At 42.0% G+C, this 144,179-nt stretch overlaps 1 protein-coding gene across 1 annotated transcript; it reads right to left on the reverse strand.

The window, feature by feature from the left end:
• Nucleotides 1-9,038: 9,038 nt before the first annotated feature.
• Nucleotides 9,039-63,701, reverse strand: WDR36 (WD repeat domain 36). The gene is made up of 23 exons (XM_054032293.1): nt 63,425-63,701; nt 60,504-60,531; nt 58,108-58,208; nt 57,506-57,623; nt 56,002-56,134; nt 52,797-52,854; nt 51,204-51,336; nt 50,235-50,410; nt 49,874-49,994; nt 44,305-44,370; nt 40,689-40,772; nt 36,751-36,905; nt 33,346-33,460; nt 32,557-32,722; nt 32,178-32,286; nt 31,129-31,208; nt 24,628-24,735; nt 22,135-22,232; nt 21,043-21,185; nt 16,121-16,240; nt 15,778-15,859; nt 13,138-13,325; nt 9,039-10,646 (listed from the first exon to the last, which is right to left on the reverse strand). The coding sequence occupies exons 1-23, from the start codon at nt 63,620-63,622 to the stop codon at nt 10,497-10,499; spliced, it is 2,730 nt and encodes a 909-aa protein (XP_053888268.1). The 5' UTR covers nt 63,623-63,701; the 3' UTR covers nt 9,039-10,496.
• Between the last annotated feature and the right edge of the window lie 80,478 nt (nt 63,702-144,179).

Genomic DNA, 144,179 nt, shown 5'->3' on the forward strand with positions numbered 1-144,179 from the left:
AAAAATAAGGTCCCTTAAAAAAAAAATCTGTCAATAATAAAAGCCTTATTCTGTTTCAATGTACTTTGGTCTTACGATTACTGGTGCTTACGTTTTTTATTTGTTTGGCATTTACCTGTGTCTGTCCATCTTGTTTTGATTATGATAGCTTTCAGCTTTTTCCCAAATAGATTCCCGCCCCCATCTTCTACACTCAAGCAATTTATGTTCAAAATGAACCATAAAATGAATGAATAAATGCTGCCAGACAGTAATTACCTTTGTTTTCTAGCATAGGACCATTTTAAACACTCACAAAAGCCACATCATATTGTAACGGGGGCTGCTCACCACTCTGGCACCTCCTGTTGGTTGTCTTGGGAATTAGCTCTGCAGGGTAGTGTGCCCTCTTCAGGTGGTGCCTCACCGCCATCACTCCTGCTCTAGGACCCACATCTCTCCGACTACGGCATCCACTTCAGCAACACAGCCCTGGGGCCATGCCACACACTGTGTCCCCCACCCTTCTGGGGGACCTGCAGTCCACTGTTCAGCCATTCCCTTGGTGGCTACTGCAGTGAATTGTCTGGCCACTTCCTCTGGCCCCAGCATCCTTTTTGCCCTTGCCTCCGGGCCTCAGCCTGCAAACCCCAGCAGCCACCTAGGACTCTCTCTCAACCCCCCACCAGTTCCTGCTAACAGCACTGCTCTGTCCAGGGTGCTGGCAGTTCTCTCAGCCCTCCAGAGACAGTCTTTCCTCTCTGGGCTCCCAGCAGAGAACCGCCTTCCTCTGCCCTACAGCTCCCTTTTTATATGGGCCTGCTTGACCCTGATGGGCTGCTCCCTGCAGCCCTTCTTTGATAGGCTGCCTCTAGCACAGCCTCCCTAGGGCTGCTTTTTACCCCTTTTCTGCCACTGAGGGGCAGTCGCCCCATCACACATGCCATTTCCAATTGTTAGCACTCTTATTGCCATTTATTGCCAAAAACACATCTTTCAGCGTGTGGGAATTTGGATGACTTGTGTTCTGTAATTATATGGAGTTGACAGGGAGCACCATTATCTTTTGAATAATGCATCACGTTAGTACACATCTAAAGAAGATTAATCAAATAATTAGCACAGCAACACCGCTGATATATTTTTGTAGTACATGATTAAAGCAACAGCTCATTCTGATAATATACCAAGATAAAAGCAAATGTCACTTGATGACATGTATTGTAAGTGAGTCAAAGACTACATAATGGTAAATTGGACAACTGACCTCTCTCACTCATATGGATTCACTGATTTTCATACCCTTTGCCTCTGGACTGTAGGAACATAAACTAGCATGATTTGTCTTATGAAGACATTTTCTCTTATAGGTAGGAAGTTAGAAGTTGTTCAACCAACTACATTACAAACATTTGGACAGAATGTTGCAAAAATAACTAGAAATTCTCATTTAGAATCCACCAGTTTGCAATACAACGTGGGAAGTTAGAATTCTGGTGGACTCATTTTCCTTTTGTTTGGGGGAGGGGTACATGGAACAGGATTTAACATGTTACTTTGGTCTCTAAAGAACTACCACTGTTGTGGTCCCAGTCCAACAAATGTCAATATATTTTTCAGTACAGATTTGGAAACTTTTTTCCCCAAATTGAGCAAGTTTAGAGCTGCAAAAGGTGCTTGGATAGAAAGCACAACAGAGTGAAGTCATTTATCCACAAAGCAGGCACTGCATGGGGATTGGCCATGCAAGCGTATTCCTGTGGCCTCATCACTTACCTAAAGGTGAGAGGGCAATTCAGTCTCCATGCATGTTCTATTTTTTCCATTTTGTGTAACTACCAACAAGTGTGCCAATTAACAACAGCCATACTGGATCAGACCAATGGTCCAGCTATCCCACTATCCTGTCTTCTAACAGAGGCCAATGCCAGGTGCTTCAGAGGGAATCAACAGAACAGGCAATCATCAAATGACCCATACCATGTCATCCACTCCCAGCTTCTGGCAATCAGAGGCTAGGGACAGCCTGAGCATGGGATTGCATCCCTGACCATCTTGGCTAATAGCCATTGATGGTCCTATCCTCCAAGAACGTATCTAATTCATTTTAGAACCCTGCTATAGTTTTGACTTTTCCAACATCCCGTGGCAATGAGTTCCACAGGTTGACAGTGTGTTATGTGAAGTACTTCCTTATGTTTGTTTTAAACCTGCTGCCTATTAATTTAATTGGATGACCCCTAGTTCTTGGGTTAGTGAATAATGAAGTTTTATTTATGCTTTCATATATCTCCACATCATTCATGATTTTATAGACCTCTATCAGATCCCCTCTTAGTGATCATTTTTCCAAGATGAAAAGCCCCAGGCCTATTAATCTCTCATTTGGAAGCTGTTACATACCCTTAATCATTTTTGTTACATTAGAATTGGAAAAGGCACAGAGAAGGGGTTTTTTTTAGATGAGGCAAGCAGAACTGCATGCAGTATTTAGAGTTTGGGCATGCCAGGAATTTGTATAGTGGTATTATATTTTCTGTCTTATCTCTCCCTTTCCTAATATTTTCCTAACATTTTACTAACACTGTTAGCTTTTTTTGACTCCTTCTGCACACTAAGCAGGTGGTTTCAGAGAATTCTTCCCAATGACTTCAAGATCTTTCTTGCGTGGTAACAGCTAATTTAGATGCCATCATTTTGTATGTATAGTTGGGATTTTTCCCAATGTGGAGTGTTTTGCATTTATCACCATAGAATTTCATGTGCCATTTGGTGCCCAGTTACCCAGTTTTGAGAGATCCTTGGTAACTCTGCTTTGCACTTAATTACTCAAGATAGTTTTGTATCATCTGCAAATTTTGCCACCTCACTGTTTACCCCCCTTTTCCAAATCTGCGTTATAGGTGAAACCGTGTTATATCAAACTTGTTTTGGCCTCAAGCATTTCCGTTATTAATAGTCAGCAAATCATTTTTGTTAGAACTAACACAGTGTATGCAGTAAATAAATCTGTTCTACAATGGTCAAACTGTATCTCCTTTCTTTAATTACAACAATTTTATAAGCTTACTTAAAAGATACAGTGTATTAACAACACAGGTACTAAACACTGCTAAATACAACCATGTGGGCTAGGTTTCATCATACATCAATAGTTTGGTCTGCATGTAATGCTCAGGAAAATGCAACATTCACATAAAATATCAGAAAACACTTTAATCCTTACAAATTGTTGTAAAAAAGGGTTTTGGTATTTTAGCAAATAGGAGCATGGGGCACTTTGTTAAGTAATAGGAGCTGTTAACTATTAAATAGTTTGAAAACATTTTGGAGATGGGAGTTTTTACTTATAGAAAAGGTTAAAATGAAGCTAAAAAAGATAAAGTAATCAAGTTTTAGAGACATTGATAAAAATAGTGAATACTTTTTTTGGCGTACAAGATGCTTTCTTATTTAAGATGCACCCCTTAAATTTTTTTTTTATTAAAAAAACTTGTTATACTTTGTTGCTTCATGCTACTGTGAGCTGCCTTCTTCGCCAGGTCAATTATGGATTTTATCTGCAATATTTGCAGTCTATCCACATCCTAGCTTTCTAGCCACTTAAGACCAATATCTAACCTTACAACCGCATCAGCAGCTTTGTGGGGTGGCTCAGAGGGTTCTTTGTCACTATCCTCAGGGTTAGACACATTTTCTGAGGCACCAGGTGGTTGAGGGGCAACATTATGAATTATACCTACATCTGTAAGTCGTTCATAGGTTGGACACATAGCATCCACCTCCATCCACTCTTGAACATCAGCTATCCCACTTTGAGCCATAAGTTCCCTGTAGACTTGTTCTGCCTCCATGGCCTCCTCTTCCGTAAAACCTTCAGAAGTTGTTCTCATCTTCGTTTTCTTCCTCATCTTGGTTGTCGTCGCTTTCAGTGACAAAAGCGCTTTTGAGACCACAATGCCAACATTTCTCTATCATTGACGGAGTGATTTCTAGCCAGGCTGTCTCGCCTAAGTTAAATACATCCAGCAAATTCAATTTCTTGATTACATCCGTTATGCTACTGTTGTCCTCAACAATTTTCTTTACTAAGGCTTTACGATAGATCATTTTACATATGACTATAATGCCTTGATCGAGGGGCGGTATTTTGGATGTTGTGTTCTTAGGAAGGTAGCTCACCTTTATCTTCCTGTCTTTGCTGGTTAAGGTCTCAACTGGGGGGTGGGCAGGACAGTTGTCAAATAGGAGCAATGCTTTTGGCTCCAGGTTTTGTCTGCATAGGTGGCTCCAGACAGCTGGTGCAAAATATTTATTAAACCATTCCTCGAAAATATCCGATGTCATCCAGGCATTTTTTGAATGGGGATAAATGAATGAAAGCGAATCCATGTTCTTATGGTGGAAAGCCCTAGGTGACCTGGATTTGCCTATGCACAGAGGTTTAAGTTTATGTGAAACTGTTTTATTCACACAGAAAAGTATTGTCACTCTCTCTTTTATCACCTTAAAACCTTTGGCCTTTTGTTATTCGGTCCTAGAAGCAAGTGTTCTATCCGGCAGCATACGGTAACGTAAGCCGGTTTCATCAGCGTCATAGATTTGCTCCGGAGCATAGCCACCCTCAATGATGATCTCTTGTAACTTTAGCGGGTATTCGTAACAAGCTTTTATATCTGTGGAGTGCGTCTCTCCTGAAATTGTGACTTGCTGAATGCCATGACGTTTTTTAAAACGATTAAGCCATCAACTGCTAGCTTTAAATTGGTTACCTTGATGTGCAGAAGCGTCCTCACTTGAGCATCTAAAAATCAAGATCCTTCTTCAATTTCTCCGCTTGGTTCCTTATAATGTCACTGGAAATTGGTGTGCTGTCGGAGCATTCTTGGGTAAACCAAGTAAATACTGTTCTATCTAGTTGGTTATCCTGGGCAGTGTTTAGGTGCTTCCTTTCCAGGCCTTCACTTTCATCCAGTTCAACTAGCATTGATCGTAATTTCTCCTCATCTTTGATCCACCTTCTTAATGATGATTCCCCCAGTCGTACTTCTTTTGAGACCTTTGCTTGGCTCATTCCTGATTTCAGTCTGTCCAAAGCTTCCAATTTTTCTTTGGCTGTCCATGCCTTTTGTTTCCATGGCTGTGAACTACTTGTCATCATGTCAATGGGATTTTAATATTAATGCTAAGAATTTTTTTTAATTGTTTAGAAAATGTCAGCGCAGAGTTACAATGTTTCCAAAATACAACTAGTAAGAGAATTTAAGCTTAGTCTATACTGCACACAATTTAGAAACGAGATTAAAATAGGCGGGAAAGATGAGAACGCCTAATGGGACCACGGGCAGGCAACATACGTTTACCCCTGCCTTCTCATTGTTGCACATTTGTTCCACCACTTTGATACATGCACATTTGTACAGACAATGTACTGTATGTATGTAATTTGATACAAGCCACATTTTAAGAGCCGAGGTGCCGACCATGGATGGTTTTGTAACAACTTTAAACTGACAAGGCGACAGCAGGTTAGTCAACGATGAAGTTAGACTGAATTTCCTTTTTGATAAATTAGTCATGGTTATAAATACAAAGGCTGTTTTTATTATAATGGCTGTTGAAAATTAGCTACCACCTCGCACATGTTCTCCGCAAAACGGATTTGAACTGTCAACATTATAACTTTAATTAAAACTTGCAAACTGGATCTAAATTCTGGAGCAAAGTCTCTGGGTTCTCTAGTACTGTGGCACAGGAGACTAAGATTTTTAATGCAGCTGCTGCACAACTTAAAACGTTTTTTTCCTAATGAATATTAAAATATGCACTATAATCAGGCCAGTAGCCTGATGTTTTAATATTAATGTCTTATGCTGTCTCCTTATGCATGTTGAAAAAAGTAAACATGAACTGACGACTCAAATCTACAGCACAGAAATTGTCAGGATGGAAGCTGTTACACTGTGAAAGATGTCACAACTGACAATGATATGGGGAAGCTTAGGACAAATATATTAGCTGGATGTTTGTGCTAAATGATCAACAATGAAAGACAGTATTGACTTTTAGACTGACTTCCTTAGATTTCAGGGTTAAAATTCCATACAGTGAATGGGGCAGTTCACAACTCTGAACTCATTAGAGGCTGTAAGTAGAATTAGGAAGACAACACTATCACATCTAGTTCACATTTTTAGGTTGCCTTCATACTCAGGAGGCTAGAGACTTTGTTTTCAAATGAGCGCTTAGATTCTGAAGTATAATTTTCCATCCAGGTGTATTTTGAAGTAAACTCCACAGTTATGGAACTGTAGAGTACACCAGATCCTGACCAATCACATCAATTCTTTTCCAGAAGGACCAGACCCTAAACTACAGTATTCACTCTTTCCATCCAGCCTGAAAAATTGTGTTAATAACTACATGAATCAAAGTAGGCACCATATGTAGAAACAAGCAAGCACTGCCTCAAACAAATGCTTTAGTAAGCAGCACTTAAAAACAAAAACAAACCACACACCCAAAAGGCAGATTTGAAAAAGGCTGACTTTCATGGCTTTTTGGTAAAATATACTTTCAGTTTAAGTGAATTTAGCATCCAAATGCTAAAGCCCAAGGTCAAAGCAAAGCACAGTCAGAACCAGGGATTGGAGCCAAAAGTCAGAGTCCCAAATACCAGAGCCAAGTGTCGAGAGTTAGAGCCAGAGAACAGCCAAGGCTCAGCAGTTGGATTACCTGAAGTCAGAGAAGGCAAAAGCTGGGCTAGTTCCAAGACAGGAGCAAGACTAGAACAAGGCTGGACACAAGGCAGGGTCTAGGCTGGAGTAGCACAGGAACAGGGAGGCAGAGAATCCATGGGCATGTGCATTGAGCAGTCACTAATCCTCTGCAGCTGCTGGGTTTAAGAGTAAGCCACCTGACTACCTTAGCCAATCAAGTCGTTCTGCTGTGGCTGAGATGCACTCATTGGCTGCCTGACAACTGGGCAGGTGCAACTGCAGGCCCAGGTCATTTAGATTACCAACACAGACGTGAAAATCTCCCAATCCTTTTGCTGCTGCTGCTTTGAGTCATCATCCACTCCCTCACTTTTTTTTTTTTTTTTTTTTTTTTTTAAAGTATGTCTAAGTAAAATACAGGTTCACTATTGTACTTCTAGTTCAGCAGCTGTATTTCCATTGTTCTAATGATGTTCCACTGACACGTTCAGTTGCACATTGTAATATTATAGTTAGATGTACTGGTACTTTTGGTAGCAAGAAAATATTTTAAACCTTTTCTGCCATTGGTCTGGTCTTTCAGTTTTAAAACAGTTTTTATTTCTTTTCATTAACTTTTAGAGACAAAGCTCTAACAAGTGGATTTCCCCTGGCAACTGTCATTTTAATGGCTTCCAAGGCAGACCAGGACTTGTTTCTCCAGGGAGATGGAATAGCAACTAGTCTGAAGCCCTACCCACATAAAGGAATCATGGAAGCGATTGTGTAGGAGGAATAAAGGCACTTCCAGGGTTGCTGTAGGATGGAAGGTCTCTTTCCAAAAAGGACAGAAACGGAAGATCAGCAGTTCATAGAGTTGAAATACTAATCAGGAAGGGGAAGGAGACAATGAGGAGCAATTGGGCCAAGCATACTTTTCTTCATTGCTATTTAAGGATTGTTTCAAATCAGATTCAGTTAGAAATGGATTGCACATACTACTGTTTCTATACCAAGCCCACAAATGTGTCCACAATTAAGTCTCCCCACGACGAGTAACAAGAAAGGCCTTTGGTTTCTAGTTTACATTTCTAGCTAACTTTGAAGTACTGAAATTTTTGCTAGATCATCATAGATTAAGTTCCCTTTACTGTTATTTGACATATAACGGTACACTGCTGCAACATTACTAGGCTTAGATATGAGTTGAGTGACTTAACTGAATTGTGTTAAGTATGCAAAAGCCTAACTATGGAGTTTAATTGTAATTCTACTTAAAAATCTTTTCTGAAGTACAGCTTAAGTTCCTGCTGTATAATACTATATATCTCTAGACATAACACACCAACTATTTCTAGACATTTTTAAGTAACCAAACACATATTTTAAGATGAAAAACAGAACTAGCATAACTAAGGTGCCACAAGTACTCCTGTTTTTTTTTTTTTTTTTTTAAAAACTGGGGCTAATCTTGCCACTTGCTGAACTCCTATTTGCCAATAACATTAAAGTGAGCTGAGGACGTTCATTGTATTTCAGGAGGTACTCCACACCTTGCAGGATTACTTCCACCAAGACCCCATGTCTATATCAGAATATATGGCCAGATTTCAATTATAAATAGGAAATTTAAAAGAATACTTGAAAAAAAATCAGTTCCTCTTTCAGGCAAGATTTTATGTTTCTCTAACAGTTGGGCCGAACAAAATGCAGTGCACGGAATTCAGCTCCTGTGCTGCTTTTCACATTCCGAGTTCATTACCTGTCACACAGGAAATTCCAAAATCTGGTTGTGGCCCATAAAAAGCTTTTCTGTTCACCATGGGTTTTTAGTAAAAGTTGGCAATTAATGTTACACATGTACATTTTAAGTGAAATTCACCCAGATACCAGTGCAGAGGTAAATTCTTTTTTTAAAATCCCAAATAAGAGCAGCCATATTCCTTTAAATATCCCCTGACAGCCAATTTATTTTGTAGAGGTCATACCTTTTGAAGTATGAACACTACACCCTCTCCTGGCTGAAGGAAGGGATGCTTTGACATTTGGAAGCATTTCAGGTCATTGCCTCCAGTATAAGAACACAGAGGAGAAAAATAGCAGTTGAATTTCGTAAAATATTTACATTTTTTTTCTTGTTTTTTTAAACTCGTTTTTGCAAACTTGCTATAGCAATATATATTTACACACACACGCTTCTCTCCCCATCTCCCCCACCCTGAAAATTTAATGCAGAGCTTGTATCAGGTAGTATAGCGCACTTTGATAAATAAGCATGAGTTGCTCTAGAACAGATTACTTAAAAAAGAAAACAATGAAACTGAGGTCCGTGATATAGTGGAATGAAAAGTTATGCATATATGGGAATTAACCAGTTTACTTCTGTTTCATTTGTATGATGTCATATGGTATATACACAAGATTAGAATTTTGGCACAGAAATTTTGCATAAATTTCACAGCAGAGATGTGAGGAAAAAATTCATGGTAAGGCCAGGGGGTACAGAAAGGTGAGGCCTGGCACTGGGGACTGGAGGGGTGTTGGAGAGTGAACTCACACTAACCCAGAGCAGTGGCTCCTGTCCTGCAGGGCTGGTCCCAGCTCCGGGCATTGCGACCTGGTGCATGGGATCGCAACGCCTTTCTGGTTTGGCTCATCTGTCCCTCCACAGATGGAGATAGAGGGATGGATGGGCCAAATCTGAGTGGTGCTGCACCCTCATGCACAGGTCACACCACCACTCTGTTTCATGGACTGTATTCAAATTCACAATTTCTGTGACCTCCATGACCAAATCATAGCCCTAAGTGGGCACCATTCCCTTCTAATCAGAATTTTTTCTAAACTACATATACATACCAGCTACTCAGTGAGACAATGTTTCTATCTGTAGTGCATGAAACAGAATGAACTAACTTGTCCAACAGCAAAGCATTCTTGGGCTTCTAGAAGTATTCTGAACCAGCAGCACTTGAAAGAGACCCTTTTAAAATTCAAGATTCTCTTTGAAAGAAAAAACAAGATATCTTTTTTTACTGAGAGTAATATTCGTTTGCATAGTTAACATTCAGTGCTGCTAACAATGAACATCAATCTGAATGCTTTTATCCCCCATTATCACTAATGGAGCCTCACAAAATTTCAAGATAATAAACTTGATACATGTAAAAAAATTTATCATTTGCATTCTATGTTTGATATTACAGCTGGCAATCTTTGCTTGAGTAAAAAGGATTTGAATAAAAAGAACACAATTTACAAAAGTGTGAAAACAAACTAGTTTCTTCAAATTGGATTTAGCAAGCACTTAGTCATGACAATGACAATTTGGCTTCAAGGAGATGTGCAGCTTCTGTATCACTGTTTTACCTCACAGTTAACATTTGTTAAAGCAATGGCTTTTCTTAAGCTACAGCATAAGTCTAACAAACACAAAGTATTTTCTATACACAGAGACTGGCAGGTTTATTGCTTTCTCTCTCATAATTTGTTGCCCCATTACATGTTTTTGGTCACGATAATATAGATTTGCTACGCTATATTTGTCCTTAATGTTTATTCATCTTTAAAAATAATTTACATTGCCTCCAGTAGTCATTTAGTGGGGCACTTTACATTTTAAAATTTTGTAAGTTCAAATTTTGACAATGAATTTAAATGAGCTAAATAAAAGTTAAATATTTAATTCTGTATTATTTAACAAAGACATACAAAAGCTGTATTGTTGGAATCAGAAACTTATCTGCAATGTTAAAAGTACCATCAATCTGAGAAGATTTTTATCCAACATTAGTATTCTTAAATAGGAACAAAGGCACATTATAACAAAGCACTTTTCATATAATTTAACACACACAGACTTTGATTGAAGAGAGTCTGTAAATGGATCCAGGTTTCCTCTAGTTGGGTTGACACTTTGGCTATTTCTTCCAGCAAGACTGGCTCTGAGGAAAGGATTTTAAGGTGCAACTGAAATGAAGACAAGTAGTCAATTATTTAAATTCAAATGATCACTTGGGGGGGGGGGGGGGGGGAAATCAACTTTTCTATTCAACCCACATCTTCCTTTGAGTGATGCCCCAAGTAAAGCAAGTAATGTTATTTTCTTTTAATAAAGACAGCATTACATTGAATTTATTTTGTCAGGCCCCTTTTACCATCAGTTATTCTACTACTACTATATATGTATTAGCTAGGAGAAGGCAGCAAATTTTCTCAGACACAATGCCAAACCCGATATATGAATGAAAAGATATGCTCATTGCACACTCCCATCTTTTTCCCAGGGAATAATTCTGCTCTTCCTCAACATCCTGCATCACAGCCAGTCTCCCTCTGGCACAGACAGGCTGGATGCAGCATTCTGAAGGTAATCAGCATTGCTTATTCAAATGACCCTTTACTGACTAATGCAAGAAGAATGATGCCAGGCACGCTCCTGTTATCTAGGGGCGGAGCATAAAGACTTCACACAGTTAGCACATGCTGACCTGGAGCAAGGGACAGAGCTCAGAAACAAGCTTTAATCCCATGCAGAGTAGCATACTGCACCTCTACTATACTGTAGCCCATGCAGTTATCATAGTTATATAGTAAGTAAACAATAAAGGAGTAAGGAATGGATAACAGAAACACAAGAGACTGATTGGCCTAGCCTTATAAGGGTAGCTTAAGCAGTTAACATAAATATAAGGCCTTACAGCCTGAGGAGTAGTAGTTGCTCAATAAGTTAGCATACATAAGTAAACTAAAAGTGACCTTACATCACAAGATGGCACAAGGCTTTGATTATTGTTTTGTAATAATCACAAAATGTTGCAAACTACTGAAGATGCTAGTTTACACCAGCTGGGGATATTTTTATTTAGGGACATCAACAGATATCTGACCACAAGAAGAGCATATATGTCAATTCGTTTACCATGGTAATAAACTTTAGGTAAAAGAATTAATAACCTATGGGAGAATGGCACCACAGTATTAGTAGGACAAGGAATTACAAATGAGGAAGAGGGGCTGAAATCCCTATTGAATATGCATTAGGGATAGTGGTGTCAGTATAACATTAGAAAAGCTGTATTCCAGCCTATATGCCTGGGGTGATATGCCAGGATGACCACCGCTGATGATAGTTGTCATCTTCCTGCTCACCATGATCACCAACACTTCAGATTGTTTTGCAAGAGATGGTATAAGTATAGGGATGCTTAGCTCATTCTGTGTTGTCTTTGCCATGCTGGGTTACAGTGTTTGTGACATTGCTAACTATTATAAATACAGTGTGATTTCCTAAGTCTGAGTGTTGCAACTATACACATTGGGGCTCCCAACTGAACAGTAATTCTGCTAATATGGGGCCTGATCTTGCCTACCAAACCTACCAAATTTCAAAGTGCTAACTGGAGAAACTAAATCAGTAATGTAATCAATATACAATCAACACACCAAGCAACAGTACCACTGGGCCAGCTGTTCACTTTTCTTTATACAGTTAAATTTATCAGTCACACTGAACTTAGAATTTCTGTTCTGCCTAAATTCTACAATATATTAGTGTTCAAGTATCACAGAAATACAAATGCCCCCCGACTCTAAATAAAGTATGTTTATATTTCTCTAGCTTAACTAATTTTAAATAGCTCCCTCTCCCTTAAATTTTAATCTCTGCAAGATTATTAAACTGCCTCGATTAAATGGACACTCTCACAGGTGTGTGAATCTAAAAAGAGAACATTTTAAAAAGTTGTAACTGTAATTCCTTTCCTACACTATAGTACAATAAAAAGTCTCTCAACCAGCAGAATCTACACATTCTATCATTAGATAACTTTAAGAACCATTTTACTAAAAAGTCACTTCTGTTTAAAAGAGTGCCTGTTGCCATGATAAGAAGTATGACAACTTGGTAATCTTCACACCTCCTGGAGTATATTCAATGTTAGCCCACTGGTGCTTAAATCATAGTTTCTCAAAATCAGCAGGCTAAGACGCAAGCTGAAAACTACAACTCCCAGGATGAAAAGAACAAATGCAATCAAATGTTTATCCTCACAAAAATATAGGTAACAGTTATTTAACTACATTTTAAGTAACTGTTGGTTAAGAAAAGCACCAAGTTATATTCGAACGGCAAATTGGAAAAAAAACAAAATAATCATAAGCAATGAATCGTGTTCAAATGATTTTTTTAAAAACTGCTAGTATTGTCTTTGCCACCATCTCTACTTTTTCATGTAAGTTGTTAAGACTACGGTCATGTTAGGGTTATCATATTAGTCAATAGATACAGTAAATCATTTTGGTAAACCAGAATCCATCACCATAAAAGATGATAAATTCTTCAAAGCAGGTCTGTTTTTTGTTGGGCAGATTTTATCTATTTTACAGAGCCATGTACCATTATGGTATAATAAGAAGCAGCAGCAGTAACAAAAATTGTATAAAAACCATATACAGTTACCTTTAAAAACAATGCAAGATATGCCTGGGCCAGCTCAAAGTCACACTTTGTGTTCAACATTGTCCCAATCAGTCTCAAAAAGCTTTTCATCACCTCTACAGAGCCACCAGCATCTGGAGCCAAGCCTCTTAGCTCTGTCTCAATACTAGATGGTCCCATTTCCTTTAGAATATTAAGTGGAGATTTATCTGTGTTAAAGCATTAAAAAAGAAACAGTTAAACATTTGCAATGAAGTGATATAGAAATGCTCAATACGAAAAAAAAATATTTCAAAATCTTTGAACAGCTATTTGGTGGCATTCTGGATGAGTCTCTTAGTTTGTTGGGGTTTTTTCTTTTTGGTTTCTTCAGAATGCCATCTCTGTCTGCAATTACTATTCTATCACATATTGAGAGGAAGTAGTATCTGAATCTTATCACCAGTAGTATGGATTTGGCTCGCCCTAAGGACTACCTATAGTATCTTTATTAACATTTTTTATGCCTTCTGACTTTGGTGCCTTCGAAGTGTTGTACAGCTTATCATTAACAACTTAGTCTTACCATTAACCACCAGCTTATCATTAACCATTAATTAACCACTAATTCCTGGCATAAGAAAAAGTGCAAACTGCCACTTTCAAGCTGTTAATTCAATATATACCAAAACATATGAGTTGAATAGCACTTTGGTTGAGATGAGCCTTTATTTAAGTAAGTAAAATATGCAATTATTTATTTAATCAAAGTTATATAATGCTTTTTCAACAGTTATTACTTTTGCTAGTGATTAATTGCCCCCAGTGTGGTGACAGAAAGATGGCCACTTTGTAATTTTAAGTGTTCTTTTCTCTTCATTACTCTTCTCACCCACTATTTCCAAATACTATAATCCTACCTGATTTTTGCTACCTCTAGTTATGCTTCTTTTGAAACTCAGAAGTAAAAGCTCATGACAAGATCAACTTCTAATGCAACTGTTCATAAACTAGTGATCTTAAACACTCTTTGTATTCTATTAGAGTCTGAGTTTCTGAAGTTACTGAGAAGAGACTACAACTTGGGGGGAGGGATAGCTCAGTGGTTTGAGCATTGGCCTGCTAAACCCAGGGTTGTGAGTTCAATCCTTGAGGGGGCCACTTAGGGATCTGGGGCAAAATCAGTACTTGGTCCTGCTAATGAAGGCAGGGGGCTGGACTCGATGACCTTTCAAGGTCCCTTCTAGTTCTAGGAGATAGGAGAATTATAATTAAACAATAAAATAAATAAATATAAATTTGTCAAAACACTTTACAATCTAGAGTGTTATAGTAGCTACACACGAGGCAAGAACCACAAAGCTAATTTTTATTTGTAAAAAAGTCACATTAATATAGTGCTGGTAAAATGCGGCATCTAATTGCCAGAGATATTCTTAAACAAAAAAAGCATACAAATATGCAACACATTTACAGAGTTAATATTCAGAGAATACTTGTAATTGTTCAAAAAGTCTTTACACTTATCTATACAGCAGCTTTGAAAAGATCCAATATAGTGCTGTGTATTGAGATACTAAATGCACTGCATGAAAATGTATATCAGTTTGTAACAGCTGATTATAGCAGTTCTTGTATACAAAATAGGATATAAAAAGTACCTAATTTTATCTTATGTTTTATCAATCAATCTCAGGTTCTATCACCAACTAGCACTATGGCAGGGAACGTTAAACCAAAAAGTGTCAGTCACCAAATGATAGAATATGCTATATAAAATGTACCTACCGACACCAGAGGAAGGAAAAAAGAATTGTTACAACGGAAACCACTCTGCAACCCTATCAGGGACTGCTTTACTTTAAATTGCCAGTCTATGTTGTCGGCAAATTTCATTTATACCCAGTGTTAAATCTGAGATTCACACTCAAATGAAGGAGAACGTCAGAATAAGCTGGCTCACTTCAGAAACCTTATTTGAAGGGTCTAAGCAGCAGCAGAAAAAATCTTAGCAAAGCTGGCTTGCAAACAAGTCTCCAATGACAATCTACTGACGTTCCAGCTCTGCTCTTTTTAATTAACAGTTGCTCCTAAAATCATATTTTAAAAGGGGCTCTGCAGAGGCACCATTTAAACAAACAAATGAATCCACCAATTATATAAATCTCTACAGGTGTTTCAAAGCATTTCAATTTCAAAATGCACCAAGTGTTAAGTTATCCAAAGGATTAATTTTTTATAACCAATTATTTCTGTTTAAGCCTTATGTTTACATTATCAAGAAGAGATCACAAGCCTTAAATTGTCTGAAATATGGTGAGCAGGCCATTCACAATAAAAGTTAATAAAAAGGTATTGCTTAGATAGTTCTAAAGAATCACCAGCATTAGATGTGCAGACATTACATTAAGCATTTACTGTCTGCCTTGCAGACCAGTGCTAGATCATCGTACGTTTCAAGGTATCGCAGCATATTATCTTTAAGTCAATCTCATTCTCTCATGTAGTAGTTATATTTTATTTATTTTTTAACTGTTAACACGTTTTGCCTAGTGCTGCTGTCTTTGCAAATATATGCTAGACCTCTTTTCCATGACGTACTAATTCTTCATCAGAACTCAAACATTCATCCCAATATTAATAGTTCGGTACACTTGAATTAAATTTCACACATTGACTTACACTCATTACTGCTCAAGGCTTCTTCAAGTTGAACGTAGAAATCAGATTTTTGTGCCAATACTCCAAGGTTTACTACCTTTGACTAAACAAAACGAAAAAGGTCATACACATCACTTGGAGCATATACCAATATACAATGTATACTTTCACATCCTACGAAGATATTTTTCCATGGATAGGACAAAGCAGTTGAGGAATCTGGATATAAATTCATTCTATATAAACAGTTGGCGCTGAAAAACTGTTTTGACAAAATTTTATTCACAGGGCTTTTAAAGTATGCCTGGGATATGCAGGGAAAAACATATAAAATATTCAAAACTCTATTCAGTTTTCTCTTTACCTGCTGTCCATCATTTTCTTGCTTAGCAGCAGCATATCGCGGTATGAGGCCAGGAACTGTTGGGATGAAGAATGGAGCTGATTTGGGAACTTTCGGTGGCTCTCTTGGTTTATTCTTTTTCTGTTTAAACATTTGAATTAAAATCATCAGGTTTATCATAAAAGTTTTTAATTGTATAGATTTTAAAAAAGAAATCCTTATTGGGAAGATAATCAGGACTGTTTAGAAAAACAAACACTTCAATATTTGGGAAATACTTTATTGATTAACGTTAGGAAGACTCTTAAGAGAGTACATCTACATCTGCCTGTCCCAGGCATTATGAAATGCATTACAGATTTTCTGAATGAAAAATCCTAAAGTAATATTGAAGACAGAGGGAGGGTCTTTTGGACAAGTTCTTCTATGCCTGATGCAGCTAATGGAGGGCATGTAAAGCTGTCTTTATGCCACTTTCCATTCCCCTCCCTTCCAGACACAGGTCTGGTGACTCAACATAAAGCAGATTCATAGGGGTGTTTAAGCTGGTCTGACTGGAAAGTGCCCTCAGACAGGCCAGTGTAGTGGCCATAGTGGCTGAGGTGGTGATGCAAGAGTCATTATGCAATTCCTATATCACCCAAGGAGTCCCTCCACTCCAGAGGAGTCCTAAGGCAACTGGTTAAGTCAGCTGTCTGTCTTGTGCTACCAGAACTATCCAAAGTAGGTGGGATAGGACCACAAGATCTGGCCCAGAAGCCACAATAATCAAAGCTTTCTCAGTATGAGGTGTGCATGTAACACTGCTCTACAGCCAAAATGCTTCTGAAATAAATGTAGTCAAACTTTACTAATTCTGGGTCACTGAGAACGAAAATGATTAAAATTGTTGATTGGCTCTAGTTTTCAAGATATGCTATTGGGTCAGTATATACGACCCTTGACTTGGGAATGGCGGAGGATACGTGAGTTATAAAGGGAAGGGATCTCAATTTAAACCAGAAATGACTAAAATACATCTTTGACTGGATCTATGAATAAATCTATGACTGGGTTTGGACAGTACTTGCTTTTTAGGCAAAACAATGAATGATGCAATCTGAAGCTGGTATTGCATCATACATGATATAAATGCATTGGTGACCTCCCAGAAAACACCATCCTAGCCATCATGGATGTAGAGGCTCTCTACACAAACATCCCACACACATAGATGGAATACAAGCTGTCAGGAACAGTATCCCTGATGATGACACAGCACAACTTATTGCTGAGCTCTGTGACTTTATCCTCACGCACAATTATTTCAAATTTGGTGACAATATATACCTCCAGACCAGTGGCACCGCTATGGGCACCTGCATGGCCCCACAATATGCCAACATTTTTATGGCTGACCTGGAACAATGCTTCCTCAGCTCTCGTCCACTCATGCCCCTTCTCTACCTACGCTATATTGATGACATCTTCATCATCTGGACCCAAGGGAAGGAGACCCTGGAAGAATTCCACCATGATTTCAACAACTTCCACCCCACCATCAACCTCAGCCTGGACCAATCTACACGGGAGGTCCACTTCCTAGACACGACCGTACAAATAAGCGATGGCCACATTACCACCACCCTATACCGAAAACCCACCGACCGCTACGCCTACCTTCATGCCTCCAGCTTCCACCCCGGTCACACCACACGATCCATCGTCTACAGCCAAGCACTGAGGTACAATCGCATCTGCTCCAACCCCTCAGACAGAGACCAACACCTACAAGATCTTCACCAAGCATTCTCAAAACTACGTTACCCACACAAGGAAATAAAGAAACAAATCAACAGAGCCAGACGTGTACCCAGAAGCCTCCTGCCACAAGACAGGCCCAGAAGAGAAACCAACAGAACTCCACTGGCCATCACCTACAGTCCTCAGCTCAAACCTCTCCAATGCATCATCAGTGATCTACAACCCATCCTGGACAATGATCCCTCACTTTCACAGACCTTGGGAGGCAGGCCAGTCCTCGCCCACAGACAACCTGCCAATCTTAAGCACATTCTCACCAGCAACCATGCACCGCACCATAACAACTCTAACTCAGAAACCAACCTCGATGCCAACTCTGCCCACATATCTACACCAGCAACACCATCACAGGACCTAACCAGATCAGCTACAACATCACCGGCTCATTCACCTGCACATCCACCAATGTTATATATGCCATCATATGCCAGCAATGCCCCTCTGCTATGTACATTGGCCAAAGTGGACAGTCACTACGCAAGAGGATAAATGGACACAAGTCAGACATCAGGAATGGCAATATACAAAAACCTGTAGGAGAACACTTCAACCTCCCTGGCCACACAATAGCAGATGTAAAGGTAGCCATCTTACAGCAAAAAAACTTCAGGACCAGACTCCAAAGAGAAACTGCTGAGCTCCAGTTCATTTGCAAATTTGACACCATCAGATCAGGATTAAACAAAGACTGTGAATGGCTATCCAACTACAGAAGCAGTTTCTCCTCCTTTGGTGTTCACACCTCAACTGCTAGTAGAGCACCTCACCCTCCCTGATTGAACTAACCTTGTGGTCTCCATACTGATTTATACCTGCCTCTGGAGATTTCCATTACTTGCATCTGAAGAAGTGAGGATCTTACCCACGAAAGCTTATGCTCCCAATACTTCTGTTAGTCTCAAAGGTGCCACAGGACCCTCTGTTGCTTTATACATGATATAAATTGCATCATGTTATTCCTAGAAGTCATGGATGATGCAATCACAACGAAGCTTACATCACTCTGCTGAACAAATTGCCCTATATCAGCTCTAGAAATCATATAGTGTTTGATTTCGCAAAGGGATGCATTTCTGTTTAGCCAAAGTGAGCAGAGATGCCTCATACTTGTGTGAACAGTGCAGATAACTTCTGCTATGTTTGTGGTGAAGTGACTTTTGCATCACAAAAGAGCAGTATAACCACTATGGTTAAGAAAGCCTATCACCTTTATTTTGGCTGCAAAATTGGAGATCAGGACAAGAGGTGGGCCCCACACATATGCTGCAACACTTGTGCAACAAATCTTCGCCAGTGGTTGAACACAAAAAGGAAATCTATGCCTTTTGCAGTGCCAATGATTTGGAGAGAGCCAGCAGATCATACCAGCAATTGTTACTTCTGCATGGTGCCTCCAGTTGGGAAAGGTGTGTCAAAGAAGAAAAAGTGGACTGTGCATTATCCAAACATTTCATCAGCTATACACCCAGTACCCCATGGAGAAGGACTGCCAGTTTCTGATGCACCAGAATCATTCTCACTTGAGTCAGATGAGGAAGAGGAAGAGGATGAAACTTCTGATCCTGAACCATCAATGTCACAGGACCCACATTCTCTCCCATCCTCCTCCTCTGAACTATACCTCATAACACAAGGTGAACTGAATGACCTTGTCAGGGATTTGGAACTACCCAAGAGTAAGGCAGAGCTGTTGGGCTCCAGACTACAGCAGTGGAATCTCCTGGCAGGTGATGATAGGGTTTCCATGTTCCGTGACTGTCAAAAGGATCTTGTCCCATTCTTCTTCATGGAAGGTGATCTTGTAGCCTGCAACAACATTGATGGTGTGATGGCAGCCCTCAACATCGTTCACGATCCAGATGAGTGGAGACTGTTCATTGATTCATCGAAGACGAGTCTTAAAGCTGTTTTACTGCATAATGGCAATGTTTTGCCATCAATTCCAGTTGGTCATGCAGTCCATATGAAGGAAACCTATGACAACATGAAACAACTTTTGAGGTGCATAAACTATGACCAACATCAGTGGCAGCTTTGTGGCGATTTGAAGGTTGTTGCTCTCTTGCTTGGTCTGCCAACTGGATACACAAAGTACTGATGTTTTCTCTGCAAAGGGGATAGTCGTGCAAGAGATTCCCACTACATCAAGAAAGATTGGCCACTCCGACAATCATTGGAGCCTGGGAGGAAAGGTGTTCAGCATCCACCACTTGTTGAATCAAGGAAGATTTTGTTACCACCCTTACACATCAAGCTGGGTCTGATGAAGAACTTTGTCAAGGCCATTGACAAACACAAGCAGCTTTCAAGTACCTCCGTGGAAAATTTCCAAGGTTAAGTGAAGCTAAGATAAAGGAAGATGTCTTTGTTGGTCCTCAGATTCGTGAACTTCTTCGAGATGATGCATTTGACCATGCGCTGCGTGGCAAGGAAAAGACGGCATGGAAAGTCGTCCAGTTAGTGGCAATAAATTTTCTTGGAAACAACAAGGCAGACAACTACAGGTTGTTAGTGGAAAACCTCCTCAAGGCATACAAAAGCCTTGGTTGCAATATGTCACTAAAGATAAATTTTTTGCACTCTCATCTAGATTTTTTGCCACCGAACTGCAGAGCAGTGAGCGATGAGCACGGTGAGCGATTTCACCAGGACATTGCAACAATGGAGAAACGCTATCAGGGCAAATGGAGCCCATCAATGCTTGCAGACTATTGCTGGACGGTGACAAGAGATGCTCCATTTAATGAATACAAGAGACAAGCCAAGAAGCGCCGAGTAGACGCTGAATAGGACTAAACTATGTACAGAATAGTTTTTTGCCTTTCGTTTCATAATAAATTTTATTTATATAACCCTTTTGCTGATTTTTAAAGTGTTACATAAACAGGACAGGTGAAATATTATCAAGTTAAGCAACCATAAACACATGAAAAGACCTAGGTTTACAATTTATGATGAAAACTCTACTATCTACACAATATACATCGACATAAAATGTAAAAACTTAAATATCTTAGAAACAGTAGCCAGTTGTTTTAATTGTCATATTTGAATTCAACACATCAAAATACATAATAAATAGCACATTTTATCTCTGAAGCAGACGACTTCTCAAAAATTGTAGACCAGTGTAATATTACCTTGATAACATCAAGATTGAGGAGGTTTTTCCATCTTGATTCAGACAGTGACGACAAGGTCACTAGCTGCTCTTCCAATTGCTCTGGTGAATTATAGTCTATCATTTCATCGCTTGTTTCTTCATCTCCTGTGATGTCCACATCTTTCAGAGACAAATTTAATTTATAAACACATGTAAACCAAAACAAGTTGTATCAGCACTGATGTAGGACATTTACATGAAAATATATTTGAGTTATGGAGATCATTTTAAATACTTTGTATTAAATAAAATTTAATATTTCAACAATGACAAACCATTGTAGGTAACCTAGAATCAGGGAAACTTGAAAAGATTAAAAAAATTGTTCAGGTACCAGTTTGAGATCAGCTGCATTAGATCAAAATAAAGTTAATTTGACAGTGTTTTCTAGTTTCTTGACTACTCTTAAAATTTTGACAGGATGAACAAAAATATTACTCAAATATTTGATGTTACTGCCTGTGTAATATATTAAAATAACAAAAGTGATTGGCTAGCACAGTTACATGTGCCTTTCAGAGTAGCTGTTGATAATCCAAATATATATTATGGCAGCAAACTGATTTATGGTCTGTGTGTGTGGAGAAGCAGACGGGGCAACCGAGAGAAGGGGAAGGGAAATGTTTACTAATTATGGGACTCTGCTGATAATCTTTAGACTCTATCCATCTACTGAAGTGTGTACAATATTTATAGAATTGCTCATAGACAAATATGCATACAATTACATACATGAAAGGAAAAATATAGTCTTATCATTAATGCACTCTAAGGAGATCTGGGTTCTGTCCCTATGTCTGCCTCAGTCTCCCCGTGTGACTGAGCAAGTCATGTGATCCAGAAGCAGGAACTAATTTTAGTGACTAAGGTTAGTGTGCTACATTTTAAAACAGTAATTTCCCCCGAGATGGTAGAAAAGAGTCGTTATTTTAAATTATAAGCAAATTTTTCCTGTTACATGAATTTCTTCGTGGTCAAAAATACTGAATTGTACACTGAGAAAATTAAATGTCTGCTATTTGAGGTTCGTTACACAACTAGGAATAAGCCTCTTTCATCCCATGATTACCTTGTGCAGGGCAAGTTCCTGGAAGCATTATTACAGAAGGCTCATAATCTGCTGGAAGTGGCCGTAAAGAGACAAGCGAATACAAGGAACGGTTAGACCTGAATAATGAGACAGATGACATATTAAAAACATTATTCCAATTTTTTTCAGACAAACGTGGACAATTATTTTAAACAGTGTTTTTTAAATTTCTGATACTACTATGATATGACAAATCACTGACTTTCTTTCTCAAAGTTAGATTCACTCATCTCTACAAAAACTAACACAAAGTTCAAAACTTGGAAAAAGTCTTCTGTAAAATATTGGTACAAGTGAAAAAACTTCCATGCTTTTAACAATCATGCTACAAAAGCACATTTCAAGAATAACAAGCCATTATTACAAATGACGTTATTTCTACTACCATGTAAATTGCAGCACATTTTAAATTTCTTGTTCTCTAGAATGTGTGTTTATTATGTTGAGCGGAGGACAAGAGCTGGGATTTCTGGCGCTGATATACTGTGTCATTTCAATTAATCTTTGCAGTTTCTCTCTAAAAGTTAGACTTACCCACCTGAAGAGACTGTTTTTAGGCTTAATGTTTGTAAAGTTCTTTACATTTACACTCCTTGTACAAGGATTTCCCATATTATGATTAATTAATTATTATCATCATCATCAAATAGCAATTATTCCTCCAATTTCTATGACCAGCAGAAATATGCATGAAGGAAGCTTGTGACAAATAAGGCCTAATCTATACTTAAAATGTTTTACTGGCATAGTCCTGATGATTAAAATATAATTTTTTGCTAACCTAGCTATACTGGCAAAAGCCCTAGTGGAGACACACCTACACCTGCAAAATTAAGTCCATTTGAATGGTTTAGCTTAGTTCACTCTGGAAAACGGTATAAACTATAATAATCCAAAGGACCTTTTTGCCGGTATATACTGAATCTGCACTAGAAGAGTTTGCCAGTACTGTTATATTGGCAGTTTTTAAAGTCACCTAAAACAGGGAGGAAGCCTATCACCACCCCTATATCTGCCCAGCAGTTCCTATTGCTCCAAACCACCCAATCATGTCTCCCCTGTCCCTCCATCAAATCTTGTCCCCAGGCAATCCTGTCACCCCCAGATCTCCCATCAATTCTGCTCTCACATCTGTTCTGCCCTCTTCAGCCCCTCTCGTCTGGTCCTCCTATAGCTCCTGCATTTCCACACCCTCCTCCTCCCAGGCTTGGTGGGGGACGGGTTGCAGCAGGGCCCCCTGTGACGAAGTGGGACTGTTCTTAATGTTTCTTCTGAATACTGTGTGGGTGCCTCAGTTTCCCCTATGCATTTCTTAAGTCTCTAGGAGGTGGAATAAAGGCCAGTGTGCATAAATCACTGACACTATCTCCTAGCAACAAATGGACAGGGCTCTTCCCCCCCTGCAAGGAAATAGCTAAAGGTGAACAAAGAGACCAGGTGACCTCCTGGCTCGGGAAAGAGACAAAGCCCAGAGGAGGAGGGGCTGGAGGGGGTTTTCAGTTTGGAGCTGGCTGGGGACTAGGAGTGAGGGCAGACGGGGGTGTCTCGCTCGCGTGGGGTGACCGGATAGCCAGTGTAAAAAACCAGGACGGGGGTGGGGGTAATAGGAGCCTATAGAAGAAAAAGACCCCAAAAAATCGGGACTGTCCCTATAAAAATCAGGACATCTGGTCACCCCAGAATGGACCTGGCGGAGGGGTTCCGTTCACTGGACCGACAAGCTCTGTTTTAGACCGTGTTCCTGTCATCTAATAAACTTCTGTTTTACTGGCTGGCTGAGAGTCACGTCTGACTGCAAAGTGGGGGTGCGTGCAGGACCTCTGGCTTCCCCAGGACCCCGCCTAGGCGGACTTGCTGTGGGAAGCGCACGGAGGGGCATATGCTGAATGCTCCCAGGAGAGACCCAGGAGGTGAAGCCGTGTGAACTTCTTGCCCTGAAGACAGTCTGCTCCATGGGAGAGGAGGCTCCCCAAAGTCCTGACTAGCTTTGTGGGGAGCAGCTCCAAAGCATCGCCCAGGGACTCCGTGACACCCCCCCTCTCCCTTTCCGGGGTGTTGCAAGGAAGGAAGGAGGAACGAAGGAAGAAGCAAAGGCGCCTTCCATTGGAGAGGACAGGGAAGGAGGGAGTGGAACCATCCTGAGCTACTGGGCTTTCTGCTCCTCTTTCTCCTCCTGAGACTAAGCTGTAGTGAGGAGAAATTTTTAAAAAGGAAAATATCAGCTGATTGTTAGGAAAGTGTCTAAATCATGAGATATTCAATGGTAGAACTGTCCCCCTAAGAACAGAAGCCTTTTGAGAGTTTTGAACTGGAAAAGACAAAACAATGGAGAATATACTGAAAGGAACAATTCTTAATTTGCAGTAGAAGGGTAGGGTGATTTAATAGGCCTTTTTCCATCTCCAATTTCCGTAATTCTATGCCCAAATAGGCAGATTTCTGAATACTTGTTAAAACGTATTATGTACTCACCATAGATAAATTCCAAGATCATCTACATGTGATGAAGCTAGAAAGTCTCCAGTAGGAGACATAGAAATGCTGATAGCTGCTGAGTCTAACAAAAAACAATCTATGAGGCTATGAAAAAAAACACAAAAAGGATTATATACAGGGCAATGAATTCATTTTCTTAACTTTCACATTTGCACTTAGATTATGGAAGCATACATACAAACTAGATTTTTTCAAATAATCCAATAAACTATGGGTATTTAGCAGGTGGATGACACTAAAACCACTTACTAATCTTTATTACTTTAAGTCATCTCTGAGGCAGTATAATAAAGTTTTAAGTGCCCCATACACACAGTTTTACATATATTTTGTGAAAGTCAAGAAACCATTTCTCCATAACCAATTCCACAGATTTACTACTAAATTGTAAAGAAAGTACATTTTATATTTTCAGTTAGAACTATATAGACACACTGTGTTTTTAGGCTCCCATCTTGTTTTCACCTCCCCATGCTCCCACCAATGGACTGCCACTCATTGCTAGCTTGTGTCACCTTACACGGCATAAAAGCACTGTTTGTGAGTGTCTCCCAACTAAACATTAAAATCAGCATAGCATCCTCAATTGTACTTGTATTCTCTCATTTTTTTCCCATCATAACTTGGAGAGGAAAATTCAATGTTTTGGGTTTTTTGTAATAGATTAAAAAAACATTAAATTTTGTATTTTTTAAAAACCCCAACTACAACTGTTATTTTGACAATAATGAAGAAGAAAATAGAAATAAACTAAATAGGCAATATCAGTTTAATTTAACAGCCTATCACCCTATAATAAACTCATTATACAGTTTTAATTGGTTACACTAGCACGTGTTTCCCCAAGACTAATATTTTTGATCCTAGATAAGTTACACATGATCAGGCCCTAACCGTATATACACCACTTCCCACAACCTCTCCTGAAATTCAAAATCTGCACAGTACGGCAAGAAACTCCCTGCTAACCAAGGAATTTGAAGTTATTATTTTAATGAGCATTTCTTCATATGCAAAGATACTTTGAAATAAAAGACTCTTTACTCTTATATAGTGTAGGAGAGACAGTGCTTAGTAAATGAATCAGTGTTGTAGTGAACAAATCCATTTACTGTAGGATTCCTGGTTCATTTACTGCAGTAATTGGAAGATGTGAAGTGAATGAAATGGGTCTGCAGGAAGAGAAAGGATGATTTTGGTTAAGGCAGCTTAATGACACTTGGAGAACAAGGTTCCTTCCCTGGCTCTGCAACACATGTCCTCTGTGATGCTATGCAGGTCACTTAAACCAAAGTTTTTACAGGTGGCCACTGTGTTTCTCTATTTTCTGAAAGCCCAACTTGAGTCACCTAAGGTCAGATTTTCAGAAGTGTAGAAGGTCACAACTGGAGCAAGATATCAGTGGGAGCTACAGATGTTCAGGATCGGGGGAGGAGGGAAAAGAGAGAGATGAAGGTGGGAGAGATTCCAGAGGACTGGCAGAATGCAAATATAGTGCAAATGTATAAAAAGGGCAATAAGGACAATCCGAGGAATTGCAAAACCAGTCATCTTAACCTCAGTACCGAGAAAGATAATGCAGCAAATAATCAAGCAGTCAATTTGTAGACACCTAGAAGATGCTATGGTGACAAGTAACAGTCAATATGGATTTGTCAAGAACAAAACCATTCCTTTGGTAATAGGAAATGATTACCTAGGTAGGGTAACGAGGCTTGTGGATCCGGGGGAAGCAGTAGATGTGGTGTATCTTGACTTTATTAAGGATTTTGGTATGGTCTCACATGACCATCTCATAAACTAGGGAAATGCCTACCTATCTCATAGAACTGAAAGGGACCTTGAAAGGTCATCAAGTCCAGCCCCCTGCCTTCACTAGCAGGACCAAGTACTGATTTTGCCCCCAATCCCTAAGTGACCCGTTCAAGGAGGGAACTCACAACCCTGGGTTTAGCAGGCCAATGCTCAAACCACTGAGCTATCCCTCCCCATAGATAGAGTTATTATAAAGGTGGATACGTAACTGGTTGGAAAGCTGTTCCCACAGAGTGGTTATCAGGGCTCACAGTCAAGCTGGAAGAGCATATCGAGTGGAATCTGGCAGGGACTGGTCCTGGGACTGGTTCTGTTCAATATCTTCAAAAATGATTTAGATAATGGCATAGAGTATACACTTAAAATTTGTGGATGATACCACACTGGGAGGTGTTTCAAGTGCTTTGTAGGATAAGATTAAAATTCAAAATGATCTGGACAAACGGTCTGAAGTAAATAGGATGAAATTCAATATGGACAAATGCAAAGTACTCCACTTAGGAAAGAACAATCAATTGCACACATACAAAATAGGAAATTATTACCTAGGTAGGAGTACTGTGGAAGGGGGTCAGGGGGTTATAGTGAATCATATACTAAATATGAGTCAACAGTATAACACTGTTGGAAAAAAAACGAACATCATTCTGGGATGTATTAGCAGGAATGTTGTAAGCAAGACATGAGAAGTCATTCTTCCACTCTACTCTGCACTGATAAGGCCTCAATTAGAGTATTGTGCCCGGTTCTGGGTGCCACATTTCAGGAAAGATGTGGACAAATTAGAGAAAGTCCAGAAGAGAGCAAAAAGAGTGATCAAATGTCTAGACTGAAAAAAATGGGTTTGTTTAGTCTGGAAAAGGGAAGACTGTGAGGGGACAGTATAATAGTTTTCTAGTGCATAAAAGGTTGTTACAAAGAAGGAGGGTGAAAAATTGTTCTCCTTAATGTCCGAGGACAGGAAAAAAGCAATAGGCTTAAATTGCAAGGGAGGTTTAAGTCGGACATGCAGAATTTGTGTCATTGGAGGTTTTTAAGAATACGTCAGACCAGTGGTTCTCAACTAGAGGTATACATATCCCTGGGGATACGCAGAAGTCTTCCAGGGTATACATCAACTCATTTAGATATTTGCCTAGTTTTACAACAGGCTACCTAAAAAGCACTAGCGAAGTCAGTACAAACTAAAATTTCATACAGACAGACAATGACTTTATATTAATCTATATACTATACACTGAAATGTACATACAATATTTATATTCCAATGGATTTATTTTATAGTTATATGGTAAAAATGAGAAAGTCAGCAATTTTTCAGTAATAGTGTGCTGTGACACTTTTGTATTTTTATGTCTGATTCTGTAAGCAAGTAGTTAAGTAAGGTGAAACTTGGGGTCCGCAAGACAAAAAAAAAAAAAAAAAAAATCACACTCCTGAAAGGGGTACAGTAGTCTGGAAAGGTTGAGAGCCACTGAGTTAGACAAACACCTGTCAGGAACGGTCTGATTATTACTTAGTCCTGCCTTGAGTGCAGAAGACTGAGCTAGGTGACTTATTAAAGTCCCTTACAGTCCTACATTTCTAAGAGTCTAGAACATGTTTGTATTGTGAAGGGAAGAGCCAAAAGGGAAGGGACAAGAGTGGGTACGAGGGAGATCAGGAGATGTGATGGGGCCACTGGAGCGAGTGAAGGGAAACTTCTCCATCTGTGACAGCGGAGAAAGATGAGAGGAGCTGTAGGAAGGGGAAGTCACCTCTTGTTGTATTTTGTCAAAATTTCCCTTGGAAGAAATCAGAGATCCTGGGTGGAGAGAGAAGTGGGCATACGGGGAGCAGAGGGTTTGAGCAGTGAGCCAAAGGTAACAAAAAGGCATCTGGGATTGTGGGTGTGAGATTTAATTAAGTTGTAGTAGTAGAGTTGTTTAGCAAGGAAGATGGCAGAACTGAAGGAGGAGAGAAAAAAATCTGTAATGGAGGAAGTCAGCCAGGTCATGGGATTTCCAACAGAGCTGCTCAGCAGCACAAGACCAGAAGCATAGCAGTGGATGTGGGAGGTGAACAAAAAAAGCCCCACAGATGCCTGTATAAAACCACTGTCTCGTGCAAGGAGAGAATCCATAAGCACTCAAAAAGGAAATATAAGTATGATGAGTTAGGCTGGGAGGGGCAGAAGAATGTGTTAGTGCATACTGAGATCACCAGGAAAAAGTTCAAGGCTAGAGAGAGAGTTAAAAAGATAACCCAGATTATGAGTACAGGGCATGTAAATTAACGTTAATTTGTCTGGTTTCAGAGGAGCAGCCGTGTTAGTCTGTATCTGTAAAAACAGGAGTACTTGTGGCACCTTAGAGACTAACAAGATTTATTTGCACATAAGCAATTTTGCAATAGAGAGACTTCAAAAACAGACTCTAATGAGAAAATGCTGATCTTGAATTGATTTGCAAATTAGATACCATTAACTCTGGCTTGAATAGAGACTGGGAATGGCTGAGTCATTACACTACTTGAATCTATTTCCTTATGATAACTATCCTTACATCTCTTGTCAACTGTCTGTAATTGACCATCTTGATAATCACTACAAAAGTTTTTTTCCTGCTGATAATAGGTCACCTTAATTAGCCTCTTAGTGCTGGTATGGCATCTTCTCTGTATGTATAGATATACACTCTTGTTATATGTTCCATTCTATGCATCCGATGAAGTGGGCTATAGACCACGAAAGCCTATGCTCAAAATCAATGTTAGTCTCTAAGGTGCCACAAGTACTCCTATTAATTTGTCTGTCCAAGCTACACTGAGTAAGAGAAATTTGCATACAGTTACATCAATTAAATTACATACAATCAAGCACAGATGGATCATCTATTTCTGTGAAATTTAAGGAGACCATTTAAACATCATTCAGATTTCAACAGAATTTATACACCATGTGCTCAATGAGTGGATAGCAGAGTGCACACTAAAAACAGACGTATCGTAACTTGTAAAAGACTGATGTTTTTGAATCAAATAAAATCTATGATTTTTCTTAAGTAGAGCTTCGAAGTTACAAAAACAATTGCTATGTCTAAAATAGCTCATATTCCTAATCATACTAAGGGAAAGTAAGACCTGCAGCTGAATTTTTAGTGAGCATCATTGCTCTATTTCAGTATTTTCCTCTGCCTATTCAAGAGCAAAACCATCTCTCTAAATTCCAAGCAAGACAAATTACCCTAATTTTTTTCAGACAGAACAGGTCATGTTGATTCCATATCAACAAGAATTTTGCTAGAGTTATTTTGTTGTCTTCCTATCGTCAATATATATTATAAAATACAATAGCATCTATGTACTACAGTGACAGATGCAAATGTTAAACAAGCTAAACACTCAAGGCAAGTGCAGTGACAGTCTTAGATTGCCTTTAAACTTTATCATATGCCTTTCCAAGTAATTTCTTTAATAAGAAATGAAATCAACATTAAAAACCTATAACAGTTTTGAGGAGAGAAGTTCTAAATTTAATTCATCCATTAATCTTTGGGTCTCTAACTTGAGGCACGACTTTCAACAATCTATTGACCAATCTTTCTGTGATACAACTCACATCATGTACTTTAAATAAAAGCCTTCATAAGGTAAATAATTTTCAGTTAATACTGTCATAGCAACAGAACAATGCAAACCTTCGAGCAATTGGGACCCAGCTGCAGTCAGAGAAGCCTAAATGTTAGGCTTCTCTAACTTACACTAAAGGTATATCTACACAGCAAAAAAAACCTGTGACTGGCCCGACTTCAGCTCGGGGGGCTTCGGACATGGGGCTGTTTCATTACTGCGTATACTTTGGACTCAGGCTGTAAGCCGGATGAGAGGGTTCCAGAGCTTGGGCTGCAGCCCAAGCCCAGGAGTCTACACAGGAATGAAACAGCCCCATAGTCTGTGCCCTGTGAGCCCGAGTCAGGCCAGCCATGGGTTTTTCTTTGCTGTGGAGACATGCCCTGAGGTATCAGCCCAGAGCAGGAAAGCACAAAGGGGGTCTGAAGTCACCTTTGTGCACACCTTTCCCACCTCTTGAAATACTGTGTACTTCTCAACCAAAACTGAACATCCAGGACAGAATATTCATTTTTGAGCAGAGGAGAAATTTTCAGGAAGTTTATAAGTAGAAATGGAAAATTAAAGTTGATTTGCAATCTTAACCTAGTGTTTGATACTACAGACATGATAATAGACAGTCATTTTATGCTTTTGAATTTACAAAGTGTTTTGCATTGACATGAAGTACCATTCAGGAAAGCAGAACATAAGGTTCTGTGGTTTTATCATCAAAGTAAAACTGACCTTTTAACCTTTTCAGTTGTACATGTGCTTGAAAGTAAAATAACCAGAAAGTCGTATTGTTCACAATTTCAATGTCAGGCTTCAAACACTGCCTATACTGTAATTTTCTACATTTCCATTTACAAGAGCTTCATAAAATGGCTATAAAAATTACTAATGCCAGACAAAACAAGTCAGTTTCAAATACTAATGTTCAACGAATATTAACTTTTTTAATTAGTGTAGGTTTATGGGAAATCGTCAATGCATCAAGTCTTTTTTGTGGTTTAATGCATGGAATTCATATGCAAGTAAGAGCTCTCTTATACAGTACTTAAATTGACTTACCATCCAGATGGGAGGTCCCAAGTCTTAATGGTGCAATCCATTGATGCAGTTATTAGCCAACGACCATCGGGACTGAAAGTCTATAATAATAATAAAATAATATATCTAAATAAGCATTTTAGAGCATACACATCCTGCTTTAGTTCATAAGAGAAGATTGGATTGATACTTTCATCCCAGTCCTAGGCAGACATTTGTCCACACAACAAAACTGATAGTCTCTGGTCACAGGAGACCTAAGGCTAGAAAAGCAAGGGTGTAGCAGGATACCGTACAAGTGCAGTGACCATATTATGTTTGTGGGCCCTCACTTTTGTGCACACAGATAGATATTCACCACAAAATGTAAAAGAAAAAAATATATAAAAACATAAGACGTCAACATCAGAGATGTACTCATCTCTTGGTATTTGGAATAAATTAGTAACTGAATACAAATCCAGACAGCATTTTGAAAGCAAATACCTAATGCACATTAGCATGTCACTCTTATGTGCTGTATAATAAACAAATACAGCTATGTTACGATAGATGCTTAAAACTACTGTTTATACTTCTGGTTTGTAGGGAATCTCTTGTGCCAATATAGACTTTGAAGAGATGGATAGCATCCCAATTGCTGCCCTCAATAACACCAGTGTGGCCTCAAATATCTGTTATATTACTTCTAAATTTTCGTTTGATTATTGACAAAAAAATAAAGGTTTTAGACATTCATTTTTTAAACTATCTGTCCTTTGGTAATAAAATTACAAGACTGTACGGGTGAGCTAAAATTTCTATATTAACTATTTGAACATTGAGCATTTTAATCAGCAAACTACATTAATTCTTAAGAGGACATATACACATGTATGGTTGCAGTTTCCAAAGGGGTACCCTGAATTTTTTGGCTTCTGCAGCTGAACACAACAAGAAGGGATCCAACTTAAACATACATTTATATTTTATTATCTGTTATATACAGACAATAAATCTATCACCCTCAAATTAAATTAACTTTTGTTGCAGATCGTGAGCAAACAAATATGTACAGTATATACATTCACCATGTCATTAATCTGGCTGTGGTGTCCGGAGAACTTCCTGACGATCCTTCTTGTTTCTATATCCAAAACGCTAATGCCAAAGTCATCTGAGGCAATTCCCAGAATACCACTGGAAAGAATTAGTAGTATATTTTGGCAGTTAATATTCAGAGATAAAACAGACAAGCATATCCTGATATTACCTAACAAAATTTTATGTTCTACTGAAATTTCCTAAGCAAGACAAGTTTCCATTTTTTCTGTAATATAAAAAGCTCCTTGCAGGACTAACAGTCATTTCTAGCTTAAAATGTTAGGAAATGAAAGACATTTTTGTCATGGTCTTTAAGACTACAACAAAACAATCAAAGCTACAACTGAAATAGTTTTAGATTCTCACCTGTCTCTGTGAAGCAGCATTGCACTTGGAGAAGAAGAGAGATTTGCAGAGTAAACTAGGTCCATGGTCTTGAACTTCCAGAATTTAATTAATCCCTCACTTCCAGCTGTGATTGTCAACTGGTTTAATCCATCCACTGCTACCCCTCTAATGGCACCTTCATGTGCTTTAATCCAAAAGAAAAAAAATAAATTACATTTCAGGGCTTTACACCTATCTTAGGTACCTACATAGTGCTAGTTACTGGGAAATCTAGGTCTCTTCAGAGCTAAAGACAGATTTAAACAAGAGGAAGGTATCGGACAAACAATTGTAAAGTCCCCTGACAACTATTACTTGAATATTATAAGTTTATATACTTAATCAGTGCTTTCCATGTGTGCACAGGCCAATTCTGTTTAATTGATTAAGGTACAGATAACTAAGCATTAGTGTGACATAATGAGATATACAAAAAATATATGCTAAGAACAAGATTAAGATGGAAATTCAAAAGATTTTAACTGAACAATTTTTCACGTTGACACAAAGCAGAATATTAGCCTATGTTAATAGTAGCCCATTAGTTTATGTTACTTAAAATTAACTAGATGCCAACTCCACAACTATCCACATTAGCGGGAGTGTTGTTGTCCTTCACTCAGAGAGAATAAAAGACAAGTTAACTGTAGAGTAATCACAGCCACCTGTTGCTTCAATAGCAAGATTCCTGCATTCCACCCAGAAACTACAATAAAAGTCTTTCGATTTGCAGCTATTCTCTTAGGGTGTAATTAAAAAAAAGTTCACCTTTTTCTTTTCCATAATGTCCTCGGTGAATGCCAGACTGCATGTTGTATACATCTACATGTCCTGTTGAAAGCCCAATTACAGCAAAGTTTCCACATGTAGTAATGTCAACTACCTTTAAAGGGAGGGAAAAAAAATGACAAAGGAACATAAAACACATAGCTCATTAGCAAAGAAAAAATATATTTAATTGTAAATGTGCTTGTCTATCTACAGCAGTTACAAAGCACCTCATATTGAGAAAGGAAAATCTTCAAAATCTCTATATTACAATTCTCTTGTGGTTTTAAGATTAACAACATAAATGAAGGTTTATCTTCTCCCACACAGAAAGGAAAGCTATATTTGCTTTCTTGAGAGAAGTTATGATAAAAATGAGCACATGGCAGAAAGACTAAGCAATGAAGATGAGAGTACACAAATAAAATAAGTTAATGACATTCTCATAGCCACCTAATTGTAAACAACATTTATCATTAGTCACATGCATCTTAATGCCTGATATGATATGATCAGTGTAACCTAAAAAACAAAATCTATATGATTAGCCCTCCATTGCACAAAAGGACATGTTAGGGAAGTTAACTTCAAAGTCTGCTGCCACCATACTTTGGTGCTAGAAATGGAGTAACAGTATCTGAAAACAATCAACTATGATGCATGCAGAAAAGAGGAGAGTTTACATTTTAGATCTTTCAACCCAGAACTTAAGAAGGAGGAGACATCACAAAGAGGGGTCTGGATACATGTGTGTGAACAGACACAATCCAAGACCCACAATCCAGTCTAATAGTTATACCCACTGTACCACCACCAAATTCCATAGTTAGCTAGTTATTTTCCTATAATGGGATAACTTGTAAATTTCCTGATGTACCACCCCTTCAATATATACAAAGAATTCTCTTGTCTAAATTATCCATGTCTAAAGAAGCCTGATCTAGCTGCTTAGCAATATATTTACTTATTCAGCTGGAAAAGATTTCACACTCATTTGTACTAAGCACTCTGTATTTTGGTTGCTATTCTTGCTGATAGAACTATTATATGCATTTACCTCAAACTACCATCAATTCCTGTTACCAAATGGGAAAGAATTAACTAGGGGCAGAGGTCAGTGATATTGCATAAGAGAAAACAAAACAGAAAATAAAAAATTTATTTTGAACTAAGTTCAGGGACATCATTATAGAAGGAGTACTAGCAATCCCTGTTTAGGTTGCCTAATTTTTTCCATTATAAAGGATTAAGACCTTTTCTTTGAGAAGCCCTTACACTTCCATAGTTGCAGCAGAGCCTTTGAAATTCGGCAGGGAGAATGCCCTTAACTAGAGAAGTGCCTTTTCTTTGTCCCATGAAATTCCATTCAGATGTAGCCATGATATAAAATTGTTTTAAGAAAGAATCACCATTTTCCTTCTCTCACTTGGGTTCCCTCAGGAAATTATTATTTTGGCAGGATGCCAACATTTAATGTGAAGCTTCTAAGATGGGTTTATGCTTCTACCCAAGCAGCAGGCACACTCCCCGACACCCACCCATACTGGAATATCTGGGAGCTGACAAAGTAGTGGAGGCAAGAGGAGTAAGGAGGGGGGCCCCACTTCTACTCTCCAAACACACTTTTCTCTGGACCAGGCACACAACACCAGCCTCACTTTCCTCCTCTGGGGGCACCACATGGGGCAGGAGCTTCCCCAACTCCTATAGGCTCAGACTAGAGAGTATTGAGAAGGGCTCCCTCCAACCAGACTTAGTACAGGTACTTATTCAGTGCACAGGTTGGATATCAAGGAGGCAGAATTAAGATTACATGTGCAATCCTAAATCTGGCATTTCCCAACTTTTGAGTGCTTGACTCTGTGCCCTTAACATTCTTTCAATGTACTTTTTTTGCACGCAACTTAGAAACATACATTAACTCCTCACTTAAAGTCATCCCAGTTAATGTTGTTACGTTGCTGATCAATTAGAGAACATGCTCATTTAAAGTTGTGCAATGCTCCCTTCTAAGGTCATTTAGCAGCCGCCTGCTTTGTCCACTGCTTGCAGGAAGAGCAGCCTGTTGCAGCTAGCTGGTGGGGGCTTGGAACCAGGGTGGACCGGCAGCCCCCCATCTGCTCCCCGCTCCCCTAAATTCCCTGTGCTGCAGCCGCCCAGCAGGCTATCAATCGGCAGTTCAGCTGTCCCTTCCCCCACTGCCATGTGCTGCTCCTGCCCTCTGCCTTGGAGCTGCTCCCAGAGACTCCTGCTTGCTGTGCGGACGTAGAAGGGGGAGAGGGCTAATGTCAGGGTGTCCCCCTCCCCTCTGATCCTGCACCCCACTTACCCCTTCTCCATATAGAGCAGGGAAGCGACAGGGATGGAGAGAGACAGAGAGAGCTTGGGGCAGCATCTGTTGTCTTTAAGTGGATCAGGAAGTTGAGACAATGCACTTAAGAGTGGGTCAGCTTACTTAAAGGGGCAGTGTGCATCTCTCTCTCTCTCTCCCCCACACACAAGGCGTGGGTCTGTCTCTGTCTGCTATGCTGTCTCCCCTCCCTCGTGTTCCTGCTGCCTTGTGTGAGCGGTTACAACAACAACGTGTTAACTCTTGAGGGCTCAGCTGAGTGCTGATTCATCATTTAGCAGCAAGGCATTCCCTGGGAAATATCCCTCCCTCTTCCACCCTCTAACTTCACCACCTCAACCAAGCTTCACAATCATCATAGCTGTGAACAGTATTAAATTGTTTAAAACGTATACTGTGTGTATATCTATAGAATATATAGTTTTTTGTCTGGTGAAAACAATTTCCCTGGAACCTAACCTCCCTCCCCCCATTTACATTAATTCTTATGGGGAAATTGGATTCGCTTAAAGTTGCATTTTTCAGGAACATAACTACAACGTTAAGCGAAGAGTACTGTACCTATCATTTTCAAATGTGTTAATCTTGAGAAAATATCGCTTAACATACCCGTACAAAACTGTCATGACAGTTTACCAGCCCGGGCACAAAATCTTCTCTCCCACCATAAACAAAGATGAAAGTGAGAGGAACAAAGGTACACCTTGACTATTTAAATGTCTATGGAGCAGCTACAAATCTTCAAATAATTGGAGCTCATAAAACTAAAATTTGTTTTCCTCCCCCATGTATTTCTAATTCAGGAGACAATTTTAGATAACTTGGAGTTTCAAGATACATCAGATTGAAATAGTCAGCATTTACTTTATTATTTTACTCACTTATAAAAAATTATTAACCCCAATGTAGCTGATAAATAGAATTTTGCAAGGCTTATTTAGATCTTTACCAAATGCTTCTTGGTTTTAAGTATTCAGTTTCTGTGCAACCGGATAGCAAATTAGCAGTCATGCCACAATATTGAAGAAATAAGATTACCCCAAAACCAAACTTACTGTTGCATATACATCAAGAGGCTTGTTTTTGCTGAATGCTTTTGGTTTCAGTTTATGGGCTCCCATGGAAGTTTTCTGGTAGTTCCAGGTCGTACAAGTTATATAACCTTGATGGCAAGCAATGATCCCATCCCAGTCATTCTGACGTGCTATCTCTGTAATACAATACAAATTGTTACTCTAGAAACTGACATTCTGGAGTAAGAGAGATTCTTACATCAAAATTTATGAAATTACTTCCAAAAGCCATTGCAATTTTATATTTTCATTAACTAGTCAAAACTTAAAAAAAGCTAGAGTAAACATTGCTAAAAAGTATTTTAAAAATATTTTTGGAGATTTTAATAAACCTGAACCACATAAGGAAGCTACATTCTCACCACTAGAATATAAGTTGCCACAATCTATATTTGTGAGCATTCTGTACACCGTTAAAACTGATTTATTAAACAAAAGTAAATATCTGTTGTATTTAATTAATTGAGCTGATTGTTTCTGATCACTACATCCTTCAAGATTTTAGAACTAGTAGATTTCAACCTCTCACAGCAAGTTTTTATTCATACCTTTGAAGAGAAAAGCAAAACAAAAAACAAACATTCCAAGCTTTTTTTCAACTCCCAACTGGTTTCTTAACTTTGAATGAACCATCGAACTGAACTAATTGAATAAACCAAAATGAAGAAAATATTCTCTTTTCACCTGCAGACAAGGTTACTGCTGTCAAAAACTGGTTAGCACTTGAACAAACTCTAGTTCCAGACACTTAGCAAGGAACTTCCACCAGTTCAGTCGTTTCAATTTCTTTAAAACTTAGCAGCAAACATGTACTGCTTTATATTGTTTTTCTGTATTTCAATCTAAATAATTAATAGATTATAAGAAGTTAGGCCTTAATATAGGTTGTCAATTTCAATTTAATTTTAAATGGATTTAAAAAAAAAAAACCAACCTATATTTAATTTAAATAAAAAACTGAATTTTAATTTTTTAAGTAGATTTTTATCCACATTGCTGTACCCTTTTACTAGGCTTAACTGAACAATAAGTCTGCACAACTTTGGACACTGAAATAAAAGAAAAGCCAAGTGAAATTCATGCTTCTGAAAACTGCTAGTTAAAAGCCCTGGAGATTGAAATCTACTGCAGAGCACTCTCCAGTAGACTCCGGTACCCAAGAGAACAAGAGGACTAAGGTAAGTCGACCCAGCCCGGTGTAGACACTGCAGTAAGTCCACCTAAGCTACATTGACTGCAGCTACAGTAGTGTAACTTAAGTAGACTTACCACAGTAGTGTAGACATAGCCTTAGACTACCAAAGGACCCAATTAAAGCCAACTGTTGTGGTCATTTGTGTGTCATGGATATTTGTTGACCAGGAAATGGAACAAGACTACCACCTTATTTCCAAATAGGCTGAGTCAGACAGTAACTTTCTGTCCCTACCTAACTGGACTGGGCATGAACATGAACAGGAAAACTGGAGGTACAAATTTCTACAATACATCCTCCCCAAATGTTTAATACAATAGTGGTTTGCACTTTTTAATTTAACCAGTAATATTTTAAAAAAATATCTATAACTCACTGGAGGATAAGATTTTCATTTTGCCCACCAACAAGGTAAGGGTGCATTGTCTGTAGACATCTCATCCCTATATTCTCTCAAAAACAAGACGTGAGAGTTCATCAGTTTGATTTTATTATTAATTTTCTCTATTGCAGTAGCACTTAGAGACCCCAACTGAGATCAAAGCCAAACTGCAAAAGATGCTGTACAAAACACATAGTATGAGGTCACCACTGTACCAAAGAGCTTATAACTGTTATCCAATACATATACGTTGGGCATAGTATACACCACATTAATAGGTATTTTTACCTGGTATTATGTGCATGGTATTAATATAATATGTATGATATGTATTGATGTTAGCTGAATGTAGTCTGCTCTTCCCACAATTCTGTTGACCCATGTCAAGCACCCTACAACACTTTGCAAAGCTGAAGTCAGCTTTGGCATTAGAAAAACAGGAAATCTGTCAAAGCAAAAATGCATAAATATTTTGTACCAAGTTCAGTTAGGAAGTAGGTACAGCGCTGTGGATAAAAATAAAAAAAAATTAAAATTCCAACTTTATTCAAATTAAATACATGTTCATTTTAAAAAAAATAGACCTATTTAAAATAAAATTGAAATTGACAACCTATATTAAGGCCTAAACTTAACACTTGGAATGTAGTTCAAAACAAAATAAGGGCAATGTAAGAGGAACCAAGGACAAAGCTAGCACAAATTAATGGGTTAAACTTAGAGTTTAAATGATGTGTGAAGTTTTGTAACTTGTCAAGTCATACTATAAATACTACTATCTAAAATGCTATCTTTGAAGCACACCTTCTGTGTAAGGTGAATATGCTGCAAAAATCTGCTTCTAGAAGGAGGGTACGTGTGTCTCCTTTTTGTATTGTACTGCTTTGCCTCTAGACAATAAATTTGGCTAAGTTCAGTTATTTAGTCTTGAACATTTTAAAAAATGAATCGCAAGTATAGTCAAACAATAGAACCTAAACAGACAAGAAAAATGCACAGGAAGGGAAACAGAAGTATCGAGATGTGGAGTGATTTGCCCAAGGTCACACAGTAGGTCAATAACCATGCTAGGAATAGATCTCAGGTCTCCTGGCTCCCACTCCAGTAACTTTATCCACTAGAGCACATTCTACATCAGATGAATTTTAAATATTTTAACACTGTTGAAAGACCTGCACCAATGGCCAACTAGGTCAACAAGTTTATGAAACTTAAGGACATTGAATATAGCCCTATGATAGCAATTACAGAACCAATGAGTAACAATTACTACTGAAAGAGCCAAACCAGGTGTGTGTGTTATGCAATATATCAGGGATCGGCAACCTGATTTTTAGTGGCACTCTGCTGCCAGCCGGGATCCCGGCTGCCGCTGCCTGCCTGGATGAACGGAACCCCTGCTACCGGTCTGGGGTTCCGCCTGCCGGCCCCTGTAAATGTAAAATGTATTACTGGCACGCGAAACCTTAAATTAATGACGACTTGGCACACCACTTCTCAAAGGTTGCCGAACCCTGTAATATATGAACACCCAAAATGTAAGCTTTAAAATTACACAAATTATAACTGAACATTTGTTTTTACAATATGTAGGCTATTAATGTGTTGACATTGTTAAAATGAAATTGCAACTATAGTTGCTTTTGCTTCTGGTGCAAGAGGATGAGTTTTTGGGGCCTTAATCTTAAGAAAATCCTTCCAATGTATTAACATGACAAACAAAAAATCCAGTTTGAGAATCATCATATTGTAGGCACTATCAAAAAATAATGAAATATTGCTCTGCATACGTTCATCTACATACAATTTTACTGACAATGCAGGATACACACATTAGTAACAGTAAGATAATTTAACTATGCCATGAACACGTGTTAATCACAAATAGCTATTTCCTTACACTAGCAATTTCTCCCAGCTCGTCCCCGTCAGCTAATCCTATAAACTCAGTCGTGAAAATATAAAGAAAGTTAAGGTGTTTCTGACTTGTGTATCACCAACAATAAAGATCCTGCAATCAAAATTTAGCGAACATCTCTGATGATGCATGAGCCAGAGTAAAATCCAGTTCACTCTTAGACACGCGTATTGAGTCTAAAGCTCTAATGAGAGTACTCAGAGGGAACGGTTTATATAAAAATGCCACCTTTTTTACCCAGCTAGTCACAGTTCAGTATATAAAGAGCTGTACCATTCTAATATATCTCCTCAAAAAGATTAATTAGGGTTTTTGATAAATTAGTAAATTTATGAATATGTTACCAAAAATGTAAAAATGAAGAAGCAGGTTACTGTGAGCAGAGGGACGACTCTCTCCTACATATGACATAAAATATTACCTACCTGTTGCAAATGCAGTAATAGGTGGAAGGGCCATTGTATCATACTGAAGACCTTTCCTTTTTGATTTCTTTTTGTTTATAGAACCTTTAAAATACCAGAAAAATGTCAGCAATTCTCAGTCAGTTAAAAATATATGCAGCCACAAACTTTCCTTAAGGTATAGACAATCTACTAAATGTAAAATTCACAGTAAAAATATAGAATACATTAATCTTTTGTTTAAAAAACGTTTCTAAAATGTATAAATTGAAACTTTTAACATTAAAGTCTAATAGACAAAACTCATAGCACTGCTTATAAAGTTGTCCAGCACTTCCCACTATAAAGACCTTGTTTTCAGTTGCTTAAATTCTGCCACACTAACTGCTCAGGATAAGATTTTTCATCCTGAATGCCTGCCTCTGGTGGAACAGTTTGGGAAAGTTTCAGCATAAGCCATTCAGCCATTTTGGAGATTGAGATTAGGGGAAAAAATTGTTTTGCCCATGTTAAAAAATTCCTCCAATCATTTTGCTGAGAAGCTCCAGTTCCTCCATGCTTTGGAGTCAGGACTTGAAATTTTGCACGCAGGGGGGCTGTTGCACTGGTATCAAGACACAATCCCATGCTCTGGATGTCCCTAGACCTCTGGTTGCTAGAAGCTGTGACTGGATGACAGGGGATGGATCACTCAAGAAATTATCCTGTTCTGTTCATTCTCACTGAAACATCTGGCACCAGCCACTGTTGGAAGACACAATATTGGGCTAGATGGACCATTGGCCATACTGGGTCAGACCATTCTTGTGTTTGGGATGCGCCTTTTGCTGTTCCTGGTAAAATCTCACCAAATTTGGCCAAGTTATAAACTTCTGAAAAAACAACAATTCACACATGCTCAGTAGCAACTTTTAAGAGTTTGGCACCTAAACTCTCAGAAGAGAGTCTGTATTGGGCACGCTCCAGTCCATGGCAAAAGGGCTGAATCAGGACTTTCCCTCCAATTACTCCTTTCAGCAGCCAGAAGCTGCTGTGGCAGCAGGCATTGGAACCAAGAGCAGAGAGCTTCTCTCTCCTGTGCTCTTGATGATCTCCCTGCTGGAGCCCACAAACAGCATGAAGTAGCAGCCCGACTCCAGTGAAGAGGGAACAAGAGCTGGACTAGTGGTGAGGACAGATGAAGTATACTAGGGCAAGGAGCTGGCAACAGGGAAGAGGGGAGAAAGCGAAAGCAACTGGAACTGGGAGCCATGGAGAGGGGTGTGTGGTCAGGCTTCCTGGGGGACCGGGGACAAAAGGCTCTCTACTACTGCACTCTTCACTCCAGAACCTGGAATTGAACGCAAGATTCACAAGCCTCAATATTCCTCCTTGTCAGTAAATCTCTGAAACCCACTGGCAAAGTGTGCCCCAAACCCCTTAGTAATGGTAGACCAGTCAATATAATCAATTACTCCATTCACTCAGGTGACAGAGATCTGTGCTGTTGATCTAAAGGTCCAAATCCTGTTGTTGAACCATGCAGGGATCAGTATGATTTCATGTGTTAGCATTTCTAATTTTTTTCTAGTTTGCTTTTTAAAAAGCCAGGAGATTACATGCAAAAAAACTACATTAAAACAACATGAAAGGTTGCAGAGTCAATCAGTGGAAAGTTAGGAAATAATTCAACATATGCATGTGTGCATATGCATTAGAATACAGTCTTTAATGACATGATCACATTCTATTCTCATTCAGTGTACCAGATGGATAGTGCTCTGGGAATGAATCAGGTTTGTGTAGTGAATGAAGAGGTGTTCTGTAGCATTCCTGTACTCTTTGTTGCAGTGGCTGTAGTTGAAAGGTGTGCAGTAAAGGAGGCAGGAAACTTCAGGAAAAGAAAGGACAGTCTCATAATTAAGGCAGTTGAATGCTTCCCTGGAAAAATTGATTCTATCCCTCCCTCTGTCACAGAGTCTGTATGATACTGGACAAGCCACATAAACCAAACTTTTCACAGGTGGTCACTATGTGTTCCTCATGTGTTCCTGGGAGTCTGACTTGAGACTCTGGAGCTCAAACACATACAGCTGTAACTGAAGTCAATGGGAACTGAGCTTTAAATAGATATGTGCTAAAATCTCACGCCGAGGAATCTCAAAATTAGTGGACGCTTTTGATCTCACTATCTCTGTGCCCCAGTTCCTCATCTGTAAGGGAATAATGCCACCCCCTCACCTCCCGGGGGAGCTATGAAAATTGATTCATGTTTGTGAAACACTCAGATACTATAGGGATGAGCACCACAGAAAAGTCTATGAGGAAATTAACACTTCTGTCTTCAGAGCAGGGTTTGAATAGTCTGCAGTAAATAAGGCTGAAGGCCACAAATTAAGTGAGGAGAAAACAAAATATGGAATAGAAGCTCATTCAGTAAGCGCCATCCATTCTGTGCATTTAATGAGGTAGAGGTACTGTGGAGAAATATAGCATGCGATCGTGTATCATAATACATATACAAAAGGGACCAAACAAACATTACACAGGCAAGCTTAATTCTAGCATTTCCTAACTTTTGAGTACTTGAGTCTGCAACTAACTTTTTTTAAATGCCATTTCTGTGTGATAGGTATCTTAGATCTTTTCAGAAGTGTCATATACTATTTTTATATTGGAGTAGGAAATACAATCTAGTGATTAACACAAAAGAGTTGGAGTCAAGAAATCTGAATTTCCTGTGAGAGTTTAGCAAAGTCTTAATCTTTGAACTTCAATTCCTCTTAGGTAAAATTTGGAGAATACTTCACTTTTCTCAGGATGTTGTAAGGCTTAGCTTATTAATGTACTTAGATATCACAAGTATTACAAATTCCCCAGAAAACAAATTTATGACATCACCAGAGGACCTCTTTTACAATTATTTTTTATCTATGCACATTTGTAACCCCATTATATAATTTCAATTAGTGGAAAAGCAAGTTCCTCAGATGCAGCAGAGGTTACTTTCAAGATTATTTTTGTTAATAGGCTAAATAAAAAACACAACATACTCCCAAAATGTAGTCCCACCAGGGGAAAAAAATGCTTGAAAGCCACCAAACCAGCTGCGAGGTGCTGTTGGAAAGTGAGAAGAGGAAGTGGATAGCCAGAGTTAAGAGATACAATCTAAAGGGTGCGGGAGAAGAGAGAAAGTTTAATATTAAATATGTAAAAAATTAAAAAAATAGAAAAAATGCCTACTATTCTATACTCCACTAATATAAAATAATTCATATTAAAAAAACTGGGAACTATTTCCCATAGTAGAATGATATAGTTCTAAAAAGTCAGTCTTTAACAAATTAATTCTAATTCAAGTGTTTAACTATACTATGCATCCGAAGAAGTGGGCTGTAGTCCACGAAAGCTTATGCTCTAATAAATTTGTTAGTCTCTAAGGTGCCACAAGTACTCCTGTTCTTTTTACCACACAAAGACACTTCAGTCCCATGTGCTGTATGTAAAATGTGCCCTGAAGCTCACCGTGCCCTACAAGATATGCTTTGGTACTTGTACAAATAGGAAAAACAAAGTCATGTCATTTTTAAGACTATATTTTTACATAATTAAAAAAATGTTTTATTCCTTTCATTTGTACATTCGTTATACTACTTACCACGTCCTAAACTTTTATTGAACCTTTCATGCACTGTGGAAAAAGACTGCAAGGTTCCATCCTGACCTGATGGAATATTAAGAAAAAGAAAATTAAATACCTATCCATAACAATATCAGCTTATGCCCAAGTCACAAAGATCAAAAACAGACATTTGAACAATGATAAACCAGAATGCTACAGGAATAGTCAAGTAGTTTATGTCCAAATCTTGATATACAATAAACCCAGACAAAAACCAAACGACCTGAAGTTAGGGTTAAAAGCACAAATTTATGGGTACAAAAACCCCACAAGTTTACAGTTATCCCAAAACAAGTGTGGTAAACCCAGGAAATGAGTAAAAGCTAACCTTTAAAGAAACCAGAACAGGCTAAGGCATCAAAACACAGTTAAGGTACACAAATCAACCAAACCAACTCTGCCAGCCGGGGAAAAAAAAGATAAAAAGAAGGAGCAGAGATGCGCGAAAGCAAGGCTGCATGGGGTGGGGACCATACAAGGCAGGGGATGGGCATTACAGGAGAAGGTTCTTTCGGGAGCAGGGGAGCAAGTCGAGTAAGTGGGGATTCAGTGGCAATTTTGGGGTTGGGGAGACCAGGGGTGTACATGGGACTTAGGAAGGTTATGTGCAGGACGGCTTGTATTAAGGAAGCCAAGATTGTATGACAGGAGTCTGGGGCGGGGAGCCCAATCCCTCTGCACCAAGACATAAGTGCTTGAAAGATTCCCCACAGACCAATGACCTATCTGAGCCCCAGACTTTAGAGTCTTTAGGTCTAACAGTGCCCTTGGTACCTGAGGAACTAGCAGATTCATACCAGGTTGGAGAGCAATGGGTGCCAAAGTGGCTGGAGTCAGAGACCATGACTTCTTAAAGGGAGAATCCAAACCTGGAGAACTCAAGGGACAGTCTTTGGGAATCTTACGGGAAGAATCTTGTGTCTTCCTCTTAGATACCCTCAAGGAGTGTGGCTCGGAAGCACCAAACTTCTTCGGAGACCAGGGTATAGGGAGGTCCCCTGGCCTGGGTCAGAAGCCAGGTGCTGCGAGCTCTCCATCATGAAGTGTCCAAGTCTGAGCTCCCTGTTTTTTTTCTGACCCTAAATTTTAATGCCAAACAGAAATTTGCACTTTTGGGAAATGTGAGATTTCCCCAAGGCAACAGATGCACAGGGAGTGCCCATCACTCACTGGGACTGCCTCCCGGCACAAAAGGCAATGTGTGAAACTCAGATAACCAGGCTTACCCTCCCAGTAAAGTAAAATGCCCAGGAGGGGAGAAACTAGCTAGCTAGCTACATTTTTTCTACACTAAACTACTACTACTGTTTCCGTGACCTCTGACTTCTGCAGCGGCTGGTATGCCTGGCTCAGGGGCAACTCAGGCAGCCCCTGCACCAGTCGCACCGGCTGCTGCTGGGGCAATCTTGGGCCACCCCGCCCTCAGCAGCAGCAGAGTTTGGGTGTTGGAGGGGGCAGGGGCACAGGAGGGGATAAGGCGGGCTCTGGGTGGTGGCCTCCCCAGAAGCAGTGACATTCCCCTCCCTCAGCTGCTAGGTGGAGGCATGGCCAGGCAGCTCTGCACACTGCCTCTGCCCAGAGCGCTGGCTTCGCAGCTCCCATTTGCTGGGAACCGCGAACAATGGGAGCAGTGGGAGCGGTGCCTGCAGCTGAGCAAGGGGGATGTCACTGCTTCCGGGGAGCCCCGGAGGAAGAGCCAGGTAGGGAGCCTGCCAGCCCTGCCACCCTCCACAGCACCGGTGGGGATCCTGGGCCGTGCGCCGCCCTCCCCCTCGCCCCCAAGTTTTAGTCAGGGGTATATAGTAAAAGTCATGGACAGGTCATGGGCCGTTAAGTTTTGTTTACTGCCCATGACCTGTCCATGACTTTTACTAAAAATACCTGTGACTAAAACGTAGCCTTAACTATAATAAACTAACTATAAAAAGAGCTAAGAGGACACAGTTGAGCTAAAACTCAACATGGACAACTACAAAGGCTCAATCTCAGGCTGAGATGGTTGAGAAGGAACTGAGGGCGGTTTGCCCACACAGTGCTATGTAACAATGGCACAAAACACAAGGCTGGGTAACACACGTGTGGGCTAAATAGACACTGCTATGAGAAATCTCCAATCAAAGGTGCCGGGGGCGCAAGTGCAGTTAGAGTGGAGTACCCACAGGAATACTACTTGAAGAACTTTATCTTTTTCAAGAATTTGTTAAATTGACACATGTCTAAGGGCTGGTCCACACTAACCCCCCAGTTTGAACTAAGATACGCAACTTCAGCTACGTTATTCGCGTAGCTGAAGTCAAAGTACCTTAGTTCGAACTACAAAGTACTTACCGCGGGTCCACACGCGGCAGGCAGACTCCCCCGTCAACTCCGCGTACTCCTCTCGCGGAGCAGGAGTACCAGCGTCGATGGTGAGCACTTCCGGGATCGATTTATCGCGTCTTGTCTAGACGCGATAAATCGATCCCAGAAGATCGATTGCTTACCGCCGAACCCGGAGGTAAGTATAGACGTACCCTAAGACTGTTCTGAGATCCTCCTCCCCCCTTTTGCTTTTGGGATGAGGAAATAGTGGAAATGAAACCCCTTCCCTCTGAGATCACATGGAACCTACCCTGCAGCTTCCAACTGAAGGGGAGAGTGTACCTCCTGGGAGAGGTGCTCTTTGTGAGAGTGGTCCCTGAAAGGGACAGGGAGGGAAGTTGTGAGGGAGGGGTAGAAGCAAACTGGAGAGTATATCCCACCTCCACAGTGTTCAAAACCCACAGGTCCGAAGTAGTTCAGAAGCAAGCACTGAAGAAGTGAGACAGACTGTTTGCAAAGGTGGGGGAATATGGATTTGGAGTGTTGGAGAATGGCATAGCAACCTCAACAGGGCCATCTAAACAACTGCTTAAGACATCCAGGAAGTACCAAAGGGCCCAAGCTGGAGCTGAAGCAGCAGGGCGAGGCTTGCACCGAAAACCCCTGGACTTTTTTTTTTTTTTTTGACAGGTCACGTTGAGCAGATGGGGGGGGGAAGGGAAGAAGGGGGCAGGGAAATCAGTGTCTCTCTTGATGTTCAGATCTACCCCCAGTCAGGAAGCACTATGTACAAACCCAAGGACTTTAAGGTGGCTCTAGAGTCCTTAAGCCATGGAACACTCTGTCCATCTGGTCTGAGAACAGAGAAGTATCCTCAAATGACAAGTCCCGAAAAGTATTCTGGACTTCATAGGGGACATCAGAAGACTAACCAGGAGAATTTTTACTTGGTAACTGCAAAATACATGGTCCTAGCTGCAGTGATGTTCTTGCGACTAATTTGCCCTCATTGACCAGAGAAAAGAACTCCTGCCTAGCCATCTCCAGAAGTAGGTCTCCGAATTTCTACATGGAGCCCCATAAATTAAAACTGTACCACCCCAGCAGAGCCTGTAGGTTAGCAATACACAGCTGCAAACCCTCCATGGAATAAATCTTTTTGTCAAATAAGTCCACTCTCTTTGTGTCCTTTGATTTCGGGGTAGCAATCTGATGTCTTTGTCACTCATTCTCATTAGCTGCCATGACTAATGACCCCAGAGGTGGGTGGATATAAAGGTACTCAAAACATTGGGTGGGCACATAGAATTTTCTCTTTGAAGTGGGAGGCAATGATAACGGGATCTGCCATGGAGGCTTCATAGGCTCTAGTATTGCCTCATTAATTGGCAGAGCCACTTTGAAGGACCGACAGTTGATAATATGTCAATCAAGTTATAGGAGAACTCCCTGACCTGCATGCCCAAGTCTGCAGCCACTCTTTCACAACTCCTCAGACTTTAAATTCATCTAGAGAAACCACATCATCTGAATAGGATGAAGAGAAAGCCCAGAGTGAGGAGACTGAAGCTCTCCTACAGGCCGTTCCTTGCTTCTAGGACCTCTTCCTGATGTTTGGTTCTGGTCCTGGAACTGGACCCTGCAGACAGAGCAGACCAGTGTGCAGGCTGTCCCCAGACGATGTGCAGCCCTGTCCCCAAGGCACTGAATAGGCACAGTGAGGGGGGGAGATCTGGAAACTGGGGAAACCCCAAAGCGTCCCAAAATAGCTACTGGTACAAGGCTAGACCCAGTGACCTAGCCACATTTTCTTGTCAACTCCCATTGTGGGGTCTCAATGGTTGGCAGGGAAAGAGGATCCTCGAGGGGACTGATGGGTCCTGCTTCAGGCTTGTGAGACATAAGATCCCATCTCTAAGTTGCACATCCAGTCATAACCAGGGACCAGTACTGAGAACCTGGTGATAGACGGAGCGTCATCATCATTGCAAGGTTCCCTTTGGAGGGTACGAATGGATTGACTAGGAAGTAGGTTGGCCTGCAGGAGATGGTAATGGATGGGACAATGGTGCCGAGGGACCCCAGTCCTGTACCAATGGAGACACCAGTACCAAGAGGGAGAGCAAATTTCTTGCTGCCTCAAGCACCTCCAGGGTAGTTGGCACTGAGGTGGTATCTTCTTATGGTGACAATGAAGCTGACGGTGCAGCTTCTGGCATCGGGCTCAATGGTGCCCTTTGCTGCACTGAAACCAACTGTTCTGACTAGAGCACTGATTTGGGAGAGGAGTGCTTAGGTTTCAGATGCACTCAATTCAACATGTTCTCACCCCTCTTACCAGACTTTAAGGGTAGAGATCTTCCCCTGCTCTGAGCCTCTTTGGAAGTCTTATATTTCTTTCTTAGTACAGGCATGAGAGATTGGTGACCAGATTCCAATAATGCTGGAGGTGCACTTCTTACTGAAGCTGCAGTACTCAGCACCAAGTCAGACCGGGCCAGCTTTGATGGTGGCCTGACTGCCAACTCCAACAGCAGGAATTTCACCCTAGCCTCCCTATGGTTCTTCATTCTAGGCTTGAATTCCCTGCAAATCTGGCACCAGTCTTTTAACTCTGCTTTAGCCAGACACCTCAGGCAACTATAGTGAGAGTTGCTCACTAGCACAGGCCTCGAGCAAGAAGCGCAGTGCTTGAAGCCCAGTGACTGGGGCATACCTTGGTGCCATCAGCAGAACCCTGAAACGGGGGGCAGAGTGGAAAACTGGGGTTTTTTAAACATCAAAATCCTACAGCTATACTACCAGACTAGCTCTATTGTAGACATCATCATACACAAAGCTGAGAAAGAACTGTTCTGGTAATGAACAAGGGTTCTGATGACTGTCACGGGTGATCAGAAGGAACTGAGTGGGACTAGGAGCCACTCTGCCCTTTATACAATGGTGCATGGCAGCAGAGGGAGCACAAGCCACCCAACAGGTACAGCTGAAGGAAAGTTTACAAACAACCGAGCGCTAGGTGCAGACACCACGCATGGACTGCACATGAGCAATCACTCAAAGAATTACTCAGTACGCTTAATGTACCTAAATGATTAAATACAGTAATTTGCAATGCATTGTCAAAATGAAATTAAAGACATTGCTAGTCATAGCTTTTATCACTAGCCAATAAGCTGAAAAGTTCATTTAACAACAGCGCAGAACAAAATGGGTATATTTGAGAAGTTCAGAGGATTTCTACCTGCACTAAGAATTTGTTGTCCATTTTGCCCATGGTATCTGATTTTTGTTGGAGGAGCACTATGTCCCATACGGCACCTCAACAAACGACCACCACCTCCAGGGCCATCAAAGATCCATATCTGCTCAAGAAATGCAAAGAAATGGAACATCAGTAAACATAACAGTAACTCCTATTGAAAAAAATAGATGGGAATAATGTAGTTAGAAACAATAACCTGTCATGTTCAGTAACTTTGGTTTTACTGTACATGCTGCTGCAACTGAAAAGAGCTACTTCAGTCTACACAAGTATTCATACTTTGGAGGACCACTGGAAAAAATAAATTTACCACAACGGTAGTAGCAGAAAAAAAGCTTACCTTTATAGCATTATCAGCACCATTAGTAACAAGAAGTGGCTCTCCCTGGACAAATGACATACCAGCTATTGCTGTGGAATGGGCATTTCGCATTTGACTAATTAGTTTCTTCTCTTCCAGATCCCACAGTGCAATGTGTCCAATAGGACTTCCAGCTGCCATGACTGGATGACCATCTAATCACAAAATGAAAGGGGGAGGGGCAGAATCCAAAACCAATTTTTTTTTTTTACTATACATTGCTTATAGCTTTCAATCATTTTAACATTTCAAAGTTCATGTAAGCAAATCTCCCTCAAAGATTACAATCAGAGGAAAAAATTCATTCCTAAATAGAACATAAAATTAAAGCAATCATTTATCATAGTGATCTAATTTTTGAGAGAGAGAGAGAGAGAGAGAGAGAATGGAGCAGCACCATCAGTAACAGGACCAGATGATATGCAATATCAGATCAGACCAGGTATATTTAGTTTAGTATCTTGGTCTGACAATGGCCAGTACCAGATGCTTCAGAGGAAGATTCATGAAACCCCACTTTTTGGATATTTAACTGGCTATATCTTTAGATTTCAGAGTTAGATGAAGGACAGGAATGGGTGCTGCTCACATCTCAGAAAACAATTCTGTAGCAAGAGCCAAATCTGCTGTACTGCAGAATACTCTGACCCCTACTACTAGGCTGATCTGTTTTGAGTGAATGTTATTTCCTATTTATGAAATAGTAAAATGTTGCCGTATACAGATTTTAAACATTCCCCTGCAAGATTTGCAATTTTTCCAACTATATAAGAAAATATCACAAGTTTATTACTATTAGCCATTGTAAACTTTAAAAAATCCCAAGACACAAAACCCCAAGTTTTGTGCCTACAATACCTTAAAAATGTTTAATTTTTCTACTTTTCAATTAATATTACTGTTTTAATTTGATCTGCATATACGACTAATCAAACTGCTAGAATTTACCTGTACGGAAAGATATTGCTGTGATGGGACCCCAGTCTTGCTGAAATTTCATCAGTGTTTCATCAAACTTAATGTTGTGCACAATGATATGACCAGACACGAGACCTATTGCAACTACATCTACTGCTGGTGCCTGTGAAAGACAGTTAAACGATGAGACTGAAATTAAACAGATTCCTCTCCATCCGTCTGTATTTTTCCTATTAAAAAATAAGTTCTGCTGAATGTATTAATATATTCTTTAACTACATGACATTTTATTATTACAACATCACTGCTTCATTCAGTGAACAGGTTGAATTTGCAAAGCAAATGAGATATTTCTTCTTAGCAAATTAGGCAGGGATTCTGCTTCATTCTAGCCAAAAACTTATATTTGAAATTACACAACATAAATTAAGAATAAAACTACTGAGTCACTGGATTTGACCTGATTTCAGTATATTCTGAGCAATTCAGCCTTCAGTGCACATGAGCAACAATGTGTAGTGAAGTAGGAGAAAGTCCATGGATATGCAACCAATGGGAGGGAATAAATTATTTTTATGCTAAATTAATGCAAGAAATAAATTTAAGCAATTAAAAACTTTCCTAGAAAAAAAAAAAAAAAAGATTTTTGGTAGATAACTGTTTCCCTTTAAGTATGTGCGAATAAGTCTAGTAAATTTCACGTGTTCCTCGTTCACTGTCCAACTTGTGCACTATGTAAGGGAGGCAGTCCTACACAATGTATGTGTTTGTGATACGTAACTAAAAATCTGTACAGTATAAAATATGCATGTGGATCTCATTTCCTGACTTGAGTGCTTAATTTTGCAAACTTAGCTGGAATATGCTATGTCAAGTTCTGTGTAACCTACTTCATGGTCCATAAGCTTTTTCTATACCAGTATGTTACAGGTACAGCAAGTTAACACCCGATATGTATGACATTCAAGTAAATTTAGGTCTAAAATGAATGGTTTAACCTTATAGTCAGGTACTTAATAAATCTTGCACTTCGTTTCCTACCACATAATATCAATCTATAATTGAGCATTTGACCATTCTAAAGCATCAAAGTGAGATTGAACATGTTGCACTAAAAATAAATTTATATGAAATTAAAATTGTTTGCAGAAGCTTGAGCAGCCGATGTTATATGATACTGTATGGTATCATATTTTTAGTTTGTTTTTATTTTGTTTGTAATAGCCCCGTTTTTTTCTTTTTGGAGTTTTTTTCATTTTGGCAAAAGTTTGATTTCTCCCCCTCCCCCCGACGTAAAAATAAAAAAAAAACCAAATGAATTTCAGAAGCAAGAAACTGGCAACATAAATAAGCTGGCCTACGGTACACCAAACCCCTAAAAACTTAAGTCACCGAAGTAGTCCTTACTCAATGGAGTAACCAGAATGAAGTTAAGAAAGCTACGTGAGTCAGTAAGGATTTACAGGACTTGTCCCCTAGATTGTATGCTTCTCCAAGCAGGGATATTATCTATACTCTCTGTACACAATATGCACCTATAGGACTGTACAAGAATGTTAAACAACACTGACTGCTGTTCTAGAATTACCTTTTATAAACCAATGAACGATCAAAACTACTAACCTGTTCGAGGGTTGTCACACCCCCTAAACCCCATCCTGGAAATGAGTATAAAAGTTTGCTGTGAAAAGAAAGTGTTTTAGAAGTTACATTTAGAAAAAGTCTACATCAAAATGAACGTCGAGCAAGTACATCTAGAAAGCAGTATGACAGAATGAAGGCTAGCAGCATACATTAAAAAAAATATCTATGGAATTTAAAAATTAGGGAAATACCTATATATATGGAAAAGTTGAAAACTATATTGGTGCATTCTGTCTTCAGGATGAGACTATTTTCAGGCAGAGCAGTGGTAAAACTGAGTGCAAAGGAAATTGTACACAAGGCCCTGATTATAGAATGCTTGAAGCATGAGAGGTGCATGATGTAACATTAGTGACTAAACGACATAACTGAGGATATGTACTTTCACTGTAAGCACCAATATTTTGGTAAAATTAAGTTTGGCTGTGTTTATTAGTTATCAAATAATGAAGCTAAATGTTTAGTTTCGCATGCTATACAAAAATCATTCCAAAAAAAATTTATTTTTATTTTGGTATTTGGGTTACAAGGCAGATTCACTTAAGTCAAATTTAGGGCTCAATCTTGCACCCACTAACTGGTGCGGATTACCACAAATGCTCCCACTGATGCCATGGGGTTATCTAAATCAGTAAGCATTTAAGTGGGCACCTGGCTCAACATCAGGCCTTTAAAACATAATCCTCTATTATATTTACACACAAGTGTGAGAATGCTAAACAAGCCCAAGCAGTGCATTCATTTCAAACTGCAATCACCTACTCTCTTTGTTTAAAAAGGAATTTAAGAAAAAAAATTCTATTTTAATCCTGTTTTTAGTAGTTTTTGTACAGCAGTGATAGCACCATATAGCTACCCTGAATAAAAATAAAAGAGCAATATTATTGAAAATGTGTAATTGCTATGAGACTAAAACCTTGAACCACATGACAAGTGTAAATTCTCATGAACTGTAGTCATATATATTTTCACATTTACAGAGTGTGTGTGCACCCATAACGAGGTCTCCTACTCTAGAGTTGGAAATAGAGTACCAGCACTTAAGTCAAGCTTATTAATAGTAACTCAGCCACAGGCCATTGTGCCAAAACCAAAATATATTACAATAAAACTTAAAACTAAATCCAGATGTTAAAAGTATTAAAATACATATAAAAATAAATTAAAAAGAACAAACTCATTAAAACTATATATAATTGAAGGGTTAAAAATCTATGTGCATTTTATATAACAACCTGATATACGGATTGTGCCAGCTCTTTTCCAGACCCAAAGTCCAGAGTTTGGTCAAGAGACCAGAGGCCTAGCAAATAGTGATTAGCTAAGAGAAAGCAGAACAAACAAGATAACATTGCCTTTGCTAAGATATGCTTGGTCAGTAGAAATGCCAGATGTTGAAGCAATAACTGAAAAATTATGTTTCAAATTGAACAAAGAATCCCTGTTCCTATTGTGCTAGTTTCTTCTGTAGGGAGTCGTTCTTCCCACAGATCTAACCTTGAGTTTATGAAAGGTTGGCACATGTCAGTATAAGATATGGCATCCTCCCACCTCCCTTTCCCAGGGACACAAAGGAGACCATCTTTATTGCCATACACTTTTACTGTTTCTTTATTTTAACCCCTAGGAATGTACCTGTTGGACAATCAAAGGAGTTGCTCCATTCCTATGGATCCCAAATCAGAATTCAACATATATATTTTATACTAATAACATTTTATCAAAGTATTAATTAAATGTTAACTTGCTAACTTGAGACCATGGGCGGAGACATTATGTAACCTGTTAACCATTGGCTAATGTGCTATCTTATCTTGCTGCAAAACCTATCCCGAGGGTGTGGAACTGTCAACCCGTCACTTTCCCCTGCTCAGGGAAAATCTATATATTCCATTGTAATCAACTGATTGACAGTGTCTCTGAGCCTAATAAGCAAGGTGACACTCCGTCAGCACTGTGCGTAATAAACTCCTATGCTTGACCCCTACACGGGTTGGATTCCTTCAGTAGTCACTGATTAACACTTATTTTGCTTGCACAGTCTTAAAATAATTTAAGTTATTTTAAAAAAATTAAGTTCCTAGCTCTGGCTGTGAAGATATTCTAAACATGTCCCAATGCAGTGGCAAGTCTGCAAGCAAATACAGATATTGTTTCAGTCTAAGGGACAAATGCTGCTTCCCTTCACACAGGAATGGAAGGCCCTAAAATACAGCAGAGCTTCCACTCTGCAAGGATGAGAGGAAAGAGGGAAGAAAACATAATAGTCTGAATAAGAGGACTCCACGTAGTGGAGTTTTGTGGTTTGGCAGAAAGAGTGCAGATGAGCAGCCTGGAGATTTGCTACCATATGAATTCAAACACCTACTCAGCCCACCACCCAAGAGAGAAAAGGCCTACCAGCTACTACAAAAGCCATGAGTTGTAATTATGGCCTTTTGTATTAATGTGATTATTGAAAGTCAATGGGACTTGGCGTCCTCAGTGCAGACGTCATTTTTGAAAACTGCACTTTGGAGAACTGGAATGTACAACTCCCTCCACCCCAACAACTTCTACAATGCAATTACGTGTTTTTAATTTCAGATGCCTGTACTGGCAAATTGGGGCAAAGTAAAACAAGTTGACTCAACAACAAGAGAGGGCCCCCAATCAGCAAGTCTCTTCCCCACCTTGAATTACTGTAGTAGAGCGTGAGGAGACTTAATCTGAATAGTGATCTCAGTCCCAAATCCTGCAGCAGCTGAACATGTGCGAAACCTTGCTCCCCACACTCAGCTAGGCATATCTCCCTCTTCCTCATGGGCCCACTCAGTGGCTAGACAACAATTTTAAGAGGGAGGAGTTCTACAACTACTTCCTCTGCCATACTTCATCAGGTAGACAACTAGCTAAAATGCTGAGTGGGGTCAGTGTTGGGAAATGAAAGCAAGGAAGATTACTGAAGAAACCTGCACAATCCCTGTTACTTCACAGCAAAAAAATCCTGGCTTGAAAAAATAGCATTTTCAGTCACATGAGAGAGGCAACTGTATTGCCCATATTTCTGGGAACAACACTGAGGGGCTCTTCTGTTGAAGGAATTAGAAAAAATAGACCTGCATTAAGAGATCGTTTTATTTAGAAAATGTTAAAACTCAGTATAGCTCCACCTGGAGAGTGAAATGTACTTAAAGAATCTTACTTGGATTTTACATTCCATAACTGCAGGCTTCCTTGTTCACTGCCAAGGAGAATTTTATTTAAGTAGGTACTTGGATGCATAATTGCAGAAACTGCAAAAACAGCCTTATCAAAATTCAGTTGTAGGTATTCTTCTGCAGACATAAGAAACTGTGTTAGTTATGCTGCCATTACAAACATTCCAAGTTAGCCATTCTTTGCAAATTTTTAAGAAATTTGCATTTTATCTTTTACATGCAAAAATGGGAAGAAGTTCTCACAACTGGGATTTCTTCCCTGAAAGCACCAGAAACCTCATATGAGCCTGACCCATCTCGTGGCAAGTTATGTAGCTTACTTTATAGTGCCCCGCAGAACAGATTTATATAATTATAAAGGATTCTTATTGTGCTTTCTGAGCAGAACATCTCACTTGATTATCATATCTTCTGTTTACATTATAACAAAGTCTTGTTAATACATGAATGCCAACTTAGAAGCGTAGTAATTATTTTTAAAATTGTTAAACGCCACAGACCACCATAAGAGAACCTGTCAGACTAATGAGTCATTGCCCAATACCAAAATCAGAGAATTCTTTGAAAAGAAAAAATTAAGCCACTGAAGTGTGATCCCACCTAGCAGTGAGCCATCAAGACCTTATTTAAACTTGGCACAATTAGACTTTATAATTTCAATGGATAATATTTTTAAACAATTTTTTCTATTATTATCTATTTAAATTTTCACAGTTCTGGGAAACTATGGGAGGGGTCAGGCAACAGGGGTAGACAATTATTTAATAAAAGACCGATTAAAAGAGTTGAAGTTTTATAACCGTTAAAACAAATTGTCAACACCACATGCCAAAATACACAAAGTAAATGCCTTAAATCAAAACTCTAAGAAGTTCTCAAGCAGGACTTTTCTTACTCTGCATATCTGTAAGATTTCAAGCATCATTGATGGAAATATTTTTTCATTGGTTTGTGCACATATGGTGAAATCAACATTTATTGATAAAAATCTAATCCTTTCAAACCTATCCATTCAATAGCATGAAAGGCTACTGACAACTAAAAGACTCAGCACTTGATCTTTTTCTGCTGCCCAGAAAGCAAGCAATTTCCATGCCATACCCAGTGTCATAGATAAAATGACTGAAGAAATTTTAGGACCCCACATGACACCAAACTTCTTTCACCACAACTCTCATGAACAAAGGGAATGTTAAGAGAGATACCAGTTATCCATAAGTAGACCTCTGCACCCACATGCCTCTCTCCAACCCTTTCTCCTCCCGAAGTCAATGGAGCTTTGAATGGGTGCAGGGGTCCACCAATGAAGCTCACTGCAGGATCAGGATTTCAAACATTAATGTAACAACCGTTTTATTTTGCCTTAAGAAAATTAAGAACTCTGGCATAAGCATTAAACAAATTGTCTTACATTATCAAATGCTTACAACTTTTATCACATACTACAGATAGTTTGGACAGTTACAGAATGAGGAAATAGTGACTCACCTTCTGATTGTACATCCCAAACAATAAGAACATTATCAATATCCACAGAGATGACATGATCACCAAATGGCTGCAAAAGGTGAATTTCTCCTTTGTGACCATCATATATATGAACCACCTATGATTTCAAAGTACACATTTCAGTAAACCTTTTCACATATTGTAATATTTAAGTATATTACTTGAACGATAGCAACTACCTGTAACAGAAACCCGTTAATACACAACTTTATACTGTATTTTATCTAGTAAATATTACACCTTTGTTAAGTCTCATTTATGATAGCTTCCTTGTGAGAAAGTGTACTTGGCAAATCTTTTTTGTCATAGTTTTAATTGTATTTTAACTTTTGTGTCCTGAAGATTATTTCTTTATCAGAGCACTGTCATTTTATAAGTGTCACAGCCCAACCATTGTAGAATTTGTCCTTAAACCTTTCTTATTTTAACTTATCCATTGTTATTGCTGAGCATTGTGAGGCTATTGCTCCCAAAACTTGTGAAATTAAATTACAGTTGATAGGAATAAGTGACTTAAGTAAGAAAACATATCAATATTGGCTTAGTGTCTGGTTATTACACAATAAATAAGTTATAAAAACCTCTTTGTTCCTGGCAAAAGCATGGAGAAGATTGCCATATGAAGCGAAGACCAACATTCTGTCTGCTGCCAAACAAGTAATGTCTTGTAATAAAGCATTACCTATGAATAAAGAAGGGAATAAGTTTGACAATTTTCATTTTCACAATAAAAAAAATGTCTTACAACATATCAACATATTCATGATTGCAAATTACCAACAACAAATTAAGGTATGTCAGGAAGAAGATTATCATCAAATACCGTCTTTGGGCAACAAGTGGCTAAATTATGAGAAATGTTTTCCTAGAAGTGAACACAACGAGAAAATATGTAGGAAACACTGTGAGTTAGGGCATGAATTAACTTTTAAAATATATCTGCATTATACATTACAGAAGCTACCCAAAAATAACATTTCCAAGACTCCTACAGCCCAAGAACTGCCTTAAGAAAACTGAATGAAAATGGAGCATATAATACGAGAGAAACAAAAAAGTGTCAACTATTTTTGGATTTGTCATCAAGTCTTAAGAGAGCTACTAGAGCTGCCTACAGTTAAGGTTGCTTGACACACCCCATTATAAAACCCCCACTGTCACTGGCTAATACCTTTGCCATCCTTAAATCATTTGGACTGAAATTTTCCATGCTGAGCGTCTGCTTCAGGTTAACTACTACTTAAAAGTTTTAGCTAACACAGTTCTGCAGTTTCCAAGAATTAGATTACTAGAACACACATTGTTTTGACTATATTAATTTTCCCCCCACACAATGGTTTCATTCGGAAGCTCTAATCAGGGCCGGCTCTGGCTTTTTTGCCGCCCCAGGCAAAAAAGCCTCCCGCCGCCCCCCGGCGGGGAGCGCCGGGAGGAGGGTGGCCCCGCTCTCCCCGGCTGGCTGGAGCACCGGGGAGAGGGCGGTGAGCCCGGCCGGGGCCCCGCTCTCCCCGGGTGAGTGCTGCCCCCCTCCAGGTGCCGCCCTAAGCACATGCTTGGTAGGCTGGTGCCTGGAGCCGGCCCCGGCTCTAATGCCCCCATGCTTTGGAGCAGGGACTCAAAAACTGGAAGGGGGGTGGGGTTAGCGGGTTCTGTCTGTATTGAGCATGCTTCAGTGTGGGGCTGCAAGTCTGAGTAGGACTTTCCCTGTAATTATTCCACCTGCCATCCAGCAGGCTTCTGTGGCACTGGGCATAGGAAGAGAGCAGAGAGATTGAGTGCACAGAAGAGACAATGCTCCTGCTGCTTGTGCCCAGGCAGTAAGGAGGAGGAAGCAGCCACACTGAAATGCAGAGGAATGAGGCTTGGCCTACACTTAAAAACGTAGGCTGGCATATCTATGGTGCTGAGAGAAATGAAAAATCCACCCCTCGACTGTCATAGCTAAGCTGAGGCAACCCAAAGTGTAGACGCAAGTAGGTCGATGGAAGACTGGTTTCCTTGACATAGCTACCATTATTTGGGGAAGTTGTGCTCCTACACTGACAAAAAAACCCTTCCATCACTGTAGGCCTGCCTCTACAATATGGGGTTATGATGACATAGCTACAGCAGCACAGCTATGTCACAACAGTCCCTATAGAAATGGCCTGAGAATTAGGGTGGGAGTGGGTGTTGCAGGAGACAAAGAGAAGTGAAGCTGATAGGGGAGTGAATAAGGCTGATCCAAGTAGGTGAAGCAGGAACCTATTGTGTGGGAGAGGGTTTGCATAGGAATGTGGGCAGCAGGAGTTTGGAGGAGTGGATAGGTGCAGAGAGTACTCCTGAGGGAATTCTGTGCCAAAAAATTAAAAATTATGCGCACAATATTTTAAAATTCTGCAAATTTTATTTGTCAATAAATAAATGTGGCTCCAGCATGCCAGTGGGGAACACAGGCCACTGGCTGCACTGAAGTGGGAGATTACCGGGGGGAGGTTTAGGGTTCAGGGACTCGGCAGTGAGGCTGCACCTGATCCTGACACAGTGCAAGGGCTGGGCCTGCCCCAGAAACACCCCAGGGCCCTGCCCCTCTGCGCCAGGTGAACCAGGTGTGGGTGAGCAGGCTCAGCCCAGCAAGATCCAATAGTGTGTTATGTAAGACCTGGGGCTACATATAGGTTAAGAAATCTTGAATATCTACCCATTCACTGAACAAGGGTGGTGTACTGTGGAAAAATATGTGATCATCTAATAAAGACTTTATCATAGCACATACCAAGGGCACAGAATTAAGATTGCACGGGCAATCTTAATACCGGCATTTCCTAACATTTAAGTGCTTGAGTCTACAACCTTAATATTATTTTAATATACTTTGACATCGCTAGTTATAGATAAGATTTGCTTCCTATTACACAATTCATGTCTATACAGATGTGTTAGCTGTTTGGGGGGAAAAAAAGTAATTTGCATTATGTAGAACAAACTGTATACTTACTAACAGCAACTATACCAAGTTTCTTTACCTGTAAAAAATAAATAAATAAATAAATAAAAAGATGGATCTTTAGTAGTTTACTGCGCTGAATTTCCTACAAATACAAATCCAGCATTCTAGAAACATTAGCATTTGCAAATTCAGAACTATGCATGGAAAAGGTCCTCCTGCACATGATCTGACTAGAAACCAAAGTGTAAAACCCCAGCAGATACAGGGCCAAATCATACTCCCAATCACTGAACTTCTTCATAATCATCTCATCTGGGAGACAAGATTTGCCTTCCCCAGCATGGAGCAGGTCCTTAACCTTAAGGCACACCAAGATCCAAAGAAAATTCTGTGGAGATCAAAACATCTGCAAAGGGCTGGTATATATGTACAAAAGTGCTGGGTGGCTAGATCCACAAATGTCTTAGGCACCTAACTACCAAATTAGACACTCCCCAAATCCAAAATTTAGGTGCCACTGAGATCCTCAAAACGCATGCTCAGCTGCCATCTAATCCTTTAGGCACCCAAGTCCCCATATGCCTTTCCACCATTAAAGTTTCCCAGGAATACAAGTTTCCACAAGCCCACAATCCACAAGCCTTGTTACCCTGTCAAATCATGTAAAAGCATTCCCTTGTTCTTGACAAATCCATGTTGACTGTTCCTTATCACCTTAGTATCTTCTAGGTGTTTGTAAATGGATTGCTTATTTGCTCCATTATCTTTCCAGGTACTGAAGTTAAACTGACGCGTCTATAATTCCCTGGATAATCTTTATCCCCCTTTTTAGATTGACACTATATTTGTCCTCTTCCAGTCCTCTGGAATCTCTCCCATCTTCCATGAGTTTTCAAATACAACAGCTAATGGCTCAAATATCAACTCAGTCAGCTCCTTGAGTACTCTAGGACAGTGGTCTCCAAAGTTGGGTGCGCATACCCCAGGGGGTGCACAAGAGGATCCTTGGGGGTGCGCAGCAGGAGGAGTGCTTTTTCTTTTTTTTTTTTTGCGCTTTGGCAGTTTTGGGCGGGAGTCTGACCAGCTTTTTTTTTTTTTTTTTTTTTTTGCTTTGGCAAAAATGGTAGAACCGGCGCGGCAGGGGGTGCATGCTCAAAAATTTTTTACTGATAGGGGTGCGCGATCAAAAAAGTTTGGAGACCACTGCTCTAGGATGTATTTCATCAGGCTCTGACAACCTGAAGACATCTAATTGTCCAAGTAATTTTTAAATTTCTTTTTCCCGTTTTAGCCTCTGATCCTTCCTCATTTTCACTGGCATTCACTATGTTAGATGTCCAATCACTACTAATCTTTTTGGTGAAACCCGAAACAAAAAAAATGTAATTTAGCACTTCTGCCATTTCCACATTTTCTGTTACTGTCTTTCCCCATATCCTTGAGTAATGGGCTATCCTGTCCTTCCTCTTAGTTCAAATATATTTGTAAAATGTTTTCTTGTTACCCTTTAAATCTCTAGCTAGTTTAATCTCATTCTGTGACTTAGCCTGTCTAGTTTTGCCCCTACATGTGTTTTGCTCGTGTTGTTTTTTATAGTCGTTCTTCATAATTTGTCCTCATTCCCACTTTTTTGTGGGACTCTATTTCTGAGTTTCAGCTCACTGAAGATCTCCTGGTTAAGCCAGGATGGTCTCTTGCCATACTTCCTATCTTCCCTACACAGTGGGACAATTTACTCTTGAACGCTTAATAATGTCTCTTTGAAAAACTGCTAACTTCTTGAACTGTTTTTCTCCTTAGACTTCCTTTCCATGGGATCTTACCTACCAACCCCCTGAGTTTGCTAAAGTCTATCTTCTTGAAATCCATTGTCTTCACTCTACTCTTTTTCATCTTACCATTCCTTAGAACAGGGGTGAGCAAACTATGGCCATGGGTCGGATCCAGCCCGCAAGCCGTTTTAAGACGTCCCCTGAGCTGCACCGTGCGGCTCGGCCCCGCTCCGGCCGGAGCGCTGGGTCAGGGGCCGCACCACGCAGCTCGGCCCCACTCCGGCCGGGGCGCTGGGTCAGGGGCCGCACCACGCAGCTCGGCCCCACTCCCCTGAGCCTCTCCCCATGCCCCAACCCCCTGCCCTGATCCTCCCTCCCACTCTCTAAACCCCTCGATCCCAGCCTGGAGCACCCTCCTGCACCCCAAACCTCTCATCCACAGCCCCGCCCCAGAGCCCACACACCCACCCTAATTTTGTGAGCATTCATGGCCCTCCATACAATTTCCATTCCCCGATGTGGCCCTCGGGCCAAAAAGTTTGCCCACCCCTGCCTTAGAATCATGAACTCTATCATTTTATGATCAGTTTCACCCAAGATGCCATTTACTTTCAAATTCTCCACCAGTTCCACCCAATTTATCAAAAATCAAACCCAGAACAGCCTCTCCCCAGTAGCTTTTTGCCGCCAAAGCACTCCAAGAACTCTCATTTACTTACAAGTCACTTTTTGTGTGATTAGATTAACTTTCTGGATGATGTGGCCCAAGTGGGGCATTTGAGGAGAGTCAGCATTACAGAAGAAAATCTGCACAGATCTAGAGGAAGGTGCTGTGGCGCCCATACTGATCCTGGAAAACAGAGAAGCGGAGGGCTTCCGAGCAGGAGGCTGCACAGTGTGGGTGTCACAGACTTACGCTTTGTTTTCACTTTTCCCTGCTTAAAAATGTGGGTGAGGAGATGGGGGAGTTATTACAACAGCCGTGTAAAATCCTAAATGGAAACAAGGCACCTTGTAGGTCGAGGAAGCTGGGCCGGGAGAGGGGGCGCGGCTTGTACCGCCAGTGGGGCGGGGACTGGGGCGATCACGCATACTGCAGGACAGGAGGGGGCTTGGGAGCCCGGGGGGGGGGTCACTCACGCTGCGGGGGAGAGGGGAGCCACATGATCCGATGGGGGGAGGGGGTGTGTCACTCACGTTGTAGGTGTGGAAGCTCCTCCCCGCGGCGGTGAGCAGGTAGAACTCGCGGTGGCGCTGGTGGTAGCGCAGCACGTGGGGCAGGTGGTTGGAGTAAAGGCCGAGAGCGCGGAAGCCCGAGAAGAGCGCGCTGCCGCCACTGCCACTGCCGCTGCCCCCACCGGGGGCCGCCCTCACCGCGCTGCCCGCACGCGACATCCCCCAGGCTGGGCCACCGGCGCCCGCACCCACAAACGCACGCGTCCGTCCAAGTGCACAGCGGAAACAACCCCGCCCCTTCCGGCGCCACCGGCAGCCGCCGGCTCTTGGCAACAGCCCAGCGGCCCCGGAGCGTCAACGAAAGCTGCCCCCCGCGCCTGCGTCCGCGCGCTCCGCGTTCCGCCTTCCGCGATTGGGGAGAGAAAGACACCCCCCACACACAGCCAATCGCGTCTGCGCAGGCGCTACCTGCCCGGCGGCTGGTTTCCCGTCGAGCTCCACGTGCCGTAGCCAGTGTTCGCATCAGCGCGCCCATCCTCGTGGCTCCTGACACCGTGTCCCTACGCGCGGTCCTATGCCAGCCCCACCCACCTGCTCCCAGATCGGGCCGCCTGAGATCCCGACTAATGAAATGGGGGCTCCTGTCCCAGGCGACGGGCTCAGACTTTGCTCCACAGCCACCAGGGCTCGGATCTTGTTTATTTAAAGGTGCAAGTCTCATCACCTGACTCCAAGAGCTGAGGCTTTGAGAAAAACAACAAATATTACCAGACTTGAAAAAAGCAGGAGAATGAGCCCCAACGCCGTCATGGGGAAAAGCATCTGTCAGTTTTGTATGATTACAGTCTATTTGTTAATCACTGACATTGTGTCCCGTCCTGCATGAGATGCAGATAACAGCCCAGTCCTGCAAACTTGCATAGTGTCTGATGCTAACATTAGCCATCCCCATTGATTTTAGTAGGACCCTTCACAGAAGTAAGAATTCAATGATATTCAGTATGATTGAATTTTTAGGTTTCAGAATAGCAGCCGTGTTAGTCTGTATCCGCAAAAAGAACAGGAGTACTTGTGGCACCTTAGAGACTAACAAATTTATTAGAGCATAAGCTTTCGTGGGCTACAGCCCACTTCTTCGGATGCATATAGAATGAAACATATATTGAGAAGATATATATACACACATACAGAGAGCATGAACAGGTGGGAGTTGTCTTACTAACTCTGAGAGGGCAATTAAGTAAGTGAAAAAAAAAACTTTTGAAGTGATAATCAAGATAGCCCAGTACAGACAGTTTGATAAGAAGTGTGAGAATACTTACAAGGGGAGATAGATTCAATGTTTGTAATGGCTCAGCCATTCCCAGTCCTTATTCAATCCTAAATTGATTGTATCTAGTTTGCATATCAATTCCAGCTCAGCAGTCTCTCGTTGGAGTCTGTTTTTGAAGTTTTTCTGTTGTAAGATAGCCACCCGCAGGTCTGTCATTGAATGACCAGACAGGTTAAAGTGTTCTCCCACTGGTTTTTGAGTATTATGATTCCTGATGTCAGATTTGTGTCCATTAATGCTTTTGCGGAGAGACTGTCCGGTTTGGCCAATGTACATGGCAGAGGGGCATTGCTGGCACATAATGGCATATATCACATTGGTAGATGTGCAGGTGAACGAGCCCCTGATGGTATGGCTGATGTGATTAGGTCCTCTGATGATGTCACTTGAATAGATATGTGGACAGAGTTGGCATCGGGCTTTGTTACAAGGATAGGTTCCTGGGTCAGTGTTTTTGTTCAGTGATGTGTAGTTGCTGGTGAGTATTTGCTTTAGGTTGGGGGGTTGTCTGTAAGCGAGGACAGGTCTCTCTCCCAAGATCTGTGAGAGTGAGGGATCATCTTTCAGGATAGGTTGTAGATCTTTGATGATACGCTGGAGAGGTTTCAGCTGGGGGCTGAAGGTGACAGCTAGTGGTGTTCAGTTATTTTCTTTGTTGGGCCTGTCTTGTAGGAGATAACTTCTGGGTACTCGTCTGGCTCTGTCAATCTGAGCCATTACAAACATTGAATCTATCTCCCCTTGTAAGTATTCTCACACTTCTTATCAAACTGTCTGTACTGGGCTATCTTGATTATCACTTCAAAAGTTTTTTTTTTCACTTACTTAATTGCCCTCTCAGAGTTGGTAAGACAACTCCCACCTGTTCATGCTCTCTGTATGTGTGTATATATATCTTCTCAATATATGTTCCATTCTATATGCATCCGAAGAAGTGGGCTGTAGCCCACGAAAGCTTATGCTCTGATAAATTTGTTAGTCTCTAAGGTGCCACAAGTACTCCTGTTCTTATTGAGTTTTTAGACACCCTCTGGTGTCCCAAGGAGTTTATGATCTAGATCGGATTGATGGTTTTTCCCTTTAGTTTCACACAAATCACATTCTCTAGGGTTGCCACCACTGAGGTACCAAAAAGCCAAAACAAAACACAACGTCTGGGATGATCCTCAGCCCAAAAAACTGAACAGATGGTGGTGTTTACTGAGCACCCTTATACATTTCCCAGGACAGCTACTACCTCCAAAAAGGGACAAGTATGGAAAAACATGGACAGGTGGCTACCCTAATTCTCAGCATGTTATTGTTGTGTTATTTACTTCAGAAATATTTACTCCAGAATAGCTTCAATGGACAAATCTTTGTAACAGAGAAAAGAAAAGCTGAAAACTAAAGAAATAATGGTTGTCAAGACCTGCCTAATCTCAGGTTTTTGACCTGAGACTCATGCTTTTGGGAGATTTTTCCAGGCCCATGGAACTGTTCCCAGAACCTCAAGCCTTTTGTGGGTGCCATAGCTGTGGTTGCTGCAAAAGCTGTTAGTACAGATACAGCAGCCATAAATGTGGTTACAGAGAGTCTAGATGCATTCTTGGGCTTCAGTATTAATTCACCTAAAATAGGTGAGAGATAGTGTTTTCCTGATTTTTCTTTAGAATATATTTTGTACCAATGTATTTTGAGACGACAAATAGAATCACAGGAAGAAGAACAAGCCACTCAGAAGGAAGATCTCTATTTCCCATTGTAGAGATGTATGGCTGACACCCTAAATGGAAGGGTTGGTGGTGGGAAGAGAAGAGATCCACTAAGAAAAAGTTTCATTAATGCAGAATTAAGGTGGTGTCTCGTACCCTTCCAGAACAGTTTTTGTGTACACTTGGCTTCTGAAGTTCTATGGTTTAAAGTGAAGGGGAGGTTAAGATGGAAAGGGTGGAGGGGATGCTATTTTGGGTATGTGGTTTGGGAGAAGAGAGGCACACCAGTCTTCCCCTACATGCTTAAAGTTATTGTAACCACCAGACTAGTTTGAGTATCATTTTCAATGGTGCTCCTCCATTGGTTTAGTGGGTGCCATGGAGTAAATGTTGAGTGACTGAGATCACTTTGAGCACATTCAGGAGCATGGTTTGATCTGCAGTGCTGCACAAAAGACTTGGTTAAATCTGCCAACATTAAGAAATGCTATGGGACGGGGAGTTATATCTCTGGGATCCCTTTTGCGAATGCCCCCAAATTTGGATCAATAACCCTACCATAAACCCACCTGAGGCATATCACATTTCAAAGCATTACAAGAAGCATGTGGATTTTAGAGCAACTTTAACAGTCAATCTTTAAACAGAAAGATGTTCTCAATCTTTATTATGGCACAGCTGGCATTCTGTTATAATGAGAAGGGCCATGTCTACACTATGCAGACTATAACGACATAGCTACCACACTGTAGCTATGCTGGCATAATCCTGTAGCATAGATGCGGAAGGGGTTCTTCAATCAATATAGGAACACCACCTCCCCAAAATTAAAATTGTTTTAATTAATAAATCCTTACATTATGGTTGTAAGCTATTTGTTTAGCAAATTGTACGTTAAAGGTTTTTACAAAATAAATTAAAAACATTTAAAATTTGAATTAAAAAATCATTTGTAAAATTTACAACTTTACAAATTTGCATCATTGGTAATAAATATTTCTAAACCCTATTTTTTTATATTTATATAACTCCTCAATACTGCCCGTAGTTCTTGAAGTCTGTGCTTCTCACATGGTTGTGCTCTCAGAGATCTCTCTCGCTTTTTCATTCGATGGATATTGGATCTAGGTTCTTGACATTCAACATGCTGCTGACCATGAGAGCAGAAATCAGTGAATTATACTTTAAACTGTAATCACATTTTACAGGGTTGATCAAAGACACTGGCTAACGGTTTTCCCACCAAAGTCAGTGGGAGTTCTGGCTGTACAAAGAATGCTAGATCAAGCCCCAAGAGTGATTGTCATACTGATGCTGTTTCTTCTTACATCTAAAAAATAATCAGTCTGCTGTGCATTTCTGATTGTAAAGGATTTGTGCAAAGATGATATTCATCTTGAGTTATAATTCAGATTAAATTGTTAGTTTCTTCCAATAGTTTGGCCAATAATATTCATTCTAAAATGCTAACTTCCTTTTGTGATACATAAGAACTTAATACATTCAGAGGAAGCACAAGAAAAATAGCATAATTATTATGAACACTGGACCATAGCTGAAAAATAATGACTTTAATTAACAATATTAAAACCCACCACATCACAATTCACTGGGGGTGAAATTCACCCCATGCACAGAGGTAAATAGGACCTCAATGGCACATAGGTCTTGTGCTAGCTGAACTGCATTTGGGACTCTGAACAACAACATATATTGAGCAGATTACCCTAGGAGTGCAATCCTACTTGTTGAAATTGGTGAGATTTTGCCGGTCACTTAACAGGAGCAATATTGAGCTTTTCTAGTACAGAAAGGATTGTGTTTGTTGCCACAAAAACTGAATACATGAGGCAGTGGGGGAAAGCTGCGTTTAAAGAGAGTATTTTTGTTTTTTACTTACAAAAGGCCAAATCCTGTTTTCTTGAGTGAGGTAAACAGCCTCTTTGACTACTTGCATGAGTACAACAAGCAGGAGGTTAGTCCAAATACAGTAAAACTTCTACAGAACCCAGCCCCTATCTTGAGCATCAACATTAAAGTATCCCCAAGGTTTCCATCAGCCTTCATTATATTCCTTTCAACCTTTAATTAAAAGCCACTTCTGCCAGGCAGTAACTTAAGGTGTGGTTATGTTCTAAAACATGACACTGCAAAAACAGCATTGAACAAATTGCTGGGTTTACACAGAGGTTTTTACCCTCTCACTAACTTCCAGCACTGGAAACTCAACCTGGGCTCAGAAAGTCAAGCTGCTCTTTCTGGCTCATACATCACCAGTTGTAATCAGTTCTGCTGCTGAAGTTTAGAGGCAAATTCTGTCTCTGAGACCATGGAGGTGCCCTTGTCAGTGAACAAGAGCGGTTCAACTGCACAAACCGGACAGGATTAGAGGGAGGCAATGCAGGGGATACACACCACCTTCATGGCACAGCATCGTCATCCTCATCAGCGATGGACTACCAACACATGGCATAGCCCTCTCACAAAGCGGGGACCCCTGAATGGCCATAAACATTGAGCTGATGAGAGTGAGACCTGGGCAGGCCAGTAGATGGTTGGGGTTAAAGGATCTTGTCATTGCTTAGATCCATCCTCCTTTTGCATGTAAAGACCAGGAATCTTTACCCCCACACATCCTCTGAAACAATAGCCAGACTATTTGTCCTTTAGTTAATTCTGTCTACTGTGCAGGAGCCATAATAGAACCTGGTTCACTCTCCCATAGTTGTAGTGGTTTTGCGTGCTAATAAGAATGAAAAGTTGTAAACAACTTATTTTTGTCAGTAAAAGGAAGAAACTGTGATTCGGTATGTGGAAGGGGAGCAGCTCTGAGCGAGAAGACACTATTTTTACATAGTCACTTTACTGATCTTAGCTACTTTCTAACCTTATGTCTACACTAGAATTTTTACTTCCATTTAATTGATAGCTAACATGTGTGCACAGGCTAATCTGGACTCCTCTACATGTTTGTTCTGTGCTAAAAATTGTTTTTGGTTTACCCGAAAGATCAGCCCAGTGTTAACCACTTCCAGCTAGTGGGTAATTAACAAGGTCCAATTAAAATATACATAGTAAAGGCAAGCCCAAAGATAGAATCATAGAATATTAGGGTTGGAAGAGAACTCAGGAGTTCATCTAGTCCAATCCTCTGCTCAAATTAGGACCAACACCAACTATCATCAGAGCCAAGGCTTTGTCAAGCCTTAAAAACCAATAAGGGTGGAGATTCCACTACCTCCCTAGGTAACCCGTTCCAGTGCTTCACCACCCTCCTAGTGAAATAGTGTTTCCTAGGATAGGATTGACTATCTTGGAAATCAGACATAATATGCGTGGAAAAGCAGGGGGAAATAATAGCCATAGGATACACTACAGATTAATTTTTGGGGAAAAAAGCAGGATGTCTAACATATTTAACCGTTAAGCTAAAAAGGAAAAAGATTTCCTCCGAGACTCCTCTACACAGGCAAAAATAAGACCCGTAATTCATTACTGGTGTTACTCCATAAACAATAGAAACAATAAAAACTGTAGTATAGACAGGACTCAGATGGGTTTAGATATTTTTACCACTTTTCTATAGTTTCCGCTGTTGATATCATCAGTTTGCCAGTAGGGAATTAAGAGTCTGATTTGAGTAAACAAGACCGGAGAGGTATGGTGCTGCAGAACAGTGTTCTGGGACGACCAGGTGTCTGCGTCTGAATGAAACCTCTGGGAAAGAATCAATTAATTATGGGCAGGGCCGGTGTTACCATTTAGGCCAACTAGTCAGTTGCCTAGGATGCCAAGATTTGGGGGCGCCAAAAAGCGGCACCCCCAATTTTTTTTTTACAGCGGCCGCTGCACTGGGAGGGAGAGGGAGTCTGAGCCGCCGGCAGGCAGCCCAGGGGTTCCTCTGGGTCAGCCCGCCGCTGGCAGCCATGGGGAACCCCTGGGTCAGCGCGCCGCCGGCAGCCCAGGGGAACCCCTGGGTCAGAGCTGCCACAGGGATCCCCGGGCCGGGAGGTGGGGAGCTGCCGCGGGGGGTGCCTCAGGGTGGTGGTGGGGGGGGGGGGAGAGCTGCTGCAGGGCTGAGGGTGGGGGCGCAAAGAGGAAGTTTTGCCTAGGGCCCGAAACTTCCTTGCACCGGCCCTGTCTATGGGCCTGTCTTTTTCACTTTGCTCCACGAATCTTTGGCATACTCCCTTTAGTGGAAGTATTGTCCTTTGCCTTTTTTTGATTGCCTTCGAGTCCAGCTAAGTTAGGAGCGAAATACAGAACCTCTGGCTTTAGAAGCAGCGTCAAGTAGTAAGTCATTTGCATATTTCCCAAGCTGACTTCTGAAAGTGAAAATAAGCGCTCTCCACCTTACTCAAAACATTCAAGAAGAAAATAAAGACGTGCTATAGGTTCTGTCCTGTTCTTACCTTGCCTGGGAAATAATCCGCGCAAGTTGCAGTCAGAATGTTATGAGTTAAGGTCCAGACATCCTCATTCTGTGAACCCGCTAGGCAGCATCTGATAGTGTTTTGTATACATTCCAGCAGTTCGCCTTCCTGATATGTTCGAAGAGAAGCAATATTGTGACTAGTACACTAGCAGCGCTAAAACGGTAATGGCGCATAGTACCCGATAGATGGCACCCATTATAGCTGTCCCAGCACTACTAAACCAGCTGTTCCTTATTCTTTCCTCAACCGTATTCCTTCTAAACCAGCTGTCTGAAATCACTTGCTGTCTTAGAAGAAATAATCATAAATTTCTACCTTCTTCCCGCTTCCAATTACATCTTTTAACGCAGTGAGGGAGACAAGAGACACTCGGGTATCCACCCTTACATCTCCTAGTCTTTTTGTTTTGTTGTTGTCATTCAAAATAGCTTACCCACCCCATATATATAATATATGTATATGTTATTAATAAAAAAAAACAAAAGGTCTCTTACTAACGATGTTGGGATTTATTCACCTAGTTCAAACTTTTGGCTGCTCTGGTACCTCTCCATGGTACCATCATTGCACGGCTTCAGAAAGCAATGACCTATTATACCAACATGCACACAACACTCACTTGTTCCCCGCATCCGTGAGAATCCTGATCATTTAGCTAGAAAGAAAGAATATCATAATCTTATGTATTAATTAACCAACAATCGGTTATAGAACTAGAGGGTCATGCTGAACAATTTAGAACAGAGAACTTTCTAAAGTATTATTACGTTTTGTATCTATTTTATACATCAATTATAATGATCTTGACAGCTGTATATACGGTTGTGTTTTCTTCCCTTATCTGGTGCCCTCAAAGATACATCATTTATCTCAGCTTATTTAGGCTATCTGCCAAAGTCCTAGCTAGAGGCGTTCAGACCTGTTTAGTTCGAAATTACATCGTGTTTTGGTTTTATATCTATTTTGCAAATCGGCTTGTCCTTATTTTACACTTTTTTATTATTCTTTTGTATTTTCTTCCTACAGCTTGTGCCCTTAGAAACATGTCACTTACCTCCAACTAGATATATATATATACACAGAGAGAGACTGTGTCTTGCCCAACACAGCTTCATGTCACCCTGGGAAATTAGGGGAAGATTTCCCCCTCCTCTCCAAATGTATTGGAGTTATCTGGAGAAAACCATCTTCTAAGCTTTTCAGGTCCCAGATTTACCAGTCAGCGTTTTCTAAAAGTATCTTTCGACTAACATTAAAGACAGTTGTAGAAGCAGCTACTGTACCACCAGTTTCTATTTGATGCTGTAAGACAAACAACCACACCTTATAAACTCACTTTCTACGGTACCTTTTTCAGATGTACCAAGATAACGTTAAGAAATTCATCTTTTATGGCTTCATGGTTACAGTTACTGAAATTGTAAGTAGACATCAGCACTAAGTCAGCAAGCTGAAGAAAGATGATCAACCTAAGGAGGACTGTTGAAGAAGAACAAGAAGGGAAAAAAACAAAACAAAACAAACACCCAGCATTAGTTATCAGGAACTATATTACCAGCAACGAAACTAAAAATTTAAGAGCTATAGTTCTGTAGAATAAGTAAATCAAGTGATACTTGTAGTTCTGAGTACTAGAGAAACATGATGATTACCCATTATGTTCTTTGAAGTTGGATTTTCAGTGCTGGGGTTCAATGCTTTTCTGGCTTCATATATATATTGTATGTATCTGAACGCCTACGGTCAATGGTATTTTCAAATGCCATAGCTGGGGCTCATTTTGATGTCTCATGCACCTCTTTTCCTGGGCTGTAAAATAGTTATTCATAGTATTGTAATGAAGTTGTGTAATTTGTAATTTAAAAAGAAATAGAGAAATCTTGTAGTACAAACAAAGTTTGTAATCCGGGGACACCTCCATAAAAATAAGACAACTCTTGCAGTAAGTGCCCAGAGTTCAACAACTGCAGCTTGTTCCATGTACCTTTGAAGCAGAATATCCATATGTATGTCTGAATAGACAGACAGACAGATGCACACCCAATATTTGGATGCAATATATGTCGGTTTTAAAGAATACACACACATACACACAGAGGAGGGTATAATGAATGTGCTGACATTAGTCTTTTCACGACCGTGATCAATGTTAGGGTTATATACTTTGTCCGGAAGGAAATGTTATGTGTTCGGCTTGATGCTGTTAGAAGCAGATCAGTCGGATACCTGGCAGTCCCCAGAGAAGGGTTTGTAGCCAGTACAGATTTGGACACGACTGGAGCAGGATAGTCCATGGCCAATATGTGCTTTCCCCACTAAACCTGCAAGCCTCCAAACACTGTTCAAAAGCGAAGAGGCAAAGAGAAATCTTATTGGCAGGATTTTTAACCAACCTAGTAACAATTAAAAAGCCGACGGGGCTGATGATGTCTATTTGCATCCGGTAATCACACTGTCTGCAGCCCTGGAATGAACGCAAAGCCAAGCACACTCGCTGATTGTTCCCCTTTTTATTAATTGTGTGCAGGCGGAGACGCGTCTTGCTCAGATGTATTTAGTGAGGAGTATGTTGCCTATGCAATACTGTATTATGCACACTGCTGTCCAGTGCAGAGCTATTTAGCTATGCCGGGGACTCCCCCAGAGTGAGGAGAAATTGGCTGTATATAGCGCCTGGTCGGAAAGGAAGAGTGTAGCATCAGCAGAGTGTGTATTGGATGGGCTCTAGTTCAGGGGCTTCTGAATTCCTGAGGTTGAGAATAGGCTGTTTGGAAACAGTTTCCAATCAGGAGCCATTAATTTACTAATAAGTTTGACCGATTTTACCCCCACCTCCCCACACACCCAGTCTGATGATCCAGACAGCCTTTTCCTGTCCAAATAAGTTCTCAGTAAAAAAAAATCAAAATGTTGATTGTAGAGAGAGGGAAACTTGCCACAAGTTGTAAACACACTAGCGTCTCTGCATAAACAAGCTAGCAATGGAATGGCATCAACAAGAACAGCAGCTGTGTGTGTATCGAGAGAGATCCTACAACTTGGCCTTCCCAAACCCCCCTTGTGCCCATCCAGAATCCTTTCCCCACGACACCCTCAGCCCTGCCCTCCTAAGATACTGAAGTGTGTGTCCCAAGATTGGGGCTATTGAAAGTGTCCTGGAAAGCTCTCCAGACAAACAGGTAAGCGTGCAATGACCCGGCTGCTCGGGCAGCGGGGGGCAGCAGTGAGCTGGCAGCTGGCCCCTGGCTCCAACGCGTGTGCGCCGAGAGACTAAGCAGGGGCTGTGTAAGCTGACCCCGGCGGGGCTGTCAGAGCGCCGCCGCCGCTCAGAACTCAGCGCGACCCGGTGTTTCAGAGGAAGTTGGAGTCACCTAGGGGATGACTCGTAGACGTGAGTCATTGAAGAAAGCCCGAGTGGGCAGCTGGCGCGCGTGCCAGATTTGCTCTAGGCGCGCGAAAGCTGAGGACCAGTCCAGGCATGTTTATTACTGACTGAGCTATTGGGGCGGGTTTACGCTCTCTCGGAAAACACGGCTAGAGAGCGGGGACCCAGCGAGGGCGGGAGGGGAGGAACCGTACAGTCCTACAGCTCCAGCAGGCCCGGAACTGCACAGCCACCTTCAGCTGAGGTCTAGGGTCTGTGCAGGGGGCTGGGCTTCCTGACCTGGGGCTCCCTTGCAGCCCTCCAGTTCTGTGAGCCTGCCAACGCCTTCAAGGCAGGGCTCCGCACAACCTGCCTTTGCTAATTCATTTAGCCGGCAGGACCTGGCAAGTAGGATTGCCAGTTCTGGTTGGACAGATTCCTGGAGGTTTCATCACATGGCCTAACCTATAATTAAAGATTAATCTTTAATTCCTGGAGACTCAGAACAGTCTTGGAGATTTGGCAACTTTAGGTGTAAGGGTGCAGACCAATGCAGCTTGCAAGGCTAGATAGAGCAGGCTGAAGAGAGGTTGGGGAGAAGAGATTACCTGGTAGGTTGCCACAAGGCCTAACATCTCCTTTCACTAGGCTGCCAGGCTTTTGACATTTCAGTTAACCCAGCTGTAATGGTAGATCAAAACTTCACAGCAGCCATCTGTTTTGACAGTTATGACCACCACTGATTTCTTCATTCAACCTATTGGATGCGCTAACAGTGCCTTGGGGAGATGTGTATGTAATGTAAATAAAAATAAAGTAGAGAAGAATATCTTGAAGATACCCATTCATTTCCCTTTGAATAAAACCCACTTCAGGAGGGGAATCCTTTTTGACCACCAGGATACCTGGACTCTCTGATAATGTTGAACACTAAGATGCCTAACTACAGTCCTAACTTGTTTTTAACCAATAAAAAGTCTTAAATGGGTTAGAACCTGTTTACAACAGTGGTTCTCAACCAGTGGTATGTGTACCCTGGGAGTATGCAGAGGTCTTCCAGAGGGTACACCAACTCATCTAGATAGTTGCCTGGTTTTACAACAGTAACATAAAAGCAAAGTCAGTACAAACTAAAATTTCATACCAACAATGTCTTGTTTATACTGCTGTATATACTATACACAGAAATGAAAGTACAATATTTACATTCAATTGATTTATAATTAGCTAGTAAAATAAAAAGAAGAACAGGAGTACTTGTGGCACCTTAGAGACTAACAAATTTATTAGAGCATAAGCTTTCGTGGACTACAGCCCACTTCTTCGGAAGCTTATGCTCTAATAAATTTGTTAGTCTCTAAGGTGCCACAAGTACTCCTGTTCTTTTTGCGGATACAGACTAACACGGCTGCTACTCTGAAACCTGTCATAGTAAAAATAAGAAAATAAGCAATTTTTCAGTAATAGTGTACTGTGACACTTTTGTATTTTTATGACTGATTTTGTAAGCAAGTAGTTTATAAGTGAGGTGGTTTACTCTCTCGCCATGCAATACTGTACCAGACATCATGCAAAGTCAACCTTTCTTTTCTTGTTCTTTCTTTTCCTTTTCTTCCTCAGGCATTTAGGGAGGAGGTGGGATCAAAGACTGAGGATAGTCTGGGGATCGCTATAAGAGACCCTTTTATTATATGGGAAGTTCAGACAGCAAGTATACTGTAGATTTTATAATGTTGTTACAAGTTTTTTATTTAATATGTAAGCCACCTAAAACTTTGGACAAGCACTGAAAAAATCAAAATACATTTAAAATATACTATCCTTAATTTACTGTTGCAATATGCCATAGGACACTGTAGATCGTAGAGTACAAAATAATTAATGTATAATAACAGAGATAGCTAGATCCAAACTCTAGCAGGAAGTCTGGAGCCATAGCTAGTATTTTATGACTATAGTTCCCAGTTCTATGGTAATTAAACCAAGACTCTGGCTCTGGATATCTCCAAGCTATAGAAAGCTTTGATCTATACCAAACTTTGTGATTCAGGCCCATTTCTAGCATTTACACTGTGAGCCATCCTGGTTTCAGAATCCAATTTGTATTAAGAAAAGAGCAGGAAATATTCACAGCACTAGGGGTCTCAGTGGGAGCACTTAATAAAATGTAGCAAAATCACAACCACTTACCATTCACATTCTCTAGATGCTAGCATAAGAACACAAAAGCTGAATGAGTGTGCTGTAAACTACAATCAGCCCATGAATAGAAAGAGGTAAAGCAACAGACCATATTGCAAACATTATGATCCAGAGGTTTGGAAGGCTTGTTAACAGTGCCCTGATAGGTATGAACAGAAAACCAATGTGATTCCTATAGAGAGTCTGTAGTAGTGTTGTCAGTAAGTCTCTGAAACTCCTCCCACCTTATGCTTTAATTTTTCTTACACTACACTATATGCTTTTGGTATTAGTGATTAAAGGACAGGACTGAGGACTCAGGAGATTTTCTTCCTATTTGTACCTCTATCACAGACATCCTGTATGAACTTGGGCAGCTTATTAGCATTCACATTTGGACACTAATTTTAGAGCCCAGCATGAGACATCTTGGGAAGGTTTGCCTGACAAAGGGCTCAGGGCAGAATCTTAATGTCTGGCACTAAATCAGTGTTTCTCAAAGTGTGGTATTGAGCCTGCAATAAGGTTGGTTTAGAGTACTGTATCAAAATAAAAATCTATTCTTACTATCAGGGCCAGCTTTAGGAAGTGCAGGGCCCAGTTTGAACATTTTCGTCGGGGCCCCAGCAGGGATGACTAAAGAAAAAAAAAAACAACGTAAAAAAAACCCTTTAATTTCTTCCATGTATTATTTACTTTCCATAACTATATAAATAATAACAAAATTATATATTACGTATATTGCGTAATATATGCAGATGTATGTTAACCCTACCTAAAGTTCTTTTTTAAAAAGATGGGCCTGAACTAGAAATGAGCTCCGTTTCATATGTGTGGGTCCCCGCCACTCCGTGGGGGTGTGCACACGTGTGGGTCCCAGCTGCTCCCTGCCCCCCTCATTGAAGCAGGTGTGCAGGGTTACTGCCCTGGGAACTGCAGGGCACTAGTGGACATGGGGCTGGCTGGAGGCAGGGCAGGGGCTGACTGGAGGTAGGGTCTGGCTGCAGGCAGGGCAGGGGGTGCAGAGCTGGCTGGAGAAAGCGGCTGGCTGCAAGCAGGGCAGGGGGTGCGGGCCTGGCTGGAGACGGGCTGGCTGTGGGCAGGGGGTGTGGGGCTGGCTGCAGACAAGAGCTGGCTGCGGGCAGGGCAGGGGGTGCGGGGCTGGCTGGAGATGGGCTGGCTGTGGGCAGGGGTTGCGGGGCTGGCTGCAGTCAGGGGCTGGCTGTGGGCAGGGTGGTGGTTACTTACTGGGAGAGCGCCTTGGAGCAGCCCGAGCAGCAGGACGCAGCCCAGGCCCAGCAGAGCAGCCGGGGACCCACCAGGCAGCAGCGGGAGCCCCAGGGCCAGAGGTCCGAGGAGCAGCAGCAGCAACAGTGCCTGGAGGTGGCCCACATGGCTCCTGCACCCCCGGCGGCCAGAGCAGGAATTACACGCTTCCCCGCTAGAGCCCATCAAAGCCGCAGCGCGCCCTCTTCACAGGGAAGCCGGTTAACAAGCGGTTCTAAAACCGCTTTAAAATTTAACAACCGGTTCATGCAAACCGGTGCGAACTGGCTCCAGCTCACCACTGGCTGAGAGGGTCAGAGCCAGCCCCCAGCCCACCCTGTACGGTAAGTGCCCCCTCCTCCTCTCTCCTGGAGACGGGCTGGTGCGGGCAGGGCAGGGGGTGCGGGGCTGGAGGTAGGGCACGGGGTGCAGCAGGGGCTGGCTGCGGGGGTGTGGGGCTGGCTGGAGACAGGGGCTGGCTGTGGGCAGTGCAGGGTGGGGTGGGGCGGGTGCGGGCAGGACAGGGGGTAGCAGCAGCAGCCTGGGGCTCGGGGGCTATTTAAAGGGCCCGGGGCTCCCCTGCTTCTACCGCCCCGGCCCTTTAAATAGCCACGGGAGCCCTGGGGAAGCGGCGGGGCTCCGGCAGCTATTTAAAGGACAGGGCATCAGAGGCAGCTGGAGCCGTGTCCCTTTAAATAGCCCCCGGAGCCCCCGCTATCCCTGGGCTCTAGGGGCTATTTAAAGGGCCCAGGCAGGGCCGGCTTTAGGCCGATTCAACTGATTCTTCTGTTTAGGGTGTGGGGCCCTCTTAGGCGTGGGGCCCGATTCAGGGGAATCGGTTGAATTGGCCTAAAGCCGGCCCTGCTTACTATACTGGTTGAAATTGCCACAGAGGTACACCACAGACATTTGAGTTTTAGATGTGCTAAGTTAGGTCTTAAAATTTGAGAAATGCTATCCAATCTAATACATACTGTTTACTGAATTGTTGAGTCTGGAAGACAAGATGCAATATGTCAAGTACATTAGTATTTTATATAAATGTATGATTTACCTAGTCCTTTACCAAACTGCATATGACAGAGAGCACAACTGATCAAGACATTCACAGCTGTCAGTTTTCCAGGGTTACCAACATAATTTCTTTAAAAATTACCAATTTACTGCCTTGCTGGGATATATGATGGTTTTCTTAACTGGCATATTCATTGTCCTTTGCATTTCTGTAGCCTATTGCATCTGAAGATGTTAATACATTTTACAAATATTAATTAAAGCTCACATGCCCCTTGCAAAGGAGTTAATTCATTATCTTAATTTTACAGATGTATAAACCAAGTCTCACAGAAATGACTTGCTTAACACAAAGTCCATAGTAGAGCTAGGACTAGAATCCATGGGTTTCCTAATCCCCTGTATTCAGTCAGTGGGAGATTTGCCTGAGTAAGGACACAGGATCAGGCCATTTCAGTATTCTATGCAACAGATGCATTTAAGGTGTTATTGTGTAGCTTGTGGATACATATTTTATATTGGAATGAAATAGAGACTTACTACATGACGTATTTCTTTGAGCTGTTACAATAAAGGGTAAAACTCACATTGATTTTAATGTGAGCAGGATCAGGCCCCAATTCTCCTAAGTTTCTATCAGTTGTTCAGATGTTTTTATTTCTGACCTACAATTAAGTGTGGATATAGTTTGGAATGTTCAAGAACATAGTTTTAGGGCCCAATCTTTTGCCTGCTGACATTTGCCCATTGACTTTTTATTAATACAGCAACCTCTGTAGGGGGGAGGGGCTTTACAGACAAAACTAACAACAATAAAGAGAGACATCCTCTGCTTTGAGATATTTACAATCTAAATATAGGACAAGATGCAACACATGAGATGAATAGACCAGTGCGGAGGTAGAGGAAAGTTGGAGAAGGAATAGTAAGGGTTACAAAAATAAGGTTACGTGAGTGGTTTGAGGCTTCCATTGTTACAGTAACATGCAGTACATCACCCCTTTTAAAATATATATTATTATTTATAGAATAAAGGGATTTTTTATTTATCCCTCTCCCTTTTCTTTGGTGGGATACAAAACTGGGATGATAGGAGAGTAGTAGTCACAAGGTGTGTGAAAGCTGAAGATGTCATGCAGAGGGGAGAGGCATGGCAAGAAATGGGCAAGGACCAAGGATTAGGAAAATGAAATAGGAGATATGGTAAAGCAGCAGGCAGAGATATCAAAACCAATGAATGAGACTAGGACAAGTGAATAGAGAGGTAGTGACTGAGTCAGTGAGTTATTGCTGAAGGAGTCTGTGGTCCTATCTGGTGGTGCTGAACTTGGTAGTGCGCATGTTCTGACATTAGGAAGGAAGAATGGGGAGAGAACCCTGGAGCCTTTGAAGGAGTGAATCTGAGGAAGATGGAGGCTTTGGAGTTCTCCCCCTATATGGCTGGTGCTTGTGAGGGTCGCGTGGCAGGTACTGCTGGCACCCATTGTCCATGAGCATAGAGGGGAGAAATTTGAGGGAACAGGATCAGACTCCTGGTACTGAAATTAGCAATGGAACAGCATTTCAAATAACATTAGCAATACAATCAAATCATTATTAGAAATTAATAAAAAGAACATGGGGAAAAATCCATATATTAATATTAACCACATTTTTAATGAAAAGAAAGACAGTACATTTAAAAAAAAGAAGAAACACACTAACCTTGCTGGTCTTTCAACTGCTTTTTTCGCATATGAAAATATCCTATAAAGTCAATTTATGCCTCACCAAAAACTCTGCTGTTATCTAACTTAATTTCCCTCCTCTTATGACTCCAACAACTCCTGAGTATGATGAATAACTTCTCACCACAGTTTGGTGTTCTTTCCCTTTCCCAGAACTATATATGCAAATACTAAAACAAGCTCCAGAAAAAGAAGGAATCAAGTTGTTTAACCTTCTGTGTAAAGCTAACACTCCAAAACCTTCTAATTTTTACAAATACGCTTCTTGTTGGCAAATGTCATGCAGTCCTGTCTTCTGACAATATTGTTATCCCTTTTGACCCAGATGGTTAGCTAATTGTTAGTGTCTAGTGGTTATTTCCATTTGGAGGAGAAATTGATGGAGTCAGGTATTTCTTTGATGCAATTCTGTTTATTTACTAACATTCTACAAAGTTTGGTTCCCTGAACAAAGTAGAAATTGAACCACAGGAGACAGTTTCTTTGCTCATAGTTCCAAGCTTCTGTCAGACAACCTTTATCCAAAGAGTGCTGTCTTAGCTTTTTTCCCCCTCAGGGTCATGTTACCAGGATTTTTCTTGGTATATCTGGGCTTCTTTACTCCTTTTTTGTGTTGTTCTGTGTTTCTGCTGCTTCTCTCCTGCATTCAGCTCAATCAATTCCCCAGCTCCTGTTTGCACTGTGTCAGTCTCCAGGGAAACACCTTGGGCTACATGGTTCATCTTCCAATCCAGTTTTGCCATGTGCCTGTGTTGGTGGCAGTGGATCCTATTGTTTCAGCTATCTGATTCCACGAAGGGGCTTGGTTATTTCTTATGTTTATCCTGAATGACGGGCAGCAGTTATGCCCATCAGCTTCACTGAGGTTTCTTCCAACTCTCTAGCATAACAATACCGTCAGCCCAAAGTGTAAAGGAATAAAAAAGTTTGTATTTTATTTAGTTAAAATTATTAAAATTTAAATTAAAAAGATGGCCAGCATTGTATAGAATTAATTCCCACCACCACCACCCCAAAATACATTTGAATGTTAACTTTAATGAACTAAAAGATACATTGAAAAAACATGTACATAAACGTAAAGTTACTTTTGGATTAAAATTTTACATTTTTTAAAAAAGCATTCAATTCAATTTAAGTTTAGGTTTAATTTTCTTAACAGATTCCAAGGCCAAAAAGGACCACTGTGATTATCTTATGTGACCTGTATAGCACAGGACATTACTTACCACTCTCCCAATTTTTGGGCCATCTGCAAACTTTAGCAGTGATGATTTTGTTTTCTTTCACATTAGCTAGCTTTTAATTCATTTAATGTGTGCCATGTTCATTTTATATTGTTAAAGTTTTTTAATGAAAATGTTGTGTGGTACCAAGTCAAATGTTTTACACAGGTCTGAGTATTATGTCAACACTATTACTTTTATCAACCAAATTTGTAATCTGAAAACAAACAAACAAGGATCTATGTTCCATAACCCATGTTGACTGGCATTCATTATATTACTCTCCTTGAATTCTTTATTAATGGAATCCTGTATCAGCTTTTAATAGGGTCCTCAGTGGGCTGGGAGACCTAATGGTTAGCATCCCCTCAGTTGTGGGGTAGTGGTAGGGAAACCCAGGCCCTCCAACTCAGCATACACAAGGAAGCCTCTCTAGCACCTTTTGTCAGGAGTCTTCAGGATAGATCTGTATTCCTCCCCAGCTTCTGAGTTGGGCTGCTTCTTTTTCAACCCTATCTCCAGTTGGGGCATGTGCTGCAGAGTTGGTGGGGCGAGCTGGGCCCATTGCTGTTCTTTAACCCCTTCCATCCCAGTATGGAATTTGTATATCCCAACACACAGCTGCTCAATTATCTTGGATTGATATCAGACCTACAAGCCTATAATTACGGAGGTTGTCCCATTTACCCTTTTTAAATATTGACACAACATTAGCTTTCTTCCAGTCTTCTGAAACTTCCCCAATGGTCTAAGACTTATTGAAAATCCACATTAGCTCTTCAGCCAGCTGTTTTAAAAAGTTATCCGGACCTGCTGATTGGCCTAAATTTAGTAGCTATTTAACATTCTCCTGAGATACTAGTGGAATGGAAAGAGTGGTATTGTATGATATGACTACAGAAGAAAATAAGAAGGGCCATACAAGGTCAGACCAAAGGTCTATCTAGCCCAGCATGCTATCCTCTGACAATGGCCAATGCCAGGTGCTTCAGAGGGAATGAACAGAACAGGTAATCATCAAGTGATCCATCCTGTCGCCCATTCCCAGCGTCTGGCAAACAAAGACTAGGGACACTATCCCTGCCCATCTTGGCTAATAGCCATTGATGGACCTATCCTCCATGAATTTATCTAGTTGTTTTTTGAACCCTGTTATAGTTTTGGCCTTTACAACATCCTCTGGCAAGGAGTTCCATAAGTTCACAGTGCATTGTGTGAAGAAATACTTCCTTTTGTTTGTTTTAAACCTGCTGCCTATTAATTTCATTTGGTGACCCCTAGTTCTTGTGTTATGAGAAGGAATAAACAACACTTCTTTATTTACTTTCTCCACATCAGTCACAATTTAATAGATCTCTATCATATCCCTCCTTAGTCATCTCTTTTCCAATCTGAAAAGTTCCAGTTTTATTAATCTCTGTTCATATGGAAGCTGTTCCATACTCCTAATCATTTTTGTTGCCCTTTTCTGTACCTTTTCCAATTCTAATACATCTTTTTTTGAGATGGGGCAACCACATCTGCATGCAGTATTCAAGATGTGGGCATACCATGGATTTATATAGAGGCAATACGATATTTTCTGTCTTATTATCAATCCCTTTCTTAATGATTCCCAACATTCTGTTTGCTTTTTTGACTGCCACCTCATATTGAGTGGATGTTTTCAGAAAACTATCCACAATGACTCCAAGATCTCTTTCTTGAATGGTAACAGCTAATTTAGTCCCCATTATTTTATATGTATAGTTAGGATTATGTTTTCCAATGTGCATTACTTTGCATTTATCAACATTGAATTTCATCTGCCATTTTATTGCCCAGTCACGCAATTTTGTGACATCCCTTTGCAATTCTTCACAGTCTGCTTTGGACTTAACTGTCTTGAGTAGTTTTGTATCATCTGCAAATTTTGCCACCTCACTGTTTACCCATTTTTCCAGATCAGATGACTACATCATCTATTATTTTTTACCAATAAAAACAAATATTTATTGAATACTTTTGCCTTTTCTGCATTATGTTTGATTATTCTAGCATTTCCCTCTAGTAATGGGAACCCTACCATTGTTAGGATTCTTTTTATTCCTAATATATTTTAAAATTACTTGTTATTGTCCTTATATCTGTTGGTGCTAGATTTCTCCTTGTGTCTCATTTCATTCTGTATCAATTTTCTATAATTCCTAGCATCTCATTTATATTCATTACTATCAACTTTTCCTTTCTTCCATTTGTTGTGTGTGTGTGGGTATATATATATATATATATATATAATCTACAGCTGCCTTCACTTCCCCTCTAAAGCAGGTCAGTTTTTTAACCAATTCAGCCTTCTACCGTGATTTTTGGATTGTATCTTTTTGGACATCCAGTAAAGTGTTCTTAAACAATTCCCAATCATCAACATTTTTATGATTAAATTCTTCCTCCCAGTTGAGTTGACTCATAATTGTTTCAGCTTTGTGAAATTGGCCCTTCTGAATCATCAAGAGATATATTACTGGTCTGGTCTTTGTTCTTCTACACATGATAAATGTAATCAAATCAGGATCACTTGTACCCAAATGAGCAGTAATTTTTAGTTCTGTGATCAGTTCCTTTTTATCTGTCAAGTTTAGGGTCTAATATAGTCAGGGGTGAAAGTAAAATTGAACTCTTACCGGCATGGGGGCTGACTCCAGCCCCCCTGGGAAGGGAAGGGGCCTCGGGTGGAAGGGGCAGGGCTGGGGGTCAGCATCCCCCAGCCAGCCCATCCGCACTGCCTGGCCCGCACCACCTGGGGCTCCAGCAGCGATTTAAAGGGCAGCAGCAGCTGGAGCCCCGGGCCCCTTTAAATCACCGGTCCCGGGGCAGCTGCTCCTTTCCCCCCCCATCTGCAGTCTGAGGGGGGGGAGGGCAAAAGGGGCAACAATGTTAAAGCGCTGCCATGGCAGCGCTTTAACGTTGCTGCCCCTTTTGTGCCCCTGCCTCGGCGGCCCTGCTGGTAGGCCACTTTTTACCAGTACACTGTTCCGGTCCGTACTGCCTTACTTTCACCTCTGAATATAGTATTCCCCCAGGTTGGATGCAGCACATTTTGAGTTAGGATATTGTCATCTATAATGCTTAGAAATTCCAAGGAAGTTTTAGTGCTGGCAGCATGAGACCTCCAGCATATGTCCCCCAGGATCTTGCAGCTTTTTCTCCTACACATTACAGATAGGTATGTAAGAGTGCAGTCATCCTGTTCCCTTGTGTGATTTGGTGGTCTGTAGCAGACACCATCTAATACCTCATCTTGCACTTTATTAGTTCAACCATTGATCCATAAGCATTCAAGATCATTTTCTTCCAAGTTATCAATGTCTCTGAAACAGATAATGCTACTTTTAGCAGAGTGCTATTCCCACTCCTCTTTTTCCCATTAGATCTTTCCTAAATAGATTATAATTATGGAGTTTAACATTCCAATCATGTGAATCATTCCACCAGGTTTCAGTAATACCAAATAAATCAAATTTATGAATGAGCAATTTTTATTTCCTCGTTTGTTACGGAGGCAGCTAGCTTTCATGCATAGGCAGGGCCGGCTCCAGGCACCAGCTTGTCAAGCAGATTCTTTGGGCCACTCCGGAGAGGGGCGGCACATCCAGCTATTCGGCGGCAATTCGGTGGATGGTCCGTCACTTCGACTCGGAGCAAAGGACCTCCTGCCAAATTGCCGCCGCAGATCGCGCTTGCAACTTTTTTTTTTTTTTTGGCTGCTTGGGGAGGCCAAAACCCTGGAGCCGGACCTGTGTATAGGTAATTAGAAATTTTCTTCTTTTCATGTCCTTTGGTGTCTTGATTAATTCTGTTCTCAACATCTTGATTTTGTGTTAAATAAATGCTCATATCTTCCCTCTTTTTACCCTCCCCTTTTGCTATTAATGCCCTCCTGACTATTCTAGCTAGCTTTTCCCCAGGGAGATAGATTCCCTTTCTAATGAGGTGTAGGCCACCCAATCTACACTGACTATTCTTCCCATAGAAGAGCTAAAACTTTCCACACTATACCACTTATCTAGCCAGCAGCTTACTTCCAGAATCTTCTCCTTTCTGTTTTCCTTTGCTCATGGGACAGGAAGGATCACAGGGAAGATCACTTGGACATACTTCCACACACTTCTGAGTTTCGTGAAATCATCTATCTGTGTGATATCTCACAACACAGCATCATTGGTGCTGACGTGAACTGTCACTGACGGATCCTTGCCTGTCAGCTTCAGAGTGACTTCTTGTGCCTTGGCTCTGGGAAGGTAGCACTCTGTCCTGTGGTCCCCCTGTCCCTTGCTGAATGTTCTTTCTATTCTTCTGAGTACTGAATCCCCAACAAGGATAGTCTGTCTTCCTTGGACAGTTGGAGATCTGTGTGGGCAACCTCTATTTTCCTACAGGTTGGGCTGACCTGCCATCAACCTGTGTGTCCCACACATCTGTCCATTCCCCAGGACAGCTGGATCTTGAGAGATATCTTCCAATTTCCATGTTGAGGACCTGGTATTGACTAGAAACGTCAATCTTTTTCCAAAGTTCTAGCAGGATTGGTCATGGGATATCCTGAGAAGGAGGGGAGCAAAATCAAGTGGAGATGAGGCAGGGAGCACAGAAGGGGAGAGCAGAATGGTGGTGATGCTGTGAATTTGCAGAAAAGAGTTTGCTCTTGCTCTGCGAAGGCTAGTCTCCACATGGTGAGTAGAAGCTGGAACTGAGGAGCAACTGTTCACCATGTCATGCATCCCTCAGGAAGGAGGTGATATCTGTTTAGGAGATATTGTTTTGAATGACTAGCAAGAGGGGAATATCCTAAGGCAACAAGACTTCTGTAAGTCTCCTAACAAATTGCTATCTATACTGTTAGCATTATGGCTCTCTAATCTGACTGCTTTATTCATTTGGACCATTTTTCCCTCTGAGATGACAGGCATACAGACCAGAATAAGCTACTGCTGCTTTCAGAGAGCAAAGATATTTGAGATGGGGTGAGAGGGTTTTGGCAGAAGTCAGCTTTGGTGACTTATGTAACTTTAACATTAAATTTAACATTAAAAGAAACTATCAACATATCCTTAAAGTAACAAATTTGTCCACCCCACATCTACCACATGTCGTGGTTACTGGGATAGCTATACCTCTGTCCCCTTCGTGGTCTCTGAGTGTCTCCCCCATGCCTTTACCTTTTCTGAGGTGGAATTCCGCAGTTTCCCCACTCTTAGAATGGGCCATAGGCTACAGTGCCCTGTGTGTTCACTGTGTTTACCCAGCAGGTCTGACTAGGCTCAGCAGCTGCAGTTCTTCCCTTCAGGAGTTTATGGCCAGTGCTGTATATTGTGACCAATAGCCTTCTTAAACCAATGCACTGTTTATTTTAACAGGCAGAACAAAGCATATAGACAAAAACAGTTTTTAAACAAGAAACTGTCTAAATGTGTGTCTATTATAACTACAATCTTACCGTCCCATGGTGGTAAGCTAGGCAGGCATAAACTTATTCTGAGACCCCAATGGGTGTCAAACAGTCTTATACCCCAGAACAATTACTCTATCTAAGGGAATGTGCTGTCCTGGTGTGCCCTCTTCTAGTAGGGATTAGCACTGTAGGTGAGGCCAGCATTACTTTCCCCTGCAGTGTTAAAGATTCCATGTAAAGTGATATGGGACAAGGGAAATAAAATAAAAACTAATCATAAATAAATATGCCCCTTTTCAAAGGTCTCACAGAAAGAACATTTGAAATAACAGTTCAAGAGGCCCTTACCTCAGGACCCCTGGTTTACAACTCAACTCATGAGCCTAGTCAGGCTAGTCTTCTGGAGCCCAGGAGAGAGATCATGATCTATTGCAAGTTGACTGGCTCTCTTCCTTGCTCAGCTTCCTGTTTCTGTTTAAAAGAGGTTAGTTCTATGGCAGAGCATGGAGTCTCCTTGATTATACCTGGGCTGTTCTGATTGTGAGCTCCTGGTTGACTCTTACAGGGGCAGTATACTCAATACTCCCTGTCCTGAGACACAATCCCTTTTGGTACTTGCTATAGTCCTCTTGATCTTATGTGTTCCTGGGCTTTGGCCCTGCTCAGTTTTGAAGTTGGCTGGAGCCGGGATATATAATCTTCAAAGCTAATAGTTTGGGCATTATCTCTTAACAGCCCTTAAGTGTTGACCAAGGGGTGGCTTTTCTTGTGCCATTGTTTCCTTTTCTGCTGTTTTTTCCTGATGGCTTCCCCATAAACTGAATATATTCATACAGTATACATCCCACTAACCAGCTCAACATATTGTATTCATAAACTATTACAGAGCATCTCCACTTCCATCAGAACAGATACCTGATCAAGGCCAGAGGTCAATTTGAAGTTCCTTTCACAACCCCTTCCTCTATATCACAGAAAAGAAGACAATCCTTAATTTAATCCCTCCCTCTCCCACAAAAACAGAAGGCTCTGCATTGCAATACCTTAGGTCCTTCCCCCTTCCTATGTCACTTCTCTGGAGATAATACTTTGCAATCACTCTGATAAACAGGAAAAACTAAATATCTTGGGTGTCTCTTACTTCCTGTGAAACAGCTGCTCCAGGTATGCACCCCCAAGCAGTCCAACCCATCCACCCAGCCATCCCAGATTGGTAAGGAACTTTATTTGGGAAGAGAGGGGTTAGCAGCAATTGTTCCATATCATCCACCCTCTCTCCCAGGAATGATCTGTTACTGAGGACAGTGCCATGATTGGTAAGAGGGTTCTCCTGGTATGGTGGGGAAGAGGACCCCTTGCTTTTGTTATGTTTCCTGGTGTTCAAACAGAGAAGTTGGATAAAAGCCATTAAATACTCCTGCTGGAAAGTTGCAACATAACACTACTTCATTTCTTACAATTCAGAATGATAACACACAAGAACCCCAAAACAGAGAGGCACAACTCACCCCACCTTACTCTAGGCTATCTGTCTACAGGCTGACTCTGATCACTGGCTTCCCTATGCAAGAAGGACCAGCAAAACATCTGGGAATTTAAAGTGATAGATCACAATTTTAACACAGTTTTCAATACACCACACACGTCCTGTAAAACCTTCAATTACCAAATAAAATAATAATAAAAAATATCAAATTTAACCTTATGGAAGGGCTGCAATTTCACTGCAGCTGGTGGTGCCTTTCAGGGAGACAAGAAGACACCTGGCCTTTGTCCTGTTCCTTATTTATACAGTTTGGATCACCTCTCTTGGCCACCATCTTCTGGCACCAACTCCTCCTCCTTCTCCGGCCAACAAAAACTACAACCATCTTTACTAGCTTCAGAGGCTTTATCCTGTAAACCTACTGAGCTTTTATATGGTAAAAGTTGATCGATGTGCCTCTTCATTACCTCCCCTTTTACCGCTACCAAACATATCATCGGTACCAATATCTGCTTTACCTCACCTTATTTCCCACTTCATTCCTCCCCTGTAACTTTGTACCAACACCATCTGCCATAGGCAGAAAAACCTGGGAGGTTCATGTTGTGGGGTTTTCACTGTTTGTTGTCTTTCATCAAGTGCTCTCAGTAAGTCTGGTCTAAATAAATCAAATCTAGAATGTAACTTGTGTTTTAAAAACAACGCTGCTGGAGTCTGCTGAGTGGCAATCTGGTAGACATACAAAAACGGTATTTGCAGCATGGCAGGGGTCTCCCATCATTTTTGTCTAATGCTTATTTCAGTGGCTGCACGAAACACTGCCAATCCAGTTGATCCTGTATGATAGGGAGTCAATCTAATATGTTTAGGCTTGGTAGGATTAGATTGTTATTGGTAAATGTTGGTAACCACCATACAAGCATGAAATGATGAAAAAATATTTCCATCAATAACAACTGAAATTTAAACATAGGCAAAGTAAGAAAAATGCTGCTTGAGAGCTTAGAGTTTGATTGGAGAATATTTACTTTATATATTTTGTCATGTGATGTTGACAATTTTTGTATTTAACAGTTACAAAGCTCTAACTTTTTGAATCTCAGTGTCTACTGTCATTAAATAATTCGTTTGACCCCCATTGTCTGCCCCCCTATAATTTCCTGCAAATGTGAACATTTAAATTGATAAAAATCTTTAAAAAAAAGCTCAAAGGTAAACTTTGATATTATCAGTCATTAGTCTACAAAAATAAAAATCAAATTCTGCCAAGCCTAAATAGGTTTCACTGAATTTTGCCATAGAAATGTCTGAAAATCCTCAGAAAAAAAATTGTGGATTGCTATCTGAAATAAGATCCTCAGGTAACCCAGAGGTGGCAATCATATTGTGAAACACTTCAACTCTTTTACAGAAGAGGTTGTTGCCATGTGAACATCCTTTGGCCACCGAGAATAAGCTGCTAAGTAAATTTGCTAAGGAAGTTTACTTATTTTTTTCTGCAAAGTCAACGTGCATCCATTGCTGTTTTTGGCATGTTTATGTGGCTGTTACAGGATACTGGCTACTTTCCATTTCTATATTTTGCTCTAAAGATGGCTAACCCTTCCATTTTTACTACTCCTTGGTGCTGCTCCTGTAATTTCACTAGCATCCCTTTCTGTAAACATTTTGGTATAATTATTCATGGTGCTCACAGCAAACGACCATTCTCCATGGATACAAGTCCAGTTGCTTGAAATAGTAAGGGCTCAGTTGCTCATTGGTTATGTAATTTGGCTACCTTGAAAGTATATAGTGAATCACCTTAATCAAAATGGGATCTTTTCCTATTTCCAGAACAATTTCCTTAGCTGTAATAGGAAGATGATCTAGGAAAGAGACTCTGTACATACAGTTTTCCTCTCTCTATTTTCCTGTGTAAAGGACCAAATGGGACAATGCATCTGCATTAGCACGGTTTTCTGATGGGCTATAAGAAATGTCATACTGCTAGGCAGCTAAGATCAAAGCCCATCTCTACAGACTACCTACTGCTAGCAGTGGAACATTTGAGAGCAATTATGAGGGTGATTTTTTTCCCCAAACAGGTACTCATGGAATATAATAACCTCAGAAATGATGCCTAAAGCCTCTTTTTCTACATGTAAATAGCTTCGTTCAGTTCTTTGATAATGGCCTGATGTAACGAAGGCCTCCAGTTCCCCCTCACTCTATGGGACCCCTGTGCCCACAAGTCAGCCAGAAACCTCTTCTGGATGCAATCACCACCACCTTTTATTTACAGTGTAAGCTCCCACTGCCTTCTATTTACAGGCCACTCCAAACTAGCTACTTGGGGGGGACAGCTAGCTTCTCCAACAAGCAGAGATGCACAGCCCTTTGCTTTGCTTTGCTTTGCTTTGACTCCCCTTCCTTCCTGCCTGTGTGCCTGCCAGCCCTATATAGCCCCCGGCTAATAAGGCCTGCAGGTGCTTCCCTTCTATCAATTAGGCATGGTATACTTCACCAGCCCCAATTAATTCTTCTTAATTGGAGCTGGGCTAACAGGGGCTGGCTCAGGACCTCCTGGCCAGCACCCTGTTACACCTGGTCTACAGTGAAAAGTTATATCAGCATTAGCTATGTTGGTCAGGGATGTGAAAGAGGGCTTCCGTCAACAAGCTAATGTTGTTCAGGAAGGTGGTGTTCCTACATGGACAGGAAAGCTCCTTCCATCAGCGTAGGCTGTGTCTACACTATGGGGCTAGGTCCACTGGGCTGATATAGTCTTTGTAGTGTAGACATACCCAATATTCTTGAAGCAAATGATATGGGTTTCTCTCTCTCATCTTTACAAACATGTGCAATGAAAGCCCCAAATCCTACAGGGGTGGTGTTACAAACTAGTGTTATAGGAAACTCTGGATTAAAATATACCAATAGGTTGGAACTTTTGCTTTCCTCAAAAGCCTCATTTTCTTTTTCTGTCCAAATCCACATAATATTTTTACATAACAAGGCAGACATTAGGCTAATAAATGCTGAACGTTTGGAATGGTTCTTCCATGATAGTTTAACATGGCCAGAAATGTTGTGGTACTGGTACATTCTCAATTGCTTTTGTCTTCTCTTTTAACAGGTGCACCCCCTATGTATCTATACCATGCCCCAAGTCAGTAACCTGATTTGGTGGAAAAAGCAAACCAAACCAAACCAAAAGAACCCCACACTAATCTTGGTAAACTTTAAAACTGTATTGTTGGAGTCTCTTTAGAATCTCTTCTAGGTTTTTAAAATGTTCCTTTAAATTCCTCCCAGTTATGACTGTCATCCAAATAAAAGACAACACCATTTACCCCATAAGGTAATATTTCATTCCTAAATAGTCCCTTTTATGTGTTCATGGTCAGACTTTTTTTTTTTAATCTGGGAGTGTGTTCTAGTGGTTAGACTTTTCTGGGTCTGGCTCCCTCTCATATCCACTCCCTATCCCAGCTTCTGCCCCCTCCCCCTTCTTCTATATAAGCTCCCACCTCCTATCTCCCCAAACCAGCTCCTGACTCACCTGCTCCTATCCACCCCCCCAATGCCCTGTCCCACTCTGTGACTATATAGTCCTCCTATGCCAGGCCCCTCTGCTCCTATCTCCCTTTCCTCTTCTGCTTCCTGCTACCCTCAGTCTAAGAAAGAAATAATTTCTATCATTCTGCTTAAAGGTGGGCTAATGGATTTGTTCTATTTTTACCCAACCTATAGAATCACAGAATTGTGCTCCTAAGTCATTGAGGCATTTTTGAAAATGCACCCTATTGCTGCAAGCTTACATACATTCATTATTTATTCTTCACCAGTCATGGTGAATCTTCACTCTCTCTGTTATTACTTTACCAAATGTTCAAGTAACTGAAAGTGTTATTACAGCTAGTAGGGAAATTGTAAATAGTTCCTGTTTCCAATCATCTGGCTAACTTACATAATAGTTGATGGCAAATTGATATAATTTGATTACATTTTTATCTCTGAAATCTGTATTGTTCAGATTAAAAGAAAACAAACTTTCACAATTGGAATATTTTCTTTATCTTTTAAATTACTAACATGTGTTAGCATGCATCTTCCACATTCCATACAGCTGTACTGCAAGTGTTCCAAGTACTTTAATGACTTACAGATTTTTTGGCTTTGAATTACATATTTTAAATTGCTTTCATTCGTAATTCTCCAGATATACCATCTGCCATTTCACAACAGATTGTGGTTATGGGCTTATCAACTGTTTCAAATTATTACAATAGATATCCAAAGTTATGTTTATTGTAACATGAGAAGTTTATATAGTCCATAGATTATTGGGAGATACCGCTCTCTCTTTTTAGAGGCCTTTTAAACTTTAATGTTAACAAGAGGATGAAAATATGCAGCACAGGAACCTGCTGCCACCACAGCACCCCCTGCTGGCCAAGGGGGCCTCTGCAGTGCCCAGCCTCTGTTTCTGCCTCTTCTGGACCTTTATAAACTCACCCAGTTAGGGTGACCAGACAGCAAGTGTGAAAAATCAGGACAGGGGGTAATAGGAGCCTATATAAGAAAAAGACCCCAAAATTGGGACATCTGGTCACCCTACACTCAGTTCAATAATAGTTCAAACAGTCACCTCTGGGGGTTCAACTTATTGGGTCCTCTAGTGCATACAGGCCCTTTAGGCTCCAAGCCCACTTCAGTCTCTCTCTCTCTCTCTCTCTCAACCCAAAAGAATACAAAACACAAATTCACATATTTGCCCACCTAGCTGCCCTTTAAAGTCTCTCCCAGGCCTCCCTTCCTGGAAAACTTCCTCCCAGACTGTACTTGTGCTTCTTCAGTTGTCAATTTCTACTGCTATAGACACAGTGCCCTCTTATTCCCTACAGTTTCCTGGAGCGTGTGTGGGGAGTGATGCACGCGTAGGGGAGTGTCACCTGATTCAAACAAGGTGAGGCTCATCCTGTAATCAAGGCTGATTTAGCCCCAGGCTCTCCATCCCATGGCCAACCCACCCTGTTAAAAACCCTTCAATTTTGTATCTACCTCTTCTGCTATTTAAGCTGGGATTACTTTGTTAAAGTTTTTCAATTCAAAACTATGAAACTTTTGATTAAGCAAGTGACTTTCCATCCAATTGATAAGTTTATTCCAAATACCATTGGAGGCAGCTGCCTCCTAACAAACTCCTAAAACAAACATTTCAAAATGAAAATTGATATAAAACCACTGAAATAGCTGTAGTACTTCAACTAAAAGGTCCAGGTGAGGAAAACTCACAACTCTTTTAGCTATGTGATTGCCTACCTCAAACACCATTTGTCATTGGGGGGGGATTCTAACATGAAGGTGTGCATGGAGGGTCACGTGGGTAACCAGCATAAAACCAAATGCATGGATTTGTCCCCTATAGCTTTACTGTAAAGCAGGCAAAAAAATGTACCTACTCAAGCTAGATTTCCAACTTTTACAGAAGTGTATTGTGTGACTCAGTAATTCTAAATTTCCTACATGGAATTTTCTAGCACCCATTTCTCAAGAATGTGTGGGACTTTCCTCTAAAGAATTGAGTGGAAGATTTCCTGAATTCCACTTTCTAGCTTTTAAACAAACCTGTTTAAACAAAGCATCATCTTAACCTTCATTCATTATATTAAAATATTTGCTGAATTGAGATCTGGATAAGACTTATTTGCTCCCTTTATCCTTTGTTTGGAAATTATGGGTTTAAAAATTTGCTTTTTTGTCTTAGTGGTAAGTCACAGACACACCCTTTCTCCCAGGGTTTTCTGACCACAGCTCTTCATCAACCTTTCAACAATTTAGTTTCTCTAAGCTATTTTTCTGGACTTTTATTCTTTAGTTTTTCTCTTTTAGCTGAGGCTGTCAAGTAGGGCAAGCATATGTTTTTTTTTTAATTTATTTATTTTATTGGCAGGCTTGTATGTGCTTTTATCTTCACTCCTGTAACTAGAACTTTCTTGTCCAAAGAAATGTAGGAACAGTCTTGCTTATTGTAGGTCCTTGCATTTATATGGGTCTATATGTATAAAGGACAGCATAAACATTAGGTTGTTGGCTTTAGTTTCAGGGTAACCTGAACACTGGCTCTATCAGTAGGTACAAAATTTTAGCTCCTATTTCTGGGAGTTATTTTAAAATGACATCTTGCACTTTCACATTAACAACTATGCATACGGTTGCCAGTATTTCTTGGCATCAATTATGGTACTTTAAATAACTGTTCTGTGCAAAATATCATTTGATTATCTTGGACCCAATTAACTCATGCTTCTTGTGTATGTGATTTTTAATATGACAATGTAGGGGTTCTAATCTCTTGATGGGAAGCCCCCAGACCACATGAACTTCAGGCCCTGGTGTCTCTCAGGTTTTGACAATATATACTAGCCATCCTGGATATGGTCCCTGCCTACTTATTTTATACTAGGGTGACCAGATGTCCCAATTTTATAGGGACAGTCCTGATTTTGGGGGCTTTGTCAAATATAGGCACCTATAACCTCCCACCCCCTGTCCTGATTTTTTACACTTGCTATCTGGTCACCCTATTTTATACTGCCTTAATAGATCCAGCTTCTGGAAAAGAGAGGGTGACTTTGCCAGTCAACTGCCAGCTCCCCAGCCATCAGTCTGACCCGAATCTCCCCAAGCATGACCTGATGGAACAGCACTACAATCACATGTCCACATCTGACCATAACAGAGCATCTTTATTTAACCTTACCCTCTTCCTCTGCCTGAGTTTCGTTGTGTCATTTGACTGAACCAAAATCACAGGTTTGTAAGTGAGATAAGAACATTGTGGTTGCATCCCTATTTAATAGGGTTCTAACCCTATTCCCAATGTCAAATTCATTATGACAATATTACCTTCCTCATGCAAGAGAAATGTAAAAAACAAAGATGATTTTGTATTGTAGCACTTAATGTAAATACTTTATTAACTATGTGTGAGTGATGAAAACCTAGAGCTTGAGATAGTTGAAAAGGAGCCTAAAATATAGCTCTAGCAAAGGGCTGCAAAGTAGCATCAAAAGAAGCTTATAACCACAACACAATAGCTACATTTTGCATTATTGCCCATGACCTGTCCCTGACTTTTACTAAAAATATCCATGATAAAATCTTAGCCTTAGCCATAATAGAGGCATCCAATGAGAAATGAGAGACCAGGGTATCGCTTTGACTAATGCAACTACTGGTCAGATTGATATGGACTAATATTAACTGGAAGATTAGTATTTGTGATGGTGCAATCTTTAAAAACAGAGAGGCAAATAGCTGGTGATTTGTGGCTTTGTTTTGCACTGACTGTGTATGAGTAATCTGTATAGTTTATATTTATTGCTGATTCACTGTACACAACATAGGAAAGCCTTGTGATGTCAGATTTAAGTGTTTACATAACTATTCACAAAAAAAAGAGAAAGCAAGTTCAGGCCTAGTGACTAGAAAATAATTAATTTAGGGAGTAACCTTGAAGTCCTTATTCAATCCTTAATCAGGCAAAACTCTTAGGCTCCACTGAAGTCAAAGTAGAAGATTTATCATTGACTTCAGGGGGAACAGGATTTCATTCTCCTGGTCCACACTAACCCCCCACTTCGAACTAAGATACACAACTTCAGCTATGTGAATAACGTAGCTGAAGTCGAAGTACCTTAGTTCGAACTTATGCGGCAGGCAGGCTCCCCCGTCGACTCCGCGTATTCCTCTCGCGGAGCAGGAGTACCGGCATTGATAGCGAGCACTTCCGGGATTGATCCCAGAAGATCGATTGCTTACCGCCAGACCCGGAGGTAAGTATAGACCTATCCTCAGACTTCGAGACTTGACCCTTACTGTAGGAAGGGTGCAAGAGGGAGTTGCCATAAAAGATGCTCATGGGAGAGAATAGGGTTAGAAGGAGATATCTCAGGATGTGGAACTTATTGTTAAGGCTGTCACGGAAGTCACAGATTCCATGACTTTCTGGGACCTCTGTGACTTCCGCAGCTGCAGTGGCCGGTGTGGCTCACCCCAGAACTGCCTGAGCAGCTGGACCAGGGCTGCCCACACTGGCTGCTGCTCATGGAGCCCCAGGGGCCCCCCCAGGAGCACTTAAGATTTAGTCAGGGGTATTTATAGTAAAAGTCATGGACAGGTCACGGCCATGAATTTTTCTTAATTGCCCGAGATCTGTCTATGACATTTACTAAAAATACCCATGACTAAATCTTAGCCTTACTCATTGTATATATCCTTGTTGAGATGTAAGCATCAATAAATTTGCTGACTAATAATAGCTAGATTAAGGGACAATTGAGGATACTTATATTAAAGCTAATGTTAAAATTATCTAATATACAGGTTAAGGAAAGAGTGTCAATACATTTGGGTATAATGCTTGTGTTATCCAAAAGTACAAAGTTTGGTTTAAAAGTCATAAAATACATATAGTACATAATCTGCAGTATCCCAATATAAGGTTAATACATTTAATTATACATGGGATGACCATATTTCCCTATGCTGAATATGGGACACCTGGTAAAATTACTCGTATTCAAGTGAGTTCAACGGCAATCAATCAGAACTATGCAGTACAAATGTTTAATTTAACATCAAGTTGACTGAGCCCGTTAAAAAGAAATACTGCATAGTAGGATTCTTTTTATTTACCTTCTTATCTTTAAAGCTTTAGGGTTCACACAGGGAGAGGTGACATACACGAACTCCCATACACCTCTCTCACACATGGAGGGTGGCCAACCGACCCGACTCTCCCTGTCTGGCGCTCTCTGCCCTCCATGCCTGGCTAGGCCCAGGATGGACCTGCCTCTCCTGGTACCTGATGCTGCGTCTTCCCAAGGCAAGATGTGGTGGGGACACGCAGGGTCAGATGCCCCCTATCCCCAGATTTTTGCCAGGGTTCACACCAGAATGTGGCCAGCAGCAGCCGCCTTTCAGCATTGTGTGATTAAAAATGCAATTAATTGTGACTTTTTTTAAATCTTGCAATTAATTGCGATTTTTTTTGGTACACCTCTACCCCGATATAATGCTGTCCTCAGGAGCCAAAAAAATCTTATTGCGTTATATCAAACTTGCTTTGATCTGCTGGAGTGCACACCCCCGCCTCCCCGGAGCGCTGCTTTACCGTGTTAAATCTGAATTAGTGTTATATCGGGTTGCGTTATATCGGGGTAGAGGTGTAATTGTTTGACAGTACTAGTATATAGAGGTACACATAGATATATTTAAAATCTATTATCAATATATTGTATTATTGGCCAATGATCACCTCAGCCACTTTACTTGTATGTTTTACTGTTTTCCCTACTCTTTGTTCTTTTTGTCAAACTTTTTTAGACTGTAAGATCGTATGATTGTATATTTTCCTTTGTTTGTATAATGCATAGCAGATTATGATGCTACTGAAAACAAATGAATAATAAACTGTGTTCAATTTCAATTCAATCATTTTAAAATTAAGAATATTTAAATTTGGCAAATGTCTCTCAAACTTGGACAACTTTAACAAAAGTACAGAAAAGCAGTAGAAAAATCCTCTGGTGTTTGTATGACAAACTGGCTACTTCAAATGCTCATAACTTTAAAACTACTGAGCCAAATTTTCTTAAGACCTGGCTCAAATTTTATTCTCAGTGAGATATGAAAAACAAAACAAATCAAGTCTGAAGTTTCTAGGTTCTGTATTTTTAAAGTTATCCACACTGATTTTCCAATTAGAACTTATAAGGAACTGCAAATTCACCCAACCCACCACCAGCACTCCATCCCCTACATGAACAACTCAAAGATAAGTGAATTAATTTTGTTAAAACTTTCCACAAACAAAATGTTGCCATTTGACTTTTAGCCCACAAGATTTTGTTCCCCAGAAACTTATAGAATCATAGAAATGTAGGGCTGGAAGGGACCTTGATAGGTGAAAAAGTGCAGCCCCATGTGCTGAGGCAGGACCAAGTAAACCTAGACCATCCCTGACAGGTGTTTGTCCAACCTGTTCTTAAAATCCCCCGGTGATGGGAATTCCACAACCTACCTTGGAAGCCTATTTCAGAATTTAACAATCCTTATCATTAGGAAATCTTTCCTAACTCTCCTTTGCTGCAGATTAAGCCCATTATTTCTTGTCCTATCTTTCAGTGGACATAGAGAACAATTGGTCACTGTCCTTTTTATAACTGCCATTAACATATTTGAAGACTGTTATCAGGTCCTTCGACAATCTTTTCTCAAGGCTAAACATATCCAGTTTCTTTAATCTTTCTTCAGAGGTCAGGTTTTCCAAACCTTTCATCATTTTTGTCACTCTCCTCTAGACTCTTTCCAATTTGTCCAGATCTTTCCTACATTGTGGCACCCAGAATTGGAGACAGTATTCCAAATGAGGCTTCACCAGTGCTGAGTAGAGCAGGACAATTACCGCCCGTGTCTTACATGTTGCACTCCTGTTAATACACCCCAGAATGATATTAGCCTTTTTTGCAACTGCATCATATGAGCAACTGAAAAATGGACATTACAATTGAAGTTGGAATTCAGCCTTAACCATAGAGTACTCTATCTGCCCCCACCAGGATACATTGGTTAAATTTATCATTTGAGACAAAGATCCACAGAAAGTGAATAGACAGACACTATTGTACATTCAAATAGCCTTCACTTTGAAAGATTAATACAAACTGCTTTTTTTCTTTAAGTTAAAAAATTATCTCATTTGAACAATTTAAGAGGAAATAAATTCAGTAAAGTGTCACTGAGATTAGTTGGATAGCTTATAAAGTTGGAGCTGCTGAAAATGGTTACAGAGAGTAAAATATGCTGATGTGATGGGGAAGAAATATTACAAGTGAATAGGATACATTTAAGTGAATAGAATAAAATACATTAATATTTACCATATTAAGAATGATAACTGGGAAACAATGGCACATTTTAAAGACGGATCCTCTTCGAAATATAGTTTTATAAGTGATTGCCCTAAACATATAGAAGGAAGAGATAAAAATTGAAGATGACAGTTAGTGCATAGTCTTTTGAAGGAAGAACCTCCCTTAGGTGAAACTTCCATGTTCTTCACACCACCAGCTGCCTCCAACACCTGTATCTTCACCACCCAGCCCTGAAAACCACGACCCTTACCCTCTGCACTCAACCCCCATCACCATGCAGTATAGCTGTCCTGAAGTGCAGCACTCACTGCACAGCACACCAGACAGGACATACGCAAATCTGTGATTGTACCATTCCCCACTCCACCCCCTTGTTTCTTTTCAATACATAATTTTTTTTTCTTTTCAATAAATGGATTTTTTGGCTTGGAAAACATTCTTTATTATTGCATAAAGTAAAAGACTCCTTAGCCCAGGAAATAAACAGGCACTGCAAGTCTGCTTGTCTGCTAAGCAGACACTGATTCCTAAAGATTGGAACTACTGCACTTCACTCCCGTGCAGGGCACCAGATATCTGTTTTTCAGCCTCAAATTGCTCCCTCAAGGCATCCCTAATCCTTGCAGCCCCGGGCTGGGCCCCTGAAATAGCCCTGCTCTCTAGCTGTGCAAATTCAGCCTCCAGGTGTTCAACATCGGAGGTCCATGCCTGAGTGAAGCTTTCACCCTTCCCTTCACAAATATTATGGAGGGAACAGCACGTGGATATAACCACGGGGATGCTGTTTTCGGCCAAGTCCAGCTTCCCATACAGAGATCACCAGCGGCCCTTTAAATGGCCAAAGGCACACTCCACAGTCATTCGGCACCGGCTCAGCCTGTAGTTGAACTGTTCCTTGCTGCTGTCAAGGCTCCCTGTGTAGGGTTTCATGAGCCACGGCATTAACGGGTAAGCGGGATCTCCAAGGATCACAATGGGCATTTCGACTTCCCCTACCGTGATCTTCCGCTCTGGGAAAAAAGTTCCGGCCTGCATCTTCCTGAACAGCCAAGTGTTCCGAAAGATGCGTGCATCATGCACCTTTCCGGGCCAGCCTGTGTTATTGTCAATGAAACGCCCACGGTGATCCACAAGTGCCTGGAGAACCATAGAGAAATACCCCTTCCGATTAACATACTCGGATCCTAGGTGGAGTAGTGCCAGCATAGGAATGTGGATCCCATCTATCGCCCCTCCTCAGTTAGGGAACCCCATTTGTGCAAAGCCATCCACTATTTCCTGCATGTTACCCAGAGTCACGGTTCTTCTAAGTAGGATGAGATTAATGGCCCTGCAAACTTGTATCAACACGATTCCAACGGTCGACTTTCCCACTCCAAACTGGTTTGCGACCGACCGGTAGCTGTCTGGAGTTGCCAGCTTCCAGATTGCAATAGCCACCTGCTTCTCCACTGGCAGGGCAGCTCTCAATCTCGTGTCCTTGGGCCGCAGGGTGGGGGCAAGCTCTTCACACAGTCCCATGAAAGTGGCTTTTCTCATCTGAAAGTTCTGCAGCCACTGCTCGTCATCCCAGACTTCCATGACGATGTGATCCCACCACTCAGTGCTTGTTTCCCGAGCCCCAAAGCAGCGTTCCACGGTGCTGAGCATGTCCGTGAATGCCACAAGCAATTTCATGTCATACGTGTTACGCGGCTCGATAGCATTGTCAGACTTCTCACCCTCACTGTCACTTTGGATCTTAAGGAATAGTTCGACAGCCAAACGTGACGTGCTGGCGAGATAAGTCAGCATACGCCTCAGCAGTTCGGGCTCCATTTCCCGCAGACAGATCGCGCTGCACAGAAACCGTTGAAAGATGGTGCCAAAGGTGGACGGAAACAAAGGGATTTCTGGGATGCGAAGCAATGCATCACGGGGGGTTGGGACAGGACCCAAAATGCCCAGCACCCACGCCCCCTTCCCACAACCCACAGCGCCAGAATGGGAAGAGGTGCTCTGTGGGATAGCTGCCCATAATGCACCGCTCCCAATGGCGCAGCAAATGCTGCAAATGTGACCACGACAGTGCACTGGGCAGCTGTCAGTGTGGACAGACTGCAGCGCTTTCCCTACTCAGCTGCACGAAGTCAGGTTTAACCCACAGCGCTGTACATCTGCAAGTGTAGCCAAGAAATTGAGAGTAACACAAAGAATCCAGCCAGGTTAGATTACAGCAGTCAGTGCTCTGTTCACTTCCTAAGTAAATAAGTTCCCCTAAAACAGGGGTGGGGAACCTATGGCCCACGGGCCGGATTTGGCCTGCTGCTTAATTTCATCCGGCTGTGGCAAGTGTTTTGCTGTGGGCTGGAAGCCCCGAACCTAGGCAACCCCCCAGAGGGCTGGAGCCACAAGCGCCGGCTTGCCCCACTGCAGGGGGAAGCTAGGGTTGCCAGGCCATTAAAAGTCCAATCGGCTCCGTGTAGCACCCGGAAGCAACCAGCATATCCTTGTGGCCCCTAGGAGCAGGGGCAATCAGGGAAGCTCCTCGCACTGCCCACAGTGCTGGCTCCGCCACTCCCATTGGCTGGGAACCATAGTCAATGGGAGTTGTGGGTGCGGTGCTGCGGGTGTGGGCAGCATGCACAGCGCAGAGCCCCCTGGCCCCTCTGCCTAGGGGCCGGACATGCTGGCTGCTTCCGGGAGCAGCGCAGAGCCAGGGCAGGCATGGAGCCTGCTTTAGCCCCTCTGCACCACTGACCAGGAGCCGCTTGAGGTAAGCGCCGCCCAGCTGGAGCCCACACCCCAAGCCCCAGCTTGGAACCCCCACCTGCACCTTAACTCCCTTCCAGACCTCACACCCCCAACTGCACTGCAAACCCCTTGGCCCAGCCCAGAGCCTCTTCCTACACCCCAAACCCTTCATCCCCAGCCACACCCCAAAGTCTGCACCCTCAGCTGGAGCCCCCACCCCCTCCCGCACCCCAACCTCCTGCTGCAGCCTGAAGCCCCCTCCTCCACTCTGAACCCCTCATTTCTGGCCCCACCCCAGAGCCTAGGGGAAGCCCCAAGCCTCCACACACCCCCTCCATGGGCCTGGAGCCACGAGTCCGGCGTGCCCTGCTGCGGGGGGGAGGGGGAGAGCTGTGTGTGGACTGTGACTGTGGGTCAGGGGCCTTGGGGGAAGGGGCGGAGTGCAGGAGTGCCGCCAGCTTTTCTGCCGCCCTAGGTGGCGGAAGGTCTCGCCCCGAAATGCCACCCCCCACAGAGGCAGCAGAAGGTCCCGCCGCTGAAATACCACCGCGGTCGCTGCCCCCCAAATTGTAGCACCCTAGGCGACCGCCTAGGTCACCTAATGGGTTGCACCAGCCCTGGCGGAGTGTGGACAGGGTCTTGGGGTGGAGTGGGGATGGAGCACCCACCCAGAAAAGGAGAAAGTCAGTGCCTGTGGGTCCCACAATAGATTTTGCAACACCAAAGTGATTGTCCACTGACTATTAGCAATTTGGGGTTGCAAGCTTTCAAAATGTTATCACTACCAATCTTTACACTGTCAGAGCAGCTCTCATTTTGGTCAGTGTGTGCTGGAGGGCTGGGGGAAGCTTGGCACACAGCTCTAAGGAATAAGTATCAGAGGGGTAGCCGTGTTAGTCTGAATCTGTAAAAAGCAACAGAGGGTCCTGTGCCACCTTTGAGACTAACAGAAGTATTGGGAGCATAAGCTTTCGTGGGTAAGAACCTCACTTCTTCAGATGCAAGTAGTGGAAATCTCCAGAGGCAGGTATAAATCAGTGTGGAGATAACGAGGTTAGTTCAATCAGGGAGGGTGAGGTGCTCTGCTAGCAGTTGAGGTGTGAACACCAAGGGAGGAGAAATTGCTTCTGGATAGCCATTCACAGTCTTTGTTTAATCCTGATCTGATGGTGTCAAATCTGCAAATGAACTGGAGCTCAGCAGTTTCTCTTTGGAGTCTGGTCCTGAAGTTTTTTTGCTGTAAGATGGCTACCTTTACATCTGCTATTGTGTGGCCAGGGAGGCTGAAGTGTTCTCCTACAGGTTTTTGTATATTGCCATTCCTGATATCTGACTTGTGTCCATTTATCCTCTTGCGTAGTGACTGTCCAGTTTGGCCAATGTACATAGCAGAGGGGCATTGCTGGCATATGATGGCATATAGAATATTGGTGGACGTGCAGGTGAATGAGCTGGTGATGTTGTAGCTGATCTGGTTAGGTCCTGTGATGGTGTTGCTGGTGTAGATATGTGGGCAGAGTTGGCATCGAGGTTTGTTGCATGGGTTGGTTCCTGAGTTAGAGTTGTTATGGTGCGGTGCGTGGTTGCTGGTGAGAATATGCTTAAGGTTGGCAGGTTGGCACACCACCCTATACCGAAAACCCACCGACCGCTATGTCTACCTTCATGCCTCCAGCTTCCACCCCAGTCACACCACACGATCCATCGTCTACAGCCAAGCACTGAGGTACAATCGCATCTGCTCCAACCCCTCAGACAGAGACCAACACCTACAAGATCTTCACCAAGCATTCTCAAAACTACGATACCCACACAAGGAAATAAAGAAACAAATCAACAGAGCCAGACATGTACCCAGAAGCCTCCTGCCACAAGACAGGCCCAGAAGAGAAACCAACAGAACTCCACTGGCCATCACCTACAGTCCTCAGCTTAAACCTCTCCAACGCATCATCAGTGATCTACAACCCATCCTGGACAATGTCCCTCACTTTCACAGACCTTGAGAGGCAGACCAGTCCTCGCCCACAGACAACCTGCCAACCTTAAGCATATCCTCACCAGCAACCACGCACCGCACCATAACAACTCTAACTCAGGAACCAACCCATGCAACAAACCTCGATGCCAACTCTGCCCACATATCTACACCAGCAACACCATCACAGGACCTAACCAGATCAGCTACAACATCACCGGCTCATTCACCTGCACGTCCACCAATATTATATATGCCATCATATGCCAGCAATGCCCCTCTGCTATGTACATTGGCCAAACTGGACAGTCACTACGCAAGAGGATAAATGGACACAAGTCAGATATCAGGAATGGCAATATACAAAAACCTGTAGGAGAACACTTCAACCTCCCTGGCCACACAATAGCAGATGTAAAGGTAGCCATCTTACAGCAAAAAAACTTCAGGACCAGACTCCAAAGAGAAACTGCTGAGCTCCAGTTCATTTGCAAATTTGACACCATCAGATCAGGATTAAACAAAGACTATGAATGGCTATCCAACTACAGAAGCAGTTTCTCCTCCCTTGGTGTTCAGACCTCAACTGCTAGCAGAGCACCTCACCCTCCCTGATTGAACTAACCTCGTTATCTCCACACTGATTTATAGCTGCCTCTGGAGATTTCCATTACTTGCATCTGAAGAAGTGAGGTTCTTACCCACGAAAGCTTATGCTCCCAATACTTGTGTTAGTCTCAAAGGTGCCACAGGACCCTCTGTAGCTCTAAGGAATGTGGCCTTCTGCATCCAAAAGCTTTTCAGCCACTGCTAGTGGTTCCAGGTTTGCATCATGATCTGGTCCCACTAATTGGTGTTCTTTTCACAAGCCCACAAGCACTGCTCCATCATGTGGAGCTGGTCAGTGAATGTCTGAAGCACCTGGCAACTTCACTCACTGTCTGCGTCATCTACCCCACCTCAGTTGCCTCATTTTCACCACTGCACACACAGCTGCTGAGGTAGTTGAAGTTCTGCAAATACAGAAGAACCAGGCACACTGTCTCTAAAACAGACATAAGAACTCCAGTGAGCTGTTCAGAATCCATGCTTCTGTCAGTGAGATGTCAGAGATACTGAGAACTGGCACTAGGAAGAGCAGATTATGGGATGTAATGGAGGAACTGTGGGAATTTTAAAAAGTGACACATGAAGAGGTGGTTATGAAGTGGAACTCAGGAAATTGTGAGAGCTTGACCCCGAACTCCCACAGTTCCCTCAGAGAGGTTCTGGTATCCCACAATGCCCTACAAAAATATCCCACAAGGTAGCGTGCTGAATGGTGGCACAAAGGATGTTGCCCACAATGCAGAGCATCTTTTGCGGATACAACTTCTCACTGTAATGACGCGCTGCACTGGCAAAGACAGCCGAATGTGCATATGCTCTACTGAAATTGCAATGTTGGCAGATGTAGGCCAGCACAAATGCTTCTAGAAAAATTTCTGGTGTAGAGGGGACCTTAGTAGGACTCTCCAGGCCAGGATATCAAAACCATGTGAAACTTCAAAGGATCTCTACTCAACACAGAGGACAAACAACCCCCAGCTATTTAGATTATTCTGATTAAGCCCAGCATAACAATAATTCGAGTACTTAAACTAATGCAACTTCAAAAGAAACAAAAAAATTGCTCTCTATCTAACCACAACTTGGACCTCTAGATGACCCCTCAGTCCACAGTGGGTCATTTTCCACACATAACCTCAACTCCACCCCCACAGATTTCTGATTTATGTGAAGATGGAAAGTTGCTGCTCTCCCTTAGTTCCCTGTGTCAAAGGACAAAGTGGTGAATCAGAATTTATAAAGGAAATTATCAGGAACGATGTTTCCCCGGGAAGCCCTGACTGTCCAAAATGTCATTACCAGCCCAATATGTAAAATAAACAACCCCAAAACACTTGAGAAGAAATCTTCACAACACACTATATCTCCAACACCACGTCTTCCAATAACCTCCAACACACATAATCTTCAAGTTCACAAGGCATTAGGACTCTGACTGGTATGAGTGAGTCCAGTGCCTTTTAAGCCCACAAATGTGCAGAGACTTGGGGAACAGAGAAAAATCACTTTTGGGAAAGGGAAAACAGACATGGAGCCAAAACGACATTCAGCTATTTCTGTGCCCATTTGACTCTTCTTGGTTTCACCACTGGTCCAGGGCTTTGCAGCTGGGACTGCATTAAAAGGACATTAATTTTAAGACCCATCTAAGGCCTTGGCTGCACTACAAAGTTTTGTTGGCAAAAGTTATGCTGCTTTAATTAAAACAGCTGTTGCATGTCCACAGTAGCTCCTTGTGTGGGCAGAGTGCATTCACACTAACAGCTCTTGCATTGACAGAGAGCAGTGCACTGTCATAGCTATCCCACTGTGCAACTGGCCACAGAGTGCTTTGGGAAGGATTTGCAAAGCCTCCTGGGACAGGTACAGCATCACATGATGTAGGTTTTTCAATCCCATTGTTTGTCAGCCACTTTTCCAACTGAAGTGTTTGGGGCAGTGGTGGGCAACCTGTGGCCCGCATGTGGCCCATCAGGGTAATCTGCTGGAGGGCCACGAGAAATTTTGCTGACATTGACCATCCACAGGCATGGCCCCCTGCAGCTTCCAGTGGCTGCGGTTCGCTGTTTCTAGTCACTGGGAGCTGCGGGAAGTGGCAGCCAGCATGTCCCTGTGGCCTGCTACTTTCCACAGCTTCCATTGGCCAGGAACGGCGGACTGCGCCCCCTGGGGATTGCAGGGGGCTGTGCCTGCAGACGGTCAATGTCAGCAAAATGTCTCACAGCCCGCCATCAGATTACCCTGATGGGCCGCATGTGGCCCACGGGCTACAGGTTGCCCACCACTAGTTTGGGGTGAGGGAGAGGAAAGTGGTGTGTCTGGGGCAGGGGAGACAGCAGGCTGACTGACCTATCCTGAGGCAGGGGGACACCCCCTCACATTAGCCCCCGGCTCTGCTCGGCACAGCCTGCTCTGCCTGCCTGCCTATGGTTCTGTGATTCCCTCAGAGTTCTCCCACAGCCTCCTCAGATGGGAGCGGCATCCTGAGCAGCTCTGTGAGCCCTCTATGCTGAGGAATGGCAAAACAGCGCAGCAGCCCCACCCGTCTGCCTGCAGCTGTGTTCCTAGTGCAGGGCAGAACAGGAGCATTCCACGTTAATGATTTGCAATTTGTTCCCCACGGGGAGCAGCAGCTCAGCTGTCAGATACTTCCTGGAGCTTTGAAAGGGGAGGGACGTGTGCCTGCAGGGCCACAGAGATCATAACAGTGAGCAGAGCAGTCTGCAAGCATTGTGGGATACTGGTGAAAGCCAGTTATGTTGACAAAACAAACAGCACTGTCTGCATTGACACTTTTTTCGCTTTAACTTTGCCTCAAAAAGCTTTATGTCTCTTGTTGAGGTGGTTTTATTTTGTAGGCAAAACAGCAGAGTTTTGCTGCCAAAAGTATCTTTGTAATATGTACACCTCCCCTGTTTTGTTGGCAAAAGGCCGCTTTTGCCAGCAAACTTTGTAGTGTAGATGAGACCTTAGACAAACAGAAAATAAACACACTAAATAGGGGAAAAAATGGAGTTTGCTTGTGGAAACATATTGGAACTCCTGGCGTTCTGTCTTTGTAAACATCTGTCCTGTTCTGAAAATGATTTTCCGAGAAACCTCTAGAGGCTGGGCCCCACTTCTGAGCAAGTCGTTTCATCCTCTGCTGAATTTTGGCAGGTAAAGAGAGTTTTCTGGGGAAAAGGCAGCTAGCTATTGGTGAGGTCTCTAACTTCTGGTGGCTGCTGAGCAAGGACTCAAGGAACTACGGGAGTAGAAGTAGTTGGGGGAGAATGATACCACATCAACTACTGGTGGGGCCAATGGCTCTGAAAAACTTCTTTCCCTTGATGATCCACTGGTTACTGAGTCAATAAATAATTCTGCTTCTGTTGCTTCTGCCCCTCTGAAACTGAAAGGGACTCCTAATTCTGGAGTACTTTCTGTCCTCTCTGAAAATGTCCATTTCAAGATTTCAACTTGAGAAAGTCATTTTTTTCCCTTTCCACTTAAAAAAAATTTTTTTTTTGTTTTTAACTTGTCAGAATGTTATAATATAAACAGAGATTCCCATTTACCCACAGAAAAGATACCGCTTAGGCTGTGGCAGGGCAAGCTTTCCCAAGCTGCCTCACCAATAAGGCTCAATCCTGACGAGAAGGATGTAAAGGTAGCTCTGTCTCCATACCCATTCAATAAAGACAGCCAACCTGGCTACCAATTAATGGTAAATATGGTGATATTTTTGTGACAATGGTAGTTTTGCTTGGTCAACTTAGTTGTATTGAAGGATTTTTTTTCCAAAGTCAAAACTTTTTATTTTTAAAATTTTCCCTTTCTGAACTGACACATTTTGATTTTGAAATTGAAAGATTTAATTAAAAAAATTACCCATTTTGTAAACAAGAAAAATTCTATCTAAAAAATCCAACAAAAACTTAGAAAATGAAAATAGGGTCTATTTCAAAAACAAACAGAATGTGTTTGAAATTTGTAAAATTCCCAGGAATTTTTTTCAAGTGTTCAACCAATTCTCCTTCTGACATTGAACTAGAAGCTTTATTAAAATGAGGAAAACTGTACTTACCCTAAAGCTACTTTATCCGCTTCTCTGTCAAGCTTTTTCATATAACCTTCAGCTCACTCCTGCCTGGCTTTCTGCTACATAAGGAATAGTTCACATAGCCTCACACAACTTAAGACTCATGTTGAACTGTAAATATGGGTCATAAGTGGTTATATGGTCTGTGTTGGCCTTCTGCACTGGAGCGAATGTATCATCTGTTAACTATGGACATTTTGGAAATAAGTAAGCATTTCTGTTGAAATATATATGCTGTGTTTAAATGTTACTCAAGGTTAAAGGAGTAAGACATAACTCAAGTGAGGAGAGATGAACTAATTAAAGTTACTAGCTTAAGCTACTAGTTAAACATAGTATCAGGGGGTAGCCGTGTTAGTCTGTATCTACAAAAACAACAAGGAGTCTGGTGGCACCTTAAAGACTAACAGACTTATTTGGGCATAAGCTTTCGTGGGTAAAAACCTCACTTCTTGCATCCAAAGAAGTGAGGTTTTTACCCACGAAAGCTTATGCCCAAATAAATCTGTGAATCTTTAAGGTGCCACCAGACTCCTTGTTGTTTTTGTAATTAAACATAATAATGCATATGCATTTATATGTACAGTATTGCAGTAATGATGCTATTATTAAAGTTGACTGGCCACCTTAATTTTAACGTCCCATTTTCAATTACTTTAAACTTTCTCAGAAATTACCCTGTGAAATAGAATTCTTTGTGCTTTGCCATTTTTTGTAACAAGCTTAAGTGCAAACTTTTACAAATGTGCTTTTTGGAATGATTATATTTTAAAATAACTAAAAAAGTTGTGTGTGAGGGGGATAAATAGATGTTTGTGTATATATTATATACACAGTATGAATATATACATCTACTAATTTTTTGTCATATATAAAATACTTGTATGAATATTTTAAAGTATGATAATTCCATAAATCATATTTGTGAGAATTTGAGTTTAAGATCATTCTAAAAATTGCATGTGAAAATATATTGAATGTGTATATATATAGCCAAATATATCTCAATATATATGAGTTATCAACTTTTACTCATGAATTACACGGCTCAGTATCCCTTACCTGTAATAAATCTCTTTAATTATTTGACATTTCTCTTGCACACCAGTGTATACATTATTAAAGCTAATGGTTTAACAAGCTTGAATAATGATATAGCAGAATTTTTAGTGCATCATTGGTTAAAGATGTTATGGGAGATATAGTAAGTTTTAGCTACAGGTACAAAATGAACTGGAATAAAACCAACAAATGCTTGAAATACAACAAAAAGGGGAGAACATTAATCATTAAATGAAATCTTAATCTGCAATCAGTGCTTTCTTCTGAAAATTTTGTCTCACAAAAAAGAAACATGCTGTGTGCCTGCACTTGGGTTTGGGGAAATACAGATGAGATGATCGCCTCATATTCCAAACTTCAGGTAATATGGGGGATTTCCTTATTGGCAGTGAAGTTTTTTGGTCTGATTGACTTGCTTTTCTTCTTTCCCCGCTGTTCATGAGATTTATGCTGGAAAAATTGTCAAAAAAATACTAATGATAAGCTCATGAAAATAGTGTGCAGTAAAGAGAGCCAAGAGAGAGGTGGTGTGTGAGATAATATCTTTTACTGGACCAACTTTTGTTGGTGAGAGACACATGCTTTCAAGCTTACTTAGATCTCAAAAGCTTGTCTCTCTTGCCAAAAGAAGTTTGTGCAATAAAGAATATTACCTCACCCGCCTAGTCTCTTTAATATCCTGGGCCTGTGTGTAGTAAAGAAACAAATAGATATGGCTTGTAATATAATTGGTATTAGGTTTTTTTTTTTTTAATGTAATTTCTGGAAGAAGGTTATTATTCTGTTGTTCCCCATTGTATTTACTGTATGAATGATGCACTCTCTTCTATTTTACATTTCCAATATTGGTTAGTGGACATTATTTGTTTTAAGGCTCTGGGAGTCAAGAGAATTTTGAGAGCAGGCACATTTTATAAACAGCTGGACTTGAGTGATAGGAAAATCTAAGAACAAGAAGTGGGTTTGCCAACCTCCCCGCTGGGAAGTGTATGGCGTGCTGAGTTGTTTTACCTCCACAGAGCAGATGCAGGCAAAATGAGAGAGAGAGAGAGAGAGAGAGAGAGACAGACACACAAGTCAAGTGCCTCCTGTAAAGAAACTTTTTAAAGATCTTTAGTTTTTTTCTTTATGGGTGAAATCCTGTCCTCTTTATTTCAATCCTGTAGTCCTACTGAAGTTAAATATCAAAGGAATAGCCGTGTTACTCTGGATCTGTAAAAGCAGCAAAGAGTCCTGTGGCACCTTATAGACTAACAGACGTATAGGACCATGAGCTTTCGTGGGTCAATACCCACTTCTCCGGATGCATGTAGTGGACTGAAGTTAAAGACGTTTTTAAAAACCTAAATAATGATGAATCAGGACAATGTTGACTGGTAAAAATTATTTCAGTTTTGTGTTTTCTTTACTTTGTTTGCTATTAAAATATTTGAAAGTTTCCAAATACTTTTGGTCAAGCTAAGTATATGGTATGCATAAATAATATGATCATAAATGCTTTTAGATTAGCCTTGCCGATTCATGTTTGGTGTGCTTTAGCAATATGGAAAGCTAGGTAATGCTCCCGTTTCCCATTCTCACTGGTAGGTATGTGCTAGATATTATAGCAAAATGATTCACCTGAACATGTATTTTAAAAGAGAAAATTTACAGTAAAAGGAAGCAGTAGGGCAACATTCTGGAATCTTTTAAGTAGCCATTTCTAACTTGCATGAAATTTCTTAAGAGTTAAAGAGTTGTTATTTGTAGCATGAAGCAGAGACAGAAGCAATTAGTGGTGGCATGGGGATCTTTAGTTGGTCTTGCACAGCCAGGATCCTTCTGCCCTATGGTGTGACCATGGCAGAGGGCCAGGATAGGTAGGCAAGACATAGGTAGCTGATGGGGAAGTGCAAGCTGTCAGACGATTCAGTTAGCAGTCGTGATAGTCTCTCTCTGCTTTGGAGCTGCTCTAATTTAGCAAGAGCAGGCACTAGTAAAGGAAGCAGGTGTTGGATGGTAACCTCTAGCTTCCTAGAGAATGATACAGGGAGTTTCCACTGCTGTCCTACAATGGTTGACCTACACCTGGAAATGTAGGTGGTAGAGGTGCCTTTTGGGCACTTAAATAACAATAATAATAGAGGTGGCTGCAATGGCAGTCAATGCAGACAGCTGTTCTGCTGTATCAGTGCTCCATTGGCACCAATGGTTCTGCTATTACAAACTCCTGTGTCTCAGAACCCCAAGAATAACTCATTCCTGGAGCCAACTCAAAGGGAAAAAACTCAACAATACCTTCTTGCTTCAGTGTTGTCCACTTAGAGGTTTTTGAGCCATCTTTCTGGCTGGGCCACTGAATCAGGCTCACTCCGCCAGGCTTATGCTGGAAGTTTGCTGCATTCCTCATAGGGTCATGGAAGGAGATCTCCAGAATGGGAGAGCCTCCTAGGACTTCAGGAATCACACCAACCATTTCCTGCTCAGGATACTCACTCACTCACAGCTGCCTGCAGTTTACTCCCTTTGAAAGGCCTTCTCCCTATCATAAATGATTCCCATTAGCAGCATGGTTGGGTAATAAATAATTAAGGACTGATTGCCAGTAATGCAGCAGCTGCAAGGCTGCTGCAGCGCGTTCCCCCTGTCACTCCTGCTGAATTTTGGTGTACAGGTTTGCAGGGAGAGAAGGATCGTTGCACAAGAGGCCTCCATCTGGGGTACCATCTGTCAGTTAGGAAACAAGCAGAAGATCATACCCTCTCTAGAGGGACTGACTTGATTCCAACAAGAACACAACCTGAAATGGTTGGGAAGCTGCAGACTTCCTAAAGTTATAGAAGACCAGTGTGAGTGAAGAAATGCAAGTCACTGGGTCATTTGTTCAAGGGTTTCTTGACACCACCTAACATGAGCTGATCATATTTTCAGATTCTAACAACATTATTTTACTACAGAGTTAAGGAAAATCTAAAGCTCTGACCATCATACATTCATAGCATACACTGCCCCAGAGATTAGCTACTGAATGGTACCAAGGACCAATTTAGAAATGTTTCCTAAGTTATAGTGCTACACAAGCTTTAGTACCTCTGCTTACAGACAATAAAACATCTATGTGAGCTATTGCTTCCTCAGAACTTCTTTTGTGCATGACGTCCAATGTACTCAATTGGTTTAAGGGAAAAAGTGCTATTCCTAAAAGCCAAGAGCAATGAGTTCAAATCCTCTACTCAAGTGGTTTGCATGCTGTGCACACTAACACTCTCAACCTGATATTTTTGCTTTGTGTCTGGGACCTAATGATCAATTTAAGGAAGTTCAGCACTCTACAAATGCACCCCCACTGCCATCTATACAAGTCCTGCCTCATGGCAGTTTGATGGGCAGTACTATGTCAGGGATATGAAGTCCAGAAGGTGATGAGGGGCTGGGAGCAACTAGTTGCGACATTGAAAATGGCACCAGAGAGGCCAGTAAAAGAGTCCCAGCCAGCATTAATTAGTTCTCTGCTGATATAGGCTTGTTGAGCTACTACCAAGAAACAGTATGTATGATAAACTAGGTCTGTACTGGACACTGGGTTCAGGCATGCTTGGTGCATGGCACAGAGGAGCTGGGAATGGGTATATTCAGTACATGGCACGGGCCCACAGTGCTGAGATGGGGAGGGAGCTGAGAAGTGGAACACTTGGTGTATGGCTCGGGAGCACAATGAAGAGACTGGGGTAAGGATTAAGCAGGAGACACAGGGGAAATTGTGGGAAGGCACTGGAGGACTATCAACACTCCAGTGGTTTAGCCTGCATCTTTGCTGCAAAGTGGGCAGGTTACCAGTCCACGTGAAAGCCGAACCCAGGCTTTGCCTATGCCCCAGGATGGCCAGCTAGCTCAGGCTGAAAGAATCAGTACATTCAGATGAGAGGTTTTGGGAACCAGGTTGGAGCACCAGCTGAATAAGAGACTGGGTTAACTCTGCAGTGAAGATACACAGAGAAGCAGGATATGACTTATAAATGCACTGCAATGTGTTCAGTGTAAGACATGAACGGAAATGACCTATCTGGGCATGAAAGAAAGGAAAACAAAATCTTAATGGACAGTGAATGACTTTGCCCAGGGCAGCTGTTCCAGTTTAGAAAAATTAAGAAAACAAAACACATCAAACTAAAATGGTTTTGTATTCATTAAAAAAAAATAATCAACAAGAACCAGAGTCCCATCTGAAGGGGTAAACATATTGTCATCTGGATAAACACTTCTGAAGTGGATGGAAAGAAACTAATTTCCCACATGTAAAACCGAGTCATTAGGACGAGGTTAAAGTCTTAGGACAACGTTTAATCTGACAACAGTCCCTCTTGAAACAAAAGTAAATATTAGGCCTTGTCTACATTACAGAGTTTTGTCAATTTAATTTATGCCAGCGATCAAAATGCACTATAATTACATCACTTGTGCATGTTCGCACAGTGCTCTTTCTATTGGCGGAGCGCATCCACAGTCGGTGTTCTAGCATTGACAGTCAAAGCAGTGCACTGTGGGTAGCTATCCCATTGTGCAACTTGCCATTTTCTGCAGCTAGGACTTGCAGGAAGGCGGAATGGATCGCAGTGCATCTTGGGTATGGGCTCAACATCCCATGATGCACTTTTTTACGTCTCATCATTCCATGGGTTTCTTACTGCATTTTGCAGCATTTTTCAATGGCCCCTATTTACTGTGCGCCCACCATCTCTGGCTGAAAGGATGGGTCCTGCACTTTTCTCCACTGCTGTGGTCACTGTTATGAACACATCACGGCTGGTCATGCAGTATATCATGAGCACCCAATCTGAACAGGAATCAGAGTTGCCTGACCTGCTGTGTGCCATGGAAAGAAACAACAGCACGTTACTTTTGACATTCACAGAGCATCTGCACTTGGTGAACCATTGCATTTAGGCTCAGGAAACAAGCACTGAGTAGTGTATTTGCATAGTTATGCAGCCCTGGGATGACACACAGTGGCTGCAGAATTTTTGGATGCAGAAAGCCACCTTCCTGGAACTGTGTGCTGAGCCTGCTCAAGCCCTGTGGCACAGGGCCATTAATCACATTCTTCTAAGAAGGAAGGAAATGTGCATAAAATAGTGGATGGCTTTGCGGCAATGGGATTCCTTAACTGTGGTGGGACAATAGATGGCACGCAGATCCCAATTTTGGCCTTGGACCATCTTGCGACAGAGTATATCAATAGAAAGGGGTACTTCTCTATGGTATTGCAGATGCTTGTGGATCACTGTGAGCATTTCACTGACATCAACGTGGGGTGGTCAGGGAAGGTGCATGACACATGCATCTTCAGGAACACTGGCCTGTTCAGAAAGCTGCATGCTGGGACTTTCCTTCCAGATCAGAACATTCCAATGGAGGACGTTGAAATGCCCATAGTGATCCTAGGAGATCCAGCATACCCCTTACTTCCATGGCTCATGAAGCCTTACACGGGAAACCTGGACAGCAGCAAGGAGTGCTTCAACAGTAGGCTGAGCAGATGCAGAATGACTATAGAATGTGCATTTGGCAGATTAAAAGTGCGCTGGCGCTGCCTTTATGACAGGTTAGACCTAAATGATCATAGCAGCTGCTGTGCATTGCATAATATTTGTGTGGCTAAGGGTGAAAAGTTTCCCCCGGCATAGAACGCGGAGGCAGATCGCCTGGCGGCTGATTTTGAACAGTCAGATACCAGGGCTATTAGATGGGCACAATGGGGGACTATTTGCATCAGAGAGGCCTTGAGGCAGCATTTTGACAATGACCACCAGTAATGGTGTTTTTCTATATAGCTCTCTGCCATGCTTTAACTTGCCACCTTGCATGAAAATTTTAAATGATTCCTGACCATGATTTGTAGTCTGCAAATGATCCAATTGCCACTGTGTATTAATTTCAGCAGCAACCACTGTGTATAGGAGACATATAAAGATTATCTTTCAGAAAGTATATTTTTATTAAATACATACAAAACACACAAAAGGCTTGGTGGGAAGGGAGATAACAGTGAAGGGCAGGGTAGGCTCTCATAGCTGTGTGTAAGTCCAGCTATCATTCTGAAAGCTGTCCAAGGAGTGGAGTCAACAGGGTACCAAGATGGGCTGGGAGGAATGAGTGGGAGGAGTTTGGGGAGAGCATGGCAAGCAGTTCTGTATCAGCTCGAAGGGGCAGGAGGGAGCACACATGAATTCTGCCTGCAACATGATTAGGGACTTTAACATCTCCATGTAGTCCTCTGTCACTTTTATCATCCACTCCTAGCCCAATAAAATTCACTCCTGGCTCTCCTTTCCATCTTGCCTATTTTATAATTTTCTCTTAAAGTCTCTCTCCACACCCCACATTCTTGTTTATTGCCCTCCAAGGACTGGCTTACCTCTCAAAACATGTCCTCCTTGCTCCTCCTCATTTGCATCCTTATCTGGCAGAAGTGCTCCACTGGTGTGTAGGGGGTTCCGCTGAAGATCACATATGCAGAAGCACAAGAAACAATAAACAGAAACATGATTGTTAGAGCATTTACAGCATTAAATCATTATGGTAAAATACACCCCTTTTTACATATGAATCAGTTTCTCACTGTCCCTTGGCAAGCACAGAGCTCAGCGAATGACCTAAACATGGTGAGTTTGGCCTAGGGTGGGAGGGGAGCCTCAAGATGGGTCAAAGGTCTAGGTGGTTTTTTTTTGTAAGGGGCTCACTGCAGGCAACTAGGGACAAAATTGTAAATTCTGGCATCATTTTCCACAGGCAGGGGTCATTGTAGCTGATATCTCACTCTTGAGGGTAAGCAAGGATGAAAGAGTGCATGTCCTGAAAGCATGTGGCTTCACACTGGGTCCCTACGCTGCTCACCTATGTGCCACTTTGGTCCCTGCACAAGTGATTGCCAATTGGCATGGGAAAGTTTCCTACAACGGGGGAAGGAACAAAGCAGCTCTGTCAAGGGACCTTCAGCGGAAGATTGATGAGTACCTCCAGGAATGTTTCCTAGAGATCTCCCTGGAGGATTCCTGTGAAATCTCAGTGTACATTAACACACTGTTCCACCACACTGCTTAGATGCACAGGGGAATGTGAAGCACATGCAAACACAGCTAGTCTTGTATTCATAGGCACCAACTCAGTGGGTGCTCGGGGCTGGAGCACCCATGGGAAAAGCCCCCCTACCAGAACCTCCTCCTCCCCCAGTGCCTCCTGCCCACCAGCGGGCCCTGCCGATCAGTGACTCCCCCTCCCTCCCAGCACCTACTGCCTGCCATGGATCAGCTGTTTTGCAGCATCAGGAGGTGCTGGGGGGAAGAGGGGAGGAGTGAGAGGGCAGCGTACTTGGGGGAGGGAACGGAAGTGGGTGGGGAAGGGGCAGAGTGAGAGTGGGAAGAGGTGGAGCCTTGGGGGAAGGAGTGGAGTAGGGGCAGGGCCTGGATAGAGCCGGGGGGCACCCCGCAACAGATTAGAAACTCAGGGGTTATGCTTGTACATTTCTATCCCTTCACTCACTTCTTTGCTTTGTTATATTTTAGGACAGCTCTACATTATAACACTGAGCAGCATCAACTCTAAAAGATCATTTACTAGAGCTCCCCTCTCCTGCATCATGTGTGCCAGAGACAGAGTTCTGGGACTAGCTCAAACTTTCTGGGGTCAAGAAGAGCTCCTGGCTCCCCATGGTCCTGGACAACCCTGTTGCCTGTCCCATCTTGTCCTTCAACTCAACCTCCTTGTCCACACTACAGAGTTCCGTTGATAAAAGTTAGCTTTCATCAACAAAGCAGTGGGATAGCTCAGTAGTTTGAGCATTGGCCTGCTAAACCCAGGGTGACGAGTTCAATCCTTGAGGGGGCCATTTAGGGATCTGGGGATTGGTCCTGCTTTGGGGAGGGGATCGGACTAGATGACCTCCTGAGGTCCCTTCCAATCCTGATATTCTGACTTCATCCCTCGGGTTGAGTCCTCTGTCCGTTATCTTCAGTCCCGCTGAAGTATCCACGGGGCTCTTGGCAGTGGAGGTGGGGTCACCAATAAGGATGGTGTCCAGTTCCTTATAGAAGCGGCAGGTCTTCGGCACAGCACCAGAGCGACGGTTTGACTCCCTTGCCTTCTGGTACATCTGCCTCAGCTTCTTGATCTTCACACAGTGCTGCTGTATGTCCCGTTTGTAGCCCTTATCCAACATGCCATGGGAAATCTGACCATTGGTATCAAAGCTCCTCTGGCTGGAACAGAGCTGGGACTGCATAGCCTCCTCTCCCCATATACTCAGCAGATTCAACAGTTCCAGTGTGCTCCAAACTGGAGAGCGTTTGGTGTGTGGAGCCACCATGGTCAGCTGGGAAGACGCAATATGAGCTCTCCATGCCAAGCAAACAGGAAGTGGAATTTCAAAAATTCCTGGACCTTGAAGGGGGAAGGGTGGATGCCTGTGTACCTGGTGCAGGGCAGCAGAGTTCTAACTGCTGACCGGAGTAGTAAGGATGGGCATTTTGGGACACCTCCTGGAGGCCATTTACGGCCACATAACCAAGCACAGTGTCTATACCAGTGGTCCCCAATCTTTTCCGTTTGGCGGGCACCACTGATGATCGTGGCTGGCGGACAAGCATCCACCAAAATGCTGCCAAGAAGCGTCAACGTCAAGAGACATCGCTGCTGAAATGCCACTGAGAAGCAGCATCAAGAGGCGTTTTCAGCAGCGACGCCTCGTGATGACACTGCATTTCGGCGGTGATGCCTCTTGACGTTGCCGCTTCTCGGCGGCATTTCAGCGGAAGCTTGTCTGCCGGCCAGTATACGGGCGCACATAGATGCCCTGGCGGGTGCCATGGCACCCACGGGCACCATGTTGGGGACCACTGGTCTAGACTGACACTGTCAATATAACTTTGTCACAAAAAGCTTTACACCTCTCGTCGAGGTGGTTTTATTTTGTTGGCAAAGCAGGACAATTTTGCCGACACAAAGGGCATTGTAGTGTGTACACTTCCACTGCTTTGTCGACGAAAGCTGACTTTTGTCAACAGAACTCTGTAGTGTAGACAAGGCCTTAGTTATTAGAGAAAGTGGTTTGTTTGTACAAAAAAAGGACAATCAGAAAGTATGAATAATGCAATTTGCAAACTCTCTTACGGTATAGCTTTACTGCAGTGTTCAACTGGGCTCTTACTTGGGTGTTGCTCTCAATCTTCCTTCTGTCCACACATAAAAACCTCTTGTTCTGTGTGCAAGCATAAGGAAAGAATGCAACATTCAGGCTTTAGGCCCTCCTCCACATACACTGTTATCACTCATCAAGCACTTCCTGAAAGTAGAGTTCTCTAAGTTCCTAGATATAGTCATACAATAGCACGCTTTGCTGGGAAGCTATTTATCTTACCATCCCCCATAAAGTCTATATCACCATGTATATACCGACAACTTTTTTTAACTCAAGTTTCTTGGCAACTAAGGAGATTTCCTCTGGGCTTGGGAGGGTTGTTCTTGTGTGTCTGACAGTTCAGGTAGTCCCCAAATGTTTGAATAGTAGTCTATAATAATGTGGTAGTTTGCAGTGAAAAGGTCCATTCCTACTGTGACGCTGGCAGACAAGGTGCCAGCTGTTGCCAAGGCCCCCAGGCTTCACTGAATACTGACATATGCAAAGCTGAAAACCAGTCTGGCTCACCTGTGTTTTAGTATTATTAAATGAGATATTAGAATTCTAAAAATGTGCTTACTGGTTAGACTTATGGAATGCTTGTAGGTTGTTGCATATATTGATCCTACTTATTGTATCTGTATCCCACGTTATAAGGTAATGTTTGCTGTTTAACTATAGAAATATTTGCTAAGACAGTAAATCCCCCAAAGTCACAGGAGAAGCATTACCAGGTGTTGAATGCTAGTTTACCACAAGAGATGTCATCTTCTCCCTAACAAAAGAAGGTCTACCACCATCAGACAAAATACTTTGTTGATTGCTTCCCCCATGCCCCCGAAGAGTAGGGGAAACAAGCTTGCATCCCATCAATGCTGGGGGAAGGAAATAAAAATGCCTGTTAAGGAGAAACAGGACTCTTTATGCTGGCCAGACCCTAAGGGGCAAAGATTCCTAAACATATACAAGATTCCTAAACATAAGCAAGAGATCCCCAAGGCTTGGGGGGTGGGGGGCAGGGAGAAAGAGGGGAGGCTTTAGTCCTAAAGGAGTAAGAAATAAGTAAGAATAAGTAAAAGTTTGCTTATTATAGAAGCTTCTATTATCTTTTGAACTTAAGATTGTACCTGATTTTGTGTGTATATATTTACCTGCTTTAACCTTGTAAAAAACTCTCATTTCTTTTTCCTAGTTAATAAAAACTCAGTTAGTTTGTTACAGGATTGGCCTTTGGTTTGAGATCTGAGTGCAATTGACCTGGGGTAAGTGACTGGTCCTTTGGGATTGGAAGTAAGCCAGTGTTTTCCCCAGGAATTGAAATTAGGGAGGTGTTCAAATTTACGGGGGGGGGGGGGGCAGGGCCGATGAGGGGCAAGACCGTGAAGGTTAAGGTGTGGTGTATGGCATCATAAAAACTGAAAACTATTTCAAGACCATTTTATTAGATTTAACTCATGTTTTAAAATCATTACATAAATAAAAGTTAGCTACTCAAACCTTCTATGAAGCACATCATCTACATCCTTCTTGGTTTCTTGTTATAATTTTGCACAACTCCTAATTGACTTCTTGAATGCAATGTGTTCGTCTTTGGTGGCTTCTCATGTGTCCAGTACTTCCATTCCTTCAATTGATATGCTCATTTGTTCATTCACATGATCAGGCAGAAGGCGACTTCTTTCAAAACACAAAATTCTATTCAATGATGAAAAAGAACGCTCAACTGTAGCTGTTGTGACTGGGAGTAGCAAGAGATGAATTCCTACTTCTTTCATCCCAGGAAACATAGCACAAAAATCGGGTCGAGCCACTAGTGATGATAAAAAAGAAGTTGAAGTCAAATCTTCATTCATTCGTCGTACAATATTCCACTCTGTGTTCAAATTCTCTATTCTGTCCTAAGCACATGACAGCCCCATTGCTGGTAGTGCCTCACTCCGATCAACTGTCGGTATTTTATAGGACAGGGATCTGTAAAAGCTATGTAGAGATTGAGTAGAATCTAAAAGTCGCTGTTGTAGATTTTTAAGAATAAAGTCTGTGTACTTTTTCAGTTGTCTTAACAAACACTTCTTGTCCTCTTCACTTAAGGATTCAATATAAATGCCTTCATCAGTCCAGAAGTTGACTAAAGTCTTTGCTTCTTCCAGTACTTTTTCAACGGATAATTTTCTGGATTGATCCAAATGTAGCGTATATTGCTGGACAAAGATCTACTACTGTTGTAGAGATGCCTGGATGGCATTGTTTAATGACCCAAGTGGTTTCAACAGTAGACTTACAAGAGACAGGATGGCAATAGTTTTCACTGAATGTAGTAGCAAAAGTAATCCACCAGCCTCATAACTTAGATCCATCCCATTTTGGTAGATACTTTCCAAAGCCAATACTAACGGCTGGAGTAATTTTAAGACAACAGCCAAGGATCACTCATGAAAAAGCACGTTTTCCCACGTTGGACTAATTTGAACTTCAGTCCCAGTGTATCTTCTATATTTTCCAAGATAATCAGGCTTGTTGGACTCTTGCTGAAAAAGGAATATAATGAAGACATTAAATTTATAGCTTTTAAAATATCTTTTGAAGAGTCTGCAGCTAGTGCTAGCGCTAGCTGGAGTAGATGGCCTCTTCAGGGTGTATAGGAGAGATTAGAGTTACACTTTTCTCTGAGCAAAGTTTGTACTCCACCATATCTTCCAGAGAAGTTTGCAGCTCCGTCAAATGCACAAGCAGCAATCTGTTTGGGGTCCAACTGACATGCATTTAACTCTAAGATGTGGGTTGTCACAGATGCAGCCGATGTGTCTTCTATAACTTGAACATCTAGAAATGCATCTACTGGCCTACCATTGACATCAAGATAACATACACAATGACTGAATACTTGATGCCCATTTGCATCAGTGCATTCATCAGTCATGTATGAAATTTTTTTTAATGTGGTGAGAGAGTTTTTCAACTGTTGAGTCTCTCACTGTTGCACCGCATGCTTCTAGCCAGTCAGTTGAGTTTCCTGCAGAAAGATAGTGAGCATTTGCTGGTCTTGTTCGGAACCAGTGTTCAACTTCAGGATGAACAAGTGACAACGCACTTAACATTGGCCTCCAGTTTTTAGTGTGTGGTATCTCTTGCTTAAATAGAAAGTATGATGCCACAGCCATGTTTGTTCGCATGAACTGTGCTGTGTCTCCAGCATTCTTAACAGCCTCATTAACTACTTCTAAAATTGGCTTTGAAAGTGGGCTTATAAGACTTTCTGCATGTTGATGCACTCCAGAGGCCTGGTGTTTTGCAGCCTTTTCACGTAGTTTGTTAGCATTGGCTTTGCTGATCGATCTGACAAAGCAAGCTCCTCCACTTTTACCAATTATACCATTGGAAAGCTTTCCTTCTTCATAAGCTTTTTTGCAAGAGGTGCACCAGTAGCCATCTTTTGTAACTTCAATAAATGGGAACACTTTGACCGACAAACATCGGGAACTGCCTTTAGGTTTTGGAGACAATGCTTCTTCAGTAGGTAGCTGTATTTGTGCTTCAGGCTGGTCGAATGTAGATACACCACTTGAACCTTCAGATGACATGTTGATATATTCTTGGTTCTTGATGTGTTTTTCACCTTGGTCGGTTTTTGAGGCCTTTGAGTGGAAAAATTGTTGCATTGTTTTTTCGTCTTTTCATTTTCACTTTGACCTGCAACACAAACGAGATATGAATAAATTAAATGTTTTGTTAGGATAATGCAAATTTAACATAAGGATAATGCAAATTACACCAAAACACATAACAGTTCTAGATTGCTAAAACAAATATAAATTTAAAAAATGTTTAATTTAAATTGACTTTTGAAAAGTAAGCCATCATGGGATAAGAGGGAAGCCCTCTCAGGGATCAGTAACTGGTTAAAAGATGGGAAACAAAGGGTAGGAATAAATTATCAGTTTTCAGATTGGAGAGATATAAATAGTGGTATCCTTGAGGGGTCGGTACTGGGACTATTACTATTCAACATATTCATAAATGATCTGGAAAAATGGGTAAACAGTGAGGTGGCAAAATTTGCAGATGATACAAAACTATTCACGATAGTTAAGTCCAAAGCACACTACGAAGAGTTAAAAAGGGATCTCACAAAACTGGGTGACTGGGCAACAAAATGGCAGATGAAATTCAATGTTGATAAATGCAAAGTAATGCACATTGGAAAACAATCTCAACTATACATAAAAAATGATGGGGTCTAAATTAGCTGTTAACACTCAAGAAAGATGTTGGAGTCACTGTGGATGGTTCTCTGAAAACATCCACTCAATGTGCAGCAGCAGTCAAGAAAAGCGAACAGAATGTTGGGAATCATTAAGAAAGAGATAAATAATAAGGCAGAAAATATCATATTGCCCTCTATATAAATCCATGGTACATGCACATCTTGAATACTGTGTACAGATCTGGTCACCCCATCCCAAAAAATATATATTGGAATTGGAAAAAGGTACAGAGATGGGCAACTAAAATGATTAGGGGTATGAAACAAGAGGAGAGATTAAAATGACTGGGAATTTTCAGCTTAGAAAAGAGACGACTAAGGGGGGATATGATAGAGGTCTGTAAAATCTTGACTGGTGTGAAGAAAGTGAATAAGGAAGTGTTATTTAATCCTTCAGATTACACAAGAACTAGCAGTCACCCAATGAAATTAATAGGCAGCAGGTTTAAAAAACAAAACAAAAGGAAGTACTTCTTCACACAACATAAAGTCTACCCGTGGAACTCTTTGCCAGGGGATGCTGTGAAGACCAAAACTATAACAGGATTGAAAAAAGAACTAGATAAATTCTTGGAGAATAGGTCTGTCTGTGGCTATTAGCCAGGATGAGGAGGGATGCAACACCATGCTCTAAGTGTCCCTAGCCTGTTTGCCAGAAGCTGGGAATGGGCAACAGGGAATGGATCATTTGATGATTACCTGTTCTGTTCATTCCCTCTGAAGCACCTGGCCTTGATCACTGTCGGAAGACAGCATATTAGCCAGGATGGGCAGGGAGGGTGTCCCTAACTTAGGTTTGCCAGAAGCTGGGAATGGGTGACAAGGGCTGGATCATTTGTTCTGTTCGCTCTCTCTGAAGCACCTGGCCTTGGCCCCTGTTGGAAGACAGGATACTGGGCTAGATGGACCTTTGGTTTGATCCAGTATGGCCATTCTTATGTTCTTTATGACCTCACTGAGCAATCTGAGCCTGCAAGCTATTTCTATTACCATCAGTGCTATCATCAGTAATGTATTAACCTTATTAAAGTTTGCAATACAGTATTTACAAGTTATAATCTCATCATTGTACTTAGTATTCGGCACAATTTGTAGTTATTATTTATACAATACAAGTGCTATAGCTGTTAAGCAACACTTGAGTTACTGAATATGTGAAAACTCAGCCAACTGTAGCCTCAGGGATATAATGCAGTTGATATCATGAAAGTAAGCCGAATGCTGAACTTGCACAAAGAGAAGAGTGACTCATGCTAGTTTTCACATTCCATTCACTTCTTCCACTAGAATGTACTAGTACTGAGTCAAATATAATTACCATTTTGCTGAGTGAGTTGTCAATGTTTATTACTTTGAAGGAAACTAGGAGTGGGAAAAAACATGTGGATAGGTAAGGGAGACTGGCATAAGGATTAAGTTAAATTTTTCCAATTTAATCTTCATTAAATCCAAATACTGATGCAAAATAGCATTATACAAAATTAAGCATATGAATCTTTTATAATAAGTGCATGTTTGTTACTATGTCATCGGTTCAAATCATAGAATTTGTTGGACTGTACAGTGTGCAGCTTAAGACTGAGTAGCGCATTAATGTAAAATGAGATAACACTGTCTGTTCTACTTTGATAGTGTATTTTTCAGAAATCTTAAAAATATCATTTGTGAGGCTGGTGGGGTTGTGCTTAGAAAAAATTATGTCAATTACACTACTGGTTGGATCCAGTAGTCAGCAGTGGAGGATAAACATAGGTAAACAGAGTTTACTCACTTTTTTCATTTAGAAGATATGGAGTTTGTTTAGGTTACTTTTATTCACTTATTTTCTTACCGCTACACCATTGAATCCAACATATGGTCAGTTAGGTGTATGTTACTGATCATGCATTGTTTACTTTGGTGCAGAATGTGTGTGTTTCACAGTGAGACTGTAGCCATACTCGACAGTGTGAATGAACATATACTACACTGTGGGAGAAACAGTGAATGGAAACCTTGTATGCTCAAGAGGAATGAGTACAGGGTTAGGGGTCAAGAAATCTTCATAGAATATCAGAGTTGGAAGGGACCTCAAGAGGTCATCTAGTCCAACCCCCTGCTCAAAGCAGGACCAATTCCCAGCTAAATCATCCCAGCCAGGGCTTTGTCAAGCCGGGCCTTAAAAACCTCCAAGGAAGGAGACTCCACCACCTCCCTAGGTAACGCATTCCAGTGTTTCACCACCCTCCTAGTGAAATAGTTTTTCCTGATATCCAACCTGGACCTCCCCCACTGCAACTTGAGACCATTGCTCCTTGTTCTGTCGTCTGCCACCACTGAGAACAGCCGAGCTCCATCCTCTTTGGAACCCCCCTTCAGGTAGTTGAAGGCTGCTATCAAATCCCGCCTCATTCTTCTCTTCTGGAGACTAAACAATCCCAGTTCCCTCAGCCTCTCCTCATAAGTCATGTGCTCCAGACCCCTAATCATTTTTGTTGCCCTCCGCTGGACTCTTTCCAATTTTTCCACATCCTTCTTGAAGTGTGGGGCCCAAAACTGGACACAGTATTCCAGATGAGGCCTCACCAATGTCGAATAAAGGGGAACGATCACGTCCCTCGATCTGCTGGCAATGCCCCTACTTATACAGCCCAAAATGCCGTTAGCCTTCTTGGCAACAAGAGCACACTGTTGACTCATATCCAGCCTCTCGTCCACTGTGACCCCAGGTCCTTTTCTGCAGAACTGCTACCTAGCCATTCGGTCCCTAGTCTGTAGCAGTGCATGGGATTCTTCCGTCCTAAGTGCAGGACTCTGCACTTGTCCTTGTTGAACCTCATCAGGTTTTTTTCGGCCCAATCTTCTAATTTGTCTAGGTCCCTCTGTATCCGATCCCTACCCTCTAGTGTATCTACCACGCCTCCTAGTTTAGTGTCATCTGCAAACTTGCTGAGAGTGCAGTCCACACCATCCTCCAGATCATTAATAAAGATATTAAACAAAACCGGCCCCAGGACCGACCCTTGGGGCACTCCGCTTGAAACCGGCTGCCAACTAGACATGGAGCCATTGATCACTACCCGTTGAGCCCGATGATCTAGCCAGCTTTCTATCCACCTTACAGTCCATTCATCCAGCCCATACTTCTTTAACTTGGCGGCAAGAATACTGTGGGAGACCGTATCAAAAGCTTTGCTAAAGTCAAGGAATAACACATCCACTGCTTTCCCCTCATCCACAGAGCCAGTTATCTCATCATAGAAGGCAATTAGGTTAGTCAGGCACGACTTCCCCTTCGTGAATCCATGCTGACTGTTCCTGATCACTTTCCTCTCCTCTAAATGTTTCATAATTGATTCCTTGAGGACCTGCTCCATGATTTTTCCAGGGACTGAGGTGAGGCTGACTGGCCTGTAGTTCCCCGGATCCTCCTTCTTCCCTTTTTTAAAGATGGGCACTACATTAGCCTTTTTCCAGTCATCTGGGACCTCCCCCGATCGCCATGAGTTTTCAAAAATAATGGCTAATGGCTCTGCAATCTCACCCGCCAACTCCTTTAGCACCCTCGGATGCAGCGCATCCGGCCCCATGGACTTGTGCACGTCCAGTTTTTCTAAATAGTCCCGAACCACTTCTTTCTCCACAGAGGGTTGGTCACCTTCTCCCCATGCTGTACTGCCCAGTGCAGCAGTCTGGGAGCTGACCTTGTTCGTGAAGACTGAGGCAAAAAAAATCATTGAGTACATTAGCTTTTTCCACATCCTCGGTCACTAGGTTGCCTCCCTCATTCAGTAAGGGGCCCACACTTTCCTTGATTTTCTTCTTGTTGCTAACATACCTGAAGAAACCCTTCTTGTTACTCTTAACATCTCTTGCTAACTGCAACTCCAAGTGTGATTTGGCCTTCCTGATTTCACTCCTGCACGCGTGAGTAATATTTTTATACTCCTCCCTGGTCATTTGTCCAATCTTCCACTTCTTGTAAGCTTCTTTTTTGCGTTTAAGATCAGCAAGGATTTCACTGTTTAGCCAAGCTGGTCGCCTGCCATATTTACTATTCTTTCTACACATCGGGATGGTTTGTTCCTGCAACCTCAATAAGGATTCTTTAAAATACAGCCAGCTCTCCTGGACCCCTTTGCCCTTCATGTTATTCTCCCAGGGGATCCTGCCCATCTGTTCCCTGAGGGAGTCAAAGTCTGCTTTTCTGAAGTCCAGGGTCCGTATTCTGCTGCTCTCCTTTCTTCCTTGTGTCAGGATCCTGAACTCGACCATCTCATGGTCACTGCCTCCCAGATTCCCATCCACTTTTGCTTCCTCTACTAGTTCTTCTCTGTTTGTGAGTAGCAGGTCAAGAAAAGCTTTGCCCCTAGTTGGTTCCTCCAGCACTTGCACCAGGAAATTGTCCCCTACACTATCCAAAAATTTCCTGGATTGCCTGTGCACCGCTGTATTGCTCTCCCAGCAGATATCAGGGTGATTAAAGTCTCCCATGAGAACCAGGGCCTGCGATCTAGCAACTTCTGCTAGTTGCCAGAAGAAAGCCTCGTCCACCTCATCCCCCTGGTCTGGTGGTCTATAGCAGACTCCAACCACGACATCACCCTTGTTGCTCACACTTCTCAACTTTATCCAGAGACTCTCAGGTTTTTCTGCAGTTTCATACCGGAGCTCTGAGCAGTCATACTCCTCTCTTACATACAACGCAACTCCCCCACCTTTTCTGCCCTGCCTGGCCTTCCTGAACAGTTTATATCCATCCATGACAGTACTCCAGTCATGTGAGTTATCCCACCAAGTCTCTGTTATTCCAATCACATCATAGTTCCCTGACTGTGCCAGGACTTCCAGTTCTCCCTGTTTGTTTCCCAGGCTTCTTGCATTTGTGTATAGGCACTTAAGATAACTCATCGATCGTCCCTCTTTCTCAGCATGAGACAGGAGTCCTCCCCTCTTGCGCTCTCCTGCTTGTGCTTCCTCCCAGGATCCCATTTCCCCACTTACCTCAGGGCTTTGGTCTCCTTCCCCCGGTGAACCTAGTTTAAAGCCCTCCTCACTAGGTTAGCCAGCCTGCTGGCGAAGATGCTCTTCCCTCTCTTCGTTAGGTGGAGCCCGTCTCTGCCTAGCACTCCTTCTTCTTGGAACACCATCCCATGGTCGAAGAATCCAAAGCCTTCTCTCCGACACCACCTGCGTAGCCATTCGTTGACTTCCACAATTCGACGGTCTCTACCCCGGCCTTTTCCTTGCACAGGGAGGATGGACGAGAACACCACTTGCGCCTCAAACTCCTTTATCCTTCTTCCAAGAGCCACGTAGTCTGCAGTGATCCGCTCAAGGTCATTCTTGGCAGTATCATTGGTGCCCACGTGGAGAAGCAGGAAGGGGTAGCGATCCGAGGGCTTGATGAGTCTCGGCAGTCTCTCAGTCACATCGTGCATCCCCCCTGAGGAGGGAGTCCCCGACCACCACCACCCTCCTCCTCCTCCTCTTGGGAGTGGTGGTCATGGAACCCCCATCCTTAGGACAGTGCATCTTTTGCCTTCCAATCGGTGGAGTCTCCTTCTGCTCCCTTCCCTCAGATGGGTCATCTAGTCCATTCTCCGCATTAGTACCTGTAGAGAGAACATGGAAACGATTGCTCACCTGTATTTCCATTGCTGGTACATGGACGCTCCTCTTTCTCCTTCTGGAGGTCACATGCTGCCAAACCTCCTCACAATCCTTCTGTCCCTGCTGCGCCTGCTCTGAATCATCAGAACATTGTGGCCGTAGAAGCATCTCCTGACGTCTGTCCAGGAAATCTTCATTTTCCCTTATGCAACTCAGAGTCGATACTCGTTTCTTCAGCCCTCGAACCTTCTCTTCCAATATGGCGACCAGCTTGCACTTTGTACAGACAAAGTGGCTTCTGTCCTGTGGAAGAAAGACAAACATGGCACAACCTGTGCAGGTTACAACAGCTGATCGCTCACCTTCCATATCACCGTCCTCCTAAGAGCTTCCTCAACTGTTGCAGAAACTACTCAGAGAAACCTGCAGATGAAAGCCTCGGTGCGCTCTCCCCACGCGAACTCCCAGGCAAACTCCCGCTGTTAGCCTCTGCTGTTCGCCGCCCCTTGACTTCTAATAGTGACTCTGCCACTGAGTTGGTGTGGCACTTTTCTATCTGTTTTCCCACCTGTAAATTGGGGATAATCCAATCCACCTATCTCACAAGGGTACTGTGAGGATTAATTTTTAATGTCTGTACAATGTAGGGTTACCATATTTCAGCAAGCAAAAAAGAGGACGGGAAGAGCCCCGCCCCTGTCCTGCCCTAGCCCAGCCTCTGCCCCTCCCACTTCCCCCCTCAGAACTCCCAACCCTCCCCCCACTCCTTGTCCCCTGACTGCCCCCTCCTGAGACCCTCCGCCTATCCTAACTGGCTTCCTAGGACTCTACCCCCTACCTGTACCCTGACTGCCCCAACCCTTATCCACACCCCCACCCCCAGACAGACCCCTGGGGCTCCCACGCCCCATCCAACCACTCTCCACCCCCTGATAGCCCCCTCCTCAGAACTCCCGACCCAGCTAAACCCCTCTGCTCCCTGTCCCCTGACTGCTCCGATCCCTCTCCCCACCCCTGCCACCTGACAGCCCCCCCCGAACTCCCAAACACCCCCCCCCCGCTCCTTGTCCCCTGACTGCCCCCTCCTGGGACCCCTGCTCCTAACTGCCCTCTAGAACCCCACCCCCTACCTAAGCCTCCCTGTTCCTTGTCCCCTAACTGCCCCCTCCTAAGACCCCCCCAACTGCCCCTCTGCACCCTACCCCTTACCTGTACCCTGACTGCCCAAAACCTTATCCACACCCCCACCTCCAGAAAGCCCCCCCCAACTCCCGACCCCCCCCCGTCTCTTGACTGCCCCCTCCAGAACTTCCCTGCCCCTTCTCCGACCCCCTGGCTCCCTTGTTGTTGGCCTTCGCCCAATGTCTCTGTGAGCTTGCTCAGGAACGGCCTGAGCCATTCATCCCCGCACGCTGGGGAGCAGGGGAGGAGCTCCAGACTGCCAGAGGCGATCTGCGAATGCAGGGAGGGAGGGAATGATCTCTGCTGCAGGTGAGAGGAGGAGGGGCTCTCTCTGGCTGTCAGAGACCCATGTAAGTGGCACCATCCAGCCGGCTGCCCTGTTAGCCGTGCGCGTGCTGCATGGGGGGGGGGGGGAGAGTCCGGATATTTACAAATTCCCCCCTGTCAAGGCTGTATCCCCACTCTGAACTTTAGGGTACAAATGTGGGGGCCTGCATGAAAACTTTTAAGCTTAACTACCAGCTTAGATTTTGGTCCGCTGCCACCATCCCAAAGCTAATTCCCTTCCCTGGGTAGCCTTGAGAAACCTTTCACCAATTCCCTAGTGAATACAGATCCAAACCCCTTGAATCTTAAAATGAGGAGAAATTAACCATCCCCCCTCCTTCTTCCCACCAACTCCTGGTGACTACAGATCCAACCCCCTTGGATCTAAAACAAGGAAAAATTAATCAGGTTCTTAAAAAGAAGGTTTTTAATTAAAGAAAAAGGTAAAAATCATTTCTGTAAAATTAGTATGGAAAATAACTTTACAGGGTAATCAAACTTAAAGAGCTCAGAGGACCTCCCTCTAGCCTCAGGTTCAAAGTATAGCAAACAAAGATAAACACTTTAGTAAAAGGTACATTTACAAGTTGAGAAAAACAAAGTAAAACTAAGACACCTTGCCTGGCTCTTTACTTACAAGTTTGAAATATGAGAGACTTGTTTAGAAAGATGGGGAGAACCTGGATTGATGTCTGATCCCTCTCAGTCCCGAGAGCGAACGAACTTCCAAACAAAGAGCACAAACAAAAGCCTCCCCCCCCTCCCCAAGATTTGAAAATATCTTGTCCCCTTATGGTCCTTTAGGTCAGATGCCAGCCAGGTTACCTGAGCTTTTTAACACTTTACAGGGAAAAGGATTTTGGAGTCTCTGGCCAGGAGGGATTTTATAGTACTGTACACAGGACAGCTGTTACACCCTTCCCTTTATAGTTATGACACCCCCGGACGCTATTTTTAGCTCAAAAAGCCGGACATGTCCAGGGGAATCCGGATGAATGGTAACCCTAGTACAATGCACACATAAAGTGTGAGTTGTGCTATGGGAAATGTGTGCTCCTCTACCCCCATGAGTGGCTAGGCACTATTGGGGTTCTTCCAGGGTTGTTTCTGTTAGGATGAAAATCGATTTTATGAATCAGATATATTTTCAGTGTCATCTTGTTTATTTATAAAAAAATATGTACATGGAGTCCTTTTTCCCTGAACATATTAGAAGCAAAGAGCAGGAAGATTCCTTGCTCTGAAATCCCCAAGTCTGCCATTCCAGTAAGCCCTGTGTACAAGAATCTCTGTATCTCTGCTTCCTGTCAGTCACACTCACAACACTTCCTCTTGCTTTCTGTCTCCAACATACACAGCATGCAAAACAATGTCCTAACCCCTGAATTAGCAGCCAAGAAGACCCATGTTAATTATCCAGGGTAGCTCTACTCAGGTCATAGAGTCACAGAGTTTAGGGCCTTTAAGCAAAACAACACCTCCTATTTTAGCTCTACCCATTGCCCTTCCTGAAGTTTAATATGACTTGTATCCTGAAGATTTATGTCCCAAACAAATATAAATTATACAACTTTATCTTTAAAAGTGTTTTTTTTTTCAGGACATTTCACATCACTATCCCAAATCAATTTTACACCCATTTAAAGATCCTTGGAGCTTTCTTCTCCCTGCTAGATTTCCTTTAATCTAACTGGGGAAAGGGGGCACTTTCAGTGGTCTCCTGAAGTGTGTCCATTATTTCTATGGAGTCTGCTAGTTCAAACACACTTTGCCCACCGTGCTCTAATGGAGAATTCACAACTCTTCCAGCCTCAGCTTTGACAGCTGCATTCTCAATTTCTAGGGACAGCAAAGCTGACATACTGACCCGCTGGTACCTTCTCAGATAGAATCATAGAATATCAGGGTTGGAAGAGCCCTCATCTAGTCCAACCCTCTGCTCAAAGCAGGACCAATCACCAGACAGATTTTTACCCCAGTTCCCTAAGTGGCCCCTTCAAGGGCTGAACTCACAACCCTGGGTTCAAGCAGGCCAATGCTCAAGTCACTGAGCTATTCCTCCCTCTGTCTGGTCCTTATGTTCTTGTGACGAGGTAATATCTTTTATTGGACCAACTTCTGTTGGTGAAACAAGCTTTTGAGCGTAGGCAGAGCTCTTCTTCAGGTCTGGGAAATGTACTCAGGGCTTATTTACACATACCACACTGGTGTAGTTGCACTGTTGTAGTGCTTTACTGTGCCAATGGGAGAGCTTCTCCCATCAGCATAGTTAATCCACCTCCATGAGAGGCAGTAGCTGTGTCAATGGGAGAAGCCCTCCTGTCAATTTAGTGCTGTCCATACAGAGGGGAGGGGAAGGGAGGGGAGGGTTAGGTCAATACAACTACGTCACGGGTGTGGATTTTCATGCCGCCTCTCCCCCTGAGCAACATAGTTATTGATGTAAGTTTGTAGACCTGGCCTCAGAGTATCACAGCTAAATACAAGGTAGAACAGGTTGTTTACCATAAGTAGTTAACTTCATTCAAGGTGAAGTTGCCTGTTAATTCCTCTCCAGTCATAGAGGGGAAAGACCTTCAAACAACCTACATATGCACAGATAGGGTGACACAAGGTGATTTATGTTGACTTAACTTTGTGGTGTAAGCCAGTACTATGACTCTTCTTTCCCTTTCTTTCTACTTCTTAGCTGTGTTTTGATCTGCTCAGATTGATGGCTGGCTCCAAACTTGATATCCATAACACATCTTAACTCAATCATCGTACATATAAAGGCAATTGAATCATGGGACGTAGATCACTGACAACAACAAATTCTTTCAAGAATACATCAAAGCCATTCTGGAATAGAAACCTGTACCTGGAAAGTCAGAGATGTCAAGTATTGGCCAAGTATGACCCAGGATATTGGAGACCTGGTAAGCAGTTGTGATACATGTGGGGAAATGAAGGCCATGAAGCAAAAACAGACAATAAAAGTATACAGCATCCCCAACAGACTTTGGAGCATAATAGGTGTCATGCTGTCTGGAGTGGCTTACTTCAGGGATTTCCCTACACCCCCCGTGAATTTCTCCAACACCCTCCTCCCCCCCCCCCCAGTTTTGTGAACTAGTTACATGCAGTGTTGCCAATTTAGTGATTGTTTGGAAATCTGAATTGAAATTGAAACATTAATACACACTTTAAAAGCATATACAGTGTATGATAAAATACATGTATCTGAAAAAGTATAATAGATTTGAAAAGTATGAACATAAACTACCTTCTTCATACAGCTGTTGTTTTTTATGACAATGTCAGTGCATTCATTTCGGTGATGTTGGCCAACCTAATAATTTCAAATTGTCTAAATGAGCTCTCCCTGACAGCTAGTGACGAGCTGGGGGGAAAGGTTTAGGACCAGATTGTATTTACGTTCACACTTAATCTACCTAGGTATCCAGGAAACAGAGCTGTGTTGCCCAAGTGATAGATTTTGGCTGGGGTTGGATTACAAATCACTTGAATGCAGGGGGTAGTGAAATGTTGTTATTCTTATTGTATGAGTAGAACTGTACTTAGCCTGTGCTGATTGAGGGCATGAAGAGAGAGGGTGGGGACAGGTGTTTTGCTTGATGGTCTGCCTGAGTCACAAGTACTATTTAACCTGCCCCTCCCACTGTTTAAAGACAGAGCTGATTAGGCTTCATAGATAGTCTTTTGTTTTGTTAAGTGATCACTACAGCTGAAATCACTGATAATTGGGTCTAAGTGCTCAGACCTGCTGTGGGCAGGGCTGACGAGAGGGTGGGGGAAGCCAGTACAAATTACCAGGGCCCGGTGGTCTGGAAGAGGGCCTGGGGCCTGACTTCCCTCCCTCTTGTCAGCCCTGTTTAGCCAGTCCGCCCTTGCTTGGGGGCCCCAAAATTTTTTTTCACCGGGGCCCAAACCCACTCTCGGCGGCCCTGGCTGTGGGACAGTGTTTCTGTGGAAAAGACAGCCCCACCTGCATTAGCAGTGAGATTCCCCCACTGAGAGCTCAGCTGAAATCACTAAGAGCTGGGTAGAACCTCAAGAGACCAACTCACAGAGGTTACAGTGGCAGGTGGCAGCAGGGCCATTGGCAACGGAGCAAAGGAGTGAATGGTGGCACAATGAACAACAGTGGCCAGAGTGAACAGTGAGCAGCTGGAGGAATGAGCAAGGTGCCTTCTTGCCCCTGGGAGGTGAACTCATGTGAAAGCACCTCTGAGTTTCCATTGACCAAGGACAACACTGGTGAGTGGGGTGCGGTGGAGGGAAAAGTGAGGGGCACGTTAAATAAACATTTGTTTGTTGGATTATATTTTAGTGACTTTGCTCCAGAATGCTAGATTTGTGACTGTGAATGGAAACTTTCTTAGTAGGCCAAGATTTTTAAAATGCATTATTTGCCAAGGTTGTTATCTCACATCGTTGCTATCTTGAGAGCTCATTATGTTGGGGAGTTTCTGTACTAAACATTTTTATTATTATAAAATTAATGAAAAAGTTCCTCCATGAACTTATCTAGTTTTCTTGAACCCTGTTATAGTCTTGGCCTTCACAACATCCCCTGGCAAGTAGTTTCACAGGTTGACTATGCACTGTTTGTTTTAAACCTGCTGCCTATTTCATTTGGTGATCCTAGTTCATGTGTTATGAGAGAGTAAATAACACTTCATTATTACTTTCTCCACACCAGTCATGATTTTATAGACCTCAATCATATCCGCCTCTTAGTCATCTCTTTTCCAAGCTGAAAAGTGGTGGGTCAGGCTAGCATCACATCTCAGAATTCCCCCACTCTGTTTATAGTGGGTAGAGAAATTCTGTTTCCAAGCAGCCTTCCCATTTCTGGGCCTGCTAGGCCCTCACTGCTTCACTGGGGCTTCTAGCCTCCTTGGTGGACATCCAGTGAGAGGGGAAAAAAGGGTGCAGGGGGGCCAATCCCACCTTCTACTCCAGGACCCAACCCAGGGACCCTACAAGTAGCAGCCTCACGCTGCTAGCTTCCCTGGGTTACTTTTCCATGCCCCTTGGCTTATTATCTCCCACTTTGCTTGGGCAGGGTTCCTCCCAACCCTCCTGCCAGGAGAGGGAGAACCCCTAGTCGCTGTTAGCCCTTCCAGGCATGGCAGCACCACAGCAAATGCACAGCTCAGTCTCTCCCCTCTAGCAGGGTCCTTTTCTTGAGGTCTTTGGACCTGGAAGGGTCCTTAGCTCCTGGCTAGGGTAGAGGTTCTCCCCTGGTCCTTGTCAGCTTCCATACCACTCAGGTATCCAACAGCTCACCTCCACTCTCACAATGCCTATCACCTACCCTGACTGGCTGGGGGAAGGCTTTTAACCTGTTCTGGCGGGTTCTTAATTGGCTCCAGGTGTCCTAATTAACTTGGAGTAACCCCTGCTCAATTACCAGGGGAAGAGGGACCTGCTTATCCTAAAGCTAATAGATCTTCCTTCCTGCACTCTCCTATAGCCATCTGGCCTGACCCTGTCACAGCACACAGTATTCAAGAGGTAGGTGTACCATAGATTTATATAGAGGCAATATGACATTTTCAATCTTATTATCTATCCCTTTCTTAATGATTCCCAAAATTCTGTTTGCTTTTTTGACTGCTGGTGCACATTGAATGGATGTTTTCAGAGAACTATCCACAATGACTCCAAGATCTCTTTCTTGGGGGAAGGGATAGCTCAATGGTTTGAGCATTGGCCTGCTAAACCTAGGGTTGTGACCTCAATCCTTGAGGGGACCTGTAGTGAGGCGGTGGGCTACCCCACAGCCCCGGTGAGGGCCGAACCTCCCCTACTACCAACATGGGCAGAGCCACCGGGTCTGGCGCCCGCCCCTCCGAGGTCACGGCCCCGACCTGGAAGTATAAAAGCCCACCTGCAGAGCTTAGTGGAGGCTAGGCCGGCGGAGAGAGTAGACATCCCTGGCTGAGCTCCCGCTTGGGAAACAGCCACAGGCAGCCTGCTGACTCACCGGGCCGGTCGAGCCTACCTCTCGCCAGCTACCCCGAGGAGGACTGGCCAAGCCTGCCCTGTGCCAGCTACCCCAAGGAGGAGCTGAGCCTGCCCTTTGCTACCTACCCCGAGGAGCCCATGCTGGTGGAGAGCACCAATGACACTAAGACGGCCCAGGTACCATACAAGGGGGAGTGTGGAAGTAGCCCAGGGGCAGCTGACCCCGGTCTGGCTGCTGCACTGTCAAAACCTATGTCAGTGTGTTGCGGCCAGGATCCCCCCCGACAGCAGCGAGTTTCCGTCACTGCTAGGGCCCCGGGCTGGGACACAGTGGAGTGGGAGGGCCTGCGTCTCCCCCCTGCCACCCACTCCTTGGGTGGCAGACTCCCCCCTTTTTCCCTCACCTAGAGAGGCTGGGGGCTGCTACAAACCCCGACCCAGCCCCTGCTTAAGGGCCTGGGTATTGGCCTAACTGTGTGATTACTGCCCCAGCCTGATTGGGGCTCGGGGCTCTTTTTGGACTGTAGCAAGGCAGTGGGCTACCCCACAGCCCCGCTGAGGGCCGAACCGTGGTCCAAAACTACTACAGGGCCATTTAGGAATCTGGGGCAAAAATCTGTCTGGGGATTAGTCCTCTCTGAGCAGGAGGGTTGGATTAGATGACCTCCTGAGGTCCCTTCCAACACTGATATTTTATGAGTAGTAACAGCTAATTTAGACCTTATCATTTTATATGTATAGTTGGGATTACATTTTCCAATGTGCATTACTTTGCATTTATCAACACTGAATTTCATCTGCCATTTTGTTGCCCAGTCACCCAGCTTTGTGAGATCTTTTTGTAGCTCTTCACAGTCTGCTTGGGACTTAATTATCTTGAGTAGTTTTGGATAGTCTGCAAATTTTGCCACCTCACTGTTTACCCCTTTTTCCAGATCACTTATGAATACAGGCAGTCCTTGACTTTACGAGGTTCAACTTATGATGAACAGCACTTAAGATGTTTCTGAATTGACCCCCATTTGACTTATAACAATTGATTTCGACTTTACGATGCTCAGTCACTCCATTGAGTGTATTATGGTTCTGAGTTACGATGTTTCAACTAACGACACAATTTTCAGGAACCAATTGTGTTGTAAATCCAAGAACTGGTTGAATGTTGAATAGGACTGCTCCAAGCACAGACCCCTGGGGACACCACTACTTACCCCTCTCCATTCTGAAAACTGACCATTTATTCCCACCCTTTGTTTCCTGTCTTTTAACCAGTTACCAATCCATGAGAGGACCTTCCCGCTTATCTCATGACAACTTATTTTGCTTAAGAGCCTTTAGGAGGGACCTTGTCAAAGGCTTTCTGAAGATCTAAGTACATTCTATCCACTGGATCACTCTTGTCCCCCTCAAATAATTCTAGTAGATTGGTGAGGCTTAACAAAAACCATGTTGACTCTTCCTCAACAAATCATATTCATCTATGTGTCTGACAATTTTGTTCTTTACTATAGCTCCAACCAGTTTGTCTGGTACTGAAGACAGGCTTACTGGCCTGTAGTGTCTGGGATCACCCCGTAGCCCTTTTTAAAAATTGGCATCACATTAAAGTTAGTGGGATCCCAGATAAATATGTACATTGAAGACAGTTAAAACATCTTAATTTTAAAACTGTAGTTCATGGTTACTCAATCAGTAGAGAAAAACATTAAAAGCATACCACAATATAGTGTCACTTACAGTTTCAATGCAGTTTACTGCTGCATATAAAGATATGATACGGATACTTGGCATTCATAATGTCACTGAAGGTTTCCTTCCTCTTTTTTTATAGCTGTTACACACTGTAATTGTGATAAATCAGACCAGGGCAGGAATTCTATAAGTACATTTGTGATTCATCCATATTCCTATTAGATTACAGGTTTTCATGTTAACCCAGAATACTTGTTAATGTCCCTATCTTCAATATGTATACATTTGAATGGGTAGCCATTGGTTTGTAAGAAAATCACACAATGTAGAAAGGTGTAAAACAATCATTGTAATCAAAAACCTTAACCTTTTTTGAGTAATATTTATATTGGTTCTCTTGGTAAATGTTGCTTGTTATATTTCAGTAACAATACTTTGCATTGGAGAAAATCTTACATTTGCAGATTTCAAGCACTTTGCACACAATGAAGCCACCAGAGCAGGGACTTGGACCTGGATCTCTCACATCTAGGTGAGTGCCCTTATCACCAGGCTATTGGCCTATGTCCGTTTCTCTGTCCCACCTGACATTCCATCGTTGACCTGCAAAACATCACTAAAAAAGATGCATTGCCACAAAAAGTTTTGGTGTCGACAAATAGCCATTTGGTCAACAAAAACATTTTGCCAAAAAATTCCTGATCAGATCTATTTGTGGTTAGAGAGGTGAAATGGGACTGTAACAAGCTTTTATATGGTAATTATTTGTTTCTTTCGTTAACAGTTAGTTGGTGATAGAACTTGGAAGCAGGAAGCATTTTGACCACAGGACTGCTCAAGAGGGTATATGTGTATTATACTTATCAATGGATCAGATCTGAACACTCACTGAAGTTAATAGGGGTCTTGGGAGTTCAGTACCTCTGATGATCAAACTTTTTGTGTGTCTAAGTATGGAGTTAGGTGCCTAGCTTCAGGCTTTAAAAATTAGGTTGATGCCCCTGCCTGTCTGCCACAGGAGAGGAATGGTGACCGCTTCCCCCTTCAAAAGCCCAGTAAATGGCTCGTGTATATGGCACCTGTCACTGCCACTTCATTGGGAGACAGGGCCATAATGCAGAGGCTGGACAGTGCAGGTGGCCCATCTTATGGTATGCTTGAAGTCCTGATTGCTTTATTCCAGCTCTGTCTAGTTCATGCAGCAAATTACTAGCAGATCATAATATATTTGGGGGGTGGATGGAAAACAGAAGATTAAAAAAAGACTAGATATTTTGCTTAGACCTTTCTCCCTTTTTGCTTGTAACTGCATATGAGCTTTCTGGAATGGAATATGGCAATCACTCTGCACCAGTTAATGCTGCATAACATTGTCATAGGAGGGGAAATGGAGAATAATTTCTCCAATTGAAATGGTAGGTGGAATTTAGGTATGAAGCATGTAATTGCCCATTTTAGAATTTACCATTCCTTTTGTAAAACATACCATGGATCTTCAATGGCAACAAATTGCTGGGTAAAGAATCTTACATCAGTTCCAGAAGATTCTTCTGAATACTTCAAATATTCTATCATCAAATATGGATTTCAAAAATGTTTGACACATTGTGGATGAAGACAAAGACATGTCTCCTATAAACAAAATTAATATCACAAGTAAAGAGAATATTCTATTTGTGAAGATAAAAGTATTCATGGCATACGGCCACTAGCCTTAATCAATGGCAGAATCTGCTATTAACAGATTCAGAAAACAATTATATGGAATAAATTTTATGTGATTGGAACTAGCAGACACCCCTAAAAGAAACATTGGCACAAGAATGAACTAATACATTTGGAATTGAAATGTACTGATTTAACTGATGAGGAATAGAAGATGTATGCTATAAGCTAATATGTAAATCTTGTGTATCTTATGAAAAGGGTCATAACATGTTATTTAAGTACTGCAAAGTACACTTTCAATTGGAATGTGAAAATCTTATCAGACTAATTGAGGATGACTCATTGTAGTACAGTAATTTATCAGTCAGTGAATTTTGTTGTTGTTCAAGAGCGAGAGTATTACAGTGTAAAAACAATGATTAGTCTGTTATTGAGTGACCAGGGAGATTGAACTGTTCTCCCACTGGTTTTGGAATGTTACAATTCTTGATGTCTGATTTGAGTCTCTATGCAAAAGAATTAGAGGACAATCTGGTCTGGCCAATGTACATGACAAAGGGGCATTGCTGGCACATGATGGCATATCACATTGTTAGATGTACAGGTGAACGAGCCCCTAATGGTGTGGCTGATGTGGTTAGGTCCTATGATGGTGTCCCTTGAATAGATATGTGGACAGAGTTGGCAATGGGGTTTGTTACCGGGATTGGTTCCTGGGTTAGTGTTTTTGTTGTGTGGTATGTAGTTGCTGGTGAGTATTTGCTTCAGGTTGGGGGGCTGTTTGTAAGCGGGGACTGGCCTGTCTGAGTGAGAGATTGTCCTTCAGGATAGGTTGTAGATCCTTGATGATGCGCTGGAGAAGTTTTAATTGGGGGCTGTAGGTGACGGCTAGTGGCGTTCTGTTACTTTCTTTGTTGGGCCGTCCTGGAGTAGACTTCTGGGTACCCTTCTGGCCCTGTCAATCTGTTTCTTCACATCACCAAGTGGGTACTGTAGTTCAATAACATTCTTCAACAAAAAAACCTAAAAAACAGACTCCAATGAGAAACTACAGAACTGGAATTAATTTGCAAACTGGACACCATCAAATTAGGCCTGAATAAAGACTGGGAGTGGATGGGTCACTACAAAATAATTTTCCCTCTGCTGATACTCACACCTTCTTGTCAACTGTTGGAAATGGGCCACCTTGATTGCATTGGTCTTGTTAGCACTACAAAAGGACTCCTTGTTGTTTTTGCTGATACAGACTAACACTGCTACCACTCTGAACAGTGTAAAAATTCACTTATTTAAAAATTATCAGTTTTATGTTCTTCTCCCTGTCTGGAATACATATGACTGCTGCAACATGGAAATTGCTTGGCTTGCAGTATCACTCAATTACAATTAAAGGATTATTTTGAGGGCACAAATCTAATGTGAAATGTATACACCTGATTTTATTACAATGTAATTGTTTAAATAAGAGAATATAATTCATCTTGCCTTTTGTCATGACAGAAACATTGATGTTTATAGATAGTATGATAAGAATGGTACAGCATGCAAATTGAGAGGAATAGACTGGATCATAACACTGATCAGAACATAAATGTACAAATTCTGAGTATGTAGAATGTTCCCACAGATTTCCCTTCAGTCAGATTGAAAAAAATCGAGAAATGTGAATCACCTTCTTTATCTTTATACGCTGTTAACTTTGAAGCCTAAATATGATAATCTAAATACATAGGGCTCAGCGAAGGAAAGATGTCAATTTAAGAAAATCATTTAAAGAACCTGATTTCATCCTAATGTGAACCATCTTCCCTGCCTCAATAACATCTGATATCCTCATTTTCAGAATCTTTTTTAAAAGACTGAATTAGATTGAGATGAGCATCAGCCAGGAAAAAGCAGTAATTCAGCTTGGGAATTAATGCATACAATTCAGTTACTTAACCAGTCTAACTGGTCCAACTAGGGGAAAATGGCCTTAAGGACATCACCTCTTCCTGCAATTGTCCATCTAGCCAGATAATTGAACCTGAACCATGTTCCAGTATGGAGGCAATATTAACTCCAAAGTATTTAAATTCTGCCTGCTAAAATGAGTAAGAGCACCAACAATTAAGTTTTGTCTCTTCATAGGACTTGGGTTGATCTTATAACCTGACAAAGAACCAAGGTAGTAGAGTAGTTCCAGCAAACAGAGAATAGTGGTGAATGTGGGAAGTGAAAAAGAGAATGCCCTTTGGAAGTAGCGCTGATTTGTTGTGTGAGCCAACCACGCTAACTCCTTTAATATCTGGAGATGCTTGGATTGCATGACCCACACGCTCTATAGTTGATGTGATAAAGGGCCCACATTATGCAGTCTGTGGTAGTGATATGTTGCCTGCCTAACTTTCAGAGCTTCTACCTATCCAAAAAACAATATTTGATAGCTCAATTCTCCTAAGGACAATGAACAAGCATATGCTCTCTACCAAGTCAAAAGCTCTCAGCATTGAGGGACTAAAGTAAAAATTGTCATATTCAACCAGGTTGAGTGAAGGACATTGAGCATCTAATGTTTATAACCATTCATCTGTTTTTACTCTCACATAACTCAGCTTCTAAAGGATTTTGCTCAAACTTTTTAAACAAATTACATTTGGTCAGGAATACAAAACTTAAGCCCCACTCGTGAATGCTTCAGAAATTTATTAACATGTGAGACTGGAACAACAGTAACCATTTTGCCACCTTAATTTATTGCAGTGATTGTTGGTATAAGAATAGGTCCTAATCTTGTTTCATATTTGCTTATATGATATGTAAGTAAATGATCTGGTTTAACTATAGAAATGGACCATAAAATAGTTATTAATAGTAACATTTACATTGATAGTACCCAAAGGTCCCTGTCAGGATTGGGACCATATTGTGTGGATTGCTGCATAAACTTAGGCCTCAGTTCAGCATGTGTGTCCCCAGGCTGGTCCCCTCCCAAGTGCTTTCTCATGGTCAGGTCACTCTGCAAGTGGCCTCCTTCAGTTTCCCCCCTTCAAGAGGCTTCTTGAATTCCACACAGGCTTTAACAAGTCCCCTGACAACAGACCTTAGATCTTGGTTGGTTTTGAACTTTTAAGTTAACAAAACACAAATCTCCCCCACAGCCTTAAACTGGGCACAGCTCCAAACTGCCTTGATATTTCAGGTCCTTCCTGCTTTAGCAGGCTACTCCCAGTCTTTCCCTGCAGGAGCAACTCCCCATGTCTCAGGGTCTTCCCTCAAGGCCATTCTCACTCTCTGCAGTGTCTCTCCAGTAGCTTCCTGATGCTCTTTATAGAAGAATCAGCTCCTCCATACTGAGCTGGTTGTACTAATTAACCCCAGACCCTATCCCAGGTGTGGCAAGCAGGGCTAATTGGTCAGGGGCTGGCCAGCTCCAGGCCTCCAGCCCTGAAAGGGGCAGAGGACCCTGTCACAGTATGCTTAACTTTAAGTATGCATTTAAGTCTCATGGAACTTAAAAATGTGCTTAAATGCTTTGATTAGTGTCATAGATAAGAGACACAAAACAGAGTTTAGGGACAGGCGATATAGCATACAAAGTAAAACATTACATTCAGAAATATTAAATTAGGGTCAAGGGATGTTGAGGGATGGACAAGGTAGTAAAAGTGAGGAAGGAAAGGGAAGAGGGACATTGTTTTGAGTTTGTTTATTGAGGTTTTAATGCCCAGATACATGAAAGAATGAAGCCAGTCATGTTATATGCATACTTTGTATGAGATTCGTTACTCTCCAGTCCACTCTGGAATCACCTCTCCTATTCCAGTCATTTAACTATTGTTAATTATTCACTATTTATTATCTTTCTAGTGTGCTTGATGCTTCAGTGAAAGTAGACAAGCCGTATATTCCTATCGTAGCCATTTCTAAAGCACCTGTCAATAATATTCTAGGCACTGATTTCTTTAAAGAAAAATGTGCTAATCTTACAAAAGTGTGGTCTTTTTATGACATCACAATTGGAAAGAATTCAGAAAAGAGCTACAAGAATGATTAAAATGATTAACGTGGCTTGTGTAGTTGCGGCACAGTACTGGGAGAGAGCTCTCCCTGCACTCTAAAAAAAACCCCACCTCTATGAGGGGTAGTTACCAGCGCTGGGAGTGCGGCTCCCAGCATTTCTATACTGGCATGTTACAGCGCTGAAACTTGCAGCGCTCAAGGGGGTGTTTTTTCATACCACTGAGCGAGAAAGTTGTGGCACTGTAAAATGCCAGTGTAGACAAGCCCTAGGTCAATATCCCTGACAAAGAAGGAAATTAGATTGATTTGGTATGATTTGTTCTTGACAAATTCATACTAACTATTCTTTATAACCCGAAAATGTTCCAGATGC

The sequence above is a fragment of the Malaclemys terrapin genome, chromosome 6 (genome assembly GCF_027887155.1).
Source record: "Malaclemys terrapin pileata isolate rMalTer1 chromosome 6, rMalTer1.hap1, whole genome shotgun sequence".
In the NCBI taxonomy this organism is placed as follows: domain Eukaryota; kingdom Metazoa; phylum Chordata; order Testudines; family Emydidae; genus Malaclemys; species Malaclemys terrapin.

Bases quoted from the DNA above. Each gene is read 5' to 3' on its own strand.
- WDR36 (XM_054032293.1), bottom strand. From the start codon at position 63,622: ATGTCGCGTGCGGGCAGCGCGGTGAGGGCGGCCCCCGGTGGGGGCAGC. The intron at 58,209-60,503 runs GTAAGTATACAG...CTTTATTCATAG, and splicing joins ACTTGGTATAGTTGCTGTTA to GTAATGCTTTATTACAAGAC. The intron at 32,723-33,345 runs GTGAACTTTTTT...TTTGGATTAAAG, and splicing joins ACATTATGGAAAAGAAAAAG to CACATGAAGGTGCCATTAGA.